We start from the raw sequence: 101,496 nt of genomic DNA, 5'->3' as shown, positions 1-101,496 counted from the left end.
TTCAAACTCAAACTGAAACAACAGTCCTTCACCTTCAGGCCTCAGAAAGGAGCTACACCATCAGCTGTCCTAAGTCTCAGGCATCTGGACTCAGATTGGAACTATAGCCTCAGCTCTCACTCAGCTCTAGCTTGCCAACTCACCTTCAGCTTAAGGAGCTTAGGCTCCAAAATGCGGATCATTTCTCATGGTAGTAATCATTTATACTATTACTCATTTCTTTCTTTGTATATGTCTATACACATACATACACATTCTGTTGGTTCTGTTTTCTCTGGACAACTGTAACAGATACAGCATGATTAAGTGCAGGATGAATGAGAATTTTCTAGAAACATTTGGGATATTGAAAATAAGTGCATAGCATTGATGTTGCTGCCAGCCAATGGCCCCCACCACTACCTACCTGCCTGTCCCGATATTGTAGAGAAACATAGTATGTGTTTTTAAAACTCTGGTTCAAGGCCCATTAGTTGACCTGCATTTTTAAAAAATGGAATATAAAAGATCGGTGTGGAACAAATGTAGAGTATGTATTTTCATGAAACTTGTTTCCTGAGTATATTTGATGGGTTATGAAGGAAAATGTTTTTCTTGATGTGGGTGCTGTTTTAAAAAGTAGAAAACTTGCTCTTTTAGAGCGTCTGGCATTAAGATAGTGGGGGAAGACTGATAGCAGTTGTTGGCTCTCTAATGAGTTCTAAATGACTTTCTAGCCAGTGCTGCTCTTTAATCGAAGTCAGTTACCAACTTCATCTTTTCAAATGCCATCTCAAATTCTTCTGTGCCACCCAAAATATGGCATGAATGAGGATGGAGTTACACAGGACCAAGCATGCCTGGGCCTCCTCAGAATTGCTGGGAAGCTGCCCTCGATCTTTCCTTCCCTAATGAGCTGTTACCTTTAACCAGTTTAAAGGCTGTAGATGCATTGTTGATGCCTCCTTTTGCTCCAGGTTTTTATCTCAGGAAGAACCCATACTTTGTTTCCTTCAGTCATTCATAACTATTTTAAAATTCTCAAATATTTAAAAAGTCCACTTCAATCTTTAAAAAATACTAAATTCTATCCTGTTTTCCCAGCTCAGTCCTGCCTCAGGCTTGGAAGCCATTAGTAGAGTGTATGTGTTGGGACAGGCAAAGTCCTTTCTCTGGCTTTTGTTCCCTTTGTCTCTATTCAGGCCAGCTGCTGTTTGGGCCCAAGTAGGATCTAGGAAGGGTTAGAGGGCAGAACCAGAGAAAAGGGAAACTTCTCATTTCTATCAGGTAATGTCATCATAATTTGGGTTGAAGGCTGAGTAACGTATGTCCAAAGCCTATCACTTTCTCCAAGGACACTGTGTGTGTGTGTGTGTGTGTATTCTTAGGGCACCTTCACACAGGGAACCTCCTTGTGCACCATTCTCAGATGCAGATGGTCTAGTAGCCAACTGACTGCCCTGCTGTAACAGTCTGCTGCCCAGGCTCTTCATCTGTCAGAATGGGGCCCTTTCAGCCCTGCTAGGGTATGCACTCATGCTGAAAGATTCTCTTGGTTCTGCAGTTAGGTAGCTATCCTTGAGACTTGTTTTAGATGAGAATCAGGCACCCCAAATCTTGTGCTCTCCAAACTCCAAGAGACACGTCAAACCACATCTGTTAAAGTCATCCCCATCCCATCTACCCACTTAGCTTGCAGACCTGCTATATCCTGATGCCCTTTTCAGAAGTCTACAGTCTCCAATCATGAGGAAGACAGAAGCTCACAAAGGCTTTGGGTCCCTCCAATGTAAATCTTTCATGGATCAGCCCAATTGGCAGCATGTGGAAATACTTACCAATTTTTGTCCTCGGCATTGGGCCTTAGCTGAAATGGAGATTTAGGAACATCCCCCTCTACCTGCCCTTTGAAATCCAAGTGTTCGTAGACTTTCTAACTCTTTTTATTTCCCTTTATCTTTTCCACCAGATACAAGAAATATCTTTCTATTCAATTACTGAGTACTAGGATTAAACTTTCAGCCCCACTACAATTGTTAGAAGCATCTCAGCTAGCTTGAATAAGGTTTATATATTCCTCAAGCTTGCTTTCTACTTCTCACCTGGCCTCCCTTCCCAAGCTCACCCAAGATTGAGAAGCTAAGATCTGACAGCACCATCACAAGGTATGAGCACTACCTCATGAAAGACCCTAGCCAGCAGGGCATTTCTTTGGTGTCCTCACACTGTTCACCCGTTAAGTTTCCACAAGGCAGCAACTTTAGGAATCACCAAAATCAGAGCGAATCATTTTCCTACTAAAATCCTGAATGGCAGTGCAGCCATTAGATGTCACTAATTACCATGTGCCACAGTTACAGCTGGGCTCAGGTGAAGGAAGACAGCAGAGTTAGCCTACAGCAAGCAATATTGTAGGAAGAAATGGCCATCATTTCCAATTGGCCACCAAGTTTAGTCAGAAATAGAGAATTTCCATTACCAAGTAGCACTGGCATTGGAGGCACACTGGAAGCCACAGCTATCAGCTTTAACTAAAGGATACGTCTAAGACTCATGAGGGTGATTTGTGGATTCAGGGCTAATCATATCTTGTGGAGGAAGATAGTCTGTGAGGTAGCCACTACTGACTGACCTGAGCTGGCACCCTGTCTATACCACTAGGGGGCCTTGAAAATGCCACCTAATAATTAGGTGTAGTAAACCCATGTGTTTGAGGGTGTTTGGGACCAACAAGTGGAGAAGACTTCTCTAATAAATGTTTCCAGAGAATCGAGGTTCACTTAGGTAAGTGACTCCCGAATATCTTGCTGGCACCCAAGTATGAACAGGTTCACTTTAAAAAAATGTTTGACAGCCTTACTTATTCCATGAACTTAGTATTCACTATCACTATTTCCTATAAAACAAAAACAAAACCCCTAGCTAGGTCACCTATCTTCTCTCATGAGGGAGGTTAAGTGCTGGAGTCACCTAGTTTCTCACACACAGCAGGACTCCAACTCAAACCTGCCAAAGCTCCTCCCTCCCCGATTAGGTCCACTCACCTTCACCTCAAGCAGATGCTCTCTGGTAATTCTCACACCCTGTGGATGTCTATGACTAACTAACTGAAGCTCATCTCCTGAGCTTCAGCTACAGGAAACAACAGGCCATATAAGTGACATCAAAAATCCTAAGTACCCACCATTACTACTAAAACTGGGATGTCTTCTAGTCAGCACCAACATACTTGGTGGCACTGAAGCCTATGTCCTCTAAGCCAAATGACATCATATGATAGCAGGCATTAAGCATAGAGAGCTTCCTTCTGGAGCCGCCTGCTCACAAACCCCATGCTAAGAAAATCCCCTTTTCTACTTTACTTGTTATAGATTGAATTAAAATGATACATATTACCATCCAGCACTTTTTATAACTGATTCTCCATCCTTCATTCCAATTCCCTGATTCATATCACCACAGTGAACAAATATATCTCAAGAAACACAAGAAATGACTATGGAGTGAAAAGTTTTACACATGAGGGCTAAAACTGATGTAAAGTCACTTGTCAAGTAAACCAACATAAGTATCCAGATTAAAAAGCACTCCTACATAGAGGCATGTCAAGTTATTTCAGAGACAATTAAGACTGATAATTCTATGCCTTTTATTCAGTTATTACAGAAAATATTTGATCATTTGTTTCAAAATGTACATTAAAAAAATCCATACAAAACTGTAATTTGTTTTAAAACCAGACAGAAACAGTGGAAAAAGGATTTTGAAAAAAGTTCACCAAAAGTAAAATAGACATCCCTCCCCCCAACCCTTTTACATGAAAGCATAAATATGGCAGGTACAAATTTTCCTTGAGTTCCTTGTGGAAATTTGGTCCATAACATGAACAGGCTAAAGTAGAAAAACAAAGACAACTTGTCCACATTTGCATTATGAGTTGCTCAGGGCACCAGCAGCCTCAGTTCATCCTTCAGATGTTTATTTCAGAGGAACTGAAAAGTGAGGTTTGTAGTCTCAATACATAAACACTCGAATCTGCACCTAACAGGACGGTGGTACTCACTCCCACAGCCAGACCTGCTCAGACCTCAGGGCTCTCCACCCAGGGCTGATTCTCCATCCTCTCCATGTGCACAAGAAACTCTGAAACATTTTTACAGAGTGATGGTGACACCACGGGCCTCACACAGATTGTATTCCCAGACGCTCACTTAGGTCCCATCCTGAGGATGTTTTTTTCTCCTTTTCAACAGATTTTTTATTTTTAAATATAAAGACTTCTAAGATGATGCCACACGTTCTACAAGAGGGCCACAGAAACCCACCCAGCATCATGAGTGACAGCAACATGGGGAAATGGCTGACATTTCTTCTGTAAGGGATTATGACTACCCCTGCCAAAGGTCCCTCCTCCCCACCTATTGCAGGGCAATGTAAGGGACAGAAAGGCCTGTGGAAAAGACCACGGGCTGGGAGGGTTATTGCACAACCCGGAAGGGTGGGAACAGGCATGCAGGCAGGTGAGGGGCAGGGAGGAGGTTGTGGCTACTAACCCACAAGGTCACCCCAATCAGGAGCTGTGGCGGTTCTGCAAGTGCTGGACTAAACTCTCTGTCAAACAGGTAAGGAGTTAGGTCTCTGGACCAGGAAGTACAAGTAAACACCTTCCACAAACTTTCAGAAGTGAAATAGATCAGAAGAGGTTACAGCAAGGGTGCCCTTTGTTTCTAATATGGGGTGAGAGGAGACAAAGGTCAGGGCTTCTGTGTGAGGCAGGGTACAGGGGCTGCAGGGGTAGTGCTGGAACCTCGGTTCTTCCCTTCACAAGCACAAGGCACAGGTGCCTGCCCTTGGGCCACTCACAGGCTTCTATAGCCCTCCAGCAGGCCAGAAGTGAGCCCCTACAGGGAGAGGCAGAAATGAAGCAGATAACACAGAGCCTACTACTATGTGGGGAGGGTGTCAAAGTAAATGAGGAAAAACTGTCGGTCCGTGTCCCTTTTATATGTACTGTACTGAGTGAGGTATGATGGTGTCCTTGGCTGCATATGCTCAAAGCCCAGAGCCCTGGCAACTATGGGCTGGCCATACAGTACAAATGAAGGCCACACGGCAACATAAGGCACTTATTACACAAGAACAGATCTGCTTAAGACAAGCACAAAAATTCTACGGGGATTGCCAAACACTAAAAGGCTACGTAGAGCCTGCAAGTCTGAATGCTTTTTATCTTCAGGGCTGTGCTGATCCAGCCATCTCCATAAAAGAGGACATGAGTGGGAGGTGAGGCCACAAAGGAGGCGTGGTCTTTTCTAGCCTCTCAGGAGGTGTAGTTAATACTCATGCAAACAGGGAGAAGGTGGGAAGCTGGTGAAGGCTTCCTCACAGTGGACCACGGGCCAGAGGGCTCCAATTTATTCTTAGGTTTTTCAAATGAACTGATGGTTCTCCAGTAACCACCACTCTCTCTCCTGAGGAAAAAGACTGTAAGCTCAGGAGCAGGAGAGGAGAAAGACCACCCAACTGCCCTGACTCTCGGGCCCTCAGCCCTTTCCATCAGTGGAGAACAGAGGCCATAAGGGTTTAAGATCCACTTGAGACACTGAAGCCCTTAGCCATTAGGGAAGTTAGTTATGTTCAGACAATCCTACCTTTTCCCACCCCAGATATAGGCAAAATAAACAGGAAAGACTGACACCTATCAAAGAAATGCAAACCAAGGCCTTCCACAGCCAAAGGTGTTGGCAAGCCTCTTGTAATTAAAGCTTCCATGGTATGTAACTTTACATTGTGGAATTTTTGGAAGGCATGCAACCTCTTTCTTATTTACCACTGAGACAAAAATCCAGGGGTACTGAGGAAAGAGGTCTGAAAACCTAGATGCACAAACCCACCCCTGGCTTTAGGGTCCCAGGGATTCCAGTCAAGGGAAACACTGTGAAGGTGGCCAGAACACATATCTCTTTTGATTTAAGTGGTGGTAAACTCCCTTTTCCCCCAGAACCATACACTACCTTCAACAAGAACACATGCAACTTATTAATAGTGCAGCTATCAGAGCCTGGAAGGTAAAAATAACTTTCCCATCACTGAACTTGGGAGAATTGGCAGCAGGGGCTCCTCTATCCACCAAAATGGCCTCCCTCTCCTACCACTGCCATCTGCTGGCATCTGAGTGCAGCTGTACCAGTCAGGGATGTTGAGAGGCAGTGACTGAGGTAGATGAGCATCTTTTCTTTTGCCCTTGGCGGATGGTGCTAAGCTGCCTCTCCAATGGAGGGGTCTGCAGGGCCTGCACAAGTGGCTTGGTGCTTTGGGGACAGGATAGACTAAATAAAAATGAAAACATAGCCACAGTGCCCAAGTTAGTACAAGCTAGCCCAACCTGCTCTCAGGATCAAGTGGAATTGAGTTATTTAAACTCTGGCAACACGGTTTGTGTCAGCTTGCCAAAGTCTTGACTTTGCTGTGACATAAATGTGCCAGGGAGGCAGGTGGGGGAAGGAAATACCCTAACATTAACCTCTAAGCATCCACAAACATCCCTGAAGCCCAGGATGGCAAGATGTCAGGAAGGAGAGGAAGATTATGGAAAAATGCACTTTTAAAAAAACTGATCCGCTTTCTAAGGGTACTAAAAAGAAACCCAGGGTAGATCTTTCCAATTCCATGTTTACCCCATGGTCTCAGAGGTTTTTCTTTTAATGCAGAATAAGATTATACAAACTCCCATGACTGAACCAACCCTTGTCCTTTAGGAAACACTCTAAGTTGACCCCAGCCGCAAGGTTCATGGTACCATGCCCAAGGCATGATACATCAGCAGCACTGGAAGCTTCCAGGAGATGTAAGAAACATGGAGCCATGTATCCCGGGACAGAGCAATGAAAACCCACATACAGGAGAATGGGGGTGGCTGGATCCAGGACTTCAGCTGCTCTGCTCACTACCACATCCCTAGGCCTCAGAACACTGCAAGCATGCTCTAAGTATCCACTGGGGGCATGACTCAGCAGCTCAGTCTGACTCACCTGAGGGTAAGAGACCTCCTACAGAAGGCTGGTGAGGCTATGACAGCCTGGGAAGAACCCAGAAGGTCATCTGAGCCAATGCGGGAGGAAGGTGGGTTTAAGAGACTGCTGGCTGGGCTCAATACTCTCTCCATGAGTAGTTCCAGGCCAGGTAAGCATGAACTCAGTTACTGTCTATGTAAGGGCTATTGGCCTGAAGTGGCAAGGGGGTTTCAGATCAGCTCTGCTGAGTCAATACCAAGCTACCTGCTTACCAACATTCTTCTGTGCAGCCCAGAGAAGGGTCAGGGAAGGAGAGGAAGGTTAGAGGAAAATGCACACTCTCAAAAATATTGTGCTACTTTCTAAGGGCAATCAAAAGAAACCAAGGGCAGTCTTTGCAATTCTGTATGCTTACCCCAGACAGAGATGGAAGTCTACAGTGGTGTTTGGAAACAGATCCCTTGGTTACTGGTAACTTAAACTTTGTCTACAATGTTCTCCAAGTGACTTGGAGAAGGGGAACTGCCTTGATGAAAAGACCCTTGTCCCCATTTTTGGATAAAAATCCAAGGTCTGATCTCTACCATGATGTCAAAGAGAGGGCCAGTATGCTAGGTGACATAAGCATTCCTGTGCCACCAAGAACTGCTCCCTGTCGCCTCAGCACAGGGCTCAGGGGTTCTTAATTAGGACCTTTTCAAGCCTACCTCCCCTTCAGGAAGTCCTCGTAAGACAGCTTAAGGACCTGGCAGCCTTGTCTTCAGGTGGAGGGGACAGGAAAGAACATCACAGGGAGGGAGACAGAAGACTTCTATCAACAGGGCTCTTCTGCTCATCCTCATCCAGCTAGAAGAGCAACTCTTGAGTCAACCCTAGCTGTAGTTGTGCTCAATAAACATCAGCAAGCGACAAGGATTCCAAAGAACACTCACAAGTTAGGCCAGAGGGCAGATGGCCAGGTGACCCTCTCTGGGGCACCAGGGGACTGGTGTAGGGTGGAGCCCTTGAGGCTTAGTGTTTCTGCAGCTACAGAGATGAAGTCAAGGTAGAAAGTTTGACCTGACAGGGTTGGCTGGTTCTGGACTCCAGACCAGTGCATCTCAGGCAGGTTTGCTAACTGTTTGGTTTGAGTGCTGGTGAATGGTTGAAGAAACAACAGCGGCTGGCATTGCTGGAGAATGGCCCAGGCTGACTCCTGTGTCTCCTGTAGTGTTACCAGTCTGCCTGCTGCTCGGCATGCTTTGCTCTTGCTCTACAAGTGGGAAGACTTGTCCTCCTTTAGCACTTTCCTCCAGAGTGAGTACAGGCTGGTTTCAATACAACTCCAGCACGAGAAGCCCTCTGGAGTCATGGGACCCAACAGAGTTAATACCATCCTCCTGGATCATGTTGCCATGTCCCAAAGCCAAATGCCTCGGCACTCACAACCAGCAGTGGCTGCTGTGCCTCAAGATGGCGTGTGTAGAACTGGAATCAGACATCTCATCAGTTAATCAGCACCAAGGAGATTACGATCCAAGAGGGCAGGCCTCTCCTCTTCCTGCCCATCCGCATAAGGACCACCAAGGGGCCTGCTACCAGCCCCACGTGAAGCTCCTTGGCACAAGGCTTCCATATGGACAGGTCCTGGGAGTGATGGACAGGACCACAATCTTAGCTCCCTCCCATGGTAAAAACCAGACACAGAAAAATTGCACGTTAAAGTGAAATAAAGAAGTAAGAAGAAAAAGCAGCAGCCATGAAGGAAGATAAAAAAGAGGTGAGCAGAAGAATAACCATGAGGATCCAGGTTTCTAGAAAACCCAACATAGGACAGAGGTGAGGCCGTAAGTGGCTTGAGGGAGTGACAGAGGAAGATTTTTGGCTTTATTGAGAATGGTTTATGGAAGAATAAGAAGAGAAAGCCAAGAAGAAATAGAAACCCCCCCTCTCTGAAGACAGGTTTCTGCTATTTGAGACGGAGCATGTCAAGGAGGAAGGAGGAGGCAGTGTTGGGGGCCTGGGTTCCTTGCCTCCCTGTTGGGCCCCCACCAAGAGGATTCCTGTTCTCAGCACTTTGGCCTTAAGGAGACTTGAGTTTCTTAGTCCGTGGGGATGTTCCATTCTCTGCTTTCACAACTCCATTTTCATGATAACCTGGGAAGTGGAAAGAGACAGACATATGTGGGGTTTCTGCCAGGACTGAAGCAGGAGAACGAAGGATCGGGGCATATCAAGGAATGGGGCCACTCAGCCCTCCTGATGCACCCCCAAGAGTCAAAGTGGGCATTGGGCAGCAGTTTCCTATAGCAAACAGAAGTGTTGACAGCTCTGGGTAGGTTTCTGCTTTCCCCAGTATCTTAGACAAATGGCTCCATTTGAGGTGCTAGGTTACTGATTGTGCTTAAGCCTGGGGGCTGGGGATGACACACAGAAACACGGTATCAGGTAGCTGCCCTCCTGCCCAGGCCTGGGGCTGAGGTGAGAGCTCCCTGGAGTCACTTAAATGATGCCAGTGCCCACAGTTCCTTTCAGGCGTCTACGGGGCACCAACTCATTTCAGCAATAGCTCCTAAGAATGGGGGCAACAGAGAGGGTACAAAAGGCTTTAGGGAAAGGCCTTACTCAGATGCCTCAAACTCCTCTGGCAGAAAAATTGTGCTCTTTTATTGTTGTGGAAAAGACTTCCATGTGCTTGATCCAAATCAAATAGGCACTTCAGAGGCAGCCTCTGGCCACTCCCCCACCCCCAGGCCTCCTCCTCACATCCAGCTGCCCACGTGTCTGCTTCAAACACACAAGCCCTTGCCAAGCAGGCAGCTGCCTGGAGAAAGGCAGGTGAGTCAGAAAATAGATCCCAGTGCAGACAAGCTCCCAGGCTGGACAGGAAGTGAAGGGCTGGGAATGCTCAGAACCTATGGGGGTAGGTGATAAGTGGGGTGTGTATAGGGGCCAAAGGACAGGTAGGTGTCCTGCCCCTGCCACCCACCTAGCACTGTGTCATTGTGAGTCATTCCTGAACAGAGAAGGAGCCAACAATCCAGGAAGCAGAGGCAGGCTGAGATGCAGAACACAAGGGCAGGTGAGGACACAGCAGGGCACTGTGTAGCATAGGGCATGGGTGGGGGTGGCAGCAGCAGCAGAACTTGGCTGGGCTCCAGAAACCACCCTGAGGACATGTTTCCCGCCAGGGGTCCCCACCCAGCACAGCCCTGCCTCACAGAGGCCTGGGATCCTGGCCTAGTTAGGGCCAGCCCTGCCCACACTCTGTCCTTGGCCCATGCCCAGCCACGCGCCAGTCACGGAGCCCCAGGCCCAGGGAAATAGTCAGGAAGGAGGAGCCAGCAAGACTCGTGTGTGGCGTGCCCAAGAGCCGCCAGCTCCTCCCCACCCATCCCAGACAGACCTCACCCTCTCTTAGCCTCGGGCCCTGGCACTCACCAGATTCTCTCTTGATGAGCCTGGCTGGAAGCCTTGGGGCAGCTGGGATTCTCCGCTTGGCGCTCTGCTCATTCCAGTATTCCCGCCAGTGCCTCAGCTGGGAGTGGATGAAGCGCCACATGAGCCAGGCCTGGGCAGCACACACCAGCAGTAGCATGCAGAGCCTGTGAGGCAGAGAAGCTGGCTTGAGGGTGGGGCTTAGACCAGAGTCCTCAAATGGGGAGACAAGGCCTGGACTGTACGGCTTCCATGGCCAGTCCCCTCACATTGCCACTATCATTAGGAAGAGCATGTGCTGTGGTCATTATACTAGCACACTTCAGCAATGTTGAAGTAAGAGAGACGGGAAGGAGGTGGTTATGCATCAAGCTCCACAATCACACTACTCTCATGCCTGGGGGGAGCCTCATATCCATAGCACAGAGTAAGGCTAATATAAACTCCACAGATATGGGTAGAATTCAAATGACTGAATTATGATATACCTGAAATAATTCTGAGAGTGGCTTCTCATCCAGCAAGTCACTTAAAAGAGCAGCAACCTTGGACAGTCACACCTTCCAAGGCCTGTGTACTCATGGTAGCATATGGCTTCTGGTTGTTTCCCTTGACCACCGGCCAACCTCTGGATGATAGAGGTTTAAAGAGTCCTCACATGGTTGTAAGGATCAACTGAAAGACCAGACGTAAAACCTCTTGTGCACCACAAAGTGTTGCACAAAGGTAAGAGGATTTGTATTTGGATTGAGATCCTGACTGCAGTCTGAGCAAACCAGAGCCAGGAAGTAAAGAAGGTTTTGAGGGAAGCAGAAGGCTGGTATCTCCTCTCCCCTCAGGCCTGATGTTCAGAGATTTCCAGCTAAACCTCAGCATTTGGGAGACTCAAAGGTCTGCTGCCTCTTGACCTTCTGCAGGAGTTGTGCCAAGTTCAGAAGGTTCCCGGCAGCTCTCAGGGAGCCCTGATTCATTACCTTGGGCTTCTGCCCAACTCACCTGCAAAGCAAGGTGTTGAAGTTCCCTTTCTCAGGATCAAATGCCTGGTTTTCCATGCGAGCCAGTCCAAAGCCAATGGCCAGTACAGCGAGGGTGAGAATGAAGAGGCGTGTGACCCCAAACACAGCAGCCCAGGCATTAAACCTACTCACAGAGGCAGAAAACAGATGTTAATCTTTACGGCTCTTGAAAGAACCTTCACTCAGACCCTGAGTGGGAAGAGGACTCAAAGAGGGCCTAGTAAGGTACTTGAGAGGTATCTTCAATAAGATGCTCCCCCACTACCAAAAAACCTTAGGTGCAACCTGCAGACAAGTAAGCACATAAACCCAGGATAAGAGCCTCTACCCGCTCAGGTCTCAGAGGAGGCCCATGTTCCTAAGGCCTCTGAGTGGGCCAGTCCCTGGCAGCTCTACTTACAGTTTCTCATTGTTTTCGTCTGCGAAGTAGAAGAGTCGTGCCATGTGGAAGAGGAACTCAGTGGAGTACTGCAAAAGCAGCAAGATCAGGCCCAGGCGGCTCAGGCTGAAGACAAAAGATGAGCTTTACCCTCCCCACAAGCAGAAACCATGGCCCCATCTTGTCCTAGGCTGTCCCATGTGCCTGGACACTGTTTTCTACTCTACTTGCTGGGTGGGCCCTGATTCATCCTTTAAGATTCAGGTTAGCTATTGCACTTTTAGGAGTTTTTCCCAAAGCCTAACCTCCCTCGGCTCTTCCCTGCCCTATCTGGGTCAGGTGCCCTTGTCTGTTCCCACCATGGACCTGACATAGGCTCTTCATAGCACTCACTCATCATCCTGCTAGAACCAAGCACATAAAAGGTGCTCAGAACAAGTGTGCAGAGGTTGGAAACATGAAGGATTCCTGCTATGTGATGTCATTACCCAGTCCTTCAGGCTGAGAGTGGGGAAGCAGGAGGCACTCTTCCTGTGTGGTGCTCTGTGCAAAACCACTGGGGAGATGGTGCAGAGTGGTTTCCTTAGACCCATGCTACATGTGACCCATGAGCATCCAATACCAGGCAGAGCTGGCACACACAGCTTGCACCCCTCCAAGGCCCATCCAGGAAGTGACTTGGCTCTAGGCCTCTCTGGGAGACCAGAGGTTGAGCAATGCTACCCTCTTGGACTCTTATTAACCCAACCCAGTCATTCTCACAGGATGCCTGCTGTGAGAACCCAGGAGACAGGGGCTCGCAGACCTCCAGACACTAGCAAAAGTTACACATAGCAAGCACTCAAATGACAGCCTAGAGGAAGTATAGGGAGCTCAACCCTATGTGGATAAAGCTCAGGTAAAGTCCAAATTATAAATGAAATGACCTTTTCATCCTACATAAAACAGACCCTCAAGATCAAACTCTAGGGCTAGGATGTGGCTCAGTGGTAGAACGCTTGCCTAGCATGTGTGAGGTTCGATCCTCAGAACTGCATATAAATAAATAAAGATAAAGGTCCATCAACAATTAAAAAAAAAAAAAAAAAGAAAAGAAAAGATCAAAAACTATAGCAATTCTGTACTTCCAGAACAATCAAGCAGTAAACTACTCTCCATGACATTATAAACCAAAGAGAAGGGAATCCTAGGGTCATGGGCTCAAGCAGCACTTGGATACTGAGGTGGAAGCCCAGCTTCAGGCTACCTTTAACCTGCAAAGCCATGGTTCAAGGGCCAGCATCTGTCAAAGTCTTCTCTGGTTTTCTTCAGGTTGAGGCTATCACTCTTTGACTTCCCATGGCTGGTGAAACACACCTTATTATAGTGCTCATCACAGTAAATTGTCCTTACAGTAAATTGTCTATATCTCTCCTACCAGATAGAGAATGAACCACTGAAGATCAAACAACATTCCATTATCCTTCTCTGCGTCCCCATGTCTTAGCATGGTATCTGGTACATAGAGGGCATCTAATCAATGCCTTCTAATTGAATGATTGTGAATAGCAGGGACATAAGGAGGAAAGGAACTCTGGTGGCTCAAGGTCTCACTCACTTTAAGAGGTATGCTCCAGCTATGTGGATCAGGTACAGGCAAATGTACTGGAGCTGGCGGGGAATCTCCTCCTGGAAACAAGAGCAGCAGACAGTAAACTTGTCCCTTCCCTACCTGAGGATGCAGGGAATGCAGGGAAAGCGTGAGGGCCAGGTCCCCCTAACCCCTCCAGGACTGGGTGGCTTTAACTCATAGTACATGTCACACTAGAGTCCATCGTGCTGGGCTGCTGCAAAGTTCAAGGGTGAGGCAGCAGCTTCGGGTCTCGTGTTAGAGGGCAAGGTGTGGACTGAGGAGTAGAACATGGGGACTGGGGAAGTGGGCTTTTGGAATTAATTCAGACTGAAACAATTTTTTTAAAAAGCTGTGGGAGTGGCAAACATCTCTCCAGGATCTTGACATTAGATTTTGCCCAAAGCCACACTCCTGGAAGAGGCAGGCAAGAGACTGACACTGGTGGCCGCTCATGAGGTTCCAAAAGGCACTGCCACAGAGGCTGAGTCAGCATTTACCTCAAGCACCAAACATCCCATCACCAGCCCACACCCTGTGCTCTGGAGGAAGGGAAGGGAGGCAGACAAAGGGAACACAGGAGGGGAGTGGAGAATGAAGGAACTCCCTGGGGCGGCAGGAAAAGCACATACTCACCTTCCGTACCTTCTGGAAGTAAAGCTCGGGAAGTGCATGCAACCAGTAGGCCAGCTGGCACAGGTAGAAAAACTTCACCTGGAAGCTGGAAAATAGGGAGGAGTCTCAAAGAGGGTACAGCACCACATTCTGCTGGTGCTTGCCAAGCACGCAGGTCCAGGAGCTGGGGGCAAGGCCTGCCACCACTACATCCACAGTGGCCATGCCATATACAAGACCATCTAAAGGGACATGTAAAGTCCATGGAAGAAAAAAGCAGTATCACAAGTATACAAAGGAGGAGGAGTTCTTCAGCCTCCAGAAGGGAAAGCTGAGGAAGGCGCTGATTCCAGGGCACTTTGGATGGACATGGTGACCATAGAACACAATGAACAATGGCTGGATTCAAGTAGCAAAGGAAGATCTAGCTCAGCTCTACATCCTTTGCTATTGTTGCTCTGAAAGGTCATAGGAGAGGCAAAAAGTGGCCTCCTGGAAACTAGAGATGGGCCTGAGACATGGCAGCACCAGAGAGGTATGGGATGCTGCCTCTGACAGAGCATCAGCCACAGAGGATGGACAGGAAGATGTGCTGTGAATGGCACAAAGCCAAAAGACTCTGTGGGGAGTTCTACTTTGTATCTGTCAGTTTAGGTGCCTCTGTGGGAAGAGCCAGTGCAGGTGACATTCCATCTGGGGATTCTCTGGGAGGAAACAGCCATACACAGGCCTACTGCCCACAACACTATGCCTCAATAGGCTCAGGACATGATCTGGTCCTCATGCCAGTTGGCCCTGTAATGTTCTGGCCACACTGTGGGATGAGAAGCCAGGGGACCACTTGCTCCTCCCTGGGGACCAGGCACAAGAATACTCACGAGAGGTACACATGCGGGTAGTCTTCCCAGAGGCTTCTTGGGTTTGTTAAGTATCCTTCCTGTGGTGGGTGAGAAGAGAGCACTTAGAGATGTGAACATGGGACCCACTGGGGTCCTGTCACTGGTCCAGGGGTCATGGCTGCACCCAACCCCCACGTGCTGAAAAGAGTAAGGAATAGGAAATGTGAAGACATAGAATGCCTATACCTGGGACCCACTGGCTCTCTTCCACCAGTGAAAGCCATGATCTAGTGGGAAGTGCCATGTTCAGGGTCTGGACACCTGGGTCTGAATGTGGACCTGACATGTACCAGCTGTCTCTGCCAAACAAGTTCATTTGTTCCCATAAGCTGTAAAATGAGGTTATGAATACCATCTCAGCAGAGTTATTGTTGGAAATCAACCTGATAGTTCTTGGACAATGTCTAGTACCATGCCTGGCCTGTAGGCACTCAGAAAATGCTTACAGAATGAATAAGCAAACGAACTAGAATCAACTTCCACTGGAAAACTGAAAGCTGAGACTGACTTTTCAGATTACCATAAATAAGAAGAACAGCAGGGCCCTGCAAACCTCACTGTGCATCAGGACTCTGACCCCAATCTTATGTTGCATCATGATTGCCACGTGTCTCCAACACTCTAGTGAAGTTCCATCACACTAGAGCATTTTCTTGCTCTCCTTTATGTCCCTAACAAGTAGCCCACACCCTATACACAGAGGGGGAAGTAACCTGAAAACATTCCCATCACACAACATCTAGAAATGGAATATAACAAATATGCTTTTAATAGCAAAGCAGAGCTCACAAGAAGATAAGGGAAACCCCACCCCCACTTCCAGGACCCAAAGAAACAGGGAACTAGAAGCCAGAGTAGTAAGTGACCTGTAGCAGCCCAGAAGGCACAGTCTTAGGACCAGGGTTGTAGTGCCCATACAGAAGACAGTGCCTTGGGAGGTGGAACCCAAGATGCAAGTATGAAATGAGGACCCTTGAAGGGCTACAACCTCAGAGAAAAAGTAGTCTAGAAAGTGTTGCTGATCCAAAAAAAAAAAAAAAAAAAAAGTCTGCTTAGTCAGGCCAAGGACGAAAACAAAAATATTTGCCCCAAATACCCACAATGTCAGGTTTGCTCTCGCCTGGGTCTGGAGTTCAAACCACCTCGGTGATTCAGGAACCACCAGGCTGATAAATCAGTACTAACAGCATGTTGTAGTCCAGTGATACCCTGAGGACATACTATCACCTAAGGATACATGGGATTCCCACAGATAAACCCTTGAAATGTAAAAGATGAGCTTATAATCCAAGATTGTAAAACATAGGAGGAAAAAGTCCACCTTCAGCAAGAATCAACTGACACAGAGTCTAATAACAATATGTTAGTTGAATAAATGAATGACGGATGCTTTAAACAATTTCTTCTGGGGGAAAAAAAATGAGGTCTCTTGTTTGTTACTCAGAGAAGTTTAGATTAGTATGACCTCTTGAAGAGAGAAGGAAATGGAATAGAGAAAAGATCTGAAATGAGATGGTTTTTCAGTAGCACAGCTAAAAATCTAAGCTAGGCCACCAATTTCCTGGTTCTAGAACTCCAAGAAGGTTACTTCAGTAATCAGAAAATCAGTTAAGCTGGTAGCTGTATGGTTTAGACATGGTATCCCCCAAAAGCTCATATATGAGACAATGCAAAGTTCAGAGGAGAAATGACTGGGTTATATCCTTAAGCTAATCAGTGATTAACTTAGTGTTAACTGGTGGCAAGTGGGGTGTGGCTGGAGGAAGTGGTTCATTGGGGATGTGGCTATGAGGTATGTATTTGTAGCTGGCAAGTGGAGACCTCTCTCTGTTTTCTGATCATCATGTGAGATGTTTCCCTCTGCCACACTCTTCTGCCATGATGTTCTGTCTCACCTTAAGCCCCAAAGAATGGAGCTTACTGTCTTATGTATGGAGACTTCTGAAACTGTGAGCCCTGAATAAACCTTTTTTCTTCTACAAGTGTGCTGGTGGAATCTTTTAGTCACAGTGGTGAAAAAGCTGTCTACAACGGTGGATTTGATGAGAAGACTGAGAACCTTGACTGTTTGCTCCAAAGGTAAGAGCAGGGGTTTTACAATGCTCAGGGGGATGAGAAGGTCAACTGGTTTAGTGAGAAGCACTCTAGTCTACTGTCTGTTGGATCTGAGATTGTATTTCCAACTGAGGCCTGATCCACCCTCGATCACTAACTGCCCTCTGGCCTATCATTTTGGGTACAATCCACACTGCCCCAGTGCCATAACTTGGGACCCCATGAGCACAATGACCTGATAGACCCAATCAGATACACATCCCAATGTAGTCACAATAACTTACAATGGAAGGAAAAGTCTCACTCAAACCCTATGGCCCCAATTACAATCTCTTCTCACACCTCCACCCCACTCCCTTGGTCACACACAGAGGCAGGAAGCTGTGGACATCAGGGTGGTGGCAGTGAGCTCTTTCACACACCCACATTGCTGCTACCCATTCGCCTCCCCTTTTTGCCATTAACACATCAGATCTGACCTCAGGCACAGTGACACCTGGTCTTCCACACTCTCTTGCTTCCTTCCAGGGAAATCAGAGGGGTGAGAACAACCCTTCCTAGAGGAAGCAGCAATGCACTTCACAGGAAAAATGGTACTTCTGGGACTGAGGTGGAAGAGGCACTTCTGCCAAAAAAAAAAAAAAGATGGGCCAAGAAAAGCAGCGCTGTGAGAATGCCGCAGCCTGCAGGGTCTTGTGACTTGCAAATGGGAACCCCCTCTGCTTGGCCTCTTCACTTAAGAGACAAAGAGGTCAGAATCTGGAAGCCAACACGCCAAGAAAACTCTCCAGAAAAATGCTGCCTTCTTGTGAATGTCCAGTCCACTGGGACTGGAGGAGGATGGGCGGAGGGAGGAAAGCTGAGAGAGCCAGAGGAAAAATGACTCACTGCTCTGAGAACAGCCTTTTCCAGACCTCTGTCCAGGCAGCTGTCTGAGGGAGAGCTGGGCTGGGCCACCTCTGAGCTTAGACATGCCAAGACACCTGAGTTCCTGGGGGCCAGAGAGGCACAGCAAGCACCTGTAACTCCTTCCGAACCCCATCCGCCCAAGGCCTCTGCAGATGGTTTGGGGGAGTTCTTGAAATCCTTTGTTCTCTTGTGACTCTGCACATCAACTCATAAGCTAAGCAAGGCCTCAGCGTGCTGGAGCGATTCCTTCTGCTTCCACAAGAGCCTTCCTTTCTGGGGAATGATCAGAAAGAACCACAAAAACAGCAGAAGCCAGACATAACCCAGCCAGTTGCTAGAATCAGGCATTCCCTATATTATTTGTTCATCAGGAACAACCATGTGCTACAAATCTGCTCCAAGGTGACTAGTCTATTAGTAGCAACCAGTTCTGACACTAATTCCCCTCCACCAGATTCTCACTGACCAGTGGGTTTTAGGTTTTAAAATATGAAAGTCAGACATACCAAAGAAGTCAGGCAAATGCTCACCCACCCTGCATTCTCCAGTGGAGTTTTATTATGTTTTTTTTTCTTCCTCTTTTTCCCTGAACAATGAATGATATATCAAAGATAAATTGAAAGTCAAAGATTGATGTTCTTATTTGGTTGGTCCAGCCATACTCCCATCACTCTGCACATATACTAGAAAAATGCCTAAATCAAACACCAAATAAAACTGGTATTTTTGGTAAAAGGGATTTGGGATATATTTTTCCTTTTTTTTTTTTAAACTTTTTTGTATTACTTTAAAAATATGATCGTCTATGATGTTTATGAAAATCATCAATTCATTACATAAAAAATTGTTGAAGGCTAGAGAAATAAGATCATGTGCAGCCTAGTCATTCCTCACAGCCAATATTTAATGAGCACTTAGTATACGTCAGGCACTCTATAAAGGGTATAGCATAAGCATGGTGCCTGCTAGCAAATAGCTCAGGGTCCAGTGTGAGGCAGGCACAGAGAACTACACATGAACCAGAACACCAGTAATGGGTGCAATGCATAAAATGCAAATGAGGTAACACTTAGGTGGAGACTGGATAGCAAGAAGGAGATGGACATGTGATGCCTGTGGAAGTAGCACTTGAGCAGAGGAACCACTAGTACAAAGTCTAGGAAACAGAAATGGCCAGAACAGTAAGAGGAACAAAGGTGGACACAGCAGGGCTGTGTCCCCTCAGATCAGACCAGTTAGGCCAGCAAGGCCCATATGACATGAGTGAGGGGGAAAAAAAGCCAGTTTTACTTCAGCTATGAGAAGAGCTTTTAAGCAGGGTAAATGCATGATTTTACCTGGGTTTTGTACAGATCCATCTGGTAGAGCAGTTAATGGATTGGGGCGGGGGGAGGGGGGGGCACAGAGTGGACACAGCCTCCCTCTGGAAGGAGGACATTCAGTGTGCAGGTGAGAAATAACAGGCACTCAGGATTTACAACCTCGATACTGCTGACATCTGGGTCAGAAAACTCTTGGCTGTGGGATTTGTCCTCTGCAGTGAAGGGTATTTGGTAGCATTCCCGAGCTCCACCCACTGTGTGCCAGCAACCTGTTGCCAGGTGTCCCCAGAGGGACAAATTCCTAGACCACTGGGCTAGGAGTAGCTATACAGGTAGAAAGCAACAGACAGAATCTCAGTGCGTTCTGGGGCACAGAGCTGTTGGACCCACTGATGAGCTGACTGGAAAATGAAAGAAAGAGAAGAATCATGAAAAATTTGCATCATAAGAGAAAACTCTGAGTTTAAAAAAACTAGCATTTTTTTACTCCTTTTATAGAATTCCTCTTGCTCCTCCATCACTTTCCTCCCACGCAGATAATGAGGCAAGGAGTCTAGCGGTGTTACTAAGAGGTAGGATCACCAGAACTCTGTATGTTTCCCTGGTCTCTATGTCCTGCTGAACGTGCTGAGTGGGGAACTGCTCTCACCACCCAACATAAAAGACTGTTTGGAATTTCCCCAAGAAAAGCCCTCCATGCTTCCAAACTAATTTCCATCATCCTTTTCTAGTCTGTAAAGGACTGAGAAGCAAGACAACAGTTGAGTGCTTCACACGCTAAAAAGGGTATTGTAACTTCGCTCTGGCCTCCAAATCTGGCCCCCATGTGTCACAGCTAGGGTGGAATGTCTGGGGGTGAGTCTGAAAGGGTAAAGTGAGTCACAGATGAGGCAATATTTCCCATGAAAGATCAGTTGAGTTACATGTCCTTGGGTATCCTGAGGCCATTCTACCTCAAAGCAGCTAAGGTCTCCAGAGGCTGGCATGAACTCACTGGGGGTGGGGAGACGCCTGAAACTCCAGTTTCAGGACAAGGGAAGGGTATATGCAAGGTAAGTCCACCAGAGGAGAATGACATGGACTTCAGCTCAAGAGAATAATAGTCTTAGGTCCCTCATTTAAAATTCCTAGTGTACTGCTTAGAAAAACCACTTTACAATGAAATAATAATAGGAATAAAAGCAATATACAAAAGGACATGTTAACTCTTGCTTTAGGAATATTAAGTCCATATTCAGCTCTGGGCCCATCCCTGTCACAGAAGGCACAGAGGAGGAATGTGTGGGAGGCAGGAAAGGAAATCGCAAAGAGGTCATAGGGTCGATGAATTTTCTACGCCCAAGGTCGGGATTTCTCATGGGACCAGGTTATAGACAGGAGGGATTCCAGGGAAGAGTAGGTATTAATTAAAAACTTCCTAGCATGACAGGCAGGGTCTTGTTATAGTGAACCTCAAAGGACGATCCACATTCCTTTATAAGAAGAAATTCTGCTGTATCAAAGATGGCTTGAAATAAATCCTATTGTAGAAAGGGGAGGAATAAATCATTTGGTCCTGTAGGCAAGTGTGGGAAAGGGCACTATGTAGACAGGGCAATGCTGGCCTTGTGTATGGGAGGCCAATGCAGCAAAGCAGAAAGTAAGCTGGATTTGGAGCTGGACTTCCAAGGCCAAGCCATCCTTGGAAACACATAGCTACAGATAATCTGCAATATCTGAGCTTGAGATTCTTCAGTCTATAACACAGGTACTGGAATGGACATGAAATCAACCTTATGGAATTGGCCTGGTGAAACTATATAGTGCTGTGTAGGTACATGCTATAAAGTGGCATCTATGTCATTTAGCCTCTCATGAAATACTATGTGAGTGCAAAGAGTTTTAGTTCTAAGAAAGTTACGCCTTACTCTTCTTCTTCTCTGCAAGCCCTTTGTGGTCATTCATCAGCAATACAAGAGACAGAGCTGCCTCTCACCCATCAGCAGTCCCGAGGGCCACTCACCGTCAACACCACGTAGAAGCACCACACCACTGAGCTGAGATGAAAGACGACCAGCTGTCCAGATTCATTGAACTTGCTGTGTTTGACTTTGGAGAGATGAAGCCGTTTGCTGATTTTCTAAAGGATAAAGAAAACCCCACATATCAATAAACAAGAGCATTCATATCTGACAGATTTCAAACTCATTTCCTCCCCATGAAAGGATTAAACATTGTTGGAAGTCTGAGCCCTACTATAAACCAAGTTATTAGTGCAAGCCTACTGCATACATACAGTGCTTAGCTTAAGGCAAACGTTTTGAAAAAACAGCAAGACTCACATCTTTTCCTTATACATAAAGAAAACAGCCCTTAATCATGTCACGTACAACAGACCCATAAGGACAGTCTTGTCATATTTCAGACAGTTTCTCCTGTGTAATAAATACTGCTGTCCCATGTGCTGATTAATGAAGGATGTTGAGGACAAACTGTGGTAAGGGAAGTCCATCAATAGGATCAGCCAGGGGATACAAATTAGGAGGTGCACGGATTCAAAACTGTAGTTTCCTCCAAGGCAAGGTCCTCTACCCCAAGGCATCTCCCCAGCTCCTGATCTCAGAATCCAGACATTGCACTTACATCTAAAATGTATTCTTGAACCACAGCGTGCAAGATGATGGTGATGAAGATGTAGAACAAGATTGTTACCAGGTCCTTCGGGCCGTAGTGGTAGTGCACCGTCTCACTGTCTGTGGGGGTAAGAAAAGCTCCATCAGCATCCCCAGGATGAGGAAAGCTCTGCGGCCCCAAAGTGAAGACATGAGAAGCAGGATGTGCCATCAGACACTGTTTGCTGTAGCACTAGACTTAGAAGAATGTTTCTGCCCCAGCATCCTATCCAACCTCTGGACTTGGCCCTTGTGAAGCACAAATCAGGGAGGGCTAAGTGTATCACCATATTTTGATGACTGTATGTCTCCTAAGTCTGGGCAGGAGAGTACAGTGGTTAGGAGCCAGGGGTTGAAGACAACCAATTTTCACAGTTGGCTCCATCACAAGCTGGTTGTGTGTCTTTTTTAAGTAACTAACCTTTCTGTGCCTTCATTTCCTCCCCTGTAAAATGGGACTATAGTTACACTCCATCAGGGCAGCACAGCATAGGTTAAGAGTGTGAACTCAGAAGCTTGACTGCCTGAGTTTGTATCACAGCTCTGTCTTTTGCAACCCATGTGACCTCTATGTGTAACCTTTAAATGCTTCAGTTTCCTCATCAGTAAAGTGAGGATGACAAATACAGGGTTATTTTGAGAAATAGATGAATTTATTAGTATAAAGTGCTTACAACAGTGTTTAACACGTAGTAAGTGCTATATGAGTATTTGTTACTGTTGGGCTACTATAAGGATTAAATGAGATAATCTGTATGCCAGATGCTTATTACAATACTTATAACTTACAGCAAGCCTGCAACAAATAGGGATTTATTAGATAATGGTAATAAATTAGATGGAATCCCAGACATAGAAGTCTTGTAAAACTCTGCCACTGCAGCCTTCTCCACAGACAGAGGCTGGCTCCAGTGAGCAGGCGGCAAGGCTGCAGGAGCCTGGGGAATGCCTGTCGGGATCTTGCAGCTCTGTAACCAGCATGCTCTGGGCAGACACTCAGGCTTCCTCTCCAGCTGTGCTGTGTTGCCCTGAGTCATACACATGAGTCATTGCTTTGTTGGAATGCATTTACCAGAGGTAGACCAGGGTCTGGCTGGCCAGAGGATGAAGTAAAGTCAAACAGGATCACTGTGAGAGTCACCCTTAACCTCAACACACCGTGGACTAGGAGAATGTGACAATGGGTGGTGTCAAGGACAGAGAGAACATGAACTTTGAAATCAGACAAACTTTCCTTTTCGCTTTCCCTCCTCTTTTCCACAAAGATCTACTCTGTGAGAGGTCATGGGCTAACCTGTGAAATAGGGAGATAAAAGATGCTGCCTGCCAGGCAGGGGCACAATGGCATGTGCTTGTAATCCCAGTAACTCTGGAGGCTGAGTCAGGAGGATCACAGGTTAGAGGTCAGCCTGGGCAACTCTGCAATACTTGGTTTCAAAATTTAAAAAATAAATAAAAAGGGCTGGGATTAGAGCACCTGTGGGTTCAAACCTCAGTACTATGGAACAAAAAAAAAGACACTGTCCTTGGTAACCAATTGCACAGTCCAGCAAGGAGACTGACAAACATACAATTACACTACAGAAAGGCACATGCTGCCAAATGGCAAACGCAGAGGGCCACACCAAGAAGGCTGGGCTCTAGCTGGGGTGGAAGTGCAGGGGTCCCTGGTCAGTGAATGGGATACATGGAAATCCAAGAATAGGCAGATAGTGGTGTGGGCATCCTAGGCAGAGAAATCAGCATCTGCCAAGGGTGCAGGGAAGGGTACTGGGGCAGCAGGAAGGGAGTTAGGGCAAACAAGGAAACTGTCGTGAATGGCCTGTGTGCCACTGATATCCTGAAGACAAAGAGAAGATATCCAAAAATTCAAATTAGACAGGAAAACAATGAGACTTGGGTTTTGGAAAATTTACTCAGCAGCCTGAACAGTGGCACATCTGGAGATGAGAATTCCTGGAGGTGAGGGCACCTGGAGGTGAAGACATCTGGAGGTGAGGGCACCTGTCAGGAACCTGCCCTGTGATCCAGGAAGGAAATCATGGGGGCTGAATTAAGGCAGGAGGAGAGAACAGGAAGGTGGAGGAAGGGTGTTGATGGTGAAGAACAAATGAGACATGGTGGCAGATGGGAACCAGGCACCGAGGACTAAGAAGACACAGTAGGTGAGGGAGAAGAGATGCACGTGTGACTCGGCCTCCTGTCTCTGTTTGACCATCTGTGAGGCTGGGATTGCATTTTCCCTGTCTTCCTCATAAGGGAGGATCAAAGGAGACAAACTTGATTGCAACATATTTTGAAACTATAAAATAACTAAACACACTCAATGTTTCACCATCAAGACCAAATGGGATTTTACTGAATCAAACAAGTATAGCCTAAAATTTGTGAAATAACACCCATTGGGGCTTCAGGTTGTTTGTTCTAAAGCTTCCTAAGGGTCACCTGCCTTTCTTTACTCCAAACACTATAGTTCCAAACAGAAGTGGTCACAGCCTTAAATCCTTCTTGAAAGAATGAATATACAGAGCCTGGGGAGCAGCTCTGCAGTGGAACCCTAGCCTGGCATGTGCAAGGCCCTCAGCACCACAAAAAAAGAAAGGTAGGTAGGTAGGTGAATACACTCTTGTGTCCTTCACTGTTGAGCCGCATGCATATATGCTTATCACAAACCATGTGCAGGGCTCTGGACCGGGTTGGGAAGAGAGTAGTAGGTAGGTGGGCAGAGCCCCAGCCCTCTTGGAGCTTAGCACTTGGTATGGTTTGGATGTGAGGTGTACCCAAAAGCTTACATGTGAGACAATGCAAGAAGTTTCAGAGAAGAAATGATTGGGTTGTAAGAGTCTTAACCCAATCAGTGAATTAATCCCCTGTTAAGGATTAACTAAGTGGTAACTGAAGTACTAGGATATGGCTGAAGGAGGTGGGAATTGGGCATGGCTTTGGTGTCTATATTTGTATTTGGCAAGTGGAGACCTCTCTCTCTCTGCTTTCTGATCGCTGTGTGAGCTGGTTCCCTCTGCCACATTCTTCTGCCATGATGTTCTGCCTCACTTGGAGGAGCCCCAAGGAATGGAGCCCACCTTCTAAGGACCAAGACCTCTGAAACTGTGAACCCTCAAATAAACTTTTCCTCCTTTAAAATTGTTCTGGTCAGATCTTCTAGTCATAGCAGCGAAAAAGCTAACTAAAACAGCACTATATACCAAATCCTCATATACTTAAAAACCATACATGTATACAGCATAATTTGGTCAATTTCATTCCTCCCTTTTCCAGTCCCTCCTCCCTATCACCTTCCTCGACTCCACTGATCTCCCTTCTATTGTCATGGGATTCACACTTCCAATTGTATACCTAAAAAGCACCAATTTAAAAAAAAAAAAAAACTATAAATGAATAGAAGGAAGATCAGTAGGTAGAGGAAGGGGAACAGCAAGAAGGAGGGAAATAAGAAGGAAAGAGGAAGTAATAAGACCTGATTTCGAGTGAATTATATTCTATGCATGTATTCTATACTCTCTCCATTTCTCTTTGGAACGATAGTGTTTGGAGTAAAGAAAGGCAGGTGACCCTCAGGAAGCTTTAGACAAATACCTGAAGCCCCCATGGGTGTTATTTCACAAATTTTAGGCTGTACTTGTTTGACTCAGTAAAATCCCATTTTGCCTAATAATGATGGTCTTGATGGTGAAATAGTGTGTTTAGTTATTTTATAGTTTCAAAATATGCTGCCATTAAGTTTGTCTCCTTTGATCCTCCTTTATGAGGAAGACAGGAAAAATGCAATCCCAGTTCAAAATGAACCCCAAAATTATGTACAACTATAATATATTAATAAAAACATTTTTAAAAAGTGGCTAAAGAAATTCAGCTCAGCAACAACAACAACAAAAACCAACTCAATTTGAAAAATGGGCAAAGAACTTGAATTGACATTTTTCCAAAGAAGACATATGAATGGCTAACAAGTACATAAAAGGATGCTTAACATCGCTGACCATTATGGAAATGCACATAAAAATCACCTCATACCTACTAGAGTGGCTATCATAAAAAAAAGTATTGGTGAGGATGTGGAGAAATTAGAACACTTGTGCTTGTTGGTGGGAATGTAAAATGATGTTGTCACTATAGAAAAGAGAACAGTAGTTCCTCAAAAAATTAAAAATAGAACTACTATATGATCTGGAAATCATACTTTGAACATAAACTCAAAAGAACTGAAAGCAAGAGCTTAATGAAGTATTTGTATATCCTCACACACAGCACTGCTATCAACAGCAAGAAGCTGGAAGCAGCTCAAGTGTCTATCAATAGATGAATGGGCAGACAAATGTGGCGTACAAATAACACTAGAATGTTATTCAGCCTCAGAATAGAAAGAAATTCTGTCACAAGCTCCAATATGGGATGAAACTTGAGGATATCATGCTAAGTGAAACAAGTTAGTCACAAAAAGACTAATATTACAATTCCACTGGTAGGAGGTTCCCAGAGTAGTCAAATTCATGGAGAAGTGTTGATGGGTGCAGGGGCTGAGGAGGGAATGAGGAGTCACTGTTTGATGAATAAGAGAGTTTCCATTTTCCAAGACAAACCCAGCTTTGGAGATTCATTTCACAACAATGTGAGTGTACTTAACATCACTGAACTGCACACTTAAAAATGGCAAAGATGGTAAAATTTATGTGTATTTTACCACAGTTTTAAAAACACAAGCGAAAACTAGCAACAGGTGTGATAAGTGCTCTGAAGTGAACCCAAGGCTGGGTTGGGGGAGGCTGGGGGCCTGCAGAGGTTAGGAATCACAAAGGGCCACTTATAGATCACACTACGATCGATGCATGGATTGTGTCATAAAGTTAATGAAAAGTTCCTGGAGGATTTCAGTTCCTCATTTACAAAGATCCCCCTCCTGCCATATGAAGCCTGAGTTAGTGGCAAGGGTGGAAGTGGGCAGCAGTCAGGGGCAAGGGCAAGAATTCCTGGAGATGGGGAGACAGAAGAGGTGTCCTGCCCTAGGAGGGTGGCAGAACCATAGAGACAAATTCGTTGGATAGATCTGGGTGACAAAATCAAAAGGACCAGCAGATGGCCTGGCTTCAGGGAATGATTCTCAACTTCCTTCTGGAATTTTAACTGTATTCGGTACCCTCAATTTTTGATCTCAGAGTTCTTCAGAATGCATTATCTTCTTTGATACTCATTAACCATCTCATGAGATGGACAAAGAAAGTGGATGAGGTAACAGAGTTCAGAAAATTCAGAGACGTAAAGATATGGTTCATTTAGTAGCTCTTGGTTTCCAGTGCTTCAGCCCAGCCTCCAAAGGCCATATCAAGGTCAACAGAACCCTTGAACCTCCTCCAGGGCTTCATTGCTGCTAATACGCTGCTCCTTTGAACTCATTCTCCTATACTCATAACAAACAGTGTCAGACCCAAATTCTCAAAAGCAATGCTCTGACTCATACAAATCACCTCAACTGCTTTCTGACTTACTATCTTCCTATTTTTGATCAGAGTAGCAAAGGAAATTGGTTGGACTCCTTCTGCTTTCTAGAGAACAATAGGCATTAGAACTTCCTTTAAACAAAGTGATAACTAATGATTTAAACTTTTATTATAAAAGGTTTTGGTTGTTCACCAATCCTTATAAAATGGCTCTCATTACTCAGATAAGATTACCTGGTACTTAAATAATTACACTGTCTACAGAGTCTCATAAAGAATGGCAATGGTTTGGCAGAAACCTTTCATCATTTTTTAGAAAAGTAGTTTTGGCATGTCTCTGGACTATCAGACCAGAAAGGGATCTAACTGATGATGAGCCACAGAAAAATGCCTACAGGGGTGAGGTGGGTGGGTAACATACGGGCAAAGTGGTCCAGTTGTCATTCAATGTGGAGACCCACTGGAGGAAGCAGGCAATATCCTTCACTTCCATACAGAAATATGCTTTTAACTATTCTTCTTTAAATGTATCATCTTCTTGGTATATCTTTTACATCTCCACTCTGAGAGAGAAACAAGTATTTTTAAAAAATCTACTTTCTTTTAAACCTTTCTAAGAGAAACACACAGCTAAAATTGAGATAAATGGCAAATGACAGGTAGCCTCAGTGTCAGAGACACAACAGAGATCAGTGGTGACTGCGGAAAACTCTTGCATGTGTGTCCATGGGGGTGAGGGAACTGGTGGGGAAGCTGCTTCTCAGCCATTATGGCTGAGAGACAGATATAGCCCAGTGTGGGCAGATTCCTGATATTTCAAAAGCAAAGAGAGATCTTTACAAGAATCATCTGATTTTAAAATGTTGGTGACTGACTAAAAAATTTTAAAAAACAATATATGAGCCAACACTAAATTGGCTAAAGAAAACACATATGCAGGCCAGCTCTGACCACAGGCCACAAATCTGTGGACAGCCTAAATGACCCAACACCTTTCCAACAGCAATATTCTATAAGTCTTCTATCTACATATCCCCTGGAATATATCAATATGCACTAGTGTAGAATTAATTAGCTTTGAAAGAGAAAACCTTCAGTAGTGATCTTGCCCTGTAGATGGGCCATCCCATGACCCATCAAAAATGACACTTGCTCTGCTTGTCATTGACCACAGATTAAAAGAGATCTAAACAGTCAGCAAACCTTGGCTGTTTTAATGACCTCTGTGACCTCTCTGACCCTGTTTTGTTTCCTAAAACAAATAGGAACTTTCCTATATTCCTTACTTCACCTGTAAGCAGTGTCTCCTGCCTCTCTTCACGTTTTCCACCCTGTCTGAACACTGCTGTGCAGTCTCTGACCTCCTCCTCCTCACTTGGGCTGCTGCCCATGTGTTGCTGCAGTCCCATCTGCTTTTCAAAACTCATTAGAGTCTCGGCAGCTGCCAACAAGCTTTCTTCCTTTGTCTGAAGAACTGGTTACTTAAAGAGCATCACAGTATTCCCTGGGCCCTTCTTTCTCTCCCAGTTTGTTTTCTAATCCCTGTAAATCTGATGTGTAAAATAACTCTGTTCACATTATTTCAAATCTTTTATACTATATATAAATCCAGAACTTAGATATGAAAAAATTCACCATAAGCAAAATTGAGAGGTTTGGGGTGCAGCTCAGAGATATAGCACTTGCTTAGCATACCCAAAGCCCTGAGTTTGATTCCCAGCACATACACAAAAATAAAAAAGGCAAATGATCACCCGGGGAAAATATTTACAATTCAGATCAGAACTAAAAGGCTAATCTTGCTAATATGTAAAAAGGTCCTAGAATAAAGATAAAAAATCAGCAGGTAAAAAGTAGACAAAAGATATGAACAGAAAATTCAGAGAGAAAGGAAACACAAATGGCTCTTACCCACTGAAAAACATGCTCAGCCTTACATAGAAGAGAAATGCAAATACCTGAGACACCATTTCACACCTATCAGATTGGCAAAAACCCAAAGCTTGCAAATACACTCTTGCTGAGACTGTGGGGAAGCATCTTACACACGGCTGTTAAGGGAATGCAAAATAGTACTACCTCTTTGGAGAGTAATTTGGCAATTTCTGTTGAGATTAGAAATGTATCAACCCTCAAAGCAGCAATTCCACTTCTGGGAACATATCCTAGAGCTCATACTTGCCACAATAAAAATGACACACGCACAAGGTGATGCACTACAGAATTATTTTTAACAGTAAACTAATAAAAGCAATCCAGGTTGTCTTCATCTAGAAGAAACTAGTAAATAAGATTCAGATATACAGGTTGGGCATTCTAATCTGATAATCCAACATCCAAAATCTTTTGAGCACCAACGACATGTAGTACAAATAGAAAACTGCACAACCAAATTTATGTGACAGATTGCAGTCAAAATGCAAGCACACTAAAAATACTGTATAAAGTTACCTTCAGGCTAGGTGAATAAGGTATATATGAAACATAAATGAATTTGTGTTCACACATGGGTCCCATGCCAAGATCTCTCTTCACAAATATGCAAATATTCCAAAAATCCCCAAATAGCTGAAACCCAAAACACTTCTTAAGCATTTAGGGTGAGGCATATTTAACCTGTAATGTACCACAGCTACTCAAAGTGTGGCCACAGCATCAGAATCATCTGTGAGCTTAGAAATGCACATTCTTGGGGCCCAATCCCAGTTTCTGACCAACCAAACTCAGAGTAAAGGGCCCAGGAATTCATTTTTAAAAATACCTTCAAGTGATTCTGACCCAACTAAAATTAAAGAATAACTCTATTAACAAAAAGAACCAGAGATAAATGAAATGAAGAACAGGTAAAACTAACCAGGGGACTGAGAATGGAGACTCCCCTGGGAGGCAGTATTTGCTGGAAGGGGCATGAGAAAGCTTCACTTTGGTCTAGACCATGACCACATGGGTGTGGACATATGTGAAAATGCAGCATGCTGTACTCCTACAAATACGTGCATGTCACTGAGTCACATATCGATACAAAATGATATCTAAGATATATTATTTAGTGGAAAAAAAGCAATGTACAGAAGAGAACGTATTGTATTCCACCCTTCATATAAGAAAAGAGAAGCTGGGCAGGCGGCCCACCCATGTAATCCCAGAGATGCTGGATGCTGAGGCAGGAGGACCACAAGTTAGAAGTCAGCCTCAGCAACTTAGGGAGGCCCTAAGAACTTAGCAAGACCCTGTGTTAAAATTAAAAATTTTAAAAGAGCTGGGGATGGAGCTCAGGGATAAAGCATCCTGGGATCAATCCTTAGTATTCCCCATGCCCCTCCAAAAAGAAAAAGTGGAAAATAAAAAATATGTACTTTCAGTTGCACAAAGCAGTACTTGAAGGCAGATAAGAATTCCTGGAAGGATTTGAGCAGTGATTGTTCATACGGCCAGGATGGGAACAATACTAAGGTCTCTCTGACTCTAGACAACAGGAATAAAACCTCTTCTAGACAACAGAAATAAAACAAACTACCCTTTCGTCACAAAGCTATAAAAATAAAATAGACAACTGACTTAAAAACTGTAAAGTTCTGTACAAATAAATGAAACCATTATGACCATTTCCACAGAAAGAATCGGAAGATGAAGGAACAGAACAGTCACTGTACAATAACCAGGGGGAAAAAAAACCTATCTGGGTACTCATGTAGAATAAATAATACAAAGGACAGTTGTAAGCCATTTATTGGCCAAGCACTACACTGAGCATGTCTGGTGACTGACATCATTTACTCCTCACAGTAATCCTTCGTATTATCCCTGTTTACTGACATGGCAGCTGTGGCTCAGAGACAAGCAGAACTGTGCCTGTAGGATCTGAAGCTTGTAGGTTGGGGCCAGGACCACCAATGCTAAGAGCCACACCCACTGTCTGCCTGCCAGGCCTCTCTGCTTCCTGATACCCCTTCAAATCACACAGTAGGTACATTCATTGAGCCTTGAAGGCCTGTCACACTCCCCAAGGTGTCAGCGAAGACAGGGCTTAGACATTCAGGATCATGTGGCCTAAAAGGGCAGCATTCTGACCCCCACTCTGCCTGGCCACTTCCTGTCTGGCCTTCCAACCTGGAAGATAAGGCCACTGGCATTTTAACCACAAGCACCATGTTGGTTCTCAGACATGTGTACACACACACACACACACACACACATACATACACACACAATGTGTGCTGTTATGACTGAATCATGCCCCACCCCTGTCCATGCCCTACCTCTGTTGAAGTCCTAATCTTCAATGCTGGAATGTAATCTTATTTGGAGGTAGGATCTCTACAGAAATAAGTTAAAATCAGGTGGTTAGGGTGGGTCCTACAATATGAATGGTGTCCTCAGAACATTGAAAGTTTGGACACAGAGACAGATACACAGAAGGATGACAATGTGAAGAGATACAGGGAGAAGACAGCCACCTACAAGCCAAGGAGATCAGAAACTAATTCTCACACACACACACACACACACACACACGCACGCATGCGCGCGCGCGCGCGCACACACACACAGCCCAGAAAATGAAAGATCTAGGTGGAAGATTTTCAGTTACCATTTTTACTCATATTGTGGTTTAGAATCTATTTTCTTCAATTTTATACTACCATAGGAAGATAAGAATACAATGATGATGGGAAAAGATGAGAGAATGGGGTTAAAGTGAATTTGGTAAGAAAAGCCCTAAAATTCTGCATTATTTTCTGGAGGCACCATTTCTTTGTATAGGGATATAGCCTTCCCTGTGGGATTCAGGCAAAAAATACAACAAGAATTTCTAGGTGCCAGGCACAGACCACAGACCCACAGCAGTTTACAAATCTGTGGCTTCATACGACACTCCCCAGACATGTCACATGCATTCAATAGGCTGCCAAATGCAAAGAATGCTTTAAAAAACAAACTCACTGAGAGCCATCCAGGAAAAATAACCTCTCAAGGATCACACGCAGCAGCAGCAACAACAAAAAATCTAAAACTTAGGCATTTTATTACTCGTATAAAAATAACAATTTCAAGAGACCTGTTGTTAAGCTGAGGACAAAAATTATTACAAGAACACGTGCTTAGGGAAAAAAAAATCCTGGCTAAAAAGAAGAAAAGATATGATCAGAAGAAATGGGGCAATGACAATCAAGAGAGATGTGAGGTGGAGTCTGGGCCAGAGGGTGCACTGTGGGAGAGCGAAAGGAGAAAGAAAAGGCAGTGCCCAGGCAGGCGTGGAGCTGGCTAACCAACAGCCATAGCACCTTGGGGGGTTCTGCTCACTTAAGACTTTAGAAGCTCCACCCTCAGTGGGATAAATTTTCTAGGATGTGATGGGAAACGGGATAAAATCAAGTCTAGGCTGGAAGGGGACTCCTCCAGGTTGCATGGATGTGTTCCGTTTGTGAAAATCCATCAAGCAGACTGCTTATTTGTCCACTTTTCTGCACAATAGTTACACCTAGTAAATTTTAATTAGTGGAAAAAAAATCAAGTCCAGGCTAGCTGTGTTAGGTAGAGGCTTCCTACAGCCAGGCACGGTAGTGACTCTAGTTTATTTTTTCCCTAATCATACAGACAGAACCTTGAGGCCAGAGATGATCTTGGTGGTTGTTTGGCACAACAGGATGAGGACAGAGCCAGGTCTGTCTCATTGGTGGGCATCCCCTTATGCCCAATACCCAGCCTTGCTAAAGTTTCCCTGGATTCTGGTGCTGCATAGCCTATGGGCAGCCCAGCCCCTCCTCTGCCCTTACTAGTACATCTTTGGGAACATAATCACCACTGAGCCTCTATTTCCTGGACTATAAAAGTATCAGGCCAGGCTAGATGAGGCTCAAGTCTCAGTTCTAAGGGCCACAGGTTCAGGATGGGTAGCTTCATCTGTAATTCAAGTTCAGTTTCTATCTCCAGAGCCACTGCTGCCCACCTGTCTCTTCTCTTTCTTGTCTCCCATGAGCTCATCTTACACAGAGGGGCCCAGTTTGATATGTGATGCCAATCTTTCAAGTATATGGCACAACACTAATTTCTGCCAGCCAGGAAAGGAAATAAGAAACTGAGTTCTGGACAATGGTCTTTGACTGAATGAGGCCTTAAAACCATCTGTCTGAGTGGTTTATAAGAGCAGTGTGTCTCATCTTAGAAGCAGCTGTGGGAACAATCACCAGGTTATGGTGTGGGAGGTTCCTAAGCTTTTCATCTTTAGCTGCAAAATGCAACAAAACAGATGGAAGTGATAAAACTAACTGGGATCAACAGAGCCAGGGGATAGTTCCTTGTTACCTCTGATCACTGCAAAACAAGCCCTTCCTCGAAGAGATCCCTCCAGCTCAGCCTTTCTGTTCTAGGTGTGCAGCACCAAGCAGGCCCAAGAACATCAAAGCTACCAAAACTCCCTTCCTAAGGAGCTGCAGCTCTAACTGGAAACCAAATCGACTCAATGTTACTCCCCACCTCTCTCTACCCATTGCCAGAACAAGTATTTATAGAAAAACCAAAACTGGAAGAGGACAGAAAGATGCAAATGAATTACTACATTTGGTGGGTCTCCCCATCTTACTTTTGAGGTTAGAAGCTCAGGATTATTTGAAAACCTAATTGGAGCTTTTCACTCATGTAACCTATAGCCAAATTCTCAAACTTTAATGTTAATCTTGTTAAATGTAGATTCTGCTATAATAGGGCCTGACAGCCTGCATTTCTAACAAGTTTCCAGGTCATGCTGATGGTGCTGGTCTACGGAAAATCTGAGTAGCAGGCACTTAAGAGGACTCCTCGGGCTTCCTATCTTGAGGAAATCCTGGGGTTAAGACAGTGACCATTGCTCTCCATTTGCAGATGAGGGATGGAACTCCAGACATTAATGGTTTGTCCAAGACAACTCAGCATATTAGTGGTACAACCTAAACAATCATGGAAATATAAGCTTGACTCTAATGGGCCTTTACCTGCTCTCTATCACAAGGGAGGCCAGCAAGCCTTGGGTCTGCCTATAGCAAGACTTAAACTCCTATTATTTTCTGACCTTTTATAGTCTATATATAACTTCTTACCATAATACCAAACACTCTGGGGTATTTTAATCAGAAAGAAAGATCAAGAATTTCTAATGGTAAGAACAGAAACCTGACATTTTATTCCTTTCAAGAGCTGTGTAGGGTGTATGGCTGACAGAAAAAATCCATTAAATTTGAATTTCAGATAAACAAAGGATAAATTTCTAGTGTAATTATGTCCCATGCACAACTTAGGACATACTTATACTAAAAATAAAAGTATTTAGTATTTATCTGAAATTTAAATTTAACTGGCAGTGTTAGATTTTTATTTGCTAATTCTGGCAACCCTAACAGGGTGGCAAGTAAAAATAAGAAGAGCAAGGCTCTGGTAAAAAGGAGCAACCCATCCTGCTTCATCACTGTAGACCATCAAGACAACCACAAGGAGCCCCGTGTGGTGATAACTCCACTAGAATGCCAAGCATCATTATAACCATTCTGTGTCTGTCTATCCCTGGAGCTTAATTTTAATTTGCTGATTACAATGCCACAAAATCCTAAGCTTGTAGCTGGTGGTATGGGTTGAATTATGTCCCTTCTAAAATTCACCTGATGTCCTAACTCCCAACACTTCACATGGTGACTTTATTTGAAAATGGGGTTTTGCAGATTAATTCTTTAAGATGAGGCCGTAGTGGAGCAGGAAATTTGGACAGAGTCCGACATGTGAAGACTGACATGCTACCACAAGCTGGGAGCTGCCAGAAGCTTGGAGAGAGGCCTGGAACAGGCCCTTCCCCAGCACCTTCAGAGGAGCACGGCCCTGCTGGTCCCTTGATCTCAGACCTCTAGACTCCCTAGTCTGAGACAATAAATTTCTGTTGTTGAAGCCACTCAGTTTATCATACTTGCTACATAGCTCTAGGAGACCAAGACTGAGAGCTTGGAAGAACAGAGTAGAGAAAAAGAGGGAGTCACAGCAAAACAAGGCAGTCAAGAAAATGCCTCAAAGTCACTATTGTGTCTCTTTTCCTTAGAACTTGAAAGCCTCAGAAAGGAAGACAGGCATTTACAAACAATAGACCACTTTGTATGAAAAGTCTCTCCTCTACTAAAATTCAATTGTAAATGTTGAGTTGAGTGAGTTACACAGGACTTAAAGAAGTCTTAGAAGTCAGAATTTACCCTAGTTAGACAAAAAAGGAGACATTTCCAAGTACTTCCAGCCCTGAAAAAGTTTTGGGGGAGGGTTTTAGAAATCACAGCCTTAACAGACCTGTTATTGTAAAGTGTTTTTTCCCATGAGAAGTCTGCTTTCCTCCAGTTCTTACAAACCAAACATTACCATATTGGGTTGGTGATTAAGGAGCTCAAAACAGAATTAAGCAGGCTATTCTGATTTCATTGTCTCTCTTGATTATCTTCTTGCCATATTTCGAATAGCCCCAAATGGCAAGATTTAAACAGATAGACTAACAATACTTCATCTTTTCCTTCTAAAGTAACTAAAACCCCCTTGGTCTAGAATGGATTCTAACATACCTCTACCTAGGCCTCCTGCAAGCCTGGAGGAGGATTCCAGAAGCAGAATCCAATAGTCCCACCCTGGAAAAATGCCGACCCTGGCTGGCTGCAGGCACACTGGCCTGTGTTCAGTCACTAGAACACGCTGGGTGTTTGTTCCTCTGGCGAGGGCCTTTACACACGTGAATTCCTATTTCAGGAAGGCTTTCTTCTGCCCAGATCCCTCTTTATGTCCCCAAGCACAACCCTCCTTCACCCCCCACAGCTCAAAAGTCAGCTTCTCAAAAACACTTTTGTTCTCACCCATTCATCTTTACCAATCACACAGCCTTGTATACTTCTTTTATGACCTTATTGCAATTATAATTATGTACTGTTTATTTATTATCTATCTCTCCCTTAAATTGCTTTCCATGTAGGGCTTGTCCCACAATAGGCACACAAATACTTGTCTGGATTGATCACAGAACTAGTTAAACACATGAAGACAGGATGAGATGGGCAGAGGCACTCCCAAGATGACGAGTTCTTCATGCCCAGAGGTCTAGTCTGGTCCTGGAGCACACAGCCTACACCTCTCACCTCAACTGTGAGACAGATGCAGTAGGTTATCACTTATCTGCTGATTCTCTAAGAAGGCTCTTTCTATGATAAAAGAACTTCCTGGGCACGTGCACATCAACTGATATGGTTCCCAGGACAACACTTTCTCATGGCAAATTATTAGTGTTGAGTTATGATCTGGCATTCCACATAAGTTGCCTTGGGGGAGAAATGAAATGAAAATACCAGCACAGTATTTGATAGTTGAACATCTCTTTATAAATTTACAAACTGACATGCTGACCTTTAAAAAATGAAAAGCCTATGTACTTTTATGTTTACAGAAATTCCTCAAAAACTTAGAATTTATGGGTCATAAGTATTAGATAACAGGATATTTTGGAAATGCATATAAAATATTTAAAAAGTATATTATACTTGACCCAGAAATTCTAGCAGTAGGAATTTATCCTGTGAAAATAATCATGAAAGAACACAAAAATCTAGCTGCAATAATGTTCACTGTAGTTTACAATAAAAACTAGAAACTTAAATATCCAATAATATGAAGTTGACTATATAGTTTGTGGTAGTCCCTATTAAGAAACACTATAAAGCTTTTAAAATATCTTGTTGAATGGAATAATAATCAATAATACGGGAAAGATACACTACATTCTACTAACAAAAAAAGTGTTTCACCTCAAAATGTTTTAACTAAAGTTTTTGCTGAGTGTGGGGTCCATGTGTAGTTTCTATCTTCTTATGTTTTTCTGTATTTTATACATTTTTCTCAAAGAGTTATATATTTCTCATATAAATACATTCTGAAAAATATTTAAAAATAAATTTTACCTAGTTACAGAGGACAAATACTATATGATTCTATGTGTATAAAGCACCTAGTGTTATCAGACTGAGACAGAAGGTAGAATGATGGTTTCCAAGGGCAGTGAGGAGGGTAGAACAGGGAGTTATTGTTTAATGGGTATGGAGTTCCAGTTCTACAAGATGAAGAGAGTTCTAGAGATGGATGATACCACATTGTGAATGTCCTTAATGCCACTATACTAAATGGTTAAGATGGTAAATTTTGTGCTGGGTACAGTGACACATGACTGCAATCCCAGTTATTCAGAGGTAGTCAGGAGAATCACTTGAGCCCACGAGTTCAAGGCCAGCCTGGGCAACATAGCAAGACCTTGTCTCAAAAAAAAAAAAAAAAAAAAAAAAAAAGATGGTAAATTTTATGTTATGCATATTTTACTACCTTTTGTTTGTTTGTTTTTCCCTTTTGGAGATGGGACTGCAGGTGCATGCCCTGCTATTTTACCACAGTTTCTAAAAAAACAACTAATTTTTTTAAATTCACTAAATAATAAATATATATAGGTGTCTCAGGATTTTTAAGTGACAGAGTAAAAGAAACATGACTCTGACCTTGGACCATATGGCACTGAGCAACAGAATCCATTATGCCTACCAGGGCTGGAGTATGACATGGGACCAACAGGCCTCTGCCTTGTTCCTGAACACTTGTGCTGCCTGTGGCCTTTTCTGGCTCATTGTGGTGGTCTTTTCTGGCTCACTAAGACTGAGACATGCTTTCTCATGGTCTCTCCTTCCTAGGAATGGAATTTTCTTCCTCTTTTGCCACTGTGTTTCAGTTTGACTCTTCAATGAATGAACTGAGTTGGCTGCCCCAAAAGTATGACTTCTGCCAAAGCCTGGCCAGTGACTGCAGGGGGCAGGTGGGCCCAGGAAAGACTTGTGGCTGCATCTTCTGTGGACCACAGGATCATGGATTAGCCATCAAAATCTTTCCACTAGTAGCTGGTAGAGTCAGAAACAGAGAGGAAACTCATCTTAATGTCAAGGCAATGTACCTCTCTAGTGCAATGTACCTCTCTTTCTCTAGGGGAAAGCTAGATTCAGCAAGCAAACATCCTCCCCTTGTTCAACAAGATGGCACCCACACTGTCTAGATAAGAAAAAGTGGTGCCTGGTTCCTGGGGTGGGAGCTAAGAAGCCCAATATAGACCCAAGGCCCAAGGGCTGGTCTTGGCCTGAAGATGTTTTGGTTTGGTCCACATAATGGTGGCCTGCTCACAAAATTTCAAAATTAGTTGCCAACATTTAAAAACCAAATTCTTCTGTCCCCCTTTCTTTCTTCCCCCATTCTCCATTGATAGGGTCTCCCTACATTGCCCAGGCTGGTTTCAAACATGCAATCCTTCTGCCTCAGCTTCTTGAGTAGCTAGGAATACAGATATATAACACCATGTCCAGTTACTTTAAATCTTTTATTTGTTTGTTATTTTTTTGGTACTGGGTATTGAACCCAGCACTTTGTGCAGGCTAAGCACAAGCTCTACTGATGAGCTATAATCTCTAAAAATCAGAGCACTTCTACCTAGAGATTTCTTCCGGTTCTCTGCAGGGGGGGAAAAGTAAAGCTCTCAGCCAGCCTGTGTTGATAACAACTATGTGCTCACAACTGGCTGGAGGTGAGCAGAAGCTACCCCTTTAGTGAGTTCTCTGTCCAGTTCAGCCCAGCCTAGCCTAGCCCAGCTCTGTGCCCACCTGGCTCTGCTGCTGAAGAGATACAGCTCCACAACTGTTCTGGAAACTGCTTATGAAGACCCGATACCTGGCACCACACAGGCTCCCCAGAAATACATGGCAACTGCAGGTCAGATTATGGTGCAACCGCTGGGGTCAATGGCTTTCCTGTCAGTCCTGTCAAGACATGTGTCTGGGCCTGGGTTTACTCCCGACCCCAATCCAGTCAGCGTGCAGCGCTCTGTTCCCGGAGCACATCTCCATGCACCATCACAGTGAAACATCCTGGCCACCCTCCTCGTTGAGAAAATTAAGAAGATTTTTAGTTCTCTTGAGAAGGGATCAATGGTCATGGTGCTGTAAGTTTTGTCCGCAACAGAATCAACTAGAGGCTCTAAGGAGAGGAGTAAGCACTGAAGCAATCCAGGGTGCTTATCCTCTGACAACTGCAGCTGGAGCACAGAGGGAAGCCCCTTGCTGATCTCGCACTAGGAGGATGAGATGAAATCACTGAAAGGTCACACTTGCACAGGGGAGAGGGATGTTTTCCAAGTCCTTCAGGGTTAACAGGACCAGGCAAGATAGAGCCCAGTGCTTTTCTTACCTGCTGCAGGCACGCTAACGTTATACTGAGGTAAAATAAATAGGAAGGCAGTCTTGGCTGTGACCTGCAAAACAAAGGAAAAAATGCTCCAGTTTAACTTCTTGGCCACATCAAAAGAAACAAATGGAGTCTGCTACCAGTTCCCAGAGCCTATCTCTTTTACATCTTAGACCCCAGACCTCTAGGATGAAGGGTTTTACCTAAGGCAGAGTTAGCACCAATTTTTGTTTCATTTTTCTTTAATGACATCCCTCCCAATACCTGCAGAGGGAAAAAAAAAAAACCTTGGGCTCCAGATGGTATTGAGACTTGTATGAACTGCAGATGGAATGAAACAAGCTGCACTTGGCAGGCTTAGAGCTCACAAGGGAGGGGTACAAATCTGTCATTCATTCATTCATTCATCATTTATTCATTCATTCATGCATGCATGTGTGTATTAAGTTCATTCTATGCACCCAACTTTGTAGAAGATGAGGTCACAGACTTCAAGGGGCCTAGGACCTACCTGATGTTTCTCCAGTGTTGGTTTTTTTTTTTGTTTGTTTTGTTTTGTTTTGTTTTTTGCCTGTACATTGGACAACGACCCCAAAAGTTTAAACCTGAGCTTCAGAAACAGAGAACTCCAGCTGCTAATTTCACATCTACCTATTATGGGGTATGGGACAAAAACATTACATTCCACACTGCTGGCTTGTTTATTTCGAAAGTTACCTTCAATTTTTTGGTGGGCTATGAAAAATGTGTGGTTGTCACCTGATTATTAATAGCTAAATCTGTACTGTGACAATTTAGCCAGCAAAGGAGAGATGACAAAATGTGGGGATTTGAAGCTTGAACTGAAGAACTGTCTGGGTTCAGATGTTGGCTCTGCTAGCCATCAGCAATTCCACACTCTGAGCTCAGCATCCTTAACTATAAGATTGGAGCTATTTGTAGTCCCTTAGCTGGTCTGGAGTGAAACTCACCTTGAGCTGCTGTTGAAAGATCCCCAGATGTGCAGCCAGGGCTATGAACCATCACCTACCCTGTTCTAAGAGGGGCACCAAGGCTAGGTGAGAAGGAAGTAACTTTCCCAGAGGGCCTCAGTAAGGGGCTAGTGGTTTTCCTCTACATATTCAGGTCAGACGACTGCACATGGTGTGAGGTGGGCAGGGGGCCAAAGTAGTAATGGAAATAGAGAAAAGATGCTTACGGACTCCCCATGTCACTCCAACTCCGGACACACCAGTGAGAGGGGACTGTTCTTAGCCTAACCTCCTTTAAAGAGAAAAAGCATCCCCAGCCAACTAGACCTGTGGCTCTGCAGTGGGCTGTCATTCACTTCCTACAGGAGGCGATGCATGGGGAGCCTTTTCATGCATTTGTGCTAAGGCCTTAAACATGTTCTACAAGTGTGCAGGAAAACCCAAATGGGATCAGTCATGAGAAGGCACTCTGGAGAATAAAGCACCAAACATGCAGGTCTTCCTCAACCCCCATCCCAAAATTTGATTACTTTGGTGCTTAAGGCCTTCTTCAGTCTCCCCAACATATCTTCCAGTCCAATTGTCTATATTTTCTTTAGAACAGATGTGCTTAGTTTCAGCTGAAATGTTCTACTCACTACTTCCTTTTGGGGGCTTTGGCCCCTCTCATTTTGTATTCTCCTTCTCCTATACCCCATCTCTGCTTGCAAGCGCGTGCACGCACACACACACACATACACACACACACATATCACAACTCAGAATATCATCCTTCATGAACCAGCTCAACTGTGACTTCCTCCGTAAACCTTCCCTAGATGCTCCCAGGGAATGGTCTGTCCTTCCCTGGAAGGTCAGTACCACACTCCTCTGTTATCATTTTTACATAGCTTTCATCAGGCCATCACCTCCTAGAAGATGGAGATTGTGCTTCTCATTTATCTTCGCATGTGCTCTCCAGTACCTAACCCAGATGCATAAAGTGCTCAGTAACTTCTCACTGAATAAGATGAAAAACAAAAAGCCCAATCTATTTCCCTCACCTGTAAATGTTTCCCCAGCCTCCAGTGGGAGCCATCCCCAGCACTGTCACTCAAGCGGTCCTGTCACACATAGCCTTCTCCTTACGACCTGCCCAGCTCCTAAACCACCCAAATCCATCTCTAGCACAAAGTCCTTCCAGACCACTCTGGCACCCCTGTCTGAACTACTCATAGTGTTCCTCCTTAACCCAACCACCTTTCTTTCTGTGTTATCTGCCATTAACTCCTTCAGGGTTAAATTTTGTCTTCACAGACTGAAATCCCTGTGAGGAAAGATCAGAGGAGGCAGAAGAAATGGGAAAAAGGAAGTAGAGAAGAGAAAGGCAGGCAGGCAGAAAATATTAACCAAACACTCTATCTTGCCCCAGCACATATCTCTCACTTGGTTCATTCAGAAAATGTTCTCATCTTCTTAATCTGTGGGGTGGAAGGGCTTCCTTAGGGAAATGCTTCTCCTCCATTGTGTGTGGGCAAAGGGTACATGTGGGGTTACTTCTGGTGCCTAGCTTCTTCCTGAGAGAATGAAAGAGATAGATCCTCTGCCCAAAACAGGAGCCCAGCCAGCGGGACGCAGTCTCTTGGGCTGTAGATCTCCTAGGCCAGACTGGAGGAAGTGCCAGACAGTGCTACAAACCCACAGAGTCTGCTACTTTGGTTCCTGCAGTCCTGGCCCTGAAGTACTCATGGGTCATCAGCCTCCTGAGGTTGGCTGGTGTCCATTTCTAAGAAATGTTATTATTTAATGTGTATAGCACTAGTATTCAACTTTGGCTACAAATATAATCCTGGAGAAGCTGTAAAAATCTCTATGCCCGGACCACACCCCAGCCAATTAAACCAGACCCTCAGGGGCATCGGCATTTTGTCCAGCTGTCCAGAACATTCCAACTGGTGGCCAAGTCTGAGAACCATTACACTTACTTTTTTTTTAGAGGAAGACAGAACTTGGTTGTGAGCTTCACATATATTCTTTCTCTAGTCCTGTATATACAGTCAATTCTCATTATTCACGATAGTTATGTTCAATGAAGTCACTGTTAACATGGAATCAGTGAATACTAAAACACTGCACCTAGAAGTAGGGTCCTAAAAGCCTCTGTACACTTTTTTACCAGCAGATAAATATATAATCTTGTTTTTTGTGTGTGTGCTTCCATTTAAAATTCCCTATTTAATGTATAGGGTCAATTCTTTAACACTGAAATTATGACCAACAGCACTATAATTCATGCCTGAATCAAGTTTATTTAACACACACATTTTCTCCATAAGGCACAGCACAGCCATCTTGTGCTTTGGCACACGAGACAGCACTCCAACACGTCATTTGGGGACCATTTTATAACACTGAAATACCAACAAGAACACAAAAAATGCAAAAAGAAAAAAAAAGTGGCACTAAATCAACTGCAAAAAGGACACTTGTTCACAGTATGTGAGCTGGAACAAGAAGGCAGAGCATGGCCTCATTTCGTCTCAGCTGGGAACATGCATGTTGGGCAACCTGAAGTTTCTGCCCCACTGTGTACATCTGTGAATGACCACATGAAAGCCAAATATTAGTTCTGGGGTCATATATAAATTTTGACAAGTAAGTGAATTTGCAAAAACAAAATCCAAAAATAATGAGGATCAAATATTTGAGGGCAAACATGAAGGTCAGCTCCACAAGGTCCAAGATCTTTTGAACAGCTTTATTACGGTATAATTTATACACCATGAAATTCTGTCATTTCAAGTGACAACTCTAAGGGATTTGTCTTCATTTTAAAACTGTCTCTCCCTTCATGGGAATACAAATTCAAGGAGAGGAGCTCAACTGCCTTGATGATGATCCTCAATGTGCAGCCACAAAAGGTATGGAGGACACAGTTACACTAAGTAATAAATGCTTGATATCTGGTCACAGTAATCAAGCAAAAGAGCCAGAGCTCTGCTCAGCTACCTGATCTGCAACCTGCTACCTGCTCATGCTTATACTCCTGTGCACATTTCCCCTCCCTAGGTCTCTCCCAGTACTGAGCATGCAGTAGGTATCTCATAAATACCCATTTGATGAACTCATCCTGCAAGCAGCTGTGATATTTGGTAACCACAGATGAATGCTTAACATATGTTTTCTGAACATGATTCTAAGAGAACAGGATTTAGGACCCTGAATTAAGGCAAAAATACTAGATCTAACATTTTTCCTTCCTTACCCCATGGGAAGTGGTAGCAGAAACCAATTCTAAAACATGCATCTTTCTTTGTAAGTAGCTATGCTTGCTCCCACTTTACCATATCTGAGCCAGATAGCATCAGTTTTCCTGTTTTATGGATGAAGAAACTAAGCCTGGGGCACAGACAGGCAAAGTTGTTTCCCAAGACCTCACAACTACACAAACAGGAAAGGTAATAGTCAACTCAGTTTTACAAACTTACTCCAAAATCAAGCTTAGCAAACCCACAATATGTCAAATAATAGAATGGTAACATAAAATGGAAGCCAGAGGGGGGTGGTAAGAAGTAGCGGGGAGAGAAAGAGGAGGAAAAAGAAGGTGACATTAGTCAAAAAGAACAATCCTACTTGTCCAGCGTGAAAAACACTCTCTGCTTTCAAAGGCCCTTTGGAACCCCAAATCTTCATTCCCTAACCCTCTCCTGACCTCAGACCAGGTACCAAATGATTAACAAGCCCCTCTCTGCAAGCACTGGCTGGGTTCATGTAGCACAGAGGGCGGAGAAACAGGACCTATTAAAAATGTCATTCCAATTATTTCTCATCCCTCTAAGGCTGTTTATAGGAAACATTATTGAGTTTAATAGCATTTTAAATGCCAAGCTCAGTGGGCGAAAGGTTAAAAGTGACAACATGCTAATACATTAATGCAAAGAAGAACACTAAATTACATGGGAGGGGCCACCTCTCTCTCTCTCATATATATACACACACACACACACACACACACACACACAGAGAGAGAGAGAGAGAGAGAGAGAGAGAGAAAGCTTCATTAGAATTTTAACTCAATCAGGGCATCAAACACAAAGTCATGTTGCACGTATCTGTCTAGTCCTAATAATCCCAAAACTCTTCCATTTGCCATGTTCCATTAGGGGCACATGAACATGAGCCCTTGGTTGCAACTAGACTAAAAGTTTTGGTTACATTTCTGCTTTCTGCTAAGTGTGCTGGACTTGAATTCCACACTGTCTGCTGTGGGTCATCTTGGGCAAGGTTATTTAACCCGTTTCTTTGTACAAGAGTTAAAGTTATGAAGGGCTCACTCAGTGCTGGGCATAGTCCTAAGGACTTCACACAAATCATCACATGCAATTCAACAACCTTATAAGGTATACTAACAATAACCCATTTTATAAAGTATGGAAAGGATAAGGCGAAAGGATGTGGTTTTCTTAAAGATCCTGCCTATACCCAGCTCCAAAAAGCCTTTATTTTCTGATTCCACTTCTATGCCAAAAACAGCCTCACACCAATAAACTTCCTGAGAGGTCTTTCCACAAGTTTAAAATGTATTGCTGCTTCCCCACCGTGTGAAGATGAGGTCTGAGTATCATCTCTGTCTGACAGGCAGGAAAATGAAGCCTGCAGGGTTAACCACTGGCTACCAGCCATGGGTACACAGAGGCTTCCAAGTGCCTGAGTCCATTCTCCTTTCACTGCAAGTTGATAGCTGAGCACCAAAGATAAAAGAGAAGAATTCAATAAAAGCAGTCTCATTGCTTCCCTAGAGGTATTCAACCCTTCAGGTTTATTTTGTTTTTCTCTCGGCAGACACATCTGTTCACTGGCACTGGGAAGGGGCTGCATGTGTAGATCAGGCCAGGATGCAGTATCTGTTACAGAAGCAGCTCTGCTCTGAACTGCTGGTGGAGGTCCCAAGGATGCCAACCATGCCCACCTGGCGCATGGGTCCCTCCACTGACAGTGAGGACACTCATTTCTCCTCCTTGAAAGCATAAAGTCAAGTAAATTGTCCAGCTGAAGCTGGAAAATTTCCCCTCTCCCCCAGCTCAGCCTTGTTTTCAGGAAGCCAAATCATCTCCACTCAGGCTTTACCAAAATTGATTTTGCATCTTTCTGCTGAGGCAGTGGATAGGAAAATTTCAGTCAGACAGGAAAACATTGGAAAGTTACACCCAATTGGTAAGAAAGAGTGGGGTTGTTTTGTTATGTTTTAAATAAAAGAAACTTCTAGTCTTTCATTCCTGGAGTGTTGGTTTCCTAAACTTCTTGCTTCCCAAGATCTTGGTGGGACTGCTGATCACCACAGCTTCTTGTATGTGAGGAGACACAGATAGGCAGGTCTGTAGCACACTGCTGCTCAGTGACAGCTGAGACAAAGATGCATTTCACTCCGGCTTTCTGAAAATCTCTATTTTGGATGACCAGAGGCTGGCTGACAGGAAGAACTGAGTGCCTAAAACCAGAGAGCAGAGCTCTGACAGTACCTTTCTGTGTGGCTGTTAGCAACCCCTGGAGATTCTAGTTTCCTCACCTAAACTGCCTTTCCATGAGAAATGAGCAACCGTAAACAAACACACAGGCCACAGAGTCTCCACAAGCCTGTGATCACCATGCTGAACAGACTCACTACTGACAGTCACAATCAGTCTTAGATCAGATTTTAAAATGGCAATGTATTTATATGAGAAAAACCTGTCACTGAAATAGCCAAGCCATGCTTATAAAATCACATTATTTGCTTTATTACAGTCATCAGTTCAAGTCTAAACTTTATGCTGGGATAAAGAGGAATTAAGAAAGGGCCACATGAAGAATCATAAACATCTTTGAAGTTGGGGTTTTTTATATATATATATATATATATATATATATATATATATATATATACACACACACACACACACACACACACACACACACACACACGAACACACACATATACATATATATATATGGCTCAAACTTGCCATTTTATACACCCCAATTTGGGAAGTTAGTCAAGTACTAAAAAAACAGAGGTAGCCTAGAGACAGCTCTTCCGGCTTCCTTTATATCCACAACTTAGAAATTTAAGAAGACTGCATATTTATGCAACCTGTACTTGCAGGTTGAACTTGACCTACTTGCCTACAAAAAGCTTTATATGAAATATATGCATGTGTGTGAATTTGCATTCCCTCTACTAAATCCTACATACCTACGCACACACACACACACACACACACACACACACACACCCTTATCCCTCTAAAAAAAGGGCCCTGGATAGATATAAACTCATTACTTGTTTATACGCATCACTCTCCTCACAGCCTTCTCCAATAGCTTTTCTCCTTCTTTTGCTAGCACAGTAGTATATTCATAAACTATTCCTTATGGAAGTTAAAAACTAAATAAAAATTTTTAAAATTCATGCAAAATGATTTTTAAGAATATTAATGTGGGGCTGGGGTTGTGGCTCAGTGGTAGAGTACTCACCTAACACTTGTGAGGCACTGGGTTCGATCCTCGGTACCACATAAAAAATAAGTGGATAAAATAAAAGTATTGTGTCTGTCCATAACTTAAAAGAAAAAATTAAATTGATGTGGTCTAAAACATATTTCTCCTGCATTACATGGCAGAGTTCAGATTACTGGTTGTATGTGGATATTAGAAAAACACACATTGGTCAGAAAAAATATTTTTACTTTTGGCCAAAAGACATCTGATAAGATCCATTATCATCTTTAAAATGAATTAAAACTTGAGAGGCTGGGGATATGGCTCAAGTGGTAGCGTGCTCACCTGGCATGCATGAGGTACTGGGTTCTAAGCAGCACATAAAAATAAAATAAAGATATTGTGTCCACCTAAAACTAAAAAATAAATTTAAAAATTTTTTTAAAAATGAATTAAAACTTGAAACAGAAAAAAAAAAGGTTTTGGAGTATAGAATTTTAGGTTGTGACTTTTTTTGAGTTAAGATTAGGTAACATTTTAGACTTGGCTGCAGGTAAGAACCACCTTACCAATATATCACAATGGGGTTTTAACTGCAGTTTTTGAAGCCACTTTAGCTCCATAAGGTAGGAAGTGACACAAAAAGGTGTAATTCTAATCATTACAGATAAGTTGGTGACAGTCAGTCAATCACAAATCACAAGCAAGCATTAGCACACGAGCATTAAAACTAGGTGCCAGGGAGAATCATCCCCTAGGAACTTCTGGCATTTCCTGGTGTTTGGGGAAATAAAAGGATTATTCAGGGCTCCTCAGACCTGGCAAAGCTAGGGCAGGCAGGCCCAGGTGTATTTGCCTCCAGTTGCTTGTTTGCACTTTGAGAAGGGGTGAGAGGGCAGAGGGTGATCTACTGTGATCATTATCAATGATTCTCTACCTTTGGAAAGTTTCCAGCTTGGAACATCAGCATGTCAATCCCTGCATTTACTTGAAGAGCCAGGCTTGTGTTTTAGAGCTTGGTAGAAAAATGAACCTTGAATTCACAGGGATGGAGCAAAATGAAGGCATCTCCAGGGTCATAAACCAGCCTGTCCACAGGGCTGACTCTCTCAGGAAGCCTTGGGATTCTTCTAGGTGAAGGGCACACGAGGAGGTTGTTCACCTTCACCCATGTTTGAACTGAGCAAAGAACTGGGGCTGGAAGGTGAATATACGTTTTTTCAATGTTAGATGGGTGTTCTCTGCTCTCAGTTCCCAGACATCCCTCTTCTACAGAGGGTACTGGTGAAATGATGAGTTCATGTGCCATTCCAACAGCATTAGAAGACACCGGGGCAGGCTGGAGACTCTGCTCTGTGCGCTGTAGTCACACTTTCTGTGTGACTACAGCGCATATTGTTCCGATGGGAGACCATCAGAGCAGCATGGACTGGTGTGAGTTCTTTGGCTTGAGTAGACAAGGACCACTGGCATGAGGGCACAACTTAAAGGTAATGGTTTGAGTCAGGTGACTTAAACCAAGACCAAAAAGGTTAATTAAAAATTTCCAGCATTCAAACATACCTGTTGCTCAGCAAATAATATTCCCAAGGGGGATATGCAGAATCACCTTGAAAGTGAAGGGAGATAACAACACAGAGTGCCAGTGTTTCCAGGAAGACTGCTTCAGAGGAACAGGAAATACAAATCTAACACCAAAGGCCTGACCTCAGGTAAACACTACCCACACTTTGTCACAAACCAGTCAGCCTACACCCCTAAAGTGAAAAACAAAGTCTGGGCAAATGTCAATATTTAGATTAAATGCCATACTGCAGGATTTCTCTCTCTCTCTCTCTCTCTCTCTCTCTCTCTCTCTCTCTCTCTCTCTCACACACACACACACACACACACACACACAGTTACATACATTACTATGAAATCTCATTATATTAACTTGAAAGAGAGTTCTAAATAATATCTAAAAAGAATTGGTGCTTTTTCACAGCATGGCAGGGCCAGTCTCTATCCATGCTCAGCATCCTACCATCTCACTGTGACCTCACACAGGAGGAAGGAAGCTCAGGAAGAAAACCAAACATCAAAGGGAGAGTGTGCACCTGCCTGAGCTTACAGCTGGTGCCTCAGAGGCGTCAGGCCCTCTCACCCAAGTCTCAATGTGCAAAAGCCCTTTGCTGATGAATCCAGTCTTAGAACCAGATTCTCTTCCTTTTTTTCTTCCAACCACTTCTATTCCCTACCACCACCACTGCCACCACTGCACCCACACCCTGAGGCAGCAACCAAAGCCCTGGTCATGTACAGGGCAGACTGAAGAACTACCCCTGGGTACAGTTTCTGCCATCTCCCCACAACCAGACATTGAGCAAGGCAGCAGACCCATCTACTCAAAATATCACAGGCCCTTTTCTACAGTTCTCTGTGGCTTCCTGTTGCCAGGAGAAAATCAGGACCACTGTGTGGCATTCTAGGACTTCATAGGGAGCCCCACCTCCCCTTCCAAGCTTTGTTCCCCTAACTCCCGGACACAGGAATGCTGGCCCCCTCACTCCAAACTCCATCCAGCCAAGATTTGCACCCCTGTTAGACAAATCAGTATGCAAAAGACCATTCACAACCTGCTATGATTTGGGTATAATTTGAATGTTCCCCAAGGGCCCATGTGTCACAGACTTAGTCCTCAGGTGACACATTGCAAGATGATGGAACTTTTAGGAGGTGGGGTCTGGTGGGAGGTCCTTAGGACACTCAGGGAGTGACCTTGAATGGATCTCTTCCCCTCTCTGTGCTTCCTGCCTCAACATATGAGCTCTCCCTCTGCTACTCTCACCAAAACACACTATCCTCACTAGAAAGCCAAACCTACAGGCCTGCCCAGTCTTGAACTTGAACCTCCAGAACTATGAGCAAAAATAAACCTCTCTTTACTTCCTAAGTAGCCTGTGCCAGGCATCTCATTATAGTGACAGAAAGCTAATACACAACCCATCAAAGTCACTACTAAAGGCTTTGTCCCTGGGTGATGATGTCAGGAGGTGGGGCCTTGTAGGAGGTCCTTAGGTCACTGGAGGTATGCCCTCAAAGGGGCTAGTGGGACCCCAGCCACTTCCTCTCCCCTTTGCTCCCTGGCTCCTAATGAGGTGGGCAGTTTTGCTCTGCCACACGTTCCTACCATGATCTGCTGCCTTGTCACAGACCCAAAGTAAAGGATCCATTTGATCATGACTGGAACCTCCTCAATTGTATGCCAAAATAAATATTTTCTCTTTATATTTTGTTATAGTGATAGGAAGCTGACTGATACAATCATCCTTATGAGGGAGCATGTTCAGGGGTTCAGGAGACCAGCAGAAGGGCTCTGATAAGGTTCTGAGGCCACCCCATGGTCCTGTGAAACCTTCGCCAATGAGGTTCTGACTGGCCTGGATCTTGAAGAGATGAACAGGCAAAAAGGAGACAGGAGAGGTGCTATGGCAGAGGGAATGACATGCACGGCAGTAGGGAAGGAGGAGAAATATGACTCCTGGGGAAAATGATGGTTTGTGAATGGAAGGTGATGTGGCTGTAGGCTGGGAGGAGCCAGGTCCCATAAAGGGCATTATATGGCAGGTATGCAAATTGGACCTATTCTACAGGGGGAGGTGCCTCTTAGGATTTTTAAGCACTTTTGACACAGTGCAATTTCCACTGCAGAGATTGCATCTTGCCATAGTATAGAGAACAGGCCAGAGAATGGGCAGAAAAGACGGACCACACAGAAAACAGTCAGGAGGTCAACACAAGTAGCAAGAAGGGATAACACAGGCCTACACTAAATCAACAGCAACAGACACAGGATGGTGTCCAGTGATTTTCAGAAGAGTCAATTGCACATGACATTAAGGTGAGGAGTGGTCAAGACTGGTGCTCAGGCACTGTACAGAATAGATACATGTGTATAATTTAATGACATTCTCAGGCATCCTTGATGGCTGGGGTGACAGAACAGAGAAGGTGCAGACAGAGAGGCCAGAGAAAAACAGAGGAAGAAGGCCCAGTAGCCAGGAGAGGACAAAATTCTGAGGAGTCTGCTCAGTTCAGCCAGCAGCTCCAGGGAGTTTGGATCAACCCAGGATGGCAGTGGGGACTATGTGAGGGCAGGAATCATTATTGTGTCCACTGGTGGGTCCCAAGAGCAGAACAGTACTCAGCATACAGTGAGGCCTCAATAAGTATGTGGGAATAAAGGAATGCATGAAGTGTCCATTAGATTTTGGAACCAGAAGATCATCAGTAACTTGCTGAGTTAATGCTGCAAACAGAAGCAGGCAGAAGCTGGCGCACATGAGGAGATGGGACAGAGTGTGAACTGCTTGTTCGAACATACAGCTTGACGACTAAAGAAAGCAAGAGACAGGGAGCTAGAGGTGGGGTGGAAGAAGTCTGAGCCTGTGTGAGGAAGGAGAAAGAGGAAAGGTGAGGGGACCGCAGGGAAGTTTCCCTGAATCACATCAAGGCCAGGGGTATTTCTTTAGGAAAAGAGATGCAGAACCACGGGGAAAGAAAGGGTGTCCAAGGGGGAACACTGGCCCTCAGCAGCTCCCTGTCTCTCCCTGCCCCAGATCCCAAGACTCCTGGCCTCCTCTACAGTTCTGACACTTATATAGATACACATACTACATATATGTTCAGTAAACACCCCTTGAATCGATGTAATTCAGAGGACATCGTGCAAAACAGGATATTGAAGATGAATATGACAACTTACAGGAAGAGGAAAAAAACAGAAACAAAACCAATCATCCCTAATCAAATTCACAAAAGCCTGGGGAAATCCTCCACCATCTAGTCAATGAACTCTTCAGAACCAATGCTACACTGCCACTCTCAGCAGCTGTGACTTCGTTTCATTCTGTCTTAAGAGGGAGAGGCAGGGCCACATGGATGGATTTACAAGAGCTGGCTGCTCTGCAGGTTCCTGGGAGGAGAGATGCTAGGGGACCTGAGGGCCAGAGGTGCATGAATTGCTTCAGCTTCCTAACAGTCTAGGAGCCTTTACTGCCTCTTGGCCAGACTGATTGGTTTGGAATTGTAACCCACACGCACACAGATACGCTCCTGGCCACCAGCCAGGGTCCGTGCTCTAGGGCAGGCCACGGCTGCCACCACAGCCACAGGACAATTCCAAACTTCCTCCTGGATCACACAGTAGCCACACAGGGTTTTCCAAACAGAGAGGTCAAGGAAAGTATTAGAGTTGTGTGTGTGAGCACACGTGCACATGTGCACGCAAAGCAAGCCGAAAGACACTTTCACACCAAAAAACACATCTTTATGTAGTGCTGTCTCTAGCAAAATGAAAAAAAACTAAACTGATCCTTCAATAACAAACTAGGCATTAAGCATAGGCTCTGGAAGAAGCACAAAGCTACAGGCAATAAGAAAATAACAAGACCTACTTTCTTCCTTCAAAGGCTCAAAGACCCAAAGTAGGAGCTATTCTATCAATCTAGTCTTATTGTTGAAATGGTCAGACCAACTATATCTATTTGAACATTTACTGTAAGCCAGGCAAGGCTAAGGCACTTTATCTAATTACCACAAATAATAATCCTCCACACCCCTGAAAGGAGCAATAATACATCTAATGTGTGAGATCTTATGAAATGCCAGGTCCCATGCTAAACACCAAACAGGGATTACCTCATCTAACCTCCACCTGTATAAGGAATGACCACATTGCTACCTACAGGTCTCCTAGCACATGCCAGGAACTGCTCTGAACACTTACAGAAATGATCTCATTTGATCCTTCCAGATATCCTAATGTACAAAAAAAGTGAGTCTCAGAGAGCTCAAGAAACTTGACTGAAAGCACACAGCTAATAAGACCCAGAAGTGGAACTGGAACCCAAGATACATCTGACTGTGACATTTAGACTCTTAATCACCCTGCTATGTGAACGATGTGCCCCAAAGCTAATGACAAAAATGAGACTTTGATGACGTTAGTTTTAAGACTAGAAAAGATGTCACAGTTCAGAACAGGAATGTGAGAGACTGTGGAGACTCTCCCTTAAGAGCCCAGACTATGTGTTCCTTTATCTTTGTATCCTTACTGTTCTAGGCACAAAAGAGGGACTCAATGAATATCCACTAGTGCTCTGGGTTTGCAGGGGAAATTTGGATCTCCTCTGGAAGACTTCTAGGAGGAGGTGAGCTGATCCAGAAAGATGGACAGAGAGTGAATTAGTGGCTGGGCATGGTGGGGAGGAAGCACTGGAGGAAGCCCAGAAATGGGACGGTTCAGCTTAACTTAGTCATAGTCGTTTTGGGGACTCTCCACTATGTGGTCCAACTTTACATCTTGCTGTCTACATGTGTCCCACACAAGCTAGTCTAAAATGGAAAAAAGAAAGGAAGTGTGGCCCTCCGGCCCCTAAAGCTTTTATCTATGCATTCATTTATTCTTTCCTTCTTCAAAAAGCTGCTGGGCCCCAGAGTGGATTGGTTTTGTCTTCTGAACTCATCAGTGGGGACATCATCCATTCAAGCACCTTGTGCTTTTCAAGATTGGCTTCCCAAAATAATGCAAGCCACAATAAAGAAATGAGCACCTCCCTCAAGTAAATTTTGTAACAAAATTTCAAATTCTTTCTTTCTCCCCATAAAGTCCTAAAAACTGTCCTATAATTTACCAATTAAATTTATTCAATTACCTAATGGACAAGTGAGTCTGAGCTCTTCCATGTGAAACCATCAAGGGAGCAATTTTTTGTTAGACACAGATATTCAAAGACTACTGGTAATCGAAAATGGTGACTTGCAATCCTTCTGCCTCAGTCTCCAGAGTTGCTGGTATTACTGGTGTGTGTCACCACAGCCAGCTTTAGAAACTATTTATGCTGCTACACAGGAAACTCCTGTTTATCCCTGAGAGGTGAATGTGCAAAGCACTGAAGTAAGAGAAGGAAATGGGTTTGGTGGTACTTAAGTTTTATCTGAACCAGCCACAGAAGTTGGAAGCAGAGGCAGTTAATATGCTGCCACTTTAAGAAGCAGGGAGACTCTGGTCTCTCCAGAAATTGGGGCAATAAGTACCTTAAAGTAGATGTGGTACAGTATGTGGCTTACTGCAATCAGGAAATGTCTGTCCAAAAAGACTGTTGTCACAGATTGTAGTATTTCAGGAATATCAGTTTAACTTTGCCACCCTTTCTGATTGCCTGTCATCACACATAAGGCAGGATTCAAACAGGAGTCAGAATCTAAGCGTAGCACTGGGCTGGATAATTCTCCACCCTGCCCTGTGACCTAGGACACAGAGCTTGACATTTATGGAGTCTATCAATGGGCTTCAGGGTGAATACACAGGACATGAGAAGAGCATCTATTACCCAGCTCCCTCCCTGCGGGGCAGTTCTGGTAGTGACTTAATCTTCTTCCAAATGTCCAGTCCCTCTTCTTCAATCACACCTCTCACTGATATTCCCTCTCTCTATCCTTTCATCTTAGGTCTCTACCACTTCACCAATAGACCCTCTAGACGTAGGGGCATCTCCCCACTTTTCAAGCCCTAGAGTGCTTTACTATTCCTTATCTGTTTCTGGATTCAGTCCACACCCTAGTTAACAATGCCTTCAATAACCTTTTCTCAATTACCCCATCTGTTTCCTGATGAGACCCTGACTGATATGGCCATGCTTCTCAAATAAAAGGCTTAATTCCAACACCACTTAATAATTAACCTCGTCAAAAGAACCACTGGAAACAGGACACTAAGTCAGGAAAATTCTCTTCCATACACAAGTGCTGGTCCCATCCCTCATGCAACCAATGGGGGCAGACAAATAGCCACTCTTTATGAGGTGCCTAAGTTCTGAATGCCCAAGTGTAGATAACAGTATCTGGAATGGTTTTCTTTGTGCAGAAAACACCTCAGAACTGGCTCCTCACAGACTCTGATCAAGATGAACCACCAATGTGGGTCAGCAGCTGCCTGGTGTCTCAAGGGAACTCTGCCTAAGAAGGAAGCGGGTGGTGCAGGATCATGAGGGCACCGTGGAACTCAGGTCGCAAAGACCAACCTCAGTAGTGGCTTTGTGAACACTCAGCCACAAAGCTTATATTATTTTAGAAAAACCACACCCATTATGCATGTGAATGGTTTTTACTGATGAATAATATCTTTAAAACAATGATCTGCAAGGACTTTCACCTCTGTGTGCTCAGATGCTCTACACAGTATCACTGGATGGCAGGGGTTACCCCGGGCTTCCCCAGCCATTTACCTCCTTTTCACAAAGGGATTCTCCCTCATTTTTTCAGGGTAGAGCAGCAACTGGAGTAAAAGTGGGCATGAGGGGGTGTTGCTGAGCCGGAGAGAGTCTATACACAAAAGGGTCACTTATCTCGGGGATGTCTTTCTACCTTTTCCTACAGCTGAGTAGCTTGGGGGCAAGTTGTCTGCCAAGCTTCCCGCCCGTGTAAACACTATGGCACCAGCTGGAGTTTGGAATCTGCTGAGTCTCTGCCAGCTGGAGACCTGGAGATGGGTTAGATTAAAGGAATGCGTAATGAGAGTGGGGGTAGAAGACAGAGGCTGTATTTACACACAGAGGGTCTGCAAGGGTCAGTTAGGACTGGCCAAAGGGGGCTCTCGCAGCAGAAAAATGTGAAGAGAAAAGGAGGGAGTTTTAATGTGCCCAGGCACCACACCATACCCAAATGGCTCAAGGCTCATACATTCAGTTATTTTTTCCCTTTTAAAAACTGACTTCTTTGTCCCTGTCTCAGTTCTCTGCAGCATCTCCCCCAACCAATTACACACAACCCTTTGAAAAGTTTGCAGCTGGCCGCTCAAGAAGGCTCAGCATGATCAGACAACACGGACACTTGATCCCTACGATCCCAATTTGGGAACGTTAACACGGAAACCCAAGCCACGTGATGACAAGCAGGCCCTGGGCAGAACTGAGGCCAGGCAAGAGGGAAAGGCACAGAAAGCCAACAGTCCCAACAGCTAGGCCAGCCTCCAGACTTAGAGAGCATCTGTAGGATCCTAGCTGCAAGGCCCAGAGGGCAAGGATAGATGGGGCAGCCATGGACAAGACTAACCAGCCACTCAGCCCTTCTGCTGCTCTCCAGAGCAGAGTGGGACAAGAACTGATTGAAATCATTAGTCCCTTGTGGGTATTTGGTGGCCACACCTGCTAGGAAGGCCATTTGCATCCCTACTGCAGACCCTGCAAATAGGGGTGAAAGTATACTCTGATAACATCAGTCCATGAAATACTCTAAACCTCAAAGGGCTGCATGTACGCAGGAAGAAGCAGGCAGCAGGCACAGCACAGCACAGAGGCAAGAGACCTGTTCTTGGTGGCTTGGCTACTACAGATTGGCAGCCTCTGGATCCTCCCACTCCTACTAGATACCCTGATCTTTCAAAGACATTCTCTGAAGTCCCTTTGCTTCCATGGATTGTTCCCACAGGCTTCCTGGACATGATTCACCTCCAGGCCTGGAGTCCAAGCCTCTGGTCCTCTTGTGCCCTTGGAAAGCCCTGCTAGAGTAGCCGCCTCTATTCCAGCATCACCTGGACTTCTGTCCCAGTGGAGGGTCCTGAATTTTCACCGGAATTGTGCAAACTAGTGTCACGAGAAAGCTCCATTCTGGTTGTCCCTGGGTGGCAGTCTAGCATCCCTATCTGCCCCAAGAGCCCCCTGTTGGCTTTTTCCTGTATTCTTTTATTAAATCCATTATGTCCATTCCCAGTGCTACTAAGTAGAGCAGCACACCTTTTTCTCACCAATTCAAATGAGATGCTGACTTGCTCTGCCTCAAGTCTCAACCCACCTTCCTCCCCCACTGTCATCACCCAGCCTAGAACTGCCAGGAAAAAACATAAACAAACATATATACACTTCACACAGAGCCCCTTCCGTGACTCCCCACTGCTTAAAGGATAATGTCCAACTCTTCAATCTGGCATTCCTGAACTTCTTGCTCTCTGCACCCTTGATTATAACAACTCTCAACACAAAAGCACAATTTCCCTGGGTATGTGAAAGTATACTCTGATAACATTAGTCCATAAAATACTCTCTAAGGTCGAGGAATATGCTTGATACAAACACATAATACTCATTACTACTATAGTCAACGCTCTGACAAGGCCTGTAACAGAGAAATATGTTAAGCCTAGCATTTTTCAAGCTGGTCTGGCCCAAGAACTGTTTTGTAGCATTTAACCAGAGATCCTCTGAATGCTTTTTTTGCCTGGAACAATACCAGTCCTCTATTCTTCCTTACCTTTGCCCTTCTGCCTTGACTTTCCTTTTGAAGGTTAGCTTTGGCCTTACCCTAGAAGTCTTCTCACCTATCCTAACCTCACCCCATGGCTGGCTGCATCCTTCCCTCACCTCTGAAGCACTGCTGCTGCACCTCCTTGCTGAAAAGTAATAGATAACAAGGGTTAAGAGCTCAATTTTGCATTCAGAAAGACCTGTGTCCTAATTCTGCCCTCATTCACTCTGAAATGGAGTTGTTCATCTTATTTGGTGTAGACAGAGACAGAATCTATTAAAGAGATTAGTGGTACTAGAAGGTCAAATCTAGCATATGGCCTAGCATGTCATAGATATTCAGTAAGCAACAATTAGTAATTTTTCTTATTTAAAAAAAAAAAAAAACATTACTTTGTCATTTATGATTTTCAGTGTTATCTTCTAGGTGGGAGTCCTGTTCCTCCTCCTACTTTCTCTATATGAAGTGGGTCTAAGTAGGTGTTGACAGGCAGCCACCACCAACAGCTCTATCTTCCCCCTGATAGCAAGTGAATGCACATCTTTCATATGCTGGAAGGTAAAGAAGGGTAGGTAGTTTACCACCAGCCCCGGGTTATCAGCCCTCGGCAAGAGGAGATTCTTCAAGGCAAGTCCTCTAACTTCACAGAACCCCTCACTTATACCACATGCCCTGCCTTCACCACCTGTGAGCTTCCCACACCCCTGGCCAGGGGTGCGGTGGGACAGGTGCCTTTCAGAAACCAGAGTGAACAGTTCTCACCGAAAACTGGAATGGGTGGCCCACTTCCACACCACTCCATCCCCCACCAGGCAGCAATGGGCTGCTGTGTTGGGTGCATACTTTAAATTTTCAATTGCCATTTTAAAAGCTTAAAATTCCACCACAGGCCATTTCATTCATGAGATTTATGCAGTTAATATGTGGAACTGAGAAATTTCATTTCCACTTTGAATCATTGAGTTTTTCTTGATACTTTCATATAGGCTTCAATAAAGTTTAAAGGTCCCCTGTATTAACCCTCTCTTCAAAAGGCTCCTGTAAAGTGGAGTTTTCATTTATAGCAGGTGGAAATGAAATCTCTAAGGTCCAGGGCATGGGCTCCTCTCTCCAACACCCTTAGCAGCTTTGCTGCAGAGCCCTCCTCCTTGTACACTGGCCTTGCCCATGTGCCAGCTCTCTCCACCTCACCCCATGAACCTCTCTTCCTCTCCAAGCACTAATCCAAACTTTCCATCTTTTCTCATACGAAACAGCTTTAATGTGTCTTTTCCTGATCATCAAAATAATATATTTGTTGAAACAAATATCAATGTATATGAGTAGACAGATGTAAGTATGAAGAAAAAAATTTTAATTACTTGAAATTCTATTGCACAGAGAAAACCATTGATAACTACTTTTTTCTTTTTATTTATTTCTTGTGTGACAGTGGATGTGGTGCTGGGAATTGAACCCAGGGCCTCACACATACTAGGCCAGCTCTCTACCACTAAGCCACATCCCCAGCCTTCACTGATACTATTTTGATGATCATCCATACAGATGATACAATAAATTCAAACTTAAAAAAAAAGGTCCACATCAATATGGCATTCTAGAGTCCATTTTAAAAAGAAACACAATCCTACAGTCTATGATATTGCACAGAGATTTATGTCATCATTTTAAATTGATTTAACCAATCCCTTACTAGTAAGCATTTAGGAACAGACTCATCTTTTAAAAATGTGAACATCTCAAAATATTTGGCTATACTACTGAGTGGGAAAAAATCAGAATTCAATCTGTGAAGTTTTATTACAACCATGAAAAACAATAGTGTCTGGGCACAAAAGCAGTAGAAATTGAATCAACTGTTAAATGGCAGCTTGAAGAAATCTTTTTACAGCAGTCATATTTAAACAGTAAAGAAAGTTCCTCAACAATAGTAACTTGTAAAGTTAAAAAAGATCCCTATTATTTTTTTTAAAAATGTTCTGATAGTTAGGTCACGGTTCTGTATAACATATTTCAAGCAGCTGATCCCCACGTAATTTACCCTCATAGAATTCTTCCCAGTAGGAAAGGGAGATATAGTACCAGAGTCACTTGATCCTTGAGAAGGGGAAAAGGAGAGGGGTCATTCTGGAGCTCACAGACTTTGCCAAAAGGCATCCATGGGCAACACATGGCTGGAGGCTCAGAGCTGAAGCTCAAGAGTACATGGGCTCATAGTCTCCAAGGAGAAGCCCCCAGCAGATATCTCAACCTGTCTACTCCCAGTCTTGGTCCAGGCAGCAATGGCTGGGTAAGGAATGAAAGATGTGTCTGGTGAGGAGTAGGCACACCAAGATATACAGACTACACAAAACCTGGAGCCTAAAAATCAGAAGTACAGAAAATGGCTGCTTAAGGACAGCTGCAATATTCATGGCATTATTTAACATTCATGTACTAAAAATGACACATATTGATTAATCCCTTACTGTACATCAGGTTCTGCAAAAATGCTATACATTCATTAAAAATTTACTTGGTCCTTCCAAAAACCCAATAAGGTGGGTACAAGTATTTTCATCCCTTTGTCAAGAAAACTGGGCACAGTTAAGTAACTTAACCAAGTTATCTAGTTCAGTGAAGGAGTGGTCAAAAATCAGTCAATTTGAAATCAAAGTTTGCACCTGGGCTGTGCACATGTCTTTGTATTTATAAACATGACTCAGTGTGATACAAAGTGCTTATCCAGATGGGAATGGCAATGAAGTCTCAAACCTGCAGCCTACTTTTCTGGGGAAGGAGACCCTGCAAGTTCATCACCATAGTAAGCCTTCTTCTCCTAAGGAGGTCCTGCACTGGACAGTACAGATGCCATCACTATGTTCCAGGTTCAATGGGTCATCATAGAAATGTACAAGACCAAACGTGACCTGGAGCCAGCCCTCTCCAATCTGTTTAGTTTTACACATGTCCTTTGTCAGAGCCTTCAGCCACATCACCATAGTCATTTTTTTTAGATGTGAAATGGAGAAAACACACTTCAGAATAATCACAGGAGTCATTCGTGGCAGAAGCTGAGCTTGCAAGCTGAAGATTGGTATATTTAGCTTAAACAGGACGGGTGGAAGGTTAGGATACTATATTTGGGCAAAACATTGATTTGGGGTTTGGTGAAGTTCTGGTTTTGGCAGCACTCTTCTTCTGCCCTGCCCCCACCCCAGGCCACATGGGCCCAGCTACAGAGTATGGCTCTTCTACATGCAGGATCTGCTAGCTTGGTCTCCCCAGGGCTTTGGAGAGTAGAGGAGGCACAATTCCTCCAGGGAGTGAGGAGATGCTAAACACAACCAGCAAGCAGACAAGAAGGAAGCCAGAGAAGCAGAAACCCTGGAGATCTGGTTGGTGGTGTGGTTCTACCTGGGACACACAAGAGGTGAGGTGCTCTTTCTGGGAACGGACCCAATCCCAGAAAAAGCACCTCACTACTCTGGCCATGCTGACCATAACACTGGCTTTCCCAGTCTTCTTCCTCCCGAGACTGAATGGGGAGTATATCTTAATCATCTCAGAGGAGGTGCTCAATTGATGTTTGTGGAATGAATGAAATGAGTTCTACATGTTAGTCATACAATGTGAATGTGGTCAACACTACTTAAAAATACACTTAAAAATGGTTAAGATGGTAGATTTTGTTATGTGCATTTTACCATAATTAAAAAATCATCCATAACGACATATATTATAACCAAAAAGAAAAGAAGAGGTGATGGCCCTCAGATACTTCTAATACTTACCATATGAAATTGTAGCATGTAAGCTGAATAATTTGAGTTTAAGAACTATGGGGAGGATTAAAAAATTAGACAACTACAGTGAATAGTTGTCTAACGGTTCAATAGTGAATCATGATTTATTCAAACAAAAAGTCACAAAGCAATGGCAAACAGGACCCTCCCACTAGGCTGTCCCCACATCCTACAGCAAAAGATTCAATAAGTGTGCCAGAGGCTAGAGATGTGGCCCTAAGCCTGTCCAAGAAACTACACTCCAACATGTGAATCTCCAAGAAAAAATTCACATGCCTTTCTGGCCCACAACCTTCCAGTCTCCCATTGCCAACCCAGGGATTTCAAGAACCTGGAGCCTACATGAGGAAACATTTGTGTTATACACATGACAGATTAACAGGAATACCATGAGTTCAGATGCTAGCTCCTCAGTTTTCTAGCTGTGTGACCCAAGGCACATGACTTGAGTTCTCCGGGCCTCCGTCTCCGATTTAAAATGACGCACAGGACTCAGGCTATGAAGTCGGAAGCAAGACTGTGAATTCTGGCTCAGCCACTCATGAGAGATGGAAGTCTGGTCAGGTTAGACTTTCTAAGCCTCAGTTCACGCATGTGTAAAACAGGATAATAACAGCATCTGTCTCCCACAGTGACCATGAGTACTGCATGGGAGAATACAGCCAAAGTGCTTATCATCACGCTTAGCACAAAGGGGGCACTCAAAGCACAAGGCATGAGTTATCATTGATTCAACAAACTGTTGAGTACTATGTAAATGCTACCCATCCTTTAAAGGCTAAGCTGAATCCCATTCTTCATGATGCCCTGATGGCTAGAATCTAAAAGCCCTCTCACCTCAGGGCTTGCTTACCACGAATGTACTAGCATTTATTCATATGCTGATATGCAGTATTAAATCCTATATTGATATCTAATGTTTCAGATAAATGTCTTATCTCAAATATCCTTTCTTTTTCCCAAAGAAGAACTGTGGGAAGTCGAATGAATTTAAAATATATACACAACTACTGTAAAATAATTTTTAAAAAGAGAATGCTGAAATCTGAGTTAATGTTAGCAATCTGCTGTGCTTTTTCCAGGTTTTGCCTTTGCACAAGCAAATAGGTTTTTATTAAAATGGGCTCATTCCATACATGCTAATCTGCAACCTCTTTTGTTTCAGACATTAATCCATGTCCACACATAGAGACTGACATCATATTCTTTAAACAGTGACTATGCTCCACTCTATGGTTATATTAATAGTTTACCTAACTGGTTCAATAGAGATGGATATTTAGTTGTTTCAAGTGATTTATGGCATGAGGGCAAGGGCCGCATCCTGTATGTTTCAGCAACTCCACAGAGTTAGCATGGTGCATGTGGTAAGCATTCAGTAAACTGTCATATGAACTCTAACAACATTTGCCTCTGAGTCACAGCTGGATTATTATCCTTCAGTCCATCAAATATGACTCCCATAACCAGCACCACTGTATAAAACCAGAATAATGAGCTACATTTGTAACTGACTTTGAGATATAATTCTTAGATGAAAAATACAAGCTATTCAATATGATTTCAATGCTGGCTCCTTTCCTGTATTAAAATTATTTAAGACCCAGCAATTCCCCACATAGTTGTATACCCAAGAGAACTGAAAACATGTTATCCACACAAAAACCTGTACATGAAGCGTGGGCAGGATTATTCATAATTTCCAAAAACCAGAGACAATACAAATGTTGCTCCGCTAATGAATGGATAAAATATGGTATCTCCATACAATGGAACGAGTCTGTCATAAAAATGAATGAAGTACTGACACGTGTTACAACACGGATAAATCTCAAAAACATTATGCTAAGTAAAAGAAGCCAGACACAAAGGGCCAAATATTATACCCAAAATAGGCAAATCCAGAGAAAGAAAGTAGACTAATGGTTTCTGGGCTGAGGTGAGTGGGAGCAAGAGGAAATGAAGGCTACCAGGTTTCTCTGGGGAATGATGGAAATGTTATGAATTAGATAATGATAATACTATGATACACAGGAAAGATTCTAGAAGCCCCTGAAATGTATATGTTAAAATGGGGAATTTAATGATACATGGTATCTCAATTAAAAATACAAAAAAAAATTCTTTAAAAAGGGGGTTATCAAATGGCAATTCTACTTTACAGCTTATTTACTAAAAATATTACATGAGAGCCACCAAATACCAAGTGCTCTGCTGAGTGCTAGAGACACTATGGTCAGCAAGGGCTGCGCCCCTAAGAAACTGAGGTCCCATAGCCCCTAAGACAAGCACAAAGAGCAATGGGACCACATACAGACAAGGGCTGTCAGGACCAGGACAGGCTGACCTGAGGGAAGAACTTACATGAAGGGCCAGAGGAAAGAAAAGCAGCATGGAGCAGCTGAAAGATAATTCATTATTCAAACATACCAAAGTAATTTAAAATATCCAGGTATTTGTTTTCTATTACATATTGGGCACTGTGTTAGATGATAATATATAGCACACTGTATTTTCATGGGTACATGATAGAGTCAATGGCGGATTCATTGATTTAAATTCATGGCATTTAATAAGGACAAGAACACTTTTTCAATATGTTTTAAAAAAACAAATACAGTTATGCTTTGGCCCATTCATTCCACCTTTGCTATGCCCAAACAGACACAAGATCTGCTCATATGGATTCAAAATGACATAAATACCATGATATTCATTGTGACATTGTTTATAAGAGCAAAAGACTGTAAACTAACCAAGTATCCATCAAAAGGGAACTGCTAAATGAATTAAAATGAACCTGCATTAGGAAAGACTATGAGGGCTGGGGATGTGGCTCAAGCAGTAGCGCGCTCGCCTGGCATGCGTGCGGCCCGGGTTCGATCCTCAGCACCACATACAAACAAAGACGTTGTGTCCGCCGAAAACTAAAAAGTAAATATTAAAAAAAAATTCTCTCTCTCTCTCTCTCTCACTCACTTTCTCTTTAAAAAGAAAAGAAAGACTATGAGATGTTATAAATCAATGAGGAAAATGTATGGACATGGAGAAATCTCCTAGATATCTGAGTAACTAAAAAGGTAAGGTACAAAACAGTGTAGTCAATATGCTTCATTATGTGTAAGAAAGGAGACAAAAATATATGTACATGTGTATAAATATTGATGTACTATATATATCTTATATATTTATAGCTGCTTGTATTTGCATAAATAAACTGAACAGGAATGACACACAAAACTAAAAGTGGTTACTTGAGGGCCGGGGACAGGAAGGTGGATGTGAAAAGGTGAGTGGAAAGGGACATTTCTCAATGTATTTCTTCCCATCAGTTTTTGATTTGAGTCATGTGATGTATCACCAAATAGGACCTATTCCAAAAGATTTTTTTTCTCAGCTTTAAAAAGCTGAGATTGTAGGTTCTCTATCTGCATGCATATGCTAAAGTAGCCAGCATTACTAATGTGCTCATAAGCATCTCTAAATGGTTACCTGAAAACCCAGAAGTAATAGTGTGGATAGAAAAACTTCAAATAACCACAAGAGCAGAAAGGCCACTCAAGACACACTGTGTGTACACAGGACCATCCTTGATAAATTCACATCAGCCACGTGTTAGGTACAGAAGTGCTAGGGACACTGAAAAAATATGAAACAACTCCTTCCTTTGGGGTGGGGTAGGGGTCACAGCAAGATCAAGGAGCCCATGTCAGCCCTATTGCCCATTATCTATTCATGTCACACCCTTGCTCAGAAATCTTCCAGGGCTCCCTGTTACCTAAGCTGACACCAAGTCCAAACGTTTGGACAAGGGCCTTCATGGCCTGTACCCCTTGCTTGTCAGTCCAAACTCATCTTCCACTACTGCCAGTCTTAACACACACACACACACACACACACACACACAAACTTCGGCAACACAGAGACACTCACCAGTCCCCCCATGTTCTGTCTGTCTAGAACACCCTCTCCCCAGAATGTCTGCCTAGTCAACATCCCTCAGGTTTCAAGGCCCAGCTACCCTTCTTTTTTAAAATATTTGTCCCTAACCCTCCCAAGGAGTTTTGCTCCCTTCCTGACCTGCAACTGGACCTTGAACACACAAGTGCAGCAATGATACTGTCACCTCTCTGAAGACTCTTGGCTCTTATGAAAAGGCAGAATGTTCACCTTTTCATCTTTTATGCCTAGACCCAAGAACAGCATTTGGCAGAGAGCAAATACTCTCTGAGTCTGGCTGAATGAATAAACAAAAGAAGGCAGAGGGGGTTCGAAACAGGAATTCACTCTACTGGGAAAGGAAGGCCAGGAAAGCATCCTGAGCAGGGGTTCTCCTGCAATATCTGAGGTGGACATAAAAGGAGAGGCGGGAGTTGGCAGAATGAGAAGGGACTGAGGAGAAGATTCAGGGGGCAAGGGGGCATGAACTAAAGCAGAGAAGCAGGGAAGACAAGGGATCATTCAAGAAGCACAGGTGGACTGGTTTGCAAGGAGAGACAGGCAGAGGGGAGACCTGGGGATATGCAGAGGAGTCCAGGACAAAGGAAGCCTTGAAGCCTTTAGCTGCTCAGACCACAGGAAGCCTTGAAGCCTTTAGCTGAGCACCCCAGGAGGAGTTAAAGTAGGAGAGACCATGCTCAGCTCTGTGTTTGAGAACAGTTCATGGTGGCTGCATGGAGGAAGGATCACAGGGAATGAGGGGCTAGGGCCACATCATGACTGCCCACAGCCATTCAGGTGAGAGATGTCAGATGTCAGAGCTAGGGACAAGAACATTAAGGGCAAGAGGTGACTTGGGAGTAATTCAGGAGGGAAAACCAGAACAGATGTGTAGGACAAAGCAAGCATGGGCCAGGAAAGAGGGGAAATAAAGAGTGTCTGTTTGGTATCTGTATTCCTGGAAACTGCAAACTACCATCCTGCTAGGGAGTGGGGAGGCTAATAAAATCATAGGTATCACCAACTAGCCTTGGTAAGAAGACCCCCAAGGTGCCAGAACAGACCAGGAGAAAACCTCACTGCACCTGTCTAGGGGCCTCGTAAAAGTTTAGGGATGAGTGGATCGCATTGTCAAAGAAATCTCAAAATTATTTGCTGACACTCCTGTTAGGTATGAAATACACATAGACCTCGGTATTTAGTGAGCACTCAATAACTTTTTTGAATCAATGATACATATAGGCCATATCTACCTCTGTCCACCAACCACCCTTGTCCCTCCTTACCCCCTCTATAACTAGAAATACCTCCACAAGGGGAGCTGACATTCTCTCAGCCTCCACTGAGCACTGAAACAAAGCCTGCTTCCTCAGGTAAGGTCATGGGACCCACATGCAACTCTCTTTATAGCTTATTTAGCTAAGAAAAAATAAAGAATAGAGGAAAAAGATATTATAACTTGCTAAAGACCTCCCTTTTAAAAAAACAGAAACCACATAACAAGTAAACAAATAGCTTTTTAATAAACCTGAAGAACACTTCAGTGGTAAAAGTCACGCAGAGGCAACACAAGACAGTACAACAGAATGATATCCATGTTCAAGGGCAAGACCAGCATCAACACAGCCTCAGAGAGATAATTAGGTCTACAGAGACACTGTTTCTCTCTCTTAGGCTCAATGTTGGTGCCCACCCCACACCTGGGCCTTGCTGCTTTATGTGTCACATAAAACATACAGGAAAGAGATCTGAGAATCAGTACCAGAAAGCATTCTGGTGTATGGGTCCCAACTGCTCCGTGGAGCTTACTTCCTGGCTGGTGGTCATGACAGAAAGGTCCCCAGGAGGAAGTTCTCGCATGGACCACTGCAACGCCTCCCAACCAGACTCCCTATGTCCAGTCTCACCTTTTAAACCACTCTCCACAGCAATGTCATCACATCACTATCCTCCCCAAAACTCTTCAAAGGCTCCATATTACACCCGGGATAAAGTCTCAACTCCGGAGCATGACCTGTTAAGACACTCCATGATCTGGCCTCACCTCCATTATTGCCCCTCCTTCCCATCCCCAGAGCATCCTATGTTACTAGTTTGTAGACTACCCCAAGCTCCTCCCCACTCCCACCTTCCTCATCACTCTATCTGCATGAGGATGTGCTGCTCCCTCTGTCTAGGATCTCGCACATCTCCTCTGTTCCTAGCCTTACTTAGCATGTGCCTACTCCAATTTTCAGCTAGAAGCCCCTCCTCCAGGTTGAAACCCAGGCTGAAGTTAGGAAAATTCATCCATGTGGCTTTTAAAGACTTTTAACATCAACCCCCTCCCCCAATCATGATCCCTAATGCCCCTTTAGGGTGGGTGGAGGCAAAGATCACAACTCAGATAGGAAGGTCATAATCCTCTGAGCCTCCACTGCCCTGCCTTTGAAACAAGGAGAGGACTTCTTAAGGAAGCTCCTGAATTTTGCAAGGACAGAGTATTGTTAATTTTTTTTGTGGGGGTGGGTACCTAGAATTGAACTCAGGAGCACTGAGCCTCATAACCCAGTCCTATTTTGTATTTTATTTAGAGACAGGGTCTCACTGAGTTGCTTAGCGCCTTGCTTTTGCTAAGGCTGGCTTAGAACTGGCTTTGAACTCATGATCCTCCTGTCTCAACCTCCAGAATCACGGGATGTTTTCCCCTGTGGAAATCCTGTTTGGTAGAATAGGATTGCATGCTAGACACAGACAACCAATATGGCAACTCAATTAGAATACTAATCCTCAAGTGACTGTCTGCTTATCTGTCTTCTTTAATAAACAGGAAGGCGAGTTCCTTTGGGTTAGGCAATGAGTCTTTTTTCTGTGTTCCAAACACCTAGAATGACGGCTCTCACAAAAGCAGTGATTAATCAACATCTGCACAAGAGGGCAAGGACTAACTCTGTCCAGACTAACCTACCTTAGGCCACAGAAGCAGCAATGCAGAAAGGTGGGACTAAGAGCAACACTGGCCAAGTTACACTTGGCCATCCCACAGCTAAAGGCTAAAGGTGTGGTAATCGGTCAGTGACAATCTGGCAAGGTCATAATTGTCATGCCTAGAGTTCTCTGGACACAAGAAACTCAGGGAAGACAGGCCAAGAGGCCTCACATTCTTATTTCTCGAACTCCAATAATGACTACACAAGAACAAGTTGTGTCAATATGTTAACTGGCTTCTATTTCAGATTTTATTGCCTTACACAGAGTAGGCATATTTGCTGAATAAGTTTTTTTTTTTTTAAAAAAAAGTCAAAGTCTGGGTCACTGAAGAGTGTTAATTGGGGATATGTCCAGGCTGGGTGATAAGAATGCCAAAAATGCTTCTTTCGATGTCTTGGGTAATAAATGTACTGTATAGCAGACCAACTATGCTTTTTATTTCAGGGCTAGAAAGGTATTGCTCCCCAGAAATTCCTAGGGATGAATTATTCTGGATATCCAAATTTTCTATATTACTTGTTTTAGTCAGCTTTTTCATAGCTGGGACCAAAGGACTTGATAAGACTAATATCAAAGGAGGAAAAGTTTATTTGGGTATCATAACTTCAGAGATCTCAGTCCACAGATGGCCAACTCCATTCCTGGGCACAAGGTGAGGCAGAACTTCAGGACAGAAAGGAATAATAGCAAAGGAAAGCAGTTCAGGTCACTGTACCAGGAAGCAGAAAAAGAGAGACTTCCCTCTCCACAGACAAAACATATACCCTAAAGGCAAACCTTCAGTGACCCACCCCTTCCAGCCACACCTTGACTGCAGTTAATCCTTATTAGGGGCTTAATGTACCAATCAGTTAAACTCTCATAACACAATCATTTCACCTCTGAACCCTCTTGCCTCATCTCATGCATGAGTTTTGGGGGACACCTAATATCTTTCAGGGCTAGAAAGGTGTTGCTCCCCAAAAATTCCTAGGGATGAATTATTCTGGATATCCAAATTTTCTATATTACTAGTTTTAATCAGCTTTTTGGTAGCTGGGACCAAAGGACTTGATAAGACTAGTATCAGAGGAGGAAGTTTATTTGGGTACCATAGTTTCAGATATCTCAGTCCACAGATGGCCAACTCCATTCCTGGGCACGAGGTGAGGCATAACATTACCATAGGCCTAGGTTTGAAACTTTAACATTAGTTATTGTGGCTATACATACTTCTAAAATGTAGATGAGTATACAGGTTGCAATGTGTTCTGGGTGTTAGATTTTTTCAGATTTTGTAATCTTTGCATATATATAATGTCTTGGAGATAAGAACCAAATATAAACATGAAAAAAAATTTTTTTGGTATCAGGGGCACTCAACCACTGAGCTACATACATCCCCAGCCCTATTTTGTATTTTATTTGCAGACAGGGTCTCACTCAGTTGCTTAGTGCCTCACTGTTGCTGAGGCTGACTTTTGAACTTGTGATCCTCCTGTCTCAGCCTCCCAAGTCACTGGGATTACAGCCATGCACCACTGCCCCCAGATAAATGTGAAATTCATATTTCATATATACTTTATACACATTGCCTGAATATAATTCTATAATTGTTATGAACACTGGAGATTGAATGTGTGGTCTTACAAATGCGAGGCAAGCACTCTACTACTGAGATACAGCCTTAGCCCCCAAATAATTTTATAAATAAACACTTTAAATAATTTTGTGCATAAAACAAGGTTTCATGGTATGGAATTTTCCACTTATGACATCATATCAGTGCTCAGATTTTGAAGCATTCTGGATTTTGTATTTGGGGATTTCCTTTCCTTTTTCATGGAACTACAGGATAATCATTATGATCGTGTATTATACTTTACTATTCTAATAATTTTAAAATCCACTGCAGCTGTTTGATCATACTAAGAAATACCAAGTGTTCAGATTTTTTTCATTTCTTATTTTTTTCTAAGTATTTAATAATGGACAACTCTCCCACCAGTCTATCTATACCACCCATACCACTTTTCCTATTTTCTTATTCTTTCTTCTATAAGCTTGATAACCATTCTCCATAACACTGTGTGTAAAGCAAGAGCAGGTGGGTTTTGAACAGGGCCTGAAGGACTAGCCTGGGTATGGAGTCCAGGACATTAGGGCACAGGATCAAGACCAACACCAGCTACTCTGATCTGAATCCTGTTCCTCAATTATGTTCCAAATGGATGAGGCAGCCACAAAGAGGAACTGAACATGGTCAAGATATTACTCTAATACTTTTTACATGTAATAATAATATAAATAACACATACTGGGTTCTTATGGTGCACCAAGCTCTCTCCAAAGTGCTGTGTTTCTATTAGCATTTTCAGTACTCCCAACAACTGTCTGATATATTACTATCCCCATTTTATGGATGAGGATACTAAGGCATGGAAAAGTTAAATGATTTGCCTAGATGCCACTGCTACTATGTAGAACAGAATTCAAGCTCAAGCAGTCTGGCTCTAGGGCCATGCAAGACCTTGACCACTGTGGTCCATAGCCTCTGATGATTTCCCAACAGAGCCATACCACAAGGATCCCTTATTCATTATTACTACAAAAACAAAACACAAATTCATAAAGCAATGTGTAGACCAGCACTGTCAAAAGCACTTGAAATGTAGCTGGTATGCATGAGAAACTGATTTTTAAATTTAAGTTTAATTCATTCCCATCATTTAGAAGAAAAGAGCAAGCCATTTTAGGTTAGAGTAGATGAAAACGTCTGCAAGATGAAGTGGGAACCTGTAGATGTAGCACTATATATTGCTGAGCAAGGCCTGATTTGGAATGCCATGGGGGTTGTGGGACCAAGGGGTGTCAGATCACAGGTTAGGTTCAGATACTACATTCACCCTACAGATCTCAAAATAAAGGCTTCAGAAGTGCACATGTGTCTATGTGATGAGCTTGTCATCAAATATGAAAATACTTGCTCAAGCACAGAGTCTTAGCTACATTCAGAGGCTGGTGTGATAAAACCTGACTTGGCAGAGCAGAGGGCATGAGCCAATCTGCCCAGCCAGGGACCACGTCATGCTACTCCCTGGTCAGCCTTACAGAGGCCATTAGGGCCTCTGCTATGACAGTCACAAAGCCAAGCCCACCCCTTCCTATCCTAGACAAAGATTCCTTTCTAACATATGGATTTTCTCCTTCCCCTCCCTGGGTTTGGCTAAGCTATAATTACATGCCAAACCCAACTTTAGGATAGAACTCAATTTCAATCGAAATATCAAATAAAGTCAAGATGAGAACTTGAGTGTTCTAACCTAAGGGAGGTACAACTTTAGTTGTAGTTTAGATGTAGTTTCTCCTACATCTGTATGATCAGAGGAAGGTGCATCTAATTAGCAACTGCCAACTTAAGTTCTCTACACATTTTCTGACCCTTTTGTATATGCCCATGTTAAAGAGGCACAATTGGGCCAATGAAGTCCACGATCCCATAAAGCAAGTGCAGCTCAGAAAGGTAAAGGGTCTCGAGTGTGCCACACAGCTATTTACCAGAAAAGCACAGGCCCTACTCTTCATTCCTTTTACCACACACTCCGCACGATTCATGCCTCAAGGACACTGGAAGAAGAACACGCGTACTCCTTCATGCCCCCCTTAGGCTATTTAAAAAAATAACAAAAAACAAAAATCAACCATCACTCATTCCTTTCAACCTCAACATCCCTCTTCCAAACAAGTCACAAAAATCCATATGAAAAATTATTCCTTGCCCATAGAGGTCAAAAGTTGATCCAGTACAAAGTCAAGACCACAAAACTAAAAATATACTTTAAACTCCAGAAATGTGGGGTCTGAAAAGTTAAGTTCTGCTCCAAGTTCCGAGGAATTCCTCCTCTCAGCCGGAAAGTAAGCATTGTGAAGCAGGCTCTGTGATTTCCTGCAGGACTCCAGGAATTGCTGGAGGGGAGGCCTGTTTACCCAAGGATTGCTCCTCCAGGTCAGGAGCCCCCAGACTGCTCTTAAATTTCAGGAAAGAGCTGGTCATGTCACCTCTAAACCCATGCCACACTCTCCATGACTCTTGATGCTACCTTCTCAAAGAATCTGGTACTGTATCAGACAGAGACCTAACCACCAACATTTGATGATTAACAAGCATGGGAGCATGTTCTGGGCATCCCTCAAAGGAGAGGGTGGAAGTCACCAGGGGAATAAAGGGAAGAGTTGTATAAATTCCATCTCTATCTGTTGTCCTAAAACATACCTTCAAATCAGGCTTCATGGCCCATGCTTGTAAACCCAGCAACTCAAGAGGCTGAGGCAGGGGGATCTCAAGTTCCAGGCCAGCCTCAGCAAATTAGGGAGATCCTGAGGCACTAAACAACTCAGCAAGACCCAGTCTCAAAATTAAAAAAACAAAAAGGGTTAGGGATGTAGCTCAATGGTAAAGCACCCTGAGCTCAAAAACTAGTACGACTAAAAGAAAAACAAAAACAAAAAACAGACACATCCTTCCCCCTTCCCAGGAGCCAAAAAAAGTCTTCATAATGGTATTAGGTCACTCAATGAACTTTTTAAAACTCTCTGTGAAAAGAAAAAATTAAATACTCCCTATGATATGTATCTGCACTTTTGTAATAAAGATGAAGGAACAAACTGATTAAATTAACAATACTCCACCCTTGCAAAATCCAGGAGCTTCCTTGAGAAGTCTTCTCCCGGTTTCAAAGGCAGGGCAGTGGATTGCTCAGAGGATTATGACATTCCTACCTGAGCTTTGCCTCCACCCACCCTAAAGGATAGGGGGTTTGATGTTAAAAGTCTTTAAAAGCCATGTGGATGAATTTTCCTAACCTCAGCCAGGGTTTCAACCACTAAAGAACTCCCACTACTAGAAATAGGACTTTCGTGTGTGTACACACACATATATACACACTGCCCATTATAGACGGGCATACACACGTCCCCCGCAAATTCCCATGCTGAAATACCAACCCCCTAAAATGATGACATTAGGAGATGGGACTTTTGAGAGATGATTAGGTCATGGGGTAGAGCCCTCATGAATAGGATTAGTGCCCTTATAAAACAGCCTAGACATTTACCAGTAAATGGAGCCTATCATGCTAAGTGAAATAAGCCAATCCCAAAAAACCAAAGGCAGAATGTTCTCTCTGATATGCGAATGCTGACTCAAAATAAGCCAGCATTGGGTGGGGGTGGGGAATTGTCACTGGACTGGATAGAGGGGAGTGGGGAGAAGGGGGAGCTGGGAATGGGAAACACAGTAGAATGAATAACTTTCTTATGTTCTTATATGAATACACAACTAGTGTAACTCTCCACATCGTGTACAACTACAAAAATGGGAAGTTATACTCCATGTATGTATGATATGTCAAAACACATTCCACTGTCATTATAACTAAAAAGAACAAATAAAAAATTTAAAAAATCAAAAAGCATAGAGGTTAATCTCTCCCTCTACCTTTTATTCTCTTTCTCACTTTTTTCTGCAGAGATAGACATCTATGAACTAGGAAGCAGACCCTCCCCAGACACTGAACATGCAGTGCCTGGATCCTGGACTTGCCCAGACTTCAGAAATATAAGAATAAAGTGTTGGTTGCTTAAACACCCAAATCTATGGAATTTTTGTGACAGTTTCTCCAGTGAACTGCCTTCAGATAGCTGTGCCCTACAAACTATCTAGGAGCGACCGCCAACTATTCTTCTCTGAATACTGACAACCCCACACCCAAAGGTCAGGTCTTACTTTAATCAATTGCCCTTTCCATCAAAAGCAATGGCTTGAGGTTGAAACCAAAGAGTTTGATGTTGCACCACCCACTCACATCAAGCTTTAGACTTGACTTCTGGGACTGGAGGTATACAATTCATGCCTTGCATGTACAGGCCCCAATTCAATCCTCAGAAGAAAAGAAGGAAGAGGGGGAGTGAGGGAAGAAAGGAGGAAGGAAGAAAAGGACATGACTCCTATCCACAAATAGTACATAAATTTTAAGTCCCCACACTGTAACTTCTTTGAGGACAGGGACCCCACCTTATTCATTTTTTGCATCACAGAGCTCCCATATGCACACAGCAGTACACAGACACTCAGGTGCTAAATTAATCAACACAGAACTCTTAAGGAAGATATATCAATTTCAAGACTTCTACCCATAGATTGGCATTTAAAGATAGAGTCTAGAATCCCAGTAGGTGGAGATGTAGAAGATCCACCAGAGACAGTTCAGAAGACATGGCCTCAGTTTTGCTAAAAATTCACTCTACTGTCCTGGGCAAATCTCCCAACCTCTGGGGTGGGTGCGGTCTTATTTTTCTTTTCCATAAACACATTAGAAAACTTCTTGGGTTTCCCTCTAAGATCTTAAACATGTATGGCCACAATGTTAACTTGATGACAAGGGCAATGCAGAAGTGACAACAAGAACCACCTAACTACATGGATGCTGGGTAATACCAGGCAGTAACTTCAATGGGAGGCAAATCCTGTGCCCATTTTTCCATGTTCATAGATGATAGGCATATACATTTGGGTCATTCTCTGTGGTCTCTTTCAGAGAGATGCAAATTTCAAAGATTATTCTAGGTAGAAAGTGGAACAATGACCCAAAGACATTACTTCCAGGTAATAAACAGATTCCACTCTGACAAAAAAAAATAAAGCAGCCTGTGGCTACATTCCGAAGACGCCCCATTTGTGGGAGCATCAGGGCTGCGCTCTAAATGCAAGCCAGACATTGTTGGATTCTTATTTTGGCTCCAACTCTAATGCAGAGTGGATGGTCCTTGACCAAATTTCCTCCTCTAGAAGTTAGACTCTGGATGGGTATGACAGCCTCCATAAACCATCCCGATTACAGGGTAAGGCCAGTAAAGCATTTCACAGATGTAAAATACTGCCAACTCTTCCAGACAAATCAGAAAAGACATGAAGAGGCAATAGGGCTCTGGTAGAAAGCCACAGATCATCCTCCTTAACCCTAGGTTCCCACAATATCATCAGAGGACCCAGAGGCCTTGAAACCCCCCACTCATAATCTGGTTCCATTTCTCCTCTGCTGAAAATCAAGGAAAGTTGTGTGACTTTTCACCATCCAGAAGAAGCCCTTGCAAAGCTCTATAAACCATAGTTACTCATAACATTAAGCAGCTGTAACGAAATTAGGTTTGGTTCCCATACACTGCAGGACATTTGAGACAGTGGAGGTAAATCAAGGCAAAGGAGCACAGTGTGATAAAGGTCTGCTCATGAAATAGAAAGGATTGTTTGGGAACCGTTAGTAGTTTTACTGGTTTCTCTTCTCCCCCTTCTTCTTTAACCATTAGGTACCAATGGATACCAGATACACAGTGCTGGATAGAAAGGTTAAGTGATAGTATCAGCAGTTTCCCACCAAGGCCTGCTAATAGAGCTCTCACTGATTAGAAAGCACTTCTGTCCTTTGGGAACTCTAATCCGAGCTTATCAAACCTCTGGCTTCGTCACTTATCAGGGTGGGAATGAGAGGTACATCAGCTATGCCACAGAGTGATTTCTGGGGCCCCTGCCCATGGAGAAACAGATCAAAAAGGAGTTCATGCCTGGCAGAGTGAAGCTTTCACCATAGCAACACATGTTATTCTACAAACAGTCAGGACTAAGGCGCTCTGTTGTGACCAGCCTGGACAGTGCCTCTGAGAAATGCACGACTGAGGCTTCAGACAACAGGGCAAGCAAGAGAAAAGTGCCACCTATTTAGCTTGCAGGGCAGTCTTCTTATGGTTTTTGCTTCTCCACAAAGCTGACAGTAGCAGCACCAAGACCCACAGCCCATGTTCTAAAAAGGTGGATGTCAGACAGAAAACAGATGTTCATTCACACCACAGGGGACTCCTTGGGAAGAAAGGAACTCAGGTAGAGCCAGTGATTGAACCATTCAGAGAATAGACAGCTACTGGGGAATTCAGGGAAAGGACTCCATCTCAAAACATGTCTTCTCTAGAAAGAAACGTAGCCAGGATGCCCAATAACCATCTGAGGGTGGAAGGTAGACTCAGAGATTAAACAATGAAGCCCACAGCAGTCATCAGTGTGGCTGCTGAGCCCATGGAGGAAGGGGCCATTTGCCAGGCATAGTGCTAATGACACATATGAGTCTTCATCTTGAAATTAGTATCAAACATTCACTAACTGGTCAATGCCTCTTCCTGGATATCACATTTTTGTCAAGGGAAGAAACAGGAATAACCAAAGTACCCTTATATTCTACACAATACAGTTAAACTGGAGGCTTGACCAGGAGAATATCTAGCTCCAAATTTTTGCTTTATGGCTCAAATCACTGAGCCAGACACATAGAAATCCAATTGTCAAACAAGGACACCCCAGACAATAAGTAATCCCTCATGGTTTCCTCTAACACCACCACTGGACCATATCATAGACTAAAGCGGGGAAGCAAAGAGCTATAAAAGGGACAAAGGAACTCCTTCAAAAGTGCATTAGAAGTTAGTCAAAGAAAGACAACTTATGTCCACAGATGTATGTCTGTGACATTTACATACTTCCTTCTATGAATGCAGTAGAAGAATAATCATTTTACAATGCTAACATTAAGAGACAGGCGAAGAGCCCATTTCAGGTTATAATACCTACAGGGATATGCGGGAAGATGTGAACTGTTGCCACAGCTAATGGCTATAACACATGAGATAAACTCATATTCTGCAAACATTTCATCCTGACAAGTCAGTCATCAAGTCAGGAACAAGGAAGAAGGTAGTTCCTGGAGAAAAGGTAGATATGCCACACCTACCTCCAAAACAACTAAAAAACAAAAAACAGCCACTACTCAAAAATTCCTCCGGGTCCTAAATCCTTAAGTCATCACAGACCAAACAGAAACCAAAGCTACAAATGACAGAATTTCACAAACATTTCTTTCCAGCTGCAGAGACTAATTTGAAGAGGGGAAAAAAGTTTCTGTCTCAAAATGACATTTTAAAGATAATGTATAAGTTGCTTCCTCTCTTTCCCCTTCTTCCCATTCTCCATTCGCTAATGAAAGAGTTTCCCTCTTCCCCTGCCTGCTTCAGTTGGAAACGTGGCACAGAACAGGACACTGGATGGAGAAGGGAAAGGGGAGGAGGGAGGCTACTTTCAAATCTGACACATACACACACCCCGACCTGTGCCCACACCCTGAAGGACTGTCAGGACCAGACTCCACCTAAGAAAGGACCAAACTGTTGAGCAGAAAACTCCCCCTGGCGCCACCTCTCCCAAAAGCAGAGTTAAGAAAGAAAAAGCTGGAAAGGAAGGAGGGGGAAAATAAAGTTCCACATTCCTGAGATTTTTTAGCCAAGTGCTGTGGCTGCACAGCCCAGCTCTATTCCAAACAGCCCTGAAGACAGGGAGAAATCCTGAATTCAGGGGAAGGAACCTGCCCCCTGCCTTGGAAGTAGGATAACCCAAAACTAAACACAAAGGGTGGGGCAGGGGGAGAGGTGCTAGGGAGGCCAGACAGCCTTTCATGTGTGTTCCCAAAGGAAGTGATCCCAAGGGAAGGAATTTAGAGTCAACATCTCCCTAAATATAAGGAGCTGAAACCCTGAGGTTCTTGAGAGGGAAATGAAGGGCCATGAATACTACAGTGATGACTAGCAAGGCACAGCTGAGATGGACACACAGGGTTGTGGCTGCCCAGGGTGTGGGATGGTGGGCAACATGAGGCCCACCTTATAAACCAAGACTGGGCAGGGGACCCCAGAGGGAGAGTTGTCAAGAGAGTTGCTCTCTGTGGGAAGAATAATGATTGAGTTTTCCTGGCCCAGCTTTGAAATGAAGGAATCCTAGCCTGGCACAAGACGGGAACTCAAGAGCCTAATGGCCTCTCCCCCTTTCTCCCCACGCCCCCGCACCTCCCTCTGTACTCATTTCAATGAAGAACTATGTTGACTTCTGGACTGTATTCCCTCCCCATCATATGCATCCCCACATACACTCACATCAGGAGAGAACCTAGAAGACCTTTAAATATCCAGTCAGTCCTGTGCTAAGTTTTGAGGCACCTCCCCATTTCATCCCCTCCCTCTCACTCATTTTACCCCAAGTATGAAGATGCCCATATTGGTTTCTTTTGGACCCTAGATGTTTCTGTTCTCATTTGTAGAGGCAGCAGAGTTCCAAGCCCACCCCCCTACCAAAAAAAAAAAAAAAAACTCTGTACAGAGTTAGCTGGTGGAATAGACAGGACCTACTATGTGTCCAGCACAGAAGGCAAGTCTTTCACACTTGAGATTCAGAGCAAAGCCCTCTTTCTCACAGTCCAGCAGTAACTGACAATCTCACAGAGCACTTCTGAGAGGAGAAACCTGCCCTGTAAGTTTGGTAGGTCTAAGGTGCCATGGGAAGAGAAGTGGGGATAGTGGAAAGAGGGGGCCTACAGGCATTTCAACCAGGCCCTTTCCATACTCCCCAGTCCATTCCTAAGGAGGAGAGAGTAGTTTTATTTGTTTTTCTCCATGGACTTTTTTCTTTTATCAAGTTCCAGGAAGAAGAGTTCCTAGCACCTTTTGACTTCCAAAGATTGTCAGGTTTAGTGCACAGGACTTTCTATAAGACTAGACACAAGGACAGAAGGAGGTTTGGAGCTCACACACTATATAGCTCTTTTTACACAAAGATAAAGCAGGCAGAGCCAGAAACCTTAACAAATCCAGAAACACAGCAGAGAGCCACAGGCTATGCAAGAGATGTGTCTGCTTCAGAGGGTGTGGCTATGAGGTTTATAGATGACACGTGTGTCTTTCTAGCCAGACGCTCCAAGACTGGGTCCTCCTCTCCCAGGAGGCTTCCTGGAATGCAGGGCAGCAAACAGACACAGTGGCATCAACAAATACAAATCTTCTGTTATTTCATTAAGTTATCATTATGATAAATAATAAAAGTGCTCCAAGAGCAAGAAATTGATTCTCACATTAGTAGGAAACATTAAGGCTTCTATTGCTAACATCTCAGTTAAACCTACAACCATCCTGTGAGGAAGACAAGGTATTACCAACTTCTTCAACAATGGGAAAACTGAGGCTGCAGTCAGTTTTTCAGTCAGACTAGAGACAGCAAAGAGTGGGGCAGAGCACCATTCAATACATCACAGGAGGGCTGTGGAAAGGAGCTCTATGGAAAGGAGTAGAGACCCCTATTCCAGACTCAGACTCATTTTCTACAGACCCTGAAGCCCAGCCAAGGTCACATGCACACATCCAAACCTGACCTGGCCACCACAGAATGCCCCCAGTTTGAGGGCAGACCCACCAACCAAATAGGACCCTTGTCATCCATAGAAAGAAGACAGGGGACCCAGAGACAGAGGCACACAGAAGGAGGAATCAGCCTAGGAATCCTCCATCTCCAAGGCAGCTTTTAAATGGTTACAGCTTCCAACACATCCCCCAGAATGCAGATAAGCAACCCTACCCAGAAGGGAGGACAAGGAGCCTACTCACAGGAACCAGAGGCGACCATGGTAGCCGTGAGGGGAGTGCCACTTACATATCTCATGCCTGAGACAAGATAGACCACAGCGAATCCATACCCAGTTTCCTCCAGTTCTACCCACTTTTGAATATCACATTTCTCTCTTTCTGTACAAGTAAGGAGTCTTTCCCATCAGCCCCCTTGGATTCTGACCCCTTGTGGGCTTACTAAACTCCCTGTTCTGAGGCCTACACCAGTGCACTGCTGACCTTATAGGATCCCATCTTCTGCTCCCATTCTCTGCCCCCAGTTTCAGCAGCCACAAGAAAATCACCTTTCCCCTAGAAGTAGAGGGTATCCCTGTCCCTCTCCTTGGCCCTATAAAAGGGGTGAAGCTCTTGAGTCCATCACACATGGATCTAAAGGGACAGTCCATAGAGTTCAAAGGGTACCTCAAAACTCGCCATTTATGCCATAATTAAAAATAATAAGCAGAAGGCCACTGCTGGGATAGAGCCAGGGCTACACGTGAACACCTGGAGCACATTCCAGAGGTAAAGATGCAAAACACCCAGAAAATTAGAAGGGAGGTGAAAAGGGTCAGGGTTCCTCCCACGTAAGAGCCCAGGAAAGCTAGTGACCCCCATTTGGGACAAGACGGGTTGTGCAATGACTGCGGGTCTGGGAGTCTCCCGGCTTGACTCCCGGATGCCAAAAAGGAAACCCCACGCGTCGGGCCAGGGTGGCAGCGCTGCGGTTGGTTGAAGTCCAGACTTGGCTTCAGGGCTGCATAGAGGGTTGCAAGGATATGGTGGGTACCCAAGGGGGCGGCAGAGTATGGCACCACTGGCACGGCGCGAAGCTGGAGGTACTGTCTGGGTTGACTGGGGTACAGGCCAACGGGGGTCCAAGGCACAAAGCCGGGGTGCAGATAACGTGCAAGACAGCCCAGAGTTTAAGCTCAGATGAGGACCAGGGGACCTGCAGGAGTACTCCCGTGGCGCAAGACAGAAGGAACTGCCTGCTCCTCCAGAAACCCCTCCTCAGTCTCTCACCTCGAACATAAGCCCGATGAGGACGCAGAGCACCAAGCAGAAGCCGATGTCCGCGTGGTTGTGGATGACGAACTCTTGACTGAAGAGAGGGTAACTTTTCGTCCTCCTGCGGAAAGCCATGGCAGCGGGCGCGCAGCGGCCGGCGGGGCCCGCACCCTCGCTCACCAGCCGCAGTGCAAACTTCTCCAGCCACGGCCCGGTCCGCCCGCCGGCCCGCCGACCGCTCGCCTAGCCGCCCGCCCGCCCTGCGCGGAACAACTTCTGGGCCCCGCCCCCTTCCTCTGCCCGCTCCCGCCCCCGCCGCCCGGAACCGCCCCCGGCCGCAGCCCCCTCCCCACCCGCGGCCCGCACTCCGCGAGCAGGGCCCGCCCGGCCCCGGCCCCGGCCCCGCCCCCTGCGCGCTTAACCCTGCAGCCGCCGGCGCCGCGAGGGAGGCTGCGGCCGCAGTGTCCGCGGCTGGGAACTGCCAGAGCAGCTCAGAAACCCCTCGGCCGGCGCCCACGCCGCGCCCGGTCCCATGCCCCGAGCCGGGGCTCACCACCTCCCGCGCGCAGGGCGCAGGCCGCGGAGGAGGCGGGCGCCCAGGCCTGCCCGGACAGGAAGTGGGCCCGGGTCGCGCCCCGCTCCTTCCTCCGCGAGAAGGGAAGGGAAGGGCCGGGAAGCTTCGGGCGCGGCGTAGTGGGCCGCGCAGCCAGATATTCCCGGGGTGGCGAGCCGGGGCTGAGAGCGGCGCAGGTTCGGAAGAGGCAGGGAAGCTTCGGGAGGGCCTTCTCGCTGGCCACAGCGCCCTACTCGGACGATAAATGAATGGACGGCGGATCTAGTATTTGAGAGCTTGCAGTGGGCTAGGCAAGGTTCTGGGTGCTGCGAATGGGCGGCAAACAAAAGGCCCTGCCCTAGGGGGCTTACGTTCCAGTGGGGGGGAGTGGAAGGATGGGTGTGCTTTCGCCCTCTAACTTTTTGAGACCTGCGTGCTACCAAAAGTAAGTTTTACGCGTCTCACCCAAAGTCTTTCTTCGTATTAATTGATCTGAAGAAGTGGAAGAATAAACATAAGAAGAAGAAAAAGGAACTTTCTTAATGAAAGTTTCTATCTAATATCGCATTTAAAATTCTCCAGGAAGGACAAAAGGTCTTTTTAATAAATTATATAGGCAAATATTGAATTTAATTCTACCAGTAATGAAGGAGTCAACTAATCACTTTCTAGATTTACAGAAATATAAAATGAGCAAAGAACTATTTGGTTTCTATTTTTTTTTTTATTAGGCCCACTGTTATTTCATTCTAAGTAAACATGATTTCTTAAAAATGGCACAGTGTCTGAAATGTGACTGAGACTGGATGGAGTTCCTAGAGAAATTTTACTTCCTAAGTCTGCACTATTTAGCATACAGTCTTGGATCTTAAATTCTCCTATTTGGAGAAAGGAAAGGAAAAAAGTGCAGTATTGCCTCTATTGAGTTAAACCCCACTTAACTTCAAGACTGACATTTCTTAAAGTTGGTCCTTAGCCTTGTGAGGAACAGAAAGTCCAAGAACTCTGGAGCACCTTGATTTTCTAACGAAGGCATGGTTAAAAATTTCCAACCTGCAGCCAGGCCAATTAGGCTGAACATATGAAGTGGTTTAACATGGGTACCCCCGTGTTTCCCATGACTGTTTGTAGATGATGTTGTGGTGAGAATTTCCTGCATAACATAGGATGTTGTCAATGAGTTCACATTTAGAGTTTAGGCTGAAAGTCTTGGGAAATAAATCAGGTATTATAATCTCGTCATCTATAAATGATAAACCTGGAGTAAAGGGATGACTTAGTGTTCATATTGCCAACTGCAAGTCCTTCCCCTTGAAGTATAATTGAACAATTAGGCATAGGGTTGTTAGATGCACGGTTTGATGGTTCATCCTTTGAAACTCACAGAGGAAGTACTGCATGTCTACTTCAGCCATTGTAACCATCTCTAAAGGCCAAGTTTTCAAAGGCATCTTGAACCAAGTGATGGGTCTACTATTTGCCAGGACCTTCAGCCTAAATTTTTAATGTTAAGAAATTGATTAACATCTTTGCAGGAAATGTCCAACCCCTGTCATTCAATCAGTCATGGAATCCAATGAATACTTACCTCAGAATCTCTCTCATCAACCCCCACTTCTACCATTCCACACATGGCCCACACTAGTTACCCCTGAATCTCTCCCTTTAACATCCATTCTATTAGAAAAGTCTAAAGAGCACCTACTATCTGCCAGACACTGTGCTAGTTACTGGAAACAGAAAGATATGACAATCTCTGTGTGGTTTTAAAATATGTCCTCAAATTCTTTGTTAATTCTTCCTTCAAAAGTCTTCCACTGAGTTAGGGTGGACATAATGACTCACTTCTAACAAACAGAGCATAAGTGATGGTGTGTGACTTCCAAGATTAGGTTATAAAAGGCATTTCACATCGGTCTGTCTGTCTTAAATCACACTGAGGGAAGCCAGCTGCCTTATTGTGAGAATACTCAAAGTCCTATGGAGAAGTCCAAATGGCAAGAGCTGAAGCCTCCTGCCAGCAACTGGGTATGTAAGTGAGCCATTTTGAAAGCAGATTCTCCAGCCTTCAAATGACTGCAGCCCCTACTCATCTCTTGACCACAAACTCATAGACACACTAAGCTAGAACCAGCCAGTACAAAGCCACACCCAAATTTTTGACCCACAGCAACTGTGAGATAATAAATATTTGCTGTTTTAAGCCACTAGATTTTAAAATCTGTTCTGTAGGAAGAAGTAACTAATATGCACTGCTGGAGCTTAACGACATTTTAGAAGTGACAAAGACATCATTACAGTGCAGTGAAGTGGTGACTCTTAAGAACAGTTTGAAATATGTACACTATGAGTACGAAGCAAGGGTAACAATTCTGATGTAAAGGGAAGACGACATCTGGGCTGAACCTTTATCTGACAGAGATTTTTAGTGATACAGAATGCAGGAAAGGGTGGGGGATGAGTTTGGAGAGTTCAAATGGAGGATTGTTACAGGTTTTGAATACCATGATAAGAATTGTGACTTTATTCTGCAAACAGTGGGAAGGAATGTTTCAAAGCATGACCAGATCTGGCTTTGAAGGAGAACTATCAGGAATATGGAATATCATTCTGATTTTAACAGAATGATGTCAGGAAGACCACTTGGGAAATTATTGCAATCCAGTTAAACAAAAAAATGAACACTTCTCAAAGAGTAGTAGTGATAAGAATAAAAGTGAATTATTTCACAGATATTTAGGGGGATTACCTAATTGGACTTAGACTCTGTGACTGCTTAAATATAAGATATAAGGGAGTTGAGTGAAATAAAACTTTAGATATAAATCATAGTTGAACCATTAAATGTAACAGCAGATAAAGAACAGACTTAAAAAAAAATAAAAAATAAAAAAAAAGAACAGACTTAAGAAAAGAAGATGGTCTCATCTTTGAATGAGCTGGGGTTGGGGAGTCACAGGGCATCTGAACACACACTCGGACAGTTCAATTGGAAACTGCTAGATTGGATTTGGGGAGGGAAAAGGTTTTGTGGATCCTCTTCAATGGGACTCTTTTTTTTTTTTTTAAAGGAAAGATTTTTTTTTTTAAGAGACAGAGAGAGAGAGAGAATTTTAATATTTATTCTTTTAGTTTTTGGCGGACACAACATCTTTGTTTGTATGTGGTGCTCAGGATCGAACCCGGGCCGCACGCATGCCAGACGAGCGCGCTACCACTTGAGCCACATCCCCAGCCCCTCAATGGGACTCTTGAAGCCATAATATTACACAAGTGTTTCCTCCCTGAGAGTGAGAAAAACTCTGAGGTCAACAAATTCCCAAAGAGCCCAACACTCAGAAGGGAGAGGAGGCGAAAAAAAGGAAGAAGGTGGGGTGGAAGACATGACACAAGAATTTCACAAAGACAGGTTAAGTCAGATAGGATGAGAATAAGATGAAACTCCTAAATCCTTGAGAAACCACTTTTAACTGACCATTGGAATGGGCTTACTGATAGGTAGATGGCAAAGAGGTAGGAAAGTAGTCTAAGTTTTAAAAGAAGTTAGGTAAGAAAAGAGGAAATTGATTGCATTTTGAAGAATGTGGAAAACCTCAGGAAGGAGTTTTGAATTATATTTAATTTTGGGGATTGGAGCATGTTTGGAGTTAGAGAAGAAAAACCCACGAGAGAGAGAACTATTGAAGATACTAGGAATATGAGAGATTATTGATAAGACCAAAGAGGAAGTTGGAGGGGTGCTTCACAACAGGAACAAGAAGGAACACTCTTGAGATGGGGGCAGGGACCTGAGAATGGGTGGATATATAGTTACCTCTGGGGGTGGAACAAATAATAACCCTCACATTTATATTGCACTTTACAGTTGCTTTGTGAGGGAAGCAAGACAGTCATTACCAACCTCTTCTGTATCTGTTCTGGGACACATGAATGACCAGGGGCCACATAATTAGTGGGTAGCTGACACAGGACTCAGGCCAGCAGGTCAGGCTGTCAGCACATGGTCCTCTGTACTGGACCATACTGCAGCCTGCAAGTCTTCCTGAGTCATGGCACTGTCAGATGAGCTCCAGGAGCACCTCCACCAATCCAGCCACAACTGCAAATTCGTCTGCATCAACTCTTGATCTGAATTGGAGTGGCCCCTCTTTCCCAAACAGACCTGGTGGTTTCCAATTTCTTTGTCTTTGTTCCCCTCACTACATCCCTTTGCCTAAAATTTAAGCATTTTTCAAGATAAAGAGTGTGTACTTCTTCCTTTACTAAGTCTCAAAGCTCTAGTCTAGAGGCATCCACAGAGTACCTATGAATACCTCTCAGGAGATACCAGGTTCTTCTGCTGTCAGTGTTCTTGTCTCTGACTTTTAGTCCCTACTGGAGAGTGTGAACTTCAAGGCAGTAATCCTCCTATAGAATACTGTGCTGTTCTTACAGTACCAAGCACAAGAATCCCCCATTTTGTGTTATTACCAAGTGTTGGTTGAATTGCATGCTCAAATGAGAGATGCTGTTGCTATGGGTTTTATAAATATTGACCACCATCTCTATCATTATCTACATGGAGTACAGCATGCTCTTGTGTTGATAAATCCTTTCCATCAATTGTCCCCAAAAGAGGAAAGAGGTTCCCCCAAAAGAGGGAAAATGTACTTTCTCACATAAAAACAAGTCAGCAGTTAGTTCATTCTCAGGGAGAAGTAATGTACCAAAGGCCAGAGTCTCACTGTCCTTCCCCTTTGGAACATTATGTTTGTTTTTGTCTCAGGCTTGTCCTGCATGGCTACAGAATGGCTGCAACAACTCCAGGTATTCTGTCTTTCAACAAAGAATATCCCAAACAATAAGACCTCAACTTCAGATGAGAAGGGGAGGAGCACTTTAAGAAGTGAGAAAACTTCCCCAGAAATTCCTGAGACCTCATTGACTAAAATTGCATCTCAAGCCCATTCCTAAACCTATATTGGCAAAGTGAGTGGAATAGACATGATTAAATTAAATTCACCAAGAATGCATCCTCAGAATGGCTGAGAAGTCCAGTCTCCTTCAAAAACCCTGGCTAATGTCTCAATGGCCAGGAAAGGGGAGGATTGGTGTGGAACAAATATTCAGAGTATCTGAACCATAATTGTTTTTATTTTTTCACATTTTTGTTTTGGCCTCACAGGATGTGTATGTTTTTGCTCAAACAAGCCTTTCTTTTTTTATTTTTGTACACTAGGCAAATGAGCTTTGCAAATGTCACTCACCTACTTACTGGTCAATGTCAAAAGTGTCTGACTAAAGGGTCTTCAGCTTGACAAGTAGATGTGGTCTGTGCTCTGGCAGTTGAATGTATTACTTTAGGCTCAACAGCACCTTTCCTGGAGTTGAGAGTATAGCTCAGTGGTAGAATGCTTGCCTAGCATGCACAATGTCTGGATTCAATCCCCATTACCACAAAACCAAAACAAAAACAGCATCTTTCCCCCAAGGAGGAGACTTCACAGCCATCTGATCTTCTTATCCGTATACCACCACAGTTTAATGGAATCAGTTTTGTACCAAGATGTGGGGGGCTGGAGTGCTCAGTTCCTGGGACAGGCAGTAAGGACTTGTAGATATGTAAAGAATTTTAAAACAATAATAAAAGTCTAAATTTAACATCCTGGATTGAACTCTAGAATAGAAAAAAGGCATTAGTGAAAACACTGATAAAATCCAAATCAAGTCCATAGTTTGGTTAATAGTGTCCAATGTTAATTTCTATGTTTTGATAAATGTATCTGGTTATATAAGCTGGGAGAAAGGTATGTAGGAACCCTATACTATTCTTGCACCCCTCCTGTAAATCTAAAATTATTTCAAAAGAAGTTGTTTTTTAAAAAGTTAAAGTTGACAGAAAATTGGTCTGCCTTTTTTTATTATCACCATGCACCTGCCATTATAAACAATGTTAGTGATAAAGTACTTCTTCCCCAAATCTTGTGGCCTAGAAAATTGTTTTAGATACTTTTGAGTCTTAATAATATGTATGCAACCTTCAGTTTAGCACATTTTTATTATTTACCTTTTAATAAACATTTCATTCTGCATGTAAGTGAATCCTGAGGTCTCTTGTATATACACTTAGTCCCTGACACACATAGTCTCAATGTGTGCATTTGATTGTATCCGTTTGGAATCACCCAGATTTGTTGGGGGTCATGGTTTGTGTTTCCAACTTGTAAAGTACTATAGATTCTTGTGTTTGAACCACATATTTGAAACAAAAAATGATTATAAAGACAAAAACAGAGAACTTAAATTACCTTAGTGCTGTCCTTCTATGTGTGATTGAATCTTTTATTTGTGTTTAAAATTTAAAACTGTACAGTTCACAGTTCCATTATTATGATTTGGTTTTTGGTGTGAATATTTCTGGAATTTTATTTATTTATTTTTATTTATTTTGTCATTGAGAGATGCAGGGTGTTAAACATGATCTGCTCCAGGTATCAAATGTGCTGAGAGTGAGGGAATTAGATTCCGTGTATTAGATAATCCCTTAAAGCTTATATACCCACTCCTTCACTGTAGAGACAAAGAAAGCAAGGCCAAGATACTTGCTGCTATTAATAAGGATTTGGAGAGTTGGATCCAGGACATACCCCGCCTCCCTCCTGGGCTGTTGCTCCCAGCACTGACTCTGTCCTATGCCGGCTGTCCTTTAGCAGACAGGCAATAACTCAAAAAAACCAAGTGTGTTGTCCAGCACAAGCTAGTGACTCAGTAGCAGAGTAAGGCATGGGAACCAGAGTTCTTAAGAGCTCCAGGGCTCTAACTACTACACCCTATTTCCCCTTTCCAGGTTAATTCCAGACAACTAATAAATGTACCACCTGATTTTCAGATAGGAAGAGATGGCATTCTTAAAAAGGGATGCAACTTAGCATTTGAGATGAGTAAATGTCAGTCAGAATTCCCATCACCAGAAAAATACTGAAATACAACATTTGAGAAGAAAGGGAACAATTTCAGGCAGTTTTCCACTGAGTTCTCTAATTTGGAGGGCATTTTGGGGTGGAAAAAATATTGGGATCTTAAATTTCCCACAAAATGTTTGTCCTTAGTTTTCCTATGTGCAGTATAGCTCAGTGGTAGAATGTTTGCCTAGCATGCATAAGATTCTATGCAAGGAGAAAGCAGTAATGATCTGAGAGGGCCATTTGATACAGTGAGCCATTGTATTGAGATACATCTCTACAGCAAGAACTCTGTGGAATGAAGATTTTTATAGGACAAAACAGAACTCAGGAACTCCTGTTACTTGTCTGCTATGCCTGCCTTCTCTGAGCAGTTCCCACCTAGATTGGGAAGAAACTTAGACATTACCTTGATTAAACGTAGCCATCTCTTTTAACCCCATCTCTGCTTATCGGATCTTAGTCCAGTGTTTATAAACTAGTCCTTTGTGAATTACCAGGTGTGAATACTACATGCAATTACCAGTGTTTTGTCTTTGCCTTGCTCCCTACCACTGGATTAATAATTGATCTCTTACCACATGTTTGGAAGGATAATGAATAATAGATAGGTATGTGTATGGATGAATGAATGGATGGGTTAATCGATAAATAGTTGGATGGATAGGTAGATGGATGAGTGACAAATATGAGGATGGATGCATAGGTAGATGGTAGATGGTTGGGTGAATCAGTGGGTAGGTGGTTGGATGATGATTCAGTGAATAGATGGTTAAAAGGGTAGATGGATTAATGGATCAATGTGCAGGAGTCTGTATCATTCCATCTTTATATTGATACCAAGGTAATTTCATATTGAAGATTTTTCAAAAGCTGCTGCTTTCACACAGGAGATAAGTTCAGGACCAAAGCCATGTTTAGGTTTAGTAGAAGGTTGCCTTGGGGTAGACATTAAGGCCCTGAAAAACCCTAATGTAACTTTGCATCTATGTGCCTTAGTAACCAACCAGCTCATTCCCTGCCATATTGCAGGGACAAAAATAGTAGTAGGCAAAAATGAATAAATGAATGATTTGAGAAACTCAAGGGTGGCTCCCCTGCCCCTGAAATCCAACCCCACATTCTGATCTTTGTGCTTATACTTAAACATTAAAATGTCATAACTCTGTAAATCGATTAGGTATCCAGAAGTATCCTGTTATGATGCAAAACATTCCTGGATGTTAAAAACATTAAACCCTTTCCATCTGTTTTTCCCTTGGCAGGAATTGCTGTCTGTCTTGATTCTTTGCTGATGAGGTTGTTGGGCCTGGGGCAGGTCCAGAGGTTTCCCAGACTGGGGAAATGGACTTTTGCTGACAAGTGGGAGAGGACCCTTTACATGGGAATCACCAGGGCTGGGAGGAAGAACCCAAAGACTCCCCTGTCTCATGATCTCAGACAGCCGGCTCCCTGCTCCTGATTGGATGAGAATATCTCACTTTGTCCCAAGGATTTCTGCAAACTGAGCAGGGCACTGAGGTGTGGAAAGAAATGAAGAGAGAAGAGGGAAGGTGAGAGTAAGAAAGGAAACATGAGAAGAAGGGAGGAACACCAGAAAGAAGAGAGGAAAAAAGAGGGGGGTGAGGCTGAATATGAGCAGGTAGAGGGTGGCAGAGATTAAAAAAAATAGATTGTATTTGCAGCACAGTGCCTCTAGTAATAATATTATCATTATCTTGCCTGAACAGATGTGTGAGGACTCCCATCTACTCATTATACTGCATGAAAATGGAATATATTTCTATCAAGCTCATCATAAATCTTGGCAGATCCTGTCAGAAAGTGCACACTGTTTCTGAGATGTGATTTTTCAATAGTGTATACTGTACTTTTTGATTGGGGTTGGGGAAAAGAGGAGAAGGAAGTTGATTGTGCTTTCTTTTTGTTCTATTTTTTATTTTGAAATTCTTCTTTCCCCGGGAAGTCTTGCTTTAGACATCACTGAGTATCTTTGAAAAGCCATGTCAGCCTGACTGTTGGTCTGGGGTTGACCAGCAACCTTAGGGAAACACTAAAACCCCATGCTAAGGGTCCATTAATTTGAAATAACCCCCTCACAATTCTCACCTCCCCTTACCCCACCTTTATTCATAATTTCCAAGCCCCTCTATTCAACCTCTGCCCTGACCTCAGTGTCCCTGTTTTGCAAAGGCATCCAAAGTGTGTTGGTTCAAGGAGAGAACATGTTTTTTCCCAGCTGAACAAGTCTCTGGGAGACCAACAGTGCCAGGGGTGGGAGTAGGCACCATTTCTCTGAACTAAAGCCACACAGTGTGCACAATCCCCATAGCAAACACCACCTTTCCCTGGGAAGGCAGCCAAGGCCTGGAGCCCCATGTAGGAAATCCCCTGTGAGAGGCCCTTCCTGAGCCCCACAGAAAATGGTTCTTTTCATAGGCTCTGAGTCTCCTTCCTTTCTACCATAAATGCCCACATCACATCCCCCTTCCTGGACTTCTACACCCTGTTCCCATGCCAAGTGCCCCCACCCAGGTGCCTTATGGCTCATACAACCCTTCCTCTTCCCGTCCACATGCAACTGGCTTCTCCCAATCCACAGAAAGCCTCTTTCCTTCCTCTGGGCTGTCAAGCTTCCCTCCAGCCAGTTCTCTGTGCCTCTCTCACAAAACTGTTTCATGCCATGACCTAACATCTCCAGAGGCTCCTCTCAGGGTTGAACAGAAATGATTTGTTGACTTTACCAGATTAGTAAGGGGAGCAAATTCCATAGATGCCTCTGCCCCTAAGTCTCAAAGTTCAATCCTCTGTCCTGATAGCAGGAATGAGGAGATGGTGGCAGCCTGAGATGGCACAAAAGAATAGCAATGATGACAAACACTCTCTTTAGAACAATTGCTAACTGGCAAGTGATCAATGGTGGAGGCCCTTCATGTGACTTTTTAAATTTAATCTTTGCAACAACATCCTGCTGTAGGTACTATTAGCAGCCCCATTTTATAGCCAAGGACATGGAAGCCCAGAGGGGTTAAGTACTTTTCCAAGGCCCTAGGTTATTTAGAGGTATACCCAGGGCATGGGATTTTTGCATCCTCTAATACTTTCCGGCATCCCCTGGGGATGGCAGGAAATCTGGACTCCAACCCAACTCTCTCACTCCTCAGGTGAGTTAGTTTAGGCCAGGCTGGTTCATTTCCCAAGTCTCTGTTTCTTAATCATAAAAATCATGAGAATTGAGGTGATTACTTATAGCCCTCTTCAAATGGTAATGTTGCAATTTTTTCACCCTAATTATAAAAGTACTCAGAAATATCTCCAAAATTTCTGGACTCAGGGATAACCCAGGGTAAAGCAATAAAATAGGAGTAAAATGAGTCTTTGGTGAGCCCTAAAGTCTCCCATCTGTGCAATATGTACCCCCTACCCCTGTGCATATTAAGACCTTGGTACAATCCCTGTTGCCTTTGGCAGCCTGGGGCAGTGTCCCAAGGGAGAATGCAAAGAAAGCTTATCTATCATTTAATGGCTCAGAGAACATAAATGCATTACTACACATCAGGGCAAGCAAATCTGAGCTCCTTATTAAGAGAAAGCTGTTCATGCAGCTGGCAGTACCAGCTGAAATTGATGAAGAACCAGTCAGAAAAGCAAAACAGAGTTGGAGTGGAAAGAAGGCATGGAAAGCTGTTACAATCTGGCTCTTCAGGAAGTTATAGCGGGTACTATCTGAAAATCTAAAAATATCCTTCTTTGTCGTCACAAAACCAAATGTCTATAAGAGTCCAGCTTCAAATACCTATGCTGTTTGAGGGAAGCCAAAATTGAGGATTTATCTCAGCAAGAAGCTTCTGAGCAATTCAAAGTCCAAGGTGAAGCCCTCTCAGACATTCAAGAAAACACACAGACTCTACTGTACAAGAGGAGAGTGAAGAGAAAGGGGTTGATGAATCAAGCATAGAAGTTAAGGACATAGAATTGGTCAGGTCACAAGCAAATGTGCAAAGGGCAAAGGCGGTCATCACTGGAAAACAACAGCAATGATATTAGAAATGTTGTTATGGGATCAACAATGTAGCCATCTGAAAGTAAGGACCTTTTTGGTGTTTCAAAAGAGCAACTGCAGCTTAGTATGAAATTTGTACAGTTTCCATCATTAATACAGTCATGGCTTCTTGTTGGATGAGACAAAGAGAGAGAGAGAGAGCTTTCTTTGAGTGTGTCCTCATTTGGAACAGAGATGAGCACACTGACCAGCACTATTCAAAGGTGATTCCAGCAGTTATCCCATTCCAGACATCTTGGGGACTGATCTTTCATGCTTTGATATAAAATGTTCATAAATACCACTTCAGATACCAGGGTCCATATGATCAGAGATGCCAGAATCATACACCCCCGCTAAGAAGACTTCAGTGACTGCCATTGCCTGCAAAAGGTCTTCATCCCTTAGATTGGCTTCAAGGAGCTCCACAAGCACTGTACACCTCCTTGCATCGGGCTCTGGCTTTCCTAGAAACAGGTCAGAACTCATCCTCTCCAAGCCAGCAGCAGCTTGAGAATAACACTTACCATTGGTGGAAAATTTGTAATATATTTGGTGGATTCTAAAACACACACTTCCTCATTTTAGAATCTTACTAATTGATGTTAAATCTATGGTATATCATTATTTCTTTCTTAGTAAAATAACAGTTTATCTTACAACCGAAGGCAACTCTGATTTGATGAGGTACAATAAATAGCATTCTTCATATTTTAAGCTCTAGAAGCTCAGCCAGAGACTGGAACTCATATATCGACTCTCTGAGTCTTTTACTCCCAATAAGGGCTAGGTTCTGATGTAATGGGTGATTTCTGGGTGCTGGTACTTTAGCCACCTAGTTGTAACCCTGGGTGATATTCAGGTGTTTAAAGAACAGACCAACTAGAACAGAAAACAACTGGCATGCTTGTCCTAGAGCTTACTTGTTAATCCCCAGTTTTAACTATTATAGTCCTTACCTGTTTGTTCCCAACCCTTTACCCATTTAACATTGCTTCTTTTATGGATACCTGAGAGCAGGCTCATGGAATTTGGTCTGTCATCCAATCTCAGTGGGAAATTCTTATTTGGTCTAAGCTAAGCACAGTTATCCCAGGCTCCTTTGCTGTAGTTGGCTTTAGGGATAGGCATGTGTATTAGTTTTCGATTGCTGCTATAACAAAATACTATGACAGCACAATTTTATATTCTTAGAGTTATATAGATTTGGTGTCCACTCTGGGTCACACTTGTCTAAAATGAATGTTGTCCACAGGCCCGTGTTCTTCTCTGGGAATTGAGAGTTGGTTTCATTGCTTTTTCAGGTGTTGGCAGATTTTGGTTTCTTGAAGCTATAGGACTGAAGTCCCTGTGTCCTTGCTGACTTCAGCCAGAGGCTACTATGAATCCCTAGCAGCCTCTTTCTTGTTCTAACACATAACCCCCACATCTCAGTATCAGTAACAAATCCTTCTCAAGCTACCATCTCCCTCCCCCAGCTGAATGTAGATTGGGCACATTAGATAACCCAAGATAGTCTGCCCATCCCAAGGTTCATAGCTTTAATCACAAAGTCCCTCTTGTGAGATAACATAGTCACAGATTCCAGGGGACCAGAGTGTGAACATCTTTCAAGACATTATTCTGCCTACTACAGTATGTGACCCAGTCTGGCCAATGAGCTATAAAGGGAAATCTATTGTGGTTTGGAGGAAGGATTCTGCTCCCTGATTAAAAATAGATTGGGATTTTCCCTACTCCTACCTACTTTGATTGAGGTGGTATGAGCTATGACAGGTATCTTATGACCTCAAACTCTACACCTCAATGATAAAAGCTGACACACCAAGAACAGCAGTGAGGGTATCACAGTTAAAAGGTTAGAGTGTGGCCATTTGGTGACAAAACTGAGCCACTGAACCAATCCTAGAACCACCTACTTCCATTGTGAGATGCTTCAATATCTTTATTGCCTAAGCCACTGCTGCTAGTCAGATTCTCTGCTACTTGGGCTGAACTCTTCCTTGTGGAGATTTAACCCATTCATTATTGGTTCATTTTAATAATGCCTTGATTTGCTACTGGTAACCTGTTTGCCTGTCCTACCTAGTATTTTAGTCCTACTAAATAGGACTAAATAGCATGAATACCCACTTCCTCCACAAACATCAGCCTATTTAAGGTTCTGAACTCCTTCCTAGTTCATGCAGCTCCCTCTTTAATAACTGAGTGAGGCCCCTATATTTCCATTCATGGCTAGAGATTAGTCTTGAATAAGCTACCACCTATTGCCCATGAAACTCCCTGGCTGAGATCTTTGGATGACGCCTGAACTTGCTGTCCCCACGTGATTACTTGGATTGCTGACTTCCTTCACAGTGGCTCAGTCTCTATCCCATTCGGTTTCAGCTTTTCCCTCCCTGTTAATCTTATCTCTCCAGGGTGACATCATATCTACACTTTGCTCATCTTGATGTTCCTGATGGATCTTAACATCCAGACATACTAACCAGTGGCCATTTTCTAGTCCCTCCACTTATGCTTCCACACCATTTCTCTTGATAGTCCCTCAATCAGAAGTGCTCTTTCTATATACCATTATATATTTACCACTAAATCCTCAGGAAGATCTTGTGAGGAAGTGAGAGTATTCCTATTTTGCAGGTGATTAAAAAACATGAGGGCTGGGGTCACAGATCAGTTGTTAGAGCATTTGCCTAGCATGTGTGAGGCACTGGGTTCAATCCTCAGCACCACATAAAAATAAATAAAATGAAGTGTTGTGTCTGTCTACAACATATATATATATTAAAAAAAAACAAAACAAAAATACGAGGGCTGGGATGTAGCTCAGTGGCAGAGCATTTTCCTAGCACTTGTGAGGCACTAGTTTCTTAGCACTGTATAAAATAAAGAAATAAAATAAAGGCATTCTGTCCACCTACAACTACAAAAACAAAAAACAAAAAAACATGAAATCACTTATTTAGGATGATGTGCCCAGTGAATGTCAGAACTGGGATACTAATATAGTTTTATGGACTTCTCTTCTGCCCTTTCACTCTCTCCCCTATTTAGCATTTTAGAGGAAACCAGCCAGGCCCATCCAATTTAGGTCTTAAAGGACTTGTTTACTTCCACGCATTATAAGCACCCTGAGGGCAGGGATGAGTCTGATTTGTTATTGACTTGTAGAATCAATGATGTGCTTGTAAATGGATAAGAATTGTCTCTTGTGTGGGGAGGGGGAAATGCTCATTCACAACAGTTCCAAGTCCCAAGGGTAAATGCCTTTAAGGTTAATTTGCAGTTGAAAAAGGGTTGGGAAGATACATGCAGTACACACCAGTGTGTGGTATTTCCACCATACAAATATCCTTCATGAGAATAGCCTCAAGATTAAAATGATTAGAAAATAATGAGTTGGGGTATTTATTACATCTGTTTTAAGTATAATTTATTCCATTGTAATTTTATGTAATTTAATCTTTAATAATTATGTTTAACACAGTTGGCTTGCAAATTTCCTGAAAATTTAACAATCGGATTTGCCAACTAGGTTGAGCCGGCTCCAGCACAACATTGCTAGAGTCTAATATAATCCTTTGCTTTTAATAGGCATGGAATGGTAGATGAAGATGCTAATAAAAAGAACATGAATATCCACTTATGAATTCTGAATGCAGCTGGTATCCCGGATTTCAGTACTCTTTTCCTCCATCTGAGGATTTTTTATTTCTATCCCTTATACTTAACAAAAGGCCAACAAATAAAAAATAGTTGAGGGTGGAGGCCAAAAAATAGCTAAAGTTCCAACTATGGATTGTGAATACTGACCTCTGCCCAGAGTCAGGGTGGGGCCTTGAGACTGCTTCCAGTTCAAAATTGTCCTATGCAATTGAACTTGGGCAAGCATCTGAGCTATAACTGTCATCTCCTCTCCTGGCCTCGCCTAGATCACAACCACAACAAAAGAAGTACTAAAAAAGCACCAGTCAGATTATTATTCTATTACATTCCAGAAAGGACAACCTCTTAGGAATTAAGGAGCATAGAAAGAGGTGAACACTGAATCACAGCCTCCTAAAGGCACAAAGCCCTGAACTTTAGTTATCTTAACCTTTTGTTATGGGTGCAATGCTGACCTCAATGGAAACTGGAGTGACCGGCACAGTTTAGGGAGAGAGGGACAGCTGGCGAATCAGCTGTGTTGCATTACAGTCTGCACTATCCCATTCGTGGCTCAGGGATTGTACCATATATGGACTTAGGCTCAGGACAGCCAGTCACGCTGATTTGCATCAGGGCTCCTCTAAAATTGCATCTTGGGATTAGGTCATTGTTACCAGCAAAAGGGAGACCCCAGAAAGTCTGGTCAGCATGAAGACCTCGGGACAAATTGTGGTCTGGCAAGGAAAAGATGAGAGAAGGAGGGTGCAGCCCTCTGCAGTTAAGCTGTGCTTAAGAATAAAGGTCCCTGAGAAAGCTGTGGGAGTGATTCCCAGCAGTGGTTGCAACAGGAGCCACACAACAGAGGATCAGCCCTCTTCAGCATAGACTCTGTCCTGTCTCATTGGCCTGGGGCTGCAGGAGCCTTAACCCCAGGCAGACACAGACAATTGTAATAGGGGTGAAAGGGAATAACTCCCAAATGTCAGACATAAAAGGCAGTTTTTCTGGCTGTGGATGAAGGTGGCCATGATGCTGCTGAAGGTGCAGAAACTGTATTGGCCAAGTGGGGGATGGTTCCGGCTCTGAGTTAATCTAAGGCGAAGGTGTGTTCACCCATGTAGAACAAAGCTAGTTATCCTCCGGTCCCCTCCTATCTGTTTGGCCTAGATCAGCCTAGTGTGACATAGCTGGGGCTGCAGGAAAGAAAGGAAAAAATAAAGGAAAGAGGGATGGAGGAGTGATTTGGGAAAGTGGCTTTTAATAGATACTCAATAATTTGGATCCAATTTATAAATTAAATAACTGTGTGTGTGTATGTGTGTGTGTGTGTGTGTGTGTCTTTCAGTAACTTGACTGCTTTAACATTTTTTTTTCCTTTAGGAACACGTCTCTCTTTATGTACCTTTTGATTTGGTTCAAAAGACCAGAACTTTGGAATACTCTATTGCACAGTGAGAATGAACTACTCGATATGCAAAACACAGACAAATCTTACAAACATAATGTGAAGTGAAGAAGCCAGACACAAAAGAGTACTGTGAAATCCCATTTCTATCAAGCTTAAAAACAGGCAAGACCAATCTGTGATGTTAGAAGTCAGGATAGTGGTTTCTTTGTTGGTCAGTGGCTAGGAGGGGTTGGGGGGCTTTGTGGGTGCTGTAATGTACTGATTCTTTGTCTGGGTGCTGCTTACACGGATGTGGGCATACTGAGCTGTCCACTGATGATCTGTGCACATTTCTGTATGTGTGCTGTATTTCAATCAAAAGTGTCCAAAAAGAAAAAAGTAGAGAGAGAGAGAGAAAAAAAAAAAAAAGGGAACAGAATGTAATCTTGTGAAATTAGTGGTCATGAGAAGAGTGAACTCCCGTGTGCCAACCAAAAATCAAACTCTGAGGGTTGCACAGTGGCACCACCACGGGGTTGAGTGTCAGAAAGCCAGGCTCTAGTCCTACTTCGATTATTCACTGGTGAATGGGTTTTGGAAACTGAACTCCCTGTTGCTCAATTCCTCAGCTGCAGAACAAAGGGGTCAGTTCAGATGAAATGATCTCAGAGAGAAGATTCCTCTTTCCACCTGTTTCAGTGGAGGTGGAATATGATTTATTGTTCATTTGGTCTCACATGATCTTCTAGTACAGGAAAGCTCTCCAGGCTTGGCAATCTCATGGACTGGGGTTCTCATCATTAAATGCATGTGCGCAAAATCAGCCTCAACTTTCACCGTCATCCTCATCCTCTCCTTCCTCTCCCTCACTACCACCTTCCTTGATCTTAGTGCGTTTATTTCCTAGGGCTACTGTTGCAAAGCACAACTAACTGGGTAGCTTGGGACAAAGAAAGTTATTGTCTCCCAGTTCTGGAGGCTAGAACTCCAAGATCAAGGTGTCTGCAGCCCTCTGCTCCCTCTGGAGGAGCTGAGAAAGGTCTTTTTCATGCAGATGATGGTTCCAATCTTCTGTCTCCGTATGGCACTCTCCTCATGTCTTCACAGCGTCTTCCCTCTGTGCATATCTCTGTGTTCAAATTTCACATTTTGGGGACTGAAACGTGCTGGATTTTGAACCCAGAGCTTTCCCATGCTACAAATTTCCCCTTTTTGTAAGGACACTAACCATATTGAATGAGAGCCTACCCCATGGCCTCATTTAACATGATTTCCTCTGTACAGGCCCTATGTTCAGATAAGATCACATTCAGAGGTACTAGGGGTTATGACTTCAGAATATAGTTTGGGGACACACAATTCACAATAGGCAGGGATTCAAAGGCTTCAGGAAAATCTAAAGCAGTCCCCTTGACTCCATGTCCTACCATGGAAGATCAAGGATCCCAACTGAAGACCAAACACCAAGAGACAGGGATAGAGCAAAGATCTCTTATGCTTATATAGTACTTCCCACTCCTACAGCATTTTCATAATCATTATGCCACTTGATTTTTCACAGTAAGAAGAGTAAGAATGCATCCTCTGAGGCCAGAATGCCTGGGATGGAATCCCAGCTCCATCTGTGGCTAGCTGCCTGACCTTTGACTTTTATGCTTTAGTTTCGTCATCTGCAAAACTGGGAGTGGTTAGGATTAAATGAATTACCATCAAAAGCACTTACAACAGTGCTTACCACACAGTTAACATTTGATTCATATTTATTACTACAAAAGCCAAAGGCTAGGTATTATCTGAAGAAATGGAAGCTTACAAGGCTCATTCATGGCAGATTTAGGATTAAAGCCCAGGCCTTCTGGGTTGTAACACAGACTTGTGAGGTTATCTGGGATGACTTGCTGTTCACTTTTGTAATAATAATAACAACAACAAAAACAGCAGCAGCACTACCTTTACTGAGCACTCACTAAGTGCTTTACATACAGTATCTCATTTAATCTTCATAATAATCTTAGAGGCAGGTTTTAAAAAACTAATGTATTTAAATTAACATATAAAGTTGTATGCATTTACCATGAGGCAGGTATTTTAATTTTGATCTCTATTTTAGAGAGAAAATACAGGCCTAAAAATTCAGAAGGCAAAGCTGGATCACTCAGCTAGTGGGGGGACAAGTATAGGAATGCTGGCTGCTGCAACCCCAGGGCCTGAGTTTCCAACCATGTATGTTTGATGAGCTCTGTGAAGAAAAAGATCACCATAGTTGCTAATTTTATTAATAACTGGAAGTTGCCAGAACAAATTAGGTGATCTAAGTTCCCCAAGATCAGGCAGAAATCCTTCTTATCCATCTTTCATCTTTTCCCTTTTGCGCTCCATAGGTGTTCCATATGCTCTGGTGGAAGAATTGGCAAATCGGTTTCCAAGAGTTTAAGAGGCCAGGCCCAGGAGAGGAGAGGTGCCAGATGAGTGCTTGATAACCAAGGACAGGGCTGGGTGCCAGCAGGATGATCTGATGGTGTTGAAGAGATAGAAGACTGAATGCCAGAATCCAGAGAGAGCGTGGTGCCTGGGCATATAGGCATTGTGCCATCTATCAGTTTGCAAGAAGAAAACAAACCAAGGGAGAAGAGAATGACACTTCCCACAGGAGCAGCTAGTCCTGGAAGGGGGATGCTCTTCTTTCTAGATGGCTGCTTACTTAAACCTTGCTGGATTAAGTTCACCAGTGAAGGCCTAATAGAAGCAGCCCTTTGGTGGGCTTTGCCCAGGCCATTCTGACTCTGATGCAGCCTGATGAACACATATGGTTGTGGCTAGCAACCCAGACAGACGCGACTGTTTTGGCTTCTGTCATTTCTTTTTCTCCCCTATCTCCAGCAATGCCCTCAAGGTCCTTGATCTTAGCTCTGCCTGATTAGCGTTGGTCACCAATCCCCCTGCACCATGCTTGTGCCTTCTGGGTCCCCCTGGTGGAAGACAGCAGGATAAAAGAATCATTTGGGGCAGGAAGTAAAGAAGGTATGGTGGAGAAGGGGTGAGGGTAGTGTGGATCTTTTCCAACAGACTTTAAAGCGCTATTTTTTGAATCTCTTTTTGTCCCCCACTGGGTGAATGATTTACTATGAGTTTAGGGGCCTCGCAAACACAACAGCTTTGACCGTTGAATGGACTTTGATGACCAGGCAAAATAATGGGCTTGGCTTTTACCCTCGACTTCCTTTTGAAGGGCCCACAACTCTCAAGGGATTTAGGAGGTAACACATTTAGAGTTTTCCCCAAAGATCATGAGGCTGTGGTTTGAGCAAAAGGTGTTTACTCCCACAGAGGTGGGACTTTTATTACTAGTTTCAACATCAAGGAGGTGTGAAAGTTATGTGCAAATCCTGACAATCAATACCATCTGAGGAAGGCCAGAAAGGGGCTCCGCAGGCTTATGCTTTTCTTAACTTAAGGTGCACAGTTTGGAAGCATCTGGGGATCTTGTAAAGTGCAGATTCAGAATCAATAAGTCTGGGTGAGGCATGAGAGTCTGTATTTCCCTCAGTTTGCTGTGACATGAAGACTACTCTGATGAAGAAATACTTTTATACTTAGCACCCTCCTCCACATATACCCCAACCAAAGCCACAACAGGAAACAAAAATGGGGAAATTGCATTTCCTGGAAGTGTCTTACACAACCCCAAACAATTGAGATGGGGCTGAGACACTGCATTAAGAGTTTTCACCTGCCCCCTCAGAATGGTTTTATACTTGACCATGCCAGAAGATGGGGCAAAAGGATGAAGAAGAGTCCGTAGGGAAGCTTAAGCAATTTTATAAAATAAGCAGAAACAATAGTATTACAACAACTTCTCTTTTATCTTCTCAAAAAAAAAATACATCCTTAAAGGTGGCTTTGACCAATACGTGTGCATAAAAATTAGTAGAAAATAGGGTTAAACGAAAAGTGTATTATTTCAAAATACTTTCTGTATATCCCACATTTTCTGCAAATGAACCTATATTATTTCTATTTTTCTTAAAGGCTAAACTTGAAGCATCCTGTATTGTTGAAGTTTAAAGGCCTTTCTTTTCCCTAGTACCTCCTGGCCAAGAGGGAATCTTCAATACCTAAGGACTACAACTGTATATACAGGTGCCCTTTGCAAATGACTGAACCTCTTGCGGTAGGAGAAATCCAGAACCTTCTGGTGCTGAGGAGGTCAAGCCAGCAGGAGAGGACGTGTTGAATCACTGTTTGGCATTGAAAGAAGGATGGAGAAGGCCTACAGGGTGTCTGGTCTCCGCCTCTTGAGGTTATGCTGACCTGAAGTCTGATTTATTTTAGTTTCTATGTCTATAAGCAAGGCCAATTTGTATGAGTGGTGGTCTGGCATCTTGGTCTATGTTTTTAAATCAATGAGCAAACTATTTAAATCAATGAC

The 101,496-nt window shown here is 43.7% G+C and overlaps 1 protein-coding gene, 1 long non-coding RNA gene and 1 pseudogene across 2 annotated transcripts; 2 read left to right on the top strand and 1 right to left on the bottom strand.

Annotated features, from left to right (window-relative positions):
* Window positions 1-3,604: 3,604 nt before the first annotated feature.
* Window positions 3,605-80,720, bottom strand: Tram2 (translocation associated membrane protein 2). Its single transcript, XM_027938200.2, has 11 exons — window positions 80,509-80,720; window positions 39,576-39,639; window positions 21,836-21,945; window positions 21,216-21,332; window positions 14,907-14,965; window positions 14,050-14,134; window positions 13,402-13,472; window positions 11,826-11,930; window positions 11,406-11,549; window positions 10,413-10,576; window positions 3,605-9,128 (listed from the first exon to the last, which is right to left on the bottom strand). Exons 1-11 carry the CDS (start codon window positions 80,626-80,628, stop codon window positions 9,055-9,057), a joined length of 1,113 nt encoding a protein of 370 aa, XP_027794001.1. The 5' UTR covers window positions 80,629-80,720; the 3' UTR covers window positions 3,605-9,054.
* Window positions 16,785-21,385, top strand: LOC117794903 (uncharacterized). The gene is made up of 2 exons (XR_004618781.2): window positions 16,785-17,006; window positions 21,140-21,385. It is a non-coding gene; the product is annotated as an uncharacterized lncRNA (long non-coding RNA).
* A 10,866-nt stretch (window positions 80,721-91,586) lies between the features above and the next one.
* LOC114095058 (nascent polypeptide-associated complex subunit alpha pseudogene) lies at window positions 91,587-92,062 on the top strand (annotated as a pseudogene).
* The last annotated feature ends 9,434 nt before the right edge of the window (window positions 92,063-101,496 follow it).

The sequence above is a fragment of the Marmota flaviventris genome, chromosome 6 (genome assembly GCF_047511675.1).
Source record: "Marmota flaviventris isolate mMarFla1 chromosome 6, mMarFla1.hap1, whole genome shotgun sequence".
NCBI lineage: Eukaryota > Metazoa > Chordata > Mammalia > Rodentia > Sciuridae > Marmota > Marmota flaviventris.
Note: the sequence above shows the minus strand (reverse complement) of the source record. Positions and strands in the feature narration are given on the sequence as shown.

Excerpts from the sequence above, each read along its gene's own strand:
- Tram2 (XM_027938200.2), bottom strand. The coding sequence starts at position 80,628 with ATGGCTTTCCGCAGGAGGACGAAAAGTTACCCTCTCTTCAGTCAAGAG. Across the intron at positions 21,946-39,575 it reads CGTTAGCGTGCCTGCAGCAG|ACAGTGAGACGGTGCACTAC; the intron begins GTAAGAAAAGCA and ends TTACCCCCACAG. Across the intron at positions 14,966-21,215 it reads GCTTCTACGTGGTGTTGACG|GAAGGATACTTAACAAACCC; the intron begins GTGAGTGGCCCT and ends CACCCACCACAG.